The 119,669-nt window shown below is 34.2% G+C and overlaps 1 protein-coding gene across 1 annotated transcript; it reads left to right on the forward strand.

The window, feature by feature from the left end:
* Positions 1–1,511: 1,511 nt before the first annotated feature.
* On the forward strand, positions 1,512–114,506 carry LOC120412938 (uncharacterized). The gene is made up of 10 exons (XM_039573575.2): positions 1,512–1,695; positions 21,947–22,511; positions 30,374–30,418; positions 39,322–39,486; positions 47,846–47,966; positions 54,051–54,198; positions 54,366–54,823; positions 85,136–85,291; positions 99,642–99,780; positions 113,364–114,506. Exons 2-10 carry the CDS (start codon positions 22,447–22,449, stop codon positions 114,206–114,208), a joined length of 2,142 nt encoding a protein of 713 aa, XP_039429509.1. The 5' UTR covers positions 1,512–1,695; positions 21,947–22,446; the 3' UTR covers positions 114,209–114,506.
* The last annotated feature ends 5,163 nt before the right edge of the window (positions 114,507–119,669 follow it).

Consider the following 119,669-nt stretch of genomic DNA (forward strand, 5'->3'; position numbering starts at 1 on the left):
TTGCGTGAAACTTTGTCCTAAGGGGTAACTTTTGTCCCTGATCACGAATCCGAGGTCCGTTTTTTGATATCTCGTGACGGAGGGGCGGTACGACCCCTTCCATTTTTGAACATGCAAAAAAAGAGGTGTTTTTCAATAATTTGCAGCCTGAAACGGTGATGAGATAGAAATTTGGTGTCAAAGGGACTTTTATGTAAAATTAGACGCCCGATTTGATGGCGTACTCAGAATTCCGAAAAAAACGTATTTTTCATCGAAAAAAACACTAAAAAAGTTTTAAAAATTCTCCCATTTTCCGTTACTCGACTGTAAATTTTTTTGGAACATGTCATTTTATGGGAAATTTAATGTACTTTTCGAATCTACATTGACCCAGAAGGGTCATTTTTTTCATTTAGAACAAAATTTTTCATTTTTTTAGAGTGTCACAATGTTCTACAAAGTTGTAGAGCAGACAATTACAAAAAATTTAATATATAGACATAAGGGGTTTGCTTATAAACATCACATAATTAGACACGTATTTTTTTGTTTGGCCATTAGGGTGACCTACGCCGTGTTAGGGTGGTCTTAAATATGGCCATTTTCGTCGATTTTCGCAAAAACCACTTTTTTCGAAAAATCATAACTCCTCGCCATTTTAACCGATTTCAATTGTCTTATACGCAAATGAAAGGTGATAAGTCGGCCTTTCAAAAAAAAGTAAGAAGTTTCAAAAATCTAGCCTAACATATGAAAAGGGCGTATGAAACTTTAAAATGCCGTTTTGACGGTGTCTGGACCAAAGAGCCTATGTCTGGAAATATTTTTATTGGATTCCCCGGACATTTTTTCTTAACATACCTACTAAAAAATGGGAGGAGTTCATTAACAGGATTCCGAGATATGATTTTTTGAAAATAAAATCCGTGTTTTTTGACGCGCCTCGCGCAAAAACCGGAGAATGACGAAATTGGCAAAAAATCAACTTTTTTCACTAAAACTGCGATAATTTTAAAATTTCAGCGATGACCTATAGATGTCTGGGTTATAAAAAATTGAAATAAATAGTGTCATCATTATCAATATATAGGTTTAAAAAAAATTATACCATTTTTTAAATAATTAAAACGACTCGACATTACTTTATTGTCTCAAATAAAGTTGATGATTCACAAAAGACTTATTATAATATTTCTAACTAATTCTCATCAGCCAACTATTCGATTACCATATCGAATGATACTTGCCCGACGAAACGTTGATAACACTAACTGATAGTCTAACTAGCCAGACGCAACGCCACACGCACCACAAAGTTTCCCACCACCCATCCAGGGTGAGAGAGAGCTGTTGAATTATGGCCACTTGAATGCAACCAGAGGTGGAGGGTGAAGTAAGTCGCAATAAATCGTTCTCCAAACGATACGATGGTGCTTCGATATTGCAATTAAAAATGAGTTAGTGCAAAAACGTCAGTCTTCTTGATGCGTTGAGGTGTTGATTTGGTTGGTTTTGGAGTGAGTCTTTTCGGTTTTAAATTAACGTCAGTTGAAGATGACACATGCTTGTAATTATTCCAAATGAAGTTTCCAACAATGCGAAGAGCATGGAGTTGACGACTTGTACAGTGTAGCAGCAACGTTATCTTAGGATGACGTCCATCAATTAACCTGAATGGCAGCCGCACCAACTTGCGGTGACTTGCGATTTATGGTTTGTATGAGTGTGTGTGTGTGTGCGTATGTTGTATGTGTGCATCGTATTTTCCTTGATGGCCCTGTAAACATATCCATGTCAAATGTAATACCGTTTCCTATGCTGTGCTTGCTATCTGTACACTCAAATGAGGAATTTGCGTGTAAAAATACTTGTTTCAAGTCGTCGTTGTAGTGCTATCTTTTCACGGGCATTTTGGGCCAAATTTCGATATCAATCCTGAGATATTCAATAACAACCGAAAACACTCCGTGCATTGTTGTCTCTCTTCTTATGAAAAAAGTTTCAATCTTGTCGTGCTATCTTGACAGGTTCTGAAAATTGCTGTAAGTGCGACAAATGGCTTAAGGGATTTCAGGTCAGAACGCGTTTGACACACGTGTATGCCCGACTACCGTAAACATCGGGACTCCGGCAACCAAATTCACCCAAACTTTGGCACAATGCACATAATGGGTAACCAAACAGAACGTGTCTGTTATTGTTAACAATGTGTGCTCTACTATTTGTTTATTCAAGGCCAAACATTGAAACGCGAACGTCAAAAAGCGACGGGTGTCAAGATAGCACGACATCGTCAAAGAACAAAAATAGTCGATGCATTAAATCCCAAAATTTTAGGAATTTTAACTGAACCTTTGTTACAAACAGCAAGAATCACTTAAAATTTTGGTGTACCGAGCTACAGTAGATAATACCCATGGCAGCTGCCAACACAGTGTATTCTCTCGTATAGCTTCGCAGCAGCAGTCAAGAAGCACATTTGGCACGGTAGTGCCATATAACCGTGAATCATGAGACAGTGCGGCATGCTGTCTGCACCCTCGCACAAACGTCAGAAATGCGCAGAGCAGTTCTCCAAGAAAATATAGGTATTGTTTTTCGAAAGTTATACTGAAAAAAGATAAAAATTTATTCATTTTCATGAAAAGATTCTAAATAATGAAAAAGCATTTTATTGAGCAATATTTTTTTAATCATATTTATATTTATTTTTAAATCTACCGAAACCACTCTAGATGAATAATTCAAACACAACTACAAAAAACCTCACAAATTCCCAGGGAACTTCTCGGCCTTGCCACTGACGCCAAATTGTGTAACACAACATCACATGAGGCAACTTAAGTTAGATTGATTATTTGGCTGCATGACTGTGCGGCTATGTGCAAGTTGGGTAAACTAGACGAATTCCCAAGGTAGTAGTACCCACCAAAGGATTCCAGAGCACAACGCTCAACGGAGATAAATTTCCCAATCTTGAAGCGAGCAGGACAGGATGGCTTTCACATTGGACAATTATTCTAAATCAACGCTCGGAAAATATGGGCATTGTTGCTTTTGTCTCGTTTATTCCTGACATGAATAGCTTCGTTTTAACCAAGCTCAACAGCATGAAGCAGAAGCTGATGGGTCATAACTCGTAATATTTTTTTTAAAGAAATGTATAAACTCAACAAAACAACAACTTTCTAGCATGCACCCATGAGTTTGTATTTTTTGCCATTGAAACACATTTCCGCAAGCCAACAAACTATGTTTTTGTTTTCAAATTGTTTCAGAAGTGATATCATTTAAATTCCGGACTTTTCGCTAATCTAATCCACTTCAAATAATCCATAGTTCTGTTCGAATGAACGAATAAAACCCTCTCGTGTGAAACATTCCACTCAATCAGTACAGAAACAAAAAAAAACATAACACGTGGCATTACGAAACACGAACATTTGTCTGGTTGAGAGGCATTAAGCGGTGAAAGCTTTCCGGTGAAAAAGAAAACGACTTTTGATGTAACTTTAATGGCCTAGCATTCGAAAGTTTTGTTGCCATAATCAGGCAGCAAAACAGATGCAGTTTTTATACAGTACTTGTTCGGTAATTGGGCTGAGAACGTAGCCCAGTCACCGAATGCTGCTCGCTAACTGGGCTGAATGAAAAATAACGAGGGGACCACCGATGCATAATATTTTCCACATGAAATATAAAAATAAAAGTTACTCAAATTTATATACAATGCTTTCTTTTCATATGTCTTTAATTGTGACTTGAAATTTAATAAAAGTTTGAAAAAAGTTTCTTTATTTATTGATCATGATGGTAATTTCAGTTTGTTTTGGTTTTTTGACGTTTGTCTGCTTTTTAACTGGGCTACGGCCCAGTTATCGAACGCCCGAACAACTACTGTATCAGATTCGAGTGAATGAATTAGTTGAATGGTGCTTTGTTTTGAGTAATCAGATCAAAAAGAGATTTGAATTGAAAAAAAAACTTGTACTAAGACGTAATTCACAAATGACGTAGAATTTTTAAGAGAATTGAGACATTGCGTTCTTTATAGAAAAATGGTCCAAAAGTTTGCGAAATAAAGGCCAACTGAAATGATAAAAACTAACTGTATCCACCTATGTGGTTGGTGTCTTACTCACTCCTTTAACCAAAAATTGGTCACACAAAAAATCAAGAATTAAACGACACTTGACGTCAACCTTGGTTATTGGTTCAAATCCACTAAAACCAAAAGGAGCTTCAAAAGTATATAAATATCACTTCAGGGATTATAACTTGAGATATGGTTGCCAGATCTTCAGTGTGTAGGACTCGTTTGGAAGGTCTTTCGATTACCTATCCAACGATAGGTTGGATGATTGAACCGGACATATTTTTATACAGATAAATATCACTCAATTACGTATAACTCGAGACAGGGTTGCCAGATCTTCTATTTTTTAGACTCATTAGAAATTCTTGCAATAACAAATCAAACGATATGTAACATGATGATATTTGCAATACATGCAAAAAACATGAACGAAAAGTCAAAAATGCTCGATGTAACAAAACGGGTCAATTTTGCGGGTATTTCAGGGCACGATCCCTTAGGTTTACTGAGTCCGAATAACTAATATGAGCTTGATTGGTTGCGACAGGACTTGGCGCTTTGACTTTAAATTTTAAATGGGATTTAACCCGTAAAATCGGTGCGTTTTGGTTTTTGAGCCCCTTAACCAATCATACTGATGGTGCTGCTAGAAGAGAGTGCAGAAAAAGTTCAGCGGCGGTGTTATAAATTCTGTAGCAATTTAAATAGTGGACGAATCTTTTCGCACTCTTCGGCAATTGATGCAAACATTCTTTAGGGTGGGGCTTGTCGATTCAAGCTGAGGAACCTCGCGAACGGCTAGCCTGCGTAGAAAAGGGGTCTCCGAAGCTCGGCAGAGCTAACACCATCATTTAAGCCTATGCGAGTTATTTGCATATATAGAATGTAAAATCTAAAAATACATGGAAACGACTCAATTTGTAAAAAGCGGCCACATGATCCCGTTTGATTAATTGCAAACTAGGGTGCAGAGAATATGGGACTTTGGTTCAAAATCTCTGCCCACAAGCTGAATATTGTTCCATGAGCTATTTTAGGATTTTGGCCCAAATATGGGCAAAATCGGTCAACATTTCCCAATGATACTCGCAGGTGAAGTTTGTATGGGAAAAATTGAAAAAAAATTGTATCGAATACTCAATTTTCTTATGGTTTGTTCTGCGCGGCGCGCTACTTCCATCCAAATATTCCCAAAAGTGAGATTCTTTTTGGAAATTAAAAGCTCTACAACTATACCAAAGCTGTAAAACTTAATTCTGACAAGTTATTAGCGCTTTAAAAAAGTCATTTTAGTATAATTTTTTTTTTTGCATGAAAATAGTGGTTTATGCAACAAGTTGCAAAAAGAGGATTTTTTCAGCACGAGTCGTACATTTATCCAACGAGGTTCACCGAGTTGGATAAATACGACGAGTGCTGAAAAAATCAAGTTTTGCAACGAGTTCCATACAACATTTTTTGCAATTTCGAAAAACACCCATTCAGTGAAATTTTAAGTCGAATTTTCATGCATTTTGTCAATAAATCGTTTAAATCAAAAAAATGTTGAAAAGTGTTACTTTTCGAAACAAGTGCTGAAAAGTTCAACTTTTCAGCACCCATTTCAGTGCTGAAAAGTAGAACTTTTCAGCATTTATTTTGAAAAGTGTTGCTATTCGATTCTGTTATTTTTGGTACAGAAAAGTAGGCTATTTCGTCGTTCAAGAATGACAGGAAAAGTAAGTAGTTTCACGACGGAATTGCAAAAAAATATTTTTCTGGGTTATTGCAGATTCGAAAAGTAAACGGATTACCCATAAAATGGAAAATCCAATATTATTTTTCCGTTTCAAAAATACTTACTTTTGCTCTCATTTTATTGTGACGAAATGGCCTACTAATCATCTGGGTGCTGAAAAGACAGAATGCGTAACGTGATTTTCGAAAGCTCCCCACTGCTCCCCACTAATACAACAACACTACAGCTGTAAACATAAACAAAGTAGAAGGCTATGCTCAAGCTCAAGCGTGACATATTTTTTGCTACTGAAGGGATTTGTTTTGAAACATTTTGGACCTGTTGATGTTGATGTTTTCGATGAAAAATTAAGTGCATCCCACTTTTTTCTTCGTATACTAAACGATGGGCGGCCAAAAGAGGCCTTTTTTGTTTTCCACGTGATGAAAAATCGTGTCAAAAGTGGATGGAATTTCGTGAATCAGAAGAGCAACTGAATGGAATATCTGAGATTATGTATCTTTGATGTGCAGTGATAATATTGGAGTAAGATTATCCAATATTATTTGGCAGGTACCATTCATAGTTATTGATAATTCGTCGCTAACATTTCAAAAAGCGGCGTAAACATAGGTTTTGCGTTAGACATAGCACTTATTGAAATGTTTGCAGTTATGCCAATCTCGATTCCAACTCTTTCTTAAAATTTGTTTGCTTCGAATAACTCAAAAGCTCGACGCCCTCAACTTTTTTTTATTCCTGACAAAATAAATTATAGATCCATTACAATACTTGCCACTTCTTGGTATCATTTTGCAAACAGTAAATTGGTTCCGCTTTGACAGTTCTAAATTGAGGCCGCTTTGCGGACAACTATTCTGCACCCAGCTAATCATGACCAAAAATGACAGTGTTGAGTTGTTCATTATAACATTCATTTGAGTGCTGAAAAGTTCAACTTTAGTTTTTGCGTTGACACATGGATGCCAAACAATAGCGGAGACTCAGAAATTTCTTCAGAAATTCATATGCTGTTTTTTATCGTAATTGCAACAAATTATGAATACAGTGGAATCTCTCGTTACCGATATTGATGGGACCGTCAAGAGCGGGAGGAAAAATCAAAGCATGCTTCTTGAAGGGACTGACAAATTTATTGACAGCTGGAGCAATATTGATATCAAGAAGATCGACAGCCAGAGAGTCGACATGTTGTACACTATTCTTTCGTAACTTAAAGAATTCAATCATTATTTTGCAACTTGTTGCATAAACTAGTATTTTGAGCCAAATCAAAATGCCAAAAAACATTATTCTCAAGAAAAAAAATCTGAAATCATGGTGAACAATTTTTTGTCGAAATGGGGGATGAAATTAATGCTTTTTGCAAAAACTATTATCTTCCAACATAATGCGAAATGATTCGAAACCATTTCTTTATTCAGACTTATGTTTTCGGTCTCTGCAACGTTTCACCCCAGGATACTTAATTGCACCTGTCCGAACAAAAACACATCCTTCTTTGATCTTTCACTAGCGAGACCGGATTTGCTCTCAGGCTCAAGTATATTCTTGGTTTCCTTAAAGCTGTGTGTCTTTTCCAGCAGCTCAGTTCAAAGATTTGCCAGTTTCCCACAACTTTGGTCGTGCAGCTGCTTTTAGCGACATCAAAGCGCCTTGAACCGGAAAATGGCCTCTTTCAACCAGAAAATATGAGAAGAAGCAAAAGGGGATTATTATCATCAGGGGGAGAAGCGTAATAAAAGGATGATCGCAGCGGAGAAGCCGGACAACTGGCAGCTCCGACAGTTAAAGGGGAGGCCATTTCGGACTGGAGAGAATAACGACCAGCTGGCAACACTTGTTGACAAGCACAAGGATGGGGGAAGTAGTAATAAACCTCCGGGTACAAGACCCCATCATTATCGCACGTAATCCAAAAATGTCATCGAGTGAGATATTAAAGGAAAAATCCGATTTTTGCCCCCGCCGGGAGGGCAGCAGGAAAAATGACGAGTAAAGTCGTAAAATGCAATAATCAAAGTTGATTAAACTCGGCCAAGGGGAAACGAAATGTCAACAAGGACGGACGCGGACGATTTGTTCAGCAAGTCCCCCACCACAAGGGGATCGTCACAAGGACTTCCGGTCTGGTGTTAATGATGCTCTCCGCTCAGCCTCGGGAGTATTATTAATGGCCTCTGGATAGACGCGCCAGACAGACAAACATGGAAGGAGCAACAGCAGCATCAACAGACTAGATAAAACAAAGTGGATTAAGTGTGCCAGAGGCCAGCTGCGGACTAACTGGCAGGAATTAATGGAATTTATGTTTTTTGGGGTGGGTTGTGAAAGTCTGCAAAAAGTTTGTTGGTTAAGCAGGGATCAACGATTTGGCTATATTTTCTGACTAAACATGGTTATTGCATTTTGGATTAAAATTGAGTTGAGGACATGATTGTGAACTTTACAGATCTTACTAAAGTAAGGAACAGGTTTTACAATTGCTTTGGACGTCATTTCTTCATTCGTTATTTAAATATTTCATCATGAAAATTTTGTTGGAAAAACCGCAAAAAAAATCACAATACATAAACTTTCGACGCTTGAATTTTGAGATTTTTTCCCAGTGAATATCAAATGAGGTCCGCCTGTTATGATCGTCATTGCTAAGCGACCGCCAGTAATCGCATACACGAGGTGGAAACGAATGAAAACGAAGCTTCCAAGCAGCCAGCCGACCCGAAGCCTCATGCTCATTCTCTCTTTCACCTCTCTTTATCTTTTCCTTGCTCATTCTCTGACCGTTCTCTGATCGAACGAAATTTTGATGAGAGTCCAATGACTGTGTGAGCGACTTGGCGTTGGCCGTAGAGATATAAATGATATATTTAAAAATTTTGAAATATTTTTATTGAAAAGATCAGAAAATTTCATTTTTAACATTGAAACTCGGACCAATAGTTTCCGAGATATCGTTAGTTGAAAATGCCAGCAAATTAGGCACCACTTTGGTAATTCTCCGCCAACCCCTCTTCGATTTGTATGGAACTTTATACTTAAGGGTAACTCATGACCCTGATCACGAATCCGAGCTTCATTTTTCGATATCTCGTGACGGAGGGGCGGTACGACCCCTTTTATCTTTAAACATTCGAAAAAGACGTGTTTTTCAATAATTTGCAACCTGAAATGGTGATGGTTTGGAAATTTGGTGTCAAATGCACTTTTATGTAAAATTGGACGCCCAATGTGACGGCGTACACAAAAATTCTGAAAAAACGTATTTTTCATCGAAAAAAAAAATACAAAAATAGTTTTAAAAATTCTGGCATTTTTCGTTACTTGACTGTATTTTTTTTGACATGTCATTTTAAAGGAAATTTTATGTACTTTTTGAATCTGCTATAATCCAGAAGGGGTATTTTTTCATCTAGAGCAGACAATTACAAAAAAAAATGTATATAAATATATGGAATTTATTGAAACCATCACGAGTTATCGTGATATGTTTATACATCAAAATTTTTGTTCAAAAAAAATCATTTTCATTGATTTGAAATCTTTGTCAGGCTGTATCTCAGAGGGACTTTTAATTCAAGAAGTATTTTTAAAATGAAAAATAAACAAAAAGAAATCGAAAATTTATACCAAAAAGTTGCTATACAAGAAAACGGTACATTTTATCAAAAAAATGGTATAGTAATTTACAATTGCATATTTTTTAATAATTTTTGCTGTCTAGGTTTTCGATCCCAAGTAACATTTTTTCCAGGAGTTCTACAAGAGCTCTTCAAGATAGCTACAGCATACCAGTTTGGACCGCTGTAGGATAAAATTCTCTTCAAAACTTCTTCAGGAGTTTGGAAGAGTACTTGAAGGGAGATTTATCCTACCGCGGTCCAAACTAGTATGCTATAGCTATCTTGAAGAGCTCTTGTAGAACTCCTGGAAAAAAATGTTACTTGGGATGTTATCCAAAAAAATTGGGTTTTTAAAATTTATCTCCTAAACCAGATTTTGGAAATTGCCCTAAAACATATAAAAAATCGATAATTGAGAAAATACGCTTTCTGGGAATTCAATTTTTATTGATAAAAAGTTTAATTAAAAATATGATATTTTTTTCCGTGTATCAATTTTTCTCGAAAAGTTCTAATCATAACCTACAACTTTACCGAAGACACCAAATCAATCATAAAATCCCTTCTCAAGATACACAATTTCAAACATTTATTTACCCGTTATATTTTATGTGGAAGACCAGCCTCAAAATTGTATTGAGAAATTAAAAGTGACAGTGTGTGCAACAAGGAATTAAACTTTCTGTGAAGTTGCTGTGAAGATTTCCATGGCACTTTGAAAAACTTAACTCCATGTTGCACGCTCACACTCTCACTTTTAATTTCTCGATGGAGACTTTTATGGAAAAACTAATGATGCAAAATTGACTTTTAACATAGGGAAATGGACAAAGTTTTATCCAAATTAAAAAACTAAAGTTTAAAAATCGCGAAAAATTTCGCGAAATTGTGGAAAATTACGGTGTTTTAAAAAGTTTACATGGCATTGAAAAATATTTGAAAATTAAGTGAATCCCTAACATTGTAACCCAGGTTTAAGGCACATTAAAAAATCATTTGTTTAGTTTGTTGCTCAAGTTCTGTCCAAATCTTAGTTCGAATCCGTTTCAAATTTTTGTTAAAATTTTGAAGCAAAAAAACCTTCAAACTACCTAAACTACAAAACAAAATCTTCCGTAAATTTAAATCCCAAAGCGAATCACTTAACAAATTGTCAAAGGGTCTCATTAAACGAGATCCAATTTGCAGATGAAACCCGCCCTCAGACAACTTTCCCCAGTAGAGAGACAACGGTGACAACGAGGAAGCAGCACAAAATCTGGTCCCAGCTGGGACACGGCTAAACCCGCCGTGATAGACTCAAGTTGTAATTCGGTTCGTTTTTATTAACGATGCAAAGTTTTTAAATTTCAAGAGGGAGGAGACTGGCTTTTCGCTTTTTCGAAATCTGCCATCTCGCTTTTTAGGCACAAATTTATTCCAATTTCACTTCGGGGTCGTGCATAACCCACGTGGCCTTTTTTTGGAGAATTTTTGACCCCCCCCCCCTCCCCCCTCATGTTTTTTCGTGGTTTCACGCCCCCCCCCCCCCCCCTATATGGCCACGTGGCGTTTTTCCTCCCAGGTGAAAAATCTTTAAAAAAAAAACAAAATAAGTATAGATTTCAAAAATGTTTATCCACAAATGATGTACCGTCAGTGGTGGTGAGTTTTGGTCAAAAAACGATATTACTGTTGTTATTTTAACATAATAAAAACATTTCAAATTATATCAAAATAAATAAATAATGTTGGGGAATGCTCCTGAATTTACCAACATTTTCCCAGAATATGGCTAGTATAATCACACCGTTCATAAATGCCAATAGTTTTAAAATCAACTTAAACTCACCCTTTAGAGGGGGTGACATTGGGTCAAATAGAAAACTTTTTTTTATTTGTGTAGGTGCTGTAACACCATTCAAACCAATTTAATAATATATAAAAAAAAAAACAGAAATTCACTTAAAAGTGTGAAAAAAGTATGGTATCACAAAGTTTAAGGTAAATAATAACAGTATAACAATTTATTGAAATGGTACAGAAAGTAAAAAATACTCTCAACAAAACAAGCAACTTAGTAAAACATATGTATTCAAAATTATGGAATTGCAGTGCAATTAATTGCATCCAGAATAAATATGCTTTAAGAATTAAAGCTATTTTGATATATAAACAGCATTCATGATTTAATTTAAATGCGCTTTTAAATGATTTCTTAAAATTGAAATTAATTAAATAGAAAAGTTTTGTTTCAGGAAAAAAATATTTTGATTTTATTTTAAGGAAAATATCTAGTTATGAAAGCTCCTTGTTAATATTTATTTTATTCCAAACATTCATAAAAATCCAAACTAAAGCAACTTTTCTTTTTAATTAAGCATGATTGATTCCAATGATTCAGTGTGTCCAAAAAAGTCGTGCTGTTTAATTTTTTTCTCCATACAAGAATCAGAGACAGGGACAAACATTCAATATTACGACCTTTTGAAATGTTAGTCTTAATTTTTTTTTTGAAAATATTGATTTCGAAAAGATCGGAAAATTTCACGAAAGTTTTATTTATAAACATTGAAAATCGCACCATTAGTTGCTGAGATATCGACATAAGAAAATTATGGGTTGTTTGGGTAGTAAACATCCATTTTTCTGTTTTAAAATCTTTGCATGGCAATATCTCAGCAACAAAGCAACAAAGAATTTTCTCAGCATTTCAAAAATATTTTTTTTTCAAAATTAGGCAAACATGGGCACTAAATTTTTTAAATTAGGGGAAATATACCATTTCTCAGCCTTTTTCTATTATCGGCATATCAGCACTTTGATCATGAATTACAGCTTGCATAAAGTGTTTTTGACTGTTCCAAAGTAACAAATAGCTCAAATAAAAGTGAGCAAGCAACTCTCCATTGTTGTTGTATCTAAAAATGTTGATTTAACAGCGGAAAACTGCAAAAGTGATGAGAATTGGTCGAACGGCTTAGTGTGATTAAAATGGGTATATTTCCCCTAATAACTGCAACTATTTAAAAAAAAAAATTACCTAAAAATAGCTATAACTTGAAAACGGTGCACTTTATGAAAATTTCACTAATGTACTTTTAGATTGCAAATTCGATTTTACATCGAAAAATAAAATTGAAATTAAGTTGCGGTCAATATTTCGATTTTTTTTAATCAGTATTGATTCAAAAATTCATAACTCAAACAACGATTTTTTGCCCGTTCTGGAAATTTCTGAAAAGTTGGCAAAATTTAAAAAAAAATAAAAATAGTGTTTTTTTGCAAATCATGTTTTAGTGACAAAAAGTGAAATTAAAAATCAGCAATGTAAATTACCATTTATCATTTTTTTCAGTGTAGTCCTTATCCATACCTACAACTTTGCCGAAGACACCAAATCGACCAAAAATTTCTTCAAAAGATACAGATTTTTTTATTTTCATTGCTGCCAAATTCTGTATGGAAAACTATATGGACTAACTAATGATGCAAAATGGCTTGGGCACCAAAAAATGTTTCAGACGGATTAAAAAAATCAAAAAAATAAAATTTAAGAATAAAGACCGATTTTGTATAGAATTGCTCGAAAATCGATTTCGTGTCTTTGGAAAAAATGTAGACAACGCGCTAAAAATCATTCTTTTAGTCATGGACATCCAAAATGTTTAAGTCTTACTCTTACTTTAAATTGATTTTGCTATCGACTACGTGTTTTGATAAATTTAAAAAAGATTGAGCTAAAATTTTGAATTTATTCTACATTTTTTTTTCAGTTGTTTAAATAGGCAAATATCTACGATTCAAGATTTTTGATCCAACTTTTGGTTGCTGAGATATTACCTCAAAATAAATACAAAAAAAATATTAAATAAGTTAATTTTTCAATCTTTTCAATATCTTTGAAATAATTAACACTGGGACGCCCAACGCATGTCCAATATACACGGATGCCAAAGCCTCCCTAAAACGTTGGAACGATAACTTCAACTCACAGGTTTTCGGGCTTGTCTCCGCGGATTTTCGGGCGATTTTTTTACAAGAGCAAACAAAAGTTGGAACGACGGTTTTGATCGCATAAATTACAGATTTGATCAAATCGAGTTCTGCAAAGTTTAAGGATCATCTAGACATCCTTATAATTCACTCAAAAAAAATGTCCCGGTTGGTTGAGTTATGCCCGAGAACCAGCGAGTTGAAAATACCGTTCCATCTTTTTTAAGGAGTTTTATTTATGTTGATCTTTAACGGCATTGTATTGAAATTTATTTCACAAATTGATATCGGCATTTGAAAATTAAGTGACTCCTTAAAACTTAATTTTTTTTAATGTGTCTATTTTTTTAATCTTTAAATTAATTGAGAAACAAAAACAATGTTTGCTTGAAGCTCGTTTTTTTTCTCTAAAAATCTAAAATGTTTGCCCATGTTTCTCTTTGGCTCAAGAGATGGTCCCTATTAACATAAAAAAAACCTAAAAAAATACCTACAACTTTGACGATGGATAGTAAACGTGTATTTTATGAAATGTTATGTAATATAACAATCCGAATTGTGTAACCCATGAAATAAGGAATATATTTTAGACCAAAATATTCATCAAATTTTTTGGTGAATCTTAAAGTATGTATCGTTCGTTTTTTCGTTACTGGTTATTTTTTAATGTTAGACGTTTCACTTGCAAATGAGGTAGTGAAACTTTTTTTCGCAGAGAATCATTTTTAGACACTTCATTTATAATACATATTTAGTTTTTTGCCTTGTTACGAAAATCTTATAAAATTGTCAGCAATATTTATTTTTTAAGTTGTTCCAAAATAGAACTATCGAAGACTACATCTACTTTCAATGCAAATTTACAAGCACATTCTTAGCTACTTGATACCATCAACAAAAAAATGAAATTGTGTTTGCATTTTGGTACGCATTTTTGAGGGTATATTAACTTTGGATACTGTCACTTTATTTTTAAACAGCTTTTAAACTTTTGCAAGACGTAGTTACATGAGTATAAAAAGTGTACATTCAATAACAGGCTCAAAGTATTGGATGCATATAAGTAAATTTAAAGCGCGTATTTTTTTGTTTTTTTTTAAGAAAAGATTTTTCGACCCCCCCCCCCCTTCCCCCCATGGCTTTTCATGTTTTTTTTCGGTCGGATTTCGGACCCCCTCCCCCCCCCTAAGGAGACCACGTGGTTTATGCACGACCCCTTATCGGGCATCTTTTTGGGGGTCTCGACGGGGAAAAGTTTTTCGCATGGCTGCGTGACTCTGTGAACCCATTTGGTAATGAGGCTTCCCGTTTGATTTGGAATTAAATTGTTTGTGTGGAAAGACATTTTTGTTTTGCTAAATCAAAAGTGAACATTGAAATGATGCAATAATTAGATTGATATTTCAAAAATCAGGCACTGATCCCCACATCCGTAGTCCATGGAGTTGAAAGATGTCCTAGATCAACTACAACTTTTTAATATTTGTACAAATAATAAATAAAATTCATTCATTCATTAAACCTAACGAGCTGTTCGATACTTTAACGGAGATCACACGAGTAACATAAAACTTTATCTAAAACCCGATAGCCAAGAGATAAGACAAAGCAACAACAATGAAGGCAATCGAAGCTCCACGCTACAAGCTTTCAACTCTGATTAGATTGAGCAGCCCCAGAGATGCGGTTCTGCAGAGTGTATTGTCGAAGATAAAAGCTTCCATTGGAATCAGATCGAGTGGAACCATATTATTACAGCTTCCCTCGATTCGTCCGTCTTCCGTTTCATGAGGTTCGTTAGGGTTTTGCTGCGTTGACGAGAGATGCACCGAGCGTCTCAAGTGGCATGTTCTATTTTGGGACGACCGTACCGTTCTGGTCCCAGTCAGTTCATTGAGTTTCTTGTCGGGAAGCACCACTTGTAGAATGTTTCTTACACCGGTTGATAGCGGTAAAGACACTCTCAAGAGGAGAGATTATGCACGGTCGTGAAGCCGTAGTGTCGTACTACTATTATGGGTGGGAGCTTTTTGCTACACTATCACTATCTGGAGCTGGTGGTTCGTTATCTATTCCTGGGCGGAAACAGTGACAGTTTAGAAGCAGAACACCGACACACACACTTCGTGCGAAATTGCTTGAGGTTGAGAGAATAAGGCAATTTTGGTGCAGTTTTTATATGTGGTCATTCCATCTCAATCGTATCAGCACTCGAAATCAACATGTTCAAGTTGTTCCCCAACTGTCGAATGACCCACGCCATTCAACTCCCATTAGCGAACGATGCAACATCCGTGTGGAATACCGAAGAGAGGTATAGAAGACCTGCCAGGAATGCTTCTGCATCTCGTTGTGCAGCTTAAGTTCTCACGTGATGATGATATACATCGTGACACTACTCTTCACGAAGCAGCTGCACACGCTCAAGTGACGACACCACACGATGGGAGGATAATGATATCAACTTGCTAATACCGGTTTGAAACATTGATAGCCACCAGCGGAGTGGCCAAATTGGGGTTTGGTGGTTTGAAATTGTAAAGCTAGAATTCGAATGGTGTGTTCGTTTGACTAACCTAACGATTTCTCGAAGAATTTAAGTAGATTGGAATAGTGACAATTTGAATAAAAAAAACTTCTGTCGAGTGTACCGCTAAGGGGATTAGCCTAGACAAGCATTCGTATTGATAATGCTATTAACCAAGTACGGTTGCAATCATTAGAAAATCTAGATAATGCCACTCCAAAGTAACGATTCGTTATCGTATATCCGACAGTGCTGTACCGTTGACCACCCACGTACGAGCATTCGACGTTCGACACAAACCAAGCACAATCCCACAATTTCTGTAACACGAAACTTGTTATTCGGTTATTTCCAACCCAAAAGCTGCCAATTACTTTCGTACACTGTATCTCGCCCCAGAAACAGCATCTGTGCCACTTTATCTGGTCTCCTCCAAATCCAACTCCCTTTCGAGCATCTCGAAAAGCTTCCGCTCCTCCTCTAACCAATTAGGCAAATGAAGGCAAACTAATTTGGGCCAAATTTCACCACCCAAAATTACTCGAAACCCACACTTCCGACAATTTCCGGGCAACCAAAAGTGCGGATATCTCGACTCGACTTAACGCCACAAACTATGGGCGCTGAGATTTAGTTCATTGGTTGGCGTGTTGGCACCTTAATTTATAAGACGTAGGCTGTGTGTACCGATCTTATTAATTGTTTGTCGAGCCGTTTAGAGAGTAGCACACGGCTCGAGGCGATCGAGAGTGAGCTTCCTGCTGCTGTGTAGTGGAGGGTTTCAGAGATAAATGGACCATTTCTACTATAATTAGAGGTTCTTAAATTTATTCAAACTGATTGATAAATCCGATAGATTGAGCTTCTCTAAATTCTCTAGAATTTCGCAAATCAATTTTCATAGTATTTTTTTAATTACACATAACTTTGTCCAAACAAGCCATTATGCATCATAACATTCTTCAAATACGTCTCCATGCAAATTTGGGAACTGTCTATAAACATGTGCTATTCAAACATCTGTATCACGATAAGGATTTCTGATCGATTTGGTGTCTTCGGCAAAGTTGTAGGTCATGATTAGAACTATTCAGAAAAAAAAGATCTCTTTCTCGACGGTCCCTTGGATTCTGTTTGCTTTAAAAATCTCTTCCGGTTGTCAATAATTTCACTTTCTCATGGCTTGCATAGACATTTTTCTTGGCGAAACAAAGCTTTGAAGGGTGTTTGACATTAGTTTGTTTTTTTTTTTTTTTTTTTTTGATGGACGTTGCCATGATTCTCTCCCATAGCTGGGTATCAAGAAAAAAATATTTTCAATCGAGTCTTCATTTTGCATCGTTCTGTAAACTGATGATTCTCTTCCTCGACAGTCCCTTGGATATTGACAACCAGAGAGTCGACTGTATATGGTATGACGGACGTTTTATTTTTGGCCAAGTTATATTTTTTTAAATGGGTTTTTTTAGAAAAGTGCACACAAAAAAAATACAAAAATGATTTTATGATGTAAAATTTATTTGACATTACTGATCCGATCTTTGGTTGCTGAGATATGGCCTTCCAAATAATTAAAATGACCAAAAATGAATATTTTCTGGTTTTGCACAATTAACCCTCAATTTTCAATCTTGGATGGTATCTTGGAAACCATTGATCAGATTTCCAATGTTAGGAAGTGCAAGTTGTGTGATTTGTTCGCAGCTTTTTGAAAAAAAAAATCAGATTATTGAAATCACGACTTACATTTCAATAGGGCCAAATAATATGGCTTATGCATTTTTAATCAAATAAAGGAATAAAATATATGTTTTAATTCATTCATATTTAAATTGCCTCAAGACAGTAGCATAACTTTAAACGTGTGTAAAGCATTTTGTGATACATTTAGGCCGTTTTTTTTTTTTTTTTCAAAATAAGATTTTAACTGTTGGAATTAGAATTCGAAATTTAGTTTTTTTGCCGCCTAGACCTTGAACAGTAGGGAACCCATCAAAAAATAAATCATAGGAGGCGTTGTGATTTCAGAGGAAAATAAAAAAAAGAGTGGCCGCAAAAAATAAAACAAATTGATAATAAAATAGTAAGTATTGTCTGAAGAAAAAAAAAATGAAAAGACAATAAGACAATTTTAGGTTTTTGAAGGCCGAATGCAGTAAGCTAAGAAATGGGTAAAATGGAAAAATTTAAACAAAAAAAAAACAGGAAATTATTAAAGAAAAAAAACAAATAAAGGAAAAATAATTTGGCAAGACAAGGATGACTTTCATTTATATTTGGAGGCAAAAACCTTTGTTTGAAAAGGATTGATAAAATGGCAAAAAAATAAATTAAAATTAAAAAAAAAAACAAAAAAAACTAAGGAGCGACCATACACAAAACAGTATTCGTCATGTGTAAAAGTGTAAAAACTTGAGCAATCTATTGCTAATCATAAAAAATGAAAACAATAAGAACTTTACAAAAAATAATCGGACAGCGAATTGGTTAACTTTTAAAAACAAAGAACCAAATAAGGCAGGGCGATGCTTGCCGGGAAAAGCTTGTACATAAAAAATATGATCTCGCATTAAAACATCAGAACATTTTCGATACTGTTTAAAATTGGTTAAATTTCAATAAATTCATTGCCTTGGAATCATAATAAAATGTAGTTAAAAACTAACTTAATCCACCTCCGTGGTTGATGCCTTCCTCACTTTTTACCAACAATGGGTAATATGAGTGGTTTGGACACATATTTCAGCTATTTTTTTTAGATCCAGAAAAATACGAACACACATATAACTTCAGTAATCATAACTCGAGACAAGGTTGCCAGATCAACAATGTTGTGAGCTCGTTAGAAAGGTTTTTCGATTACCTAACCAACGATGGGTCAGATGATGGATCCGGACATCCTTTACATACATTGAAGTGGGATCCGGCTTCAAAAAAGTGCATCAATATCACTTAAGTGGACATATCTCGAGACAGGGTTGCCAGATCTGCAATATTTTGGACTCGTTGGAAATGTTTTTCGATTACTTAACCAACGATGGGTCGGATGGTTGATCCGGACATAGTTTACTTACATTTAAGTGAGATCCGGCTTCCAAAAAGTACATAAATATTACTTAAGTGGACATATCTCGAGACAGGGTTGCCAGATCTTCAATGTTTTGGACTCGTTGGAAAGATTTTTTGATAACCTAACCAACGATGGGTCGGATGGTGGATCCGGACATAGTTTACATACATTTAAGTGAGATCCGGCTTCCAAAAAGTACATAAATATTACTAAAGTGGCCATATCTCGAGACAGGGTTGCCAGATCTTCAATGTTTTGGACTCGTTGGAAAGGTTTTTTGATAACCTAACCAACGATGGGTCGGATGATGGATCCGGACATAGTTTACATACATTTAAGTGGGATCCGGCTTCAAAAAAGTGCATCAATATCACTTATGTGGCCATATCTCAAGACAGGGTTGCCAGATCTTCAATGTTTTGGACTCGCTGGAAAGGTTTTTTGATAACCTAACCAACGATGGGTCAGATGGTGGATCCGGAAATAGTTTACATACATTTAAGTAAGATCTGGCTTCCAAAAAGTACATAAATATTGCTTAAGTGGCCATATCTCAAGACAGGGTTGCCAGATCTTCAATGTTTTGGACTCGTTGGAAAGGTTTTTTGATAACCTAACCAACGATGGGTCGGATGGTGGATCCGGTTATAGTTTTCATGCTTATAAGTGAGATCTGGATAAATGTGAAAACACATTTTTATATATAACTTTTGAACTACTTATCGAAACTTCAAACAATTCAATAGCGATGTATGGGACCCTAAACCAAGTCGAATGCAACCGGTTTGATCAAAATCGGTCCAGCCAGTGCTGAGAAAACTTGGCAAGAATTTTGAACACATACATACATACACACACACACACATACACACACACAGACATTTGTTCAGTTTTCGATTCTGAGTCGATAGGTATACATGAATATAGGTCTACGAGCTGTTTTTCAAAAGTTCAATTTTCGAGCAAGATTATAGCCTTACCTCAGTGAGGAAGGCAAAAAAACAACAACAAAAATCAACTTGAGGCCATCAAATAACGATGTAGCGTGTGTTGTGGTTGTACACTAACCACGTAAACAGATCATAAATCGTTACCATAAGTCACGAAGTGAATTGTTTGAAATGATATTGGACAAAAACACAATTTATTTTAATTATTCTTATTTGAAAAAAATATATTTTTCGTTAACTAGGCTGATACAAAGTTTTTGTCAAAATAGGCCCAAAAAATCGAAGGGCAAAAAAAATTCCAAAACTTCAAAATTTTAATGAAAATTTAAGAGCAGTCAGCTGGAATCAATTAAAAATGCACTCCCCTGCGTTTAGCTTTTTTTTAAACATGTTTGGGTTTCTTCAAAAATCTTTTGAATTTTAAAATCTTTCGATGTACGATGTACTGCAAATAGGGGAAATAAACCCATTTTAAGCCTAATAAGCGGTCTTGTTTCAATGATGTTGGATAATCTGGAGTGTTCCTTGAAATTCAGTAAAACCAAGTACACCAACGAGTAGAGCAACTTTTTGTGAACATTTCTGTTTATTTTCACTATTATTAAAAGTTATGCTATTTCTTTTACAAGCATTTTAAAAAAATATTTCAAAAACGCATTCTAATCAGTCGTGTGCAATGGGCCACGCCCATTTTTCTATTTTCAGCTTAGTTCTTTTTTTCTTCCAACGTTCGTTTGGGTCTGCTTCGTGCTGCCAAAATTCATGAAATTTTGAGCGAACACTCACGAAAAGTAGCATTTATAGAGAAAGTTTCCTGGCAACACCACAAGCGCTGCTGGTGGTGTTGGTGGCCACCCTTTGTTCTTTATTTGCCTTTGCCTCTCGCTCGGTTTTCTTCAGGCTTCGCTTGGAATGGGTCATCAAGATTGAAACGTCAAAAGACTTGGCGCGTTTGTTTTTTTGATGGCGCTTGCTAATTATTTACATGTTTCGGGATTATTTTTCAAGTGAGTGACTAAGTAACGGTCAAAAGAACATGTTGCCGGTAGTTGGAAGCAATTTTATATCTTAAGCGCTTTGAAATCGTTAGCGCAAGTGAAAGGATATTGATGGCGACTTTCGTTAAGCAGTTAACCTCTGATCTTGCGTGTGGATGTGTGTGCCACCAAAATGATGAGAAATGGTCTCGCAAAATAGAAATTATGATCAAAAGTGCATTAAATTTGATCTTTTTGGCCAGTAAGTGGCATACATTTGCGTGCTTACTCGAGGCGGTGCTGTTGCTGGTAAGTTTACAGCCTAAATAGTATTTTTGAAGCTTTAATCGAGCATCAAACTCTCCATATGACGAAGATAGGTGTTTGATTAGAAAGGGTATATTTCCCCTAGTATTTTTTTCGCTAAAATTTTTGTTTTCGTCAATTCTTCCTTTTTTGGAAACTAATGATTGCAAAACAACTGAACTAAGAAACAAAACACTTTTTTTCATTCAAATGTTGGGACTATGGCTTGTTATTTAAATTTTTATATTTTTTATAATAAAAAAAGAGTATAAATTAACTGATTACTAGTCTGCTTTTCTATGCCACAAAAACCACCGACACAAGACCACGACAACAAACGTTGTTCAAAGTGCGTGGTGACGCCGCTTCCCATACGTGGTATCGAAATTTCGTACCTTGTCCAAACTATAACCACTCGCTCAATTTCTTCTAAGTGGTCCTAATTCTCGCGATCCAACAACACGGCAGAGCACGCATCCAGTAAGCTCTGGCCGGTCAACCAGCGCGGGCGCATTCTCATTGGGTCGTTTGTTTACTTTGTGTCGGCTAAAATTGGGTACAAACTCGCCAAATAGGGTAAACAAGATTGCTAGTGTGGAATTGAATACATCATTAGTTTTCGATTGATTAGGCTTTGGATAACTTGTTGCATAAGTACAGTGTTGCCATATTATTAATTACTTTTCTCTATTTATATTCCAGGTCGTCGATCGGTACAGCTAATTGACCCAAACAGTGGATTCCAATCTACGTGCTGAATTATTCATGAATGAATAAGTAACTGCCTATTGAATCCCAAATTTGTGCTAACAATTGATCTGTGTTAAGTGGATTCGAGTGATTCGAGTGAGACAGAGCTGGAGAGAGAGTAGAAAGTATGCTGAACAAAACGAATTCAAAAAAGTGCTTAAAGCTCAGCTGGCTGTGACGGCGAAGTTTAAAAGCTCAATCTAGAATGCCATGCCAGTGCTCGGCGTCAATGCCGGCGAAGAATGGGTGGAATTCGATAGGATTTCTCACTTAGACGAAGACCAAACCTCGTATGAGCATTCCACATAGTAGGCTACGCTCACACCCACACGCTCACAGCCCGATACTCAAGCACTGAAACGTGAAAGTCTAGTTTAGAGTAAGATAAGAGGGAGAGGGAAAGAAAGAGAAAAAAAAAGTTATTTCGAGTGTCGAGAGTTGGAGGAGGAAGCATGCTGAAGGACAAGGAAGATGAACAGGAAATATGTAAAGCGCCATCACCCTCATCGGAGGAAAGGTGAGTGATTTGGAAGAGGGGTTGGGGGTATTGGTCTAGAATACCAGGAAGTTATCTAGACTGAATTCTATATATACTTTGCTGTGTTAGGAAGCTAGTTTTATATGTAGTAACTTCCAGTGAAATCAGGTTCAACAAGTGGTATTGAATATTGACACGGGATTGAAACTCGTCTGAAAAACCTGTATCATTTTCTCAATCAAAACGGTGGCGCCGCGTGGTGGTAGCTGCCCTGTTTATTACACTGTGAAATTATCCATGGCAAATCCAAGGAACCAAAAGGTGACAACAGAAATGTCCGCCCAAAAGGGGTGCTGCTAAAAAACTTTTTATTTAAAAAAAAATCCCAACAAATCAGCAACGAATTACAAGTATAGTCGAACTACACTTAAAAGTTGGTTTTGTTATTTGTTTTTGCAAAACCGCATATTTTTTAACAAAAGTGCCAAAAATATTCGTAACTACCTTTTGCCTCTTGGTGGCGCTTTGTGTTAGTATGTGTGTGGTCGATATAGAGTTATCTAAGCCCGCTCTCACGCACACTAGCACGCCATTTGTTTTGCTGGTCGGTACAAAATTTAACCTCAATCTTTTTCGTGTACGTATACGCAATACATGCGCACGTAGATAACTCTATTGGCGGACGTGCACGCAGAACACAGAACAGTGAGAACTAGCGAAAATGCCTCACTTTCTTCTGATACAAGTCGCCATATTGAAATTGCTTGAAGATTCATACCCGTGATATTGATAAATAATGCTCAGATCTTTTTTGCAAAGTTGTCCCACATTGATCATAATTGCAAAAATCGAACAAAACATTTTAGTAACTGCTGTCATTGTTTGGACTAAGCAGGGCTGTGGAGTCGGAGTCGGAGTCGGAGCCGGAGTCGGTGGAGTCGGGTCTTTTTGGGGACCTGGAGTCGGAGTCGGAGTCGGAGTCACCAAAACTCGAATAGCTGGAGTCGGAGTCAGAGTCGGAGTCAGAGTCGGAGTCGGCTAAATTCTATGAGCTGGAGTCGGAGTCGGAGCCGGAATCGAAAATTTCTGATAAACCCGGAGTCGGAGCTGGAGTCGGAGTTATCTTAAATTCAATATAATTTATGATTTTTTTATTGTTCAGTTTTTGTTATAATGCAAATTTATTTACAAAACTTTTATGTACCTTTTTTTAAACCGCGTAATGATTTTTTTCAGTTAATTTATGTGTTGGTTCAAGAAATTTATCGGATGCCATTATGTTTTTGAAGCATTTTCGATTTGATTGGATTTGATTTGATTGGGTTATTTCAATATGATCAGTAAATGATAAATTTCCCCTCTTTTACCCATGTTTGTAGTTTCATAACTCATAAAATTATTACCAATTTTGGTTGTGCACTGATTTTTTTTAAATATTCAGTTGTTACTTGGCTCCCTCCTTTTGCTTGAAATTATGTATTCTTTCAATTCAAATTTCACAAAATTTTACAAAAACAAAGGATCACTATCAGTACTTAACTAAAATGATAACGTTTAAAAAAACATTAGTAAAATTGACCATCAAATCATCAACTATTAGGGGAACAGCATCTAATTCCTCTAATGTTGCCATATCAGCACATTGATGTGCAATTACAGCTCATAAAAAGCGTTTTCAACTGGAATCGAGTGATAAATAGCTCAATAGAATGTGAGCAAACAATTTTCTATCAACAGTTTTGCAAAATTAGTTGTTTAAATAGTGAAAATCAGCAAATTTGATGAAGTTAGTAGCAAGTGGTTACCCTGCCAAATAAACGAAAATTTCAATCTATTACATGGAACTCAACAAGCTCATTTTGCATATTAACACTCCTCCGTCCAAGGCATATTTCACTTACACGGACGACCAAGCCTCCGAAACAGTTGCTTCGCTAAATTCAACTCGCTCGCATTTGGCTCCATTTCAACCAATCTTGATCGTTCTTGCAGCATTCGAACCGGTAGGATTTCAAGATTCATCTAAAATAAGAACGAACCTGATCCGACTTACCTGCTAGTAACACCGACTAAATTCGTCGAAGCAACTCTTTTTAGGCGCTCGTTTTAGGGAAAACACCATGGCCAAATCAACAAGAAAGCAATAAAATTTGAAATCAACCATTCAAATTTAACTAATTTGGGGTCGCTGAACACGAATATGACACTTAGAATATTCCAAAGTATTCAGAAATCCAGAAATCCAAGATGGCGACCAATATGGCGCCTGTAGTATATTGGGAACATATATTTGAGGGTGTAATAGTGATTCAACCACTCAAATCTAACTATTTGAGGTCGCTGAACAAAAATATGACACTTAGAAAATCCCAAAGTATTCTGAAATTCAGAAATCCAAGATGGCGGCCAATATGGCGCCTGTAGTATATTGGGAATATTTATTTGAGGTTGTAATAGTGATTCAACCACTCAAATCTAACTAATTTGAGGTCGTTGAACACGAATATGACACTTAGAATATTCCAAAAAATCAGAAATCCAGAAATCCAAGATGGCAGCCAATATGGCGCCTGTAGAATTTTGGGAATATTTATTTGAGAGTGTAAAAGCCATTCAACCACTCAAATCTTACTTATTTGGGGTCGCTGAACATGAATATGACACTTGGTATATTCCAAAGTATTCTGAAATTCAGAAATCCAAGATGGCGGCCAATATGGCGGCTGTAGAATTTTGGGAATATTTATATGAGGGTGTAATAGCCATTCAACCACTCAAATATAACTAATTTGGGGTCGCTGAACACGAATATGACACTTGGTATATTTCAAAGTATTCAGAAATTCAGAAATCCAATATGGCGGCCTATATGGCGCCTGTAGTATATTGGGAATATTTTATTGAGGTTGTAATAGTGATTCAACCACTCAAATGTAACTATTTTGGTGTCGCTGAACACGAATATGACACTAAGAATATCCCAAAGTATTCAGAAATCTAGAAATCCAAGATGGTTGCCAATATGGCGCCTGTAGTATATTGGGAATATTTATTTGAGGTTGTAATAGTGATTCAACCACTCAAATCTTACTTATTTGGGGTCGTTGAACACGAATATGACACTTAGAATATTCCAAAAATTCAGAAATCCAGAAATCCAAGATGGCGGCCAATATGGCGCCTGTAAAATTTTGGGAATATTTATTTGAGGTTGTAATAGTGATTCAACCACTCAAATTTTACTTATTTGGGGTCGTTAAACACGAATATGACACTTAGAATATTCCAAAAATTCAGAAATCCAGAAATCCAAGATGGCGGCCAATATGGCGCCTGTAGAATTTTGGGAATATTTATTTGAGGTTGTAATAGTGATTCAACCACTCAAATTTTACTTATTTGGGGTCGTGACCGAATATGACACTTAGAATATTCCAAAAATTCAGAAATCCAGAAATCCAAGATGGCGGCCAATATGGCGCCTGTAGAATTTTGGGAATATTTATTTGAGGTTGTAATAGTGATTCAACCACTCAAATCTAACTGATTTGAGTCGCTGAACACGTATATGACACTAAGAATATCCCAAGGTATTCCGATATCAAGAATTTCAAGATGGCGGCCAATATGGCGCCTGTAGAATATTAGGAAAATTTATTTGAGAGTGTAAAAGCCATTCAACCACTCAAATCTTACTTATTTGGGGTCGCTGAACATGAATATGACACTTGGTATATTCCAAAGTATTCTGAAATTCAGAAATCCAAGATGGCGGCCAATATGGCGCCTGTAGAATATTAGGAAAATTTATTTGAGAGTGTAAAAGCCATTCAACCACTCAAATCTTACTTATTTGGGGTCGCTCAACATGAATATGACACTTGGTATATTCCAAAGTATTCTGAAATTCAGAAATCCAAGATGGCGGCCAATATGGCGCCTGTAGTATATTGGGAATATTGATTTGAGGTTGTAATAGTAATTCAACATCTTAAATCTAAATAATTTGAAGTCACTGAACACGAATATGACACTTAGAATATCCCAAAGTATTCAGAAATCCAGAAATCTAAGATGGCTGCCAAAATGGCGCCTGTAGTATGTTGGGAATAATTTTTATTATTTTTCAGGATTTCTGAATACTTTGGGATATTCTAAGTGTCATATTCGTGTTCAGCGACCTCAAATTAGTTGAATTTCAGTGGTTGAATCACTATTACAACCTCAAATAAATATTCCCAATATACTACATGCGCCATATTGGCCGCCATCTTGGATTTCTGAATTTCAGAATACTTTGGAATATACAAAGTGTCATATTCGTGTTCAGCGACCCCAAATTAGTTGGATTTGAGTGGTTGAATGGCTATTACACCCTCAAATAAATATTCCCAATATACTACAGGCGCCATATAGGCCGCCATATTGGATTTCTGAATTTCTGAATACTTTGAAATATACCAAGTGTCATATTCGTGTTCAGCGACCCCAAATTAGTTAGATTTGAGTGGTTGAATGGCTATTACACCCTCAAATAAATATTCCCAAAATTCTACAGGCGCCATATTGGCCGCCATCTTGGATTTCTGGATTTCTGAATACTTTGGATTATACCAAGTGTCATATTCATGTTCAGCAACCTCAAATCAGTTAGATTTGAGTGGTTGAATCACTATTACAACCTCAAATAAATATTCCCAATATACTACATGCGCCATATTGGCCGCCATCTTGGATTTCTGAATTTCAGAATACTTTGGAATATACAAAGTGTCATATTCGTGTTCAGCGACCCCAAATTAGTTAGATTTGAGTGGTTGAATCACTATTACACCCTCAAATATATGTTCCCAATATACTACAGGCGCCATATTGGCCGCCATCTTGAATTTCTGGATTTCTGAATACTTTGGAATATTCTAAGTGTCATATTCGTGTTCAGCGACCCCAAATTAGTTAAATTTGAATGGTTGATTTCAAATTTTAATGCTTTCTTGTTGATTTGGCCATGACGTGTTCCCTAAAACGAGCGCCTAAAAAGAGTTGCTTCGACGAATTTAGTCGGTGTGACTAGCAGGTTAGTCGGATCAAGTTCGTTCTTGTTTCAGATGAATCTTGAAATCCTACCGGTTCGAATGCTGCAAGAACGATCAAGATTGGTTGAAATGGGGCCAAATGCGAGTGAGTTGAAATTAGCGAAGCAACGGTTTCGGAGGCTTGGACGGAGGAGTGTTAATAAAAAAAACAAAGGGTCGTGTTGTAAATATTTGAAACTGACAAAAAATATCAAAAATAAGTTGCAACTTATTTTGAAATCATCATTGAATTTATTAAAATTGTCCATTTCCTTGATGATTACTATTTCTCTACAAAAATCTAAAAGTGTGGATCCTTACAAATATTGTTGAACAAATCTAAAAATATGGCTGTGTTCGGCCATAAAATAGTTATTTTTAAATTCCATAAACCGAGGTAACATTGTTTAGAACTTGATTTTTTCAAATATTATTCAACTAGTAAGAATTTTATCATGACTAATATGTTTAAAACATGTACTGGGCTGGATCACAAAATGTCCATGTATGTATTAATAAAAAAAATCAGTAGAGCTTTGCAATATAGTTACGTAAACTGATTATTTTATTTCCGGGTGACTTTGATAGTTACTTTGTGTCTTACAAATTACAGCCTAAATGTAAGCAAAATGATTTTATATGTCAAATCGATTATGAAGGCTAGGTATCCCATTTTAAAAAAAAAAATAACAATTGCATATTTGTTTGACTTGTTTACCAACTTTTAATGAAAAATAATGTAAACTTCGGGTTAATTAAATAAAAATTACAATTATTCTTAAAAAAAGAATCCAATTTTACTTCTTGAAAAACTCTGATTTTGCAAAATCATTTTGTACTATTATTTTGCAAAAAATAAAAACTCTAACTTATCAATGTAACCCCGAACATCAATGTCAACCCGGTTTACATGCGCGTATATGTGTGAGCTGAACATGTGAGTGATGCTATTAATACTTTTCATTTCATTTATTTGGTTGTTAAAGCATTACTTGTGTGAAGTTATTTTAAGCAGAGATGTGGACTACCTTTGAACAGCTGATAAACTCTAAGTCGTCAACAGAGTTTGCAGGTGCTTAAAGAATTGACTATGTCTACTGGAGAAAGGTTGCAAAATAACCTTCAAAACATCTAATAGGTGGGGGATAGTTAGAGGAATGGAGATTTTATTTAAAAAATTTTTTTTTAATATTCTTAATACAGCAATTCCCCACGAAAACAGCATGATTCGAAAAAAAAAAGTTGCGTATTTTAATTAATTTTAGTACCCTAACATCATCATCGCTAAAATTTTGAAGTTATCGCAGTTTTAGTGAAAAAAGTCGATTTTTCCCCGTTTTCGTCATTTTCCCATTTTTGCGCGTGGCGCGTCGAAAAACCCAGTTTTTATTTTCAAAAAATCGTATCTCAGAGTATTGAAAACATAACTTCACCATTTTTTGATATGTTATGTAAAATTTTCCGAGAAATCTGATAAAAATATTTTCAGACATAGGCTCTTTGGTCCCGAGACCTTCAAAACAGTATTTTAAGTTTTCATACGACATTTTCAAATGTTAAGCTAAGTTTTTGGAACTTCTTACTATTTTTCCCAAAAAGCCAAACTAATCACCTTTCTTTTGCGTCTAAGACAGCTAAAATCGGATGAAATGGCGCGGAGATATGATTTTTTGAAAAAAGTTGTTTTTGCGAAAATCGACGAAAATTCCCATTTTTTTGACCATTCTAACACGGCGTAGGTCACCCTAATGGCCAAACAAAAAAATACGGGTCTAATTATTTCGGCCAAGGAACCCCCAGAAAATATTTGAGCCCGATCGGAGAACTTTTTTTTCGAATCATGCTGTTTTCGTGGGAAATTGCTGAATACTGAGTTTGTGTTGGAGTCGGAGTCGGAGTCAAAAACGAAGTTGACTTTATAGCTGTCGGCCACCATTGCTAGTACCAACCACTAGTGTCTTCCTTTTTATCTACAAGGACTTCGCCGCCCTGGGCTCCTAAGTGTATGAAAGTATGGCACGGAGCGACGGCGCCGAATACCCATATTTACACAAAGAATTTTAGAGCGCCCGCCGCGGGATTCGAACCAGCGACCTCTGGATTGTGAGTCCAGTGCGCGGTTCGATTGATCCACACGGGCGGGACACAATTTGTTAAAAGCTGGAGTCGGAGTCGGAGTCGGAGTCGGCTAGATTTGGCAGGCCGGAGTCGGAGTCGTATGAAGCTGAAAGCCGGAGCCGGAGTCGGAGTCGGAGTCGGCTGAACTCAGAAAGCCGGAGTCGGAGTCGTCTAAAACATGACCCGACTCCGCAGCCCTGGGACTAATTCTCGTTTGAAATTTTTTAATTGTTTACTAGGCCATCAAATCGGTCGTGCCATTCTCAGGAAAATTGCTCATTTGGTGTACATTATAAGTCCAACAGCTATTGTTCAAGCAAATTGTTTGAAAAACTATGTATCAAGATTTCCGCTTTCAAGATGATTTCTTTCATAATTCAGATGAATGCAAAAAGAATCTCAACTTTTCATAAAAATTTCCCACGTCAAATCCAGAAAAATTCTGCAAACTTAGTCATTTCACTATTTTCTTAACCCCTCTTCTTTCTGACAATAAACTCCATTCGCTGTTAAGCTTTTCAACTGATATTTCCACCTTTCAGCGCGCCAACTTCAGATTTTCTGTTCTGAAAACTGCTGCCAGGCAAAAAATGCAACTCGTGCAACTTGTTGAACCATTTTCGTGCCCCAGCCTTTTGTGTTTTATCTCACCCAGCTATTGCATTTCGGTATCATTTACGTTTGCTTTTTTCTGCTTGCTCTTCTCAGGAAGCACTCCAAGGAGGTCGAGCTGGACCCGGTGGGATCGCAGAGGTAAGTTGGAGGTGGTTAGAGCAGAAGCTTTCTTCATTTATTCATGCGAAATATGGTGCAGCTTCACCTTTTGCTAACAGGATTGCAATTTTCAGTAGATTATGCGTTCGAATTTGAACCCACTGGAAATATCATGAAATTGGCCATCGGAACACAAAAGCTGAAGCTCTCAAAATTTATTTGATGTTATTGAATTTTCCAACAAAAGCTTTTTATACCAGCGGTTTTTTCCTTATTATCCTTATTATCCTTTTCGTCATGAATTCACTGTGAACCTTTTCAAAAAGTCAGCTAGAAAGGATGTATCTGATTCAAAATGTCGTGGAACTGGTCACAAATCTGATTTGTAGCCAGCTGCGGTTAAAAGGAAATGAATCCTATTGATGAAGACTTGATTTTCAAAATTCTGGGGATAATCGGACAAAGGATTGTGTATTTTTGTATTTTTGTATTTTTTTTTTGTTTTTTTGTATTTTTGTATTTTTGTATTTTTGTATTTTTGTATTTTTGTATTTTTGTATTTTTGTATTTTTGTATTTTTGTATTTTTGTATTTTTGTATTTTTGTATTTTTGTATTTTTGTATTTTTGTATTTTTGTATTTTTGTATTTTTGTATTTTTGTATTTTTGTATTTTTGTATTTTTGTATTTTTGTATTTTTGTATTTTTGTATTTTTGTATTTTTGTATTTTTGTATTTTTGTATTTTTGTATTTTTGTATTTTTGTATTTTTGTATTTTTGTATTTTTGTATTTTTGTATTTTTGTATTTTTGTATTTTTGTATTTTTGTATTTTTGTATTTTTGTATTTTTGTATTTTTGTATTTTTGTATTTTTGTATTTTTGTATTTTTGTATTTTTGTATTTTTGTATTTTTGTATTTTTGTATTTTTGTATTTTTGTATTTTTGTATTTTTGTATTTTTGTATTTTTGTATTTTTGTATTTTTGTATTTTTGTATTTTTGTATTTTTGTATTTTTGTATTTTTGTATTTTTGTATTTTTGTATTTTTGTATTTTTGTATTTTTGTATTTTTGTATTTTTGTATTTTTGTATTTTTGTATTTTTGTATTTTTGTATTTTTGTATTTTTGTATTTTTGTATTTTTGTATTTTTGTATTTTTGTATTTTTGTATTTTGTATTTTTGTATTTTTGTATTTTTGTATTTTTGTATTTTTGTATTTTTGTATTTTTGTATTTTTGTATTTTTGTATTTTGTATTTTTGTATTTTTGTATTTTTGTATTTTTGTATTTTAATATTTTAGTATTTTAGTATTTTAGTATTTTAGTATTTTTGTATTTTTGTATTTTTGTATTTTTGTATTTTTGTATTTTTGTATTTTTGTATTTTTGTATTTTTGTATTTTTGTATTTTTGTATTTTTGTATTTTTGTATTTTTGTATTTTTGTATTTTTGTATTTTTGTATTTTTTTATTTTTGTATTTTTGTATTTTTGTATTTTTGTATTTTTGTATTTTTGTATTTTTGTATTTTTGTATTTTTGTATTTTTGTATTTTTGTATTTTTGTATTTTTGTATTTTTGTATTTTTGTATTTTTGTATTTTTGTATTTTTGTATTTTTGTATTTTTGTATTTTTGTATTTTTGTATTTTTGTATTTTTGTATTTTTGTATTTTTGTATTTTTGTATTTTTGTATTTTTGTATTTTTGTATTTTTGTATTTTTGTATTTTTGTATTTTTGTATTTTTGTATTTTTGTATTTTTGTATTTTTGTATTTTTGTATTTTTGTATTTTTGTATTTTTGTATTTTTGTATTTCTGTATGGATCTCTGCTCTGAAAAAATAAATATTGAGAGCAAAATCAAATTAGCAAAACAGCTTTATGCCATCGGTAAACCAGATTTGTGGTAATTGCATCCCTCAACTCGATGGGCGGTACCACATCAGGTGTGCCATCAAGCCTACACACGCCTACACCTACAGCAACAGCATACTTCTCGGTCAACCGCACAACTTTCCGGCTTGAAGCATATTCACAGATTGAATATGTATGCAAAATGCCTCCCCCGAGACCGGTTGATTGTGGCTCTTTTCGCAGCACCACTTGCACACGTGTGAGCAATTTCCACTTTTCCAAATGCAAATGTTGACGCTGATTGTGCATTTGTTTTATAGTTTAATCTACACCTGATGATGGTTCGGGGGAGCTGGGGCATACACTGATTTCCATGAACCAGGAATCAGCATTGGCTTGCGAGAAGCGAGGAGGATAAATCATAAAATGTGGGAATATTAGTCCGGAACATGATCTCCACCCAGTTTCTTGCCTTAGCAAGAAGGGGAAATGTTTCATTTCCTCTCCTGCCATTCCTAGAATATTCCTCGTCCAAGAAGAGCAAAAAGACCAGCTGGTGAACGGTTGGTCGTTGGGAGCTCTACGATAAAATGCCATTACATGATGGCCCTGACCGGGGCACACACTTTCCCAGCACTTTCCTTCATTGACCTGGCCAGGAATAGAAGGTTCCAAGGGTTGGTATTATCAACGCGGCACTCCGTAATTGAAGGGAAGGCCTGGTGTCCTAAGTGTACCAGACCACGTTTTCCGAATACCTAATCATTGTGATTATGAGGCATTAATACCTGATTGTTTATAGACGGCGTACAGTCCCGGTCGAATGACGTTAGATTGCTGAAATCGATCTTTTAGGAAAAGTTCTGCAAATGTGGCGTGTATTTCCATCGAACACCTTACGAAGACATATTTCAAGCCTAATTTTCAAAAAAAAAGCAATTCAATTAGGCAAAAAGTACCGAAATTATGAAGTTTATTTCACTCTTACTAAGACCATACTGGATTCGTAATTAACTTTTTCAATCCTTCAATTTTAATAAAATTTCAGACCTGGCTGTGTCACTTTCAGGCCGTGACCTGCTGTACAGAAAATTCTTTCAAAAATCACCAGTAAACAGGATTAAGACCACGCTCCTTTCACACAATTTTAATCCCAACCGCGCGAAGCAAAAGGCATTATGTGGCACAGCCATCCTTTCTCTCCTTCACCGAGCTGAGGCTATCTAATTTAATTTCCTGGACTGCTGGCTGTGCGCTCGAAACTGAATCATATGCACAGCAATGTGCACTTACTCGTTGCACCTTATTCACAACGCGGCAAAGGGGGGCTTTCGTATTGTACTTTTTTTTCCAGCACAGACTCACACCGCAGCAGGATGCATAATGTATTCGATGCAAACGGTTGACTTGTGTGTACCGAGGGGTGAAAAAAGTATCCTTTCAACCCGCACGGAAAGAAGGTTTATCGTGAATCTTACTAATTTTCGGTTAAAAACCCTAAAAAAATTGGTTGTTTTTCCAACCACGATTTTTTTTAGCTGGAAATCCTAAAAAAAAATCCTGGATTTGACAGCTGGATCCAGGTCCTAAAAATGATAAATCTAGCTAAATTTTTAGTAAATTTTACTAATTTGCAAGCTGGAAAAATGCTGTCAGTCTCAAAAGCTGTATGTTTTGAGAAGGTCTGTTAGCTATTTTGGCTAGATTTTATGGTATTCTAGGAAGTTTTATAGTTAGCCCAGCGAGTTTTTAGGCTGTTTCAACCAGTTTTTTTGGAATCATTCTCAAAATTTTCCATTGATGGCTGCGAAGCCAGGTATTTTCACACATCTTTTTAGCTAGTTTAGCTAACTTTGCCACTATTCTTGGTAGGTGTTTTGGTTGGAATAGCTAATTTTTCCACTATTTCTACAAGTTTTCTTTCAAAAGCCTCCGTTGCTGCCTGCAAAGCTCGCATTATTCACCCAGCCTTTTGGCTGATTTAGCTTGTTTCTTTTTTGTTCTTGCTTCGTTTTTCGGTAAGTCCAGCTAATTTTTAGACTGTTTTAACTGGTAATTTCGAAATCATTTTTAAAAATCCCTTACTGCCTGTAAAGTTGTTTTTTATTTTCAAAAAGACTTTTGCTGGTGTAGCATGATTTTCCGCTATTCTTGGTACGTTTTTTTGGTAGACCAGCAAGTTTTTTGGATGTTTCAATAGTTTCCAGGCTTTTAAACTATGTTATAGTTGATCATCCTAATTGTACGGCTTTGTTGCGATATTCTATTGACAAATAAAAAAAATGAAATACAGTAATACAAAAATACAAAAATACAAAAATACAAAAATACAAAAATACAAAAATACAAAAATACAAAAATACAAAAATACAAAAATACAAAAATACAAAAATACAAAAATACAAAAATACAAAAATACAAAAATACAAAAATACAAAAATACAAAAATACAAAAATACAAAAATACAAAAATACAAAAATACAAAAATACAAAAATACAAAAATACAAAAATACAAAAATACAAAAATACAAAAATACAAAAATACAAAAATACAAAAATACAAAAATACAAAAATACAAAAATACAAAAATACAAAAATACAAAAATACAAAAATACAAAAATACAAAAATACAAAAATACAAAACTACAAAAATACAAAAATACAAAAATACAAAAATACAAAAATACAAAAATACAAAAATACAAAAATACAAAAATACAAAAATACAAAAATACAAAAATACAAAAATACAAAAATACAAAAATACAAAAATACAAAAATACAAAAATACAAAAATACAAAAATACAAAAATACAAAAATACAAAAATACAAAAATACAAAAAAAACTCACAAAAAGTTATTTTGGTTAAATTATAGTAAATTAATGTTAAATTTAAACTATGTTTTGCATTTAACAAAGTTTAAATATAACATCAAATTACTTTCACTTAAACAAAATAACTTTACTTTATCCAACTTAATTTAACTTAATTTAACGTAATTTAACTTAATTTAACTTAATTAAACTTATTTTAACTTAATTAAAGTTAACTTAACTTAATTAAACTCAATTTAACTGAATTTTACCAAATAACTTTAAATTTAACTAAATTCTACCAAATTACATTAAATTCAACTGAATTCTACCAAATGTAATAACATTTGAATAAATGTACTTACATTTACCTATATTCTACTACATTTACCTAAATTCAACTACATTTTTCTAAATATAACCATTATCAACTAAATTAAGCTCAATTTAACTGATTTAATTTAATTTTACTTAATTAAACTTGATTGAAATTAATTTGACATATATTAACTGAATTTAACATAATTTCAACTCAATTTTACTTTATTTAACTTTATTTTACTTAATTTTACATAAATTTACTTTATTTTACTTAATTTTACTTAATTTTACTTAATTTTACTTAATTTTACTTAATTTTACATAATTTTACTTAATTATGCTTAATTTTATTTAATTTTGCTTAATTTTGCTTAATTTTGCTTAATTTTACTTAATTTTGCTTATTTTTTTTTATTTTACTAAATTCAACTTAACACAACTTAATTTAACCAAATTTGGGCCAATTCAACTAAATCACACAAAAAATAACTAATTTCAACTGAATGGATCTGAATTTAACTAACTTTTGCTTAATTTAACTATTTTTTTAAAATTCATCTTAATTCAACAAAATTTATTTAAACTTATCTAAATTTTACTTTATTTTACTAATTTAAACTAAATTTGATCAATTTAAACGAAATTTTACTAATTTCAACTAAATTTAACTAATTTTAACTAAATTTTATCAATTTAACTGATTTTAACTGAATTCTACATTTTTATTTAAATTTTACCAAATGTAACTTAATTTAACTAAACTTAAATTGATTAAACTTAATTTCACTTAATTTCACTTAATTTAACTTAATTGAACTTAATTTAACTTCATTTCTAACAATATTTAACTATATTTATGGATGTGCTTAAAAGGCATTAGGTACCCTATTTGTTCGGAGCTGTCAAACATTGGCCAATCTATGTCTAGACATTCTGTACCCGCCGCCCCTCCAGGTGGACAGATGTCCATACAAAAAAGTATACTGTGGACAATAGAGTTATCTACGTGCGCATGTATTGCGTGTACGTACACGAAAAAGATTGAGGTTAAATTTTGTCCGGCCAGCAAAACCAAATGGTGCGCTAATGTGCGTACGCGAAACGTCATAAAGCTCTATCGCCAGCCTCCCCTTTCCCCTGCCAAAGTGTTCACGTGGTTTAGGGATGCTCCCCCTTTATGTTAAGTACATGTTTTTACCTACGCATCATCCAAACAATAACGAGAGGCTCAACTTCTAACCACTTTCCCTCAACACAAAAAACTTCTCACCTTATCTACTGAAACTTACCTTCAGGTGTCGATCCGCAGAAAACCTTCCAGGCTTTTGATTTATTCACTCACACAACACATTCTATCACCTTTTGCACTTGCACTTGCACTCAAACAGCACACATAACCATCAAAAAACTTCGCGAACTGAGCGGCTCAAACAGGATCGAACACGATACAAGACGATGCTTTGTTTTGGTCTCGAACTGATGACCTGTCAAAAAATCCATGCTGCCGGTTCCAGCTAATTTTTCAGTAAAATTACGCAAAATTGTGCTAAAACACCATTATTTTTGGTAAAATCTCTCCTGTCATTTTGATTTGGGCTGTCAGTTTTGGAAAGCAAATCAGCAATCAGGGTTAGCTATTTCACCAATCCCAGGTTGGTAAATTTAGCTGTAATTTTAGCTGATTCAACCAAAAAAATCACTGTTTCACCAATTTGAAGCCAGCTAATTTGAATTGTTAAATTTTGGATAGAACTCTTTTCCGTGCAGAGTCAGTGTCATCTGAGTCAAAGTCAGGATCTGAGAATCAGTGTGAGAGAGTCAGACTCAGAGTCAGAGCATTAGAGTGAAAATCAGAGTCGGAATCAGAGTCAAAGTAAGAAGGACGTAAATCTTCCAACCGAGTGTACTATTCAAAAAATATACACAATGAAAAGAAGCGGAAAAAGCTTTTCTTGCCAAGCTGAAAAAAAGCTTCCCAGAAAAGGGGTTTACCGAGAAACCAAGCAAAAACTACCCTCCGCTCGCAGACGACGGAAGTTGTACGATTGTGGAACACAGACGTGTACACAATCGGCTTTTGGTGTGCATTGTGTATGTGTGCTGTGCATGTGTGGTTGGGGGTTGGTTTTGTGTGGCTTGAAAAGCCTTTTTGTGAGCATTGTGCGAGGGCACATTTGTATGCTTGCAGTGCCGAGAATTGATATCTTACTTTGAAGAACTGCATGCTGAGATTATATGGATTTGATTTTATCATTTGTAAATAATATTTGAATATTATTATAAATATCAATAAATATCAACGAATGCTTTCACCACCAGTCCTAAACAATCTTAACTAACATCCTAATTACTAATCGCCAGAATAAACCAAATTAGCAAAATTCCACGCAAATACGAACGAAAAATCAATTATTGACACTGCCACTGAACCAGAATTAACGTCCTCCCCTCCGGCAACGAGGGAAAAAGTCAATTTTCTGCCCACTGCCCGTCCAGCGTCCAGTAAACGAAAGGCAATTCGACGAAATAACACTTCCAATCTGCTTCGGGGGAGCTTTGCTGTTGTCGGCAGCTTCAATTAAGTAGCTTTCCGATCGGCATTTGAGGGGAAAGAAAAATCCATCAAGCTTGTTTGAATGAGCTTTTAAGGGGGAGACAGGGCATCGATACTTCTTTGTCCCGGAGGCAAATTGGCTCAAATTGCCGGAATGATGGGCGATAATTTGAATAATGGGAGGGCATTATAATTTTGTTTTTGAAGTTAATGCTTTTCTATAATTTTTTTAAAGATTACCTTCATGAATAAGATGTTAATTAAAAAATGTCTATCGAAATTATCTAAATATTTTTAAAAAAAATGACAATAATGTTAAAATTAGGGTTTGACATAAACATTATAGATCTACTCTCAAAGGTCGACTTTACAGAGCATTTTTTGATTTTTATAAAACATTGATCATCGATTCATAATATCCAAATAGAAATTTAACATCATTGGTTCCTCCGTACAAGTCTCTACTAGGGTGCCCAGAAAAAAATGACCCTCTGCTCCACAAGTGGAAAACGGTTATTGGGTTATTTAAAGCATCTGTGCAAATTTTGAGCGAAATTGGTTGAGATTAACCCATTGATACCCGAGACTAAAGTTGGAGAAAAAAATGTTTTTCATGCAAAAATGATTTTATTAAAATCGCTAATAACTTTTTAGGATCGATTTTTACAGCTTTGGTATGTTCTACAAAGTTGTAGAGAATTAAATTTCCAATAAAAATCTCACTTTTGGGATTATTTGGATGAAAGTAGCGCACCTTGCAGACCAAACCGTAAGAAAATGGTGTATTCCATACATTTTTTTTCGATTTTTTTCATACAAACTTCACCTTCGAGTATCAATGGGTCAATGTTGACCGATTTTGCTCATATTTGGCCCAAAGTCCTAAAATAGCTCAAGGAACAATATTTAGCTTGTGGAGCGAGGTTTTGAGAAAAAGTCCCATATTCTGAGCACCCTAGTCTCCACACAAAACTCGTTTTTGACATACTTAAGTTTTTGCCTATCACCGTCTGACTGTCACTTTCAGATTTGAAATAATTAAATTTAATTAATGCAGCCCTATTGCCAAATTTGTTTGACAAAATAATTCACTCAAACACCTCATTTCAACGAATCAGTGCTATTCCATTTGCTTTAATTGCTCTCCTGAGCAAACTTCAATGACCAACGTTCGTAGAAAATTAAACGGTTCAAAGTGTAAGTCAGCTCAATTAAGTTGAAACCTCGTTTTCTTCCGTTCGAACGACTCGGTTGGAAAATCTCGTGACATCAAACGGCAAACGGGTCCACTTCACAGTTGTAGTTCGCACCCTTGTCAACGTTAACCAACCCTTTGAAAAAATAATTCATTCATTCTCATATCTCTTTTACCCTTCACTTTCCAGAGTGTTCAAGAAGACCTCCTCGAACCAGCTACTGACGCTATACCTCGGAACTCGCGAGCTGGTGGCCCGCAAGGGCGTCATCGAGCCGCTGCGGGGCGTCATCTACATCGATCCGAAAATCATCGGCGAAGCCAAGATCTACGGCCAGCTGACGCTGACCTTTCGGTGGGTATTCCTATTTTTTCAGGTTGATTTTTTATTCATATTTAACTGTGTTCAACTTATGTCTGAAAAGCTTCCACTTAAAAAAATGTCACAATAAGCCAAACGTGTCATTTTTAATGAAGTTTCAGCTCCAGTTCCGCCCCAAAATGAGTCCGGAAAGAAACCACATCAAGCACTAATCCCCGACTGTTAGTTACAGTAGAGTTCTTGCCACTTAGCCGATTATCCCAGTTATGACGTCAAACGTCACCGTGCAGACGGAACAAAAATGCCAAGCTAGAAAAAGTCCTCGCACAGTGGTTCATAAGGGGAAAAACGCCACCAAAAAGGACACTCACATTTTCATCTAGCTCGAAAATTATAAGGTCTTCAAAAGTGTAACATTTTTCATTAAACAAAATTTTCCACAAAATTTTGCAATATGGTCCACCGTTCCGCTGGAAAAGCGAAGGAAAAAACCGATACACACAAAAAAGGACACGTTCATTTCCCTCACTTTCCGGGATTAAGCGACGGTAATGGTTTAAGATGATGGAGGATTTTCCGCTTTCAACTGTGAGGACGGATTGATCATGAATCAACATTTAAGACTGTGACAATTTGGGAAAGTTTTTTATTTGAAATCAACTAATTTAAACGAAAAGTTTGATTTAAGGAGTGTCAAAAGATTTGCGGTGTCTAAAATGTTAGTCTATGTTTCGATTTGGTGAAAACTCCTCATCGGAATGATGATGATGGTGGCTTGAGCTGACGGAGCAAACGGCAAACGGAGAAAGTTAAGTGCACTCGTGTGATCGTTTTGAGAGGAGGATGACTTTAAACGACATGCAATGGACTTTTATTTCGCTGCAAGTGTGATAGGAAAACGCTATTTCAGCCATCAGTAAATAAAAAAAAAAAACAAAACATAAAACTTTGAAGCAAATCAAGAAAAACCAAGAAATCTAAAATACAAAAATACAAAAATACAAAAATACAAAAATACAAAAATACAAAAAAACAAAAATACAAAAATACAAAAATACAAAAATACAAAAATACAAAAATACAAAAGCATGAGCATGAGCATGAGAGATCACCCATGGTTGCCCCTCCGTTGCTGAACAGAACCGTAATATCCTTTCAGCACTACTGATTATATGCTTCGACGATCTAGTGGTGTTTCCCTTATCAACAGCATGTATGAATGCGCTGAAAAGATAAAACACCATGATTGCTAAAGCTAGATCAGTTGCGAATAGGTAATAGTCATTGGCCACCAACGGCGCCCGCCATGTCAGTTTGTAGACCTCGATTTTAAGGGACGGGAATGTTAGTTAGCGCAGGTTGCTACTAGGGCAGCTGATTTACTCTGTGCTTACACCCCACAAGCACCAGGAACCTGAAAATTTGTTAGTAGGATAGGGTGTTTGGTCAGGATTCATCATAGAAGATGATGATGCGACCCAAAATCATAGTGTTTGTTGAAAGGTATTATGTTTTATTCTCAAGGCAAGCAATCGGATGCTGCGGATGAGACATTTCCCGTTTATCGGCTGTTAACTTTTAATTGAAATCAGGGGCGCCGACTAGTCCAAAATGTTGGGGGGGCACGGTTGTTTTCCGAAATCGATAAGTAAGAGTGGCTTTAGATGTTAATGTTTCTTGTATATCACGAATTTTGAAATTTTATTACGATGTGATACGATTTTTTTTCATCCGGAATTATTTTTTTTTAGAAAATAATAATTTATTAAAACGTGATTGAGAATGTTAATTAGGGGGATTTTTTTATATGTTTGAAGGGCGAATTCCTTCTCATAGGCATATTGTCACTTATTTTCTAGAAGAGCAATTCTCTACGAAATCGGTCTTTTTTCTTCAATTTTAATTTTTGTATTTTTTAATCCGACTGAAACTTTTTTGGTGCCTTCGGTATGCCCAAAGAAACCATTTTGCATCATTAGTTTGTCCATATAATTTTCCATACAAATTTGGCAGCTGTCCATACAAAAATGATGTATGAAAATTCAAAAATCTGTATCTTTTGAAGGAATTTTTTGATCGATTTGGTGTCTTCGGCAAAGTTGTAGGTATGGATACGGACTACACTGGAAAAAAATGATACACGGTAAAAAAAATTTGGTGATTTTTTTATTTAACTTTTTATTACTAAAACTTGATTTACAAAAAAACACTATTTTTATTTTTTTTTATTTTTTGATATGTTTTAGGGGACATAAAATGCCAACTTTTCAGAAATTTCCAGGTTGTGCAAAAAATTATTGACCGAGTTATGATTTTTTTAATCAATACTGATTTTTTCAAAAAATCGAAATTTTGGTCGTAAAAATTTTTCAACTTCATTTTTCGATGTAAAATCAAATTTGCAATAAAAAAGTACTTTAGTGAAATTTTGATAAAGTGCACCGTTTTCAAGTTATAGCCATATTTAAGTGACTTTTTTGAAAATAGGCGCAGTTTTTCATTTTTTTAAATTAGTGCACATGTTTGCCCAGTTTTGAAAAAAATATTTTTGAAAAGCTGAGAAAATTCTCTATATTTTGCTTATTCGGACTTTGTTGATACGACCTTTAGTTGCTGAGATATTGCAATGCAAAGGTTTAAAAACAGGAAAATTGATGTTTTCTAAGTTTCACCCAAACAACCCACCATTTTCTATCTTCAATATCTTAGCAACTAATGGTCCGATTTTCAATGTTAATATATGAAACATTTGTGAAATTTTTCGATCTCTTCGAAAAAAATATTTTCAAAATTTTCAAATCAAGACTAACATTTTAAAAGGGCGTAATATTGAATGTTTGGCCTTTTTGAAATGTTAGTCTTGATTTGAAAATTCCAAAAATATTTTTTTCGAAAAGATCGGAAAATTTCACAAATGTTTCATATATTAACATTGAAAATCGAACCATTAGTTGCTATGATATTGAAGATAGAAAATGGTGGGTTGTTTGGGTGAGACTTAGAAAACATAAATTTTCCTGTTTTTAAACCTTTGCATTGCAATATCGCAGCAACTAAAGGTCGTATAAACAAAGTCCGAATAAGCAAAATATAGAGAATTTTCTCAGCTTTTCAAAAATATTTTTTTCAAAACTGGGCAAACATGTGCACTAATTTAAAAAAATGAAAAACTGCGACTATTTTCAAAAAAGTCACTTAAATATGGCTATAACTTGAAAACGGTGCACTTTATCAAAATTTCACTAAAGTACTTTTTTATTGCAAATTTGATTTTACATCAAAAAATGAAGTTGAAAAATTTTTGCGACCAAAATTTCGATTTTTTGAAAAAATCAGTATTGATTAAAAAATTCATAACTCGGTCAATGATTTTTTGCACAACCTGGAAATTTCTGAAAAGTTGGCATTTTATGTCCCCTAAAACATATCAAAAAATAAAAAAAATTAAAAATAGTGTTTTTTTGTAAATCAAGTTTTAGTGATAAAAAGTTAAATAAAAAAATCACCAATTTTTTTTTACCGTGTATCATTTTTTTTCAGTGTAGTCCGTATCTATACCTACAACTTTGCCGAAGACACCAAATCGATCAAAAAATTCCTTCAAAAGATACAGATTTTTGAATTTTCATACATCATTTTTGTATGGACAGCTGCCAAATTTGTATGGAAAATTATATGGACTAACTAATGATGCAAAATGGCTTCTTTGGGCATACCGAAGCCACCAAAAAAGTTTCAGTCGGATTAAAAAATACAAAAAAAATCGAATGACCGAAATCCTAGAGAACTGCTCAGAAGTAGCAGTCAATAATAAAAATAATCAGATATTTAGAAATTCAACAATACAAATACTCTAAAAATAAAAATAAAAGTAAAAAGCCAAAATTTAGTTCTTCAGAAATAAAAAAAAAACTACACATTTAAAAAAACATCTATTTTTCAAATCTGCAATTTCGAAAAAAAACACAAAATTCAATATTCCAACATAAAAAAAATAATAGTATAAAAATTCTAGGGTTAAATAAACTCATGGCTTGAAAATGTTAAGAAATCAAAAGCAGGAAATCAGAAATTTAATCAATCAGTAATTTAGAAATAAAAATAAAATTCAATGTTTAAATAAATCGAAAATTTAAAAATAATGCTTTTGACAACAAATATTTTTTTAAGAATTTAAGAATTTAAGAATTTAAGAATTTAAGAATTTAAGAATTTAAGAATTTAAGAATTTAAGAATTTAAGAATTTAAGAATTTAAGAATTTAAGAATTTAAGAATTTAAGAATTTAAGAATTTAAGAATTTAAGAATTTAAGAATTTAAGAATTCAAGAATTCAAGAATTCAAGAATTTAAGAATTTAAGAATTTAAGAATTTAAGAATTTAAGAATTTAAGAATTTAAGAATTTAAGAATTTAAGAATTTAAGAATTTAAGAATTTAAGAATTTAAGAATTTAAGAATTTAAGAATTTAAGAATTTAAGAATTTAAGAATTTAAGAATTTAAGAATTTAAGAATTTAAGAATTTAAGAATTTAAGAATTTAAGAATTTAAGAATTTAAGAATTTAAGAATTTAAGAATTTAAGAATTTAAGAATTTAAGAATTTAAGAATTTAAGAATTTAAGAATTTAAGAATTTAAGAATTTAAGAATTTAAGAATTTAAGAATTTAAGAATTTAAGAATTTAAGAATTTAAGAATTTAAGAATTTAAGAATTTAAGAATTTAAGAATTTAAGAATTTAAGAATTTAAGAATTTAAGAATTTAAGAATTTAAGAATTTAAGAATTTAAGAATTTAAGAATTTAAGAATTTAAGAATTTAAGAATTTAAGAATTTAAGAATTTAAGAATTTAAGAATTTAAGAATTTAAGAATTTAAGAATTTAAGAATTTAAGAATTTAAGAATTTAAGAATTTAAGAATTTAAGAATTTAAGAATTTAAGAATTTAAGAATTTAAGAATTTAAGAATTTAAGAATTTAAGAATTTAAGAATTTAAGAATTTAAGAATTTAAGAATTTAAGAATTTAAGAATTTAAGAATTTAAGAATTTAAGAATTTAAGAATTTAAGAATTTAAGAATTTAAGAATTTAAGAATTTAAGAATTTAAGAATTTAAGAATTTAAGAATTTAAGAATTTAAGAATTTAAGAATTTAAGAATTTAAGAATTTAAGAATTTAAGAATTTAAGAATTTAAGAATTTAAGAATTTAAGAATTTAAGAATTTAAGAATTTAAGAATTTAAGAATTTAAGAATTTAAGAATTTAAGAATTTAAGAATTTAAGAATTTAAGAATTTAAGAATTTAAGAATTTAAGAATTTAAGAATTTAAGAATTTAAGAATTTAAGAATTTAAGAATTTAAGAATTTAAGAATTTAAGAATTTAAGAATTTAAGAATTTAAGAATTTAAGAATTTAAGAATTTAAGAATTTAAGAATTTAAGAATTTAAGAATTTAAGAATTTAAGAATTTAAGAATTTAAGAATTTTAGAATTATAGAACCTTAGAATTTTAGAACCTTAGAATTGTATAGTTTTAGAATGTTGCGTTTGAAAACTTGATGATTGTTTTCGCAAGAGTTTGCGTAAGTTTGATTGTAGATGAAGTGCTATGGGAAAAGTACATTGGTTTTGTTTTTGGAACAACATGCACAGATAGAAATCTTATGAGCAAATCCGTAAAATCTATGTTGACGACATCTCTCAAATCATTCACCGATGCCTCTTGTTCTAAGCTTACTGATTTTCCTAGAGAGCACATTGGTATAGATAAAACGTTGTCGATTTAGAAAAAAGCATCTAAATCCAGAAAATTGTAATCGATTTCTTTCAAAACTTGCAAGAATTCTATCCGTGTGTACAAACAATGTTCCATTTAAGTTTTAGATATTATTTTCAATTATTTCCTTTTTTTTATATTTGATATAAGAATATTTTTCTTCCAAAATTTCTGGGGGGGCACAATGTATGGGCTGCCCCCCCAGCCAAATTTTAGGGGGGGGCAAAAAGTACATTGCCCCCCCAGAGTCGGCGCCCCTGATTGAAATGGTTTAATCTTAAACAGCCGGCTGTGGAAAGATAGAACCAAAATTGTTGGTAATTACATGATGAAGGATTTAACAGTCTGACTTTTTAATTGAGATGTTTTTACGAGTTTTACATGATTCATGTTTAGTGGGGTACTGATTAACGAAGCGAACGACGAGTTACGATGTTTATCGAGCTGAAATGGTATGATAAGGTTTTGTTGTTATTGCACATCGACGACGAACGCGAAAAAACCCTGCGACCCGACCGAAAGGCATCGCAAATCAGACTGGCTCAATTGTCATCGATGACAACCAGAGCCAGCCGCACCTTTACACACAAACACCAACGCGAAAAAAAACGAAAAACACACCGACGACGAACGCGAAAAAAAACACGACCCGACGGAAAGGCATCGCAATTCAAACTGAGGAAATGAAGAGAAAGAAGATAACATAAAAAAATAAAACCCAATCACCTAAAACCTAATCACATAAAATCAATCACCCCATGCACACAAAGAGCGACACAAAAGAGACGAAAATTATCACGAAAAAACAGGACTGTGCGTCCCAAGAAGCACTGCACTTTTTCAATACAAAAATACAAAAATACAAAAATAGAAAAATACAAAAATACAAAAATACAAAAATACAAAAATACAAAAATACAAAAATACAAAAATACAAAAATACAAAAATACAAAAATACAAAAATACAAAAATACAAAAATACAAAAATACAAAAATACAAAAATACAAAAATACAAAAATACAAAAATACAAAAATACAAAAATACAAAAATACAAAAATACAAAAATACAAAAATACAAAAATACAAAAATACAAAAATACAAAAATACAAAAATACAAAAATACAAAAATACAGAAATACAAAAATACAAAAATACAAAAATACAAAAATACAAAAATACAAAAATACAAAAATACAAAAATACAAAAATACAAAAATACAAAAATACAAAAATACAAAAATACAAAAATACAAAAATACAAAAATACAAAAATACAAAAATACAAAAATACAAAAATACAAAAATACAAAAATACAAAAAAAAAACAAAAATACAAAACAAATTATAAAATACAAAAATACAAAAATACAAAAATACAAAAATACAAAAATACAAAAATACAAAAATACAAAAATACAGAAATACAAAAATACAAAAATACAAAAATACAAAAATACAAAAATACAAAAATACAAAAATACAAAAATACAAAAATACAAAAATACAAAAATACAAAAATACAAAAATACAAAAATACAAAAATACAAAAATACAAAAATACAAAAATACAAAAATACAAAAATACAAAAATACAAAAATACAAAAATACAAAAATACAAAAATACAAAAATACAAAAAAAAACAAAAATACAAAACAAATTATAAAATACAACAAAAAATTATACAGAAAAAATACAAATTATGCAAAAATTTAAGTTTGCAAAAATCTTCGAATGACATTTCAAATGATGGTATCTAGAATCTGGAATGTTGACTTATCCAGATGCCATAAAATAGTTTTCCTGCCCCAACACGATCATTCTATTTCCTCACTCTGTTTGAACTGCAAAGCAAACTTGACCAATTCACCAATCATGGAAACGTGTTTGCGATAAGTTTCCCGCAACTCAACTGCTACATCATCATCACCCGCCAACTGAAATTCCCACCAAGTTCCAGCAGTCAGCCGAGTTGAAGAGTGACGCCATTGCGGTGAAATACTGCAACATCATATCGCGCAGTTGAGAAATGCAATGAAGCACGGACACTGCACTGGCGGACATCAGAATCAACAACACTGCCTCGACCGACTAACTTTGTCCATCCCGGACGTGGGAGTTTTAAACCCCACTCCTTGTCAGGGTAGGGACTAGCCACATTAGGGTGTCCGGAGCTTTTAAAAAGAGTTTAAAAAAACTCCAAAATTGCAAAATTTTAAGTAGGACAAACATGCGATTATGGACAGTTTATTGAAGTCAGTGGTAACTTAGTAGCACTAAATCAGCACTTAATTTTGATCATGCCATTTTTCAACAAGAATTTCGCTGAAATAGTTTATTCCCCTGGTCATCCTAGGACACCATGAATGTAACTTTTGCCCGCAGCCCCAGGACCAAGTTGGCGATTATCAACTGCAAGTTGGCGCCTTCTGTAGCGCTTCCGTTTATTGGCTTTTCCCGGGCAAACTTTTTCATTGCTGCGGCTATAAATAGCTCTGTTTATACCGGAAGTGGAAGCCTTTCACGACCAAAATCCCACTTAATCAATTGAAAGCGAATTTGTTTGATGTTCTCATATAAGTTCTGTTTTAATTTTACTTTCAGCTATGGCCGTGAGGACGAGGAAGTTATGGGTCTTAAGTTTTGCAATGAAGCCATCATCGCCTTACAACAAATTTGGCCTCGAATCGTGGGTACGGAACCGGAGGTGCTAACCCCCTTACAGGTAAGATTTGGACAGTTATCTACAAATGACAAAAATCAAAAGATCAAAACAAACTAAACGACAGAGTTGACATCTGGAGGGTGTCCAATTTCCCTTGAAGAAACACAAAACATTCCCTCAAGGTCTCGGTGGACTCCACCACGTGGAATGATTAATTCAGACAGGTTCAAGAATTACTGGCAACCCTTCTGAAACCCCTCCAAATGGCACGAAACTTTTCCACTTTATCCCTTTCGCCGTGGGGCATTCTTGTACCAATTTTACTTACATTTTTTTCTCCCTCTTTAGCTTGCAGTACATAACCGCACTTTTGAAACCACGCGCGCGAGCAAACGGTACAGCGAATCCTTGAATGTTGGATGAAATTACGCCCTCGGGAGCTAATATCCTTGGCCTCTCGTTGGCGGGAGCTTATGTTCATGTTCAAAAGTAAACATATTGTGTGTGTTTTTGAGAAAAGTTTTTAGCGCATCGTGTGGAACAGATGGCGCCAACAGTTAGGCATCGTATTCATGGTTCCGTCGGAAGAGTCGAAAAGTTGTAAATTAGTTTGGTATAGTTTCAAATTGTGGAGGGAGGAAAATTTGAGCTGATCGGTTACAAAACGATGCAAATAATATCGAAGAAATGATTGATGAAGAAAATACTCTGATTCCTTTTCCGATATTTTGAATTATCGAAAAAACCAAGGTTGTTAATCGATAAAATTATCGTAATTGTCCACAAAATACCGTATTTTTCCGAAAATGCTCTAATTTACCAAAAATTCAATATGGATATCAAACGAAGCGAAATTTGGTATGCTTTTTCAATTCATTAGAGTTTTTTTTTTTTTTTTGAAAACTCTAAAATTTTCACAAATTACCGTATTTTTTCGAAAATGCTCAAATTTTTCAAAATATGCAATATAGGTTTCAAAAGAAGCAAAATTTTGTATGCTTTTTAAATTTATTAGTTTTTTTCGAAAATATTAAAATTTTCACAAATTTCCGTATTTTTTCGAAAATACTGAAATTTTTTAAATATGCAATATGGGTATCAAACGAAGCGAAATTTTGCATGCTTCATACATACAGACATGCCTCGGTTTAGCACCGCATATGGGGGATGCAAAACCGAGGCGTGCATAACCGAGGCACAGAGCTTATGGGATTTTGGCTATATGGGAGACATTGGCTATAATCGTATGAAAAATCATGCAAACATAAAAAAATTATAGTGATTTGGAATCGGGATGATGTCAGCTATCCATTAAAATTAAAATTTCATGAAAATTTTCACAAAAATACGTATTTTTCCTGTAATTTTAAAATGCATTTTTTTTCTCTAAAGAAACCAAAAATATATTGTTATTGCAATATGGGTATCAAATGATCAATTATTTTTTCATCCATTTCGAATGTTGAATCAATTTTTTGAAAACATTCAACATTTTCACAAAACTACGTATTTTCGAAAAAAAAAATCAAGATTTCAGTTTTTACAATGTGGGTATCAAACGATAGGAATTTTTTGCATACAATTCGAATGTAATAACAACATTTTTTGAAAATACTCAAAATGTTCACAAAACTACGTTTTTTCGAAAAAATACTCTAAATTTCAGTTTTTACAATATGGGTATCAAACGATCAGGATTTTTTCATACATATCGAATGTAATAACAACATTTTTTGAAAATACCGAAAATTTTCACAAAACTAAGTATTTTTGAAAAAAATACTCAAAATTTCCATTATTACAATGTGGGTATAAAACGATCGGGATTTTTCATACATTACATACATACATTTTTTGAAAATACTCATAATTTTCACAAAACTAAGTATTTTCGAACAAATACTAAAAATTTCAGTTTTTACAATATGGGTATCAAACAATCGGGTTTTTTCATACATTTGTGAGGGTTCTATCCCATTCCCCAGAATCCCATTCCCCAGAAATCCATTCCCCAGAATGCCATTCCCCAGAATCCCATTCCCCAGAATGGTCCATTCCCCAGAAACTCATTCCCCAGAATGACCCATTCCCCAGAAAAGTTTTATTTTTATTATGAATGTACTTTCTTTCAAAAAATGATCAGTTTTAAAGTGTGAAGTATTTAGATTTCGCCTTTATTGTGATAACTGCTGACAAAAGTTAAATGTTCCCTTCTTTAAAGAAAGGAAAACGCTCTTGACTTGTGATGATTGCTGACGAATGATGAATTTTCCCTTTAAAGTTGAATTTTCCCTTCTTTAAAGAAGGGAAAACTCTGTTGCCTGTCAGCATTGCCGACAAGAGTTTAATTTTCCCTTTGAAGTTGAATTTTCCCTTCTTTAAAGAAGGGAAAACTCTCGTGACTGTCATAACTGCGGACAAAAGTTGAAATTTCCCTTTTAGCAGTTTTCCCTAGTAAAGAGAGTTTTCCCTTCTTAAAGAATAAAAAAAAATAGTGTCAGCAGTTATCACAAGTCGAGAAGGCTTTTTAAAACCGATTTTAATATTGAATTAATGTTTAATATCATTATGCCAATTATGGTATGCCAAACGGCGCTATACTAAATGGCATTGTATCAAATGGGAAACATAACATGTTATTCAAAGTCATAAATATTTCTGGGGAATGGGTCATTCTGGGGAATGGATCATTCTGGGGAATGGACCATTCTGGGGAGTGGGATTCTGGGGAATGGAATTCTGGGGAATGGAATTCTGGGGAAAGGGATTCTGGGGAATGGGATAGAACCATTTGTGAGTAGATTTGTGAAAATTTTGAGTATTTTCCAAAAAAAATGTTTTTAAATTCGAAATGTATGAAAAAATCCCCATATCGTAAAAACTGAATTTTTGAGTATTTTTTCGAAAATACGTAGTTTTGTGAAAATGTTGAGTATTTTCAAAAAATGTTGTTATTACATTCGAAATGTATGAAAAAATCCCGATCGTTTGATACCCACATTGTAAAAACGGAAATTTTGAGTACTTTTTCGAAAATACGTAGTTTTGTGAAAATTTTGAGTATTTTCAAAAAATGTTGTTATTACATTCGAAATGTATGAAAAAATCCCGATCATTTGATACCCATATTGTAAAAACTGAAATTTTGAGTATTTTTTTCGAAAATACGTAGTTTTGTGAAAATTTTGAGTGTTTTCAAAAAAAATATTTTACATTCGAAATGTATGAAAAAATTCCAATCATTTGATACCCATATTGCAATAACAATAATTTTGAGTATTTTTTCGAGAAACATTGCATTTTCAAAATACAGGAAAAATACGTATTTTTGTGAAAATTTTCATGAAATTATAATTTTAATGGATAGCTGACATCATCCCGATTCCAAAACACTATAATTTTTTGATGTTTGCATGATTTTTCATACGATTAAAGCCAATGTCTCCCATATAGCCAAAATCCCATAAGCTCTGTGCTTCAGTTAAGCACTGGACCGTGCTTAACCGAGGCAGCTGAACGAATCAAAACCGGGGCAGTGCAAAACCGAGGCGTGCAAAACCGAGGCATGTCTGTAAATTCAAATTGTGTATGCTTCATACACAATTTTGCGTCGTTTGGGACAATCCATAAGCCACGTGGACACTTTAAGAAGGGGGGGGGGGGGTATGGCGATTGTGCACGCTCCATACAAAAAAGTTTTTTTTTTGTAAGGACAATTGTCCACAAGGTCCTTGTACATAAAAGGAAGACACTAGTGGTTGGTACTAGCAATAGTGGCCGACAGCTATAAAGTCAACTTCGTTTTTTTTATTGTCCACGAGGGCGGGGGAGGGTTAAGATTTTAAAAAAAGTGTCCACGTGGTCTGTGGATGGTCCCTTGGTTACCTATATTGCAAATTTCAAAGTCTAGCATTTTCGAAAAAAACATGTTTTGTGAAAATTTTACTATTTTAGAAAAAAAAACCTTTACTAAACTAAAAAAGTATACAAAATTTCGCTTCGTTTGATAGCCGTATTTGCACATTATGAAAATTTGAGTACTTTCGAAAAATACGGTATTTTGTGAAAATGTTAGCACTTTACAAAAAAAAACTCTTGTAATGTGAAAAAGGTTTGTTCAAATATTACGTCCAGAGATTTTCAGGATATCAGACCCCCTCCCCCTGTCACACACTTTTCCTATACCTTTAACATGGGCTGTCACAATCCTCAGCCCCCCCCCCCCCCCCTCCCACTCTTCATGGCCGTAATTTTTGAACGAACCCTACCCAAATTGCAAATTTTGAAAATTTAAGTATTTTCGAAAAAATACGGTATTTTGTAAAAAAAAAAGTTTTTTAACAAAAATACTTTAGTAAAGTGAAAAAGCATAGGGGAGAGTGGGGAGACTTGATCCCCGGGGACACTTGATCCCAAGCCTGTATCTCGTGAACATGTGGGTAAAACAATTAGGTTTGTTCTAGAAAGTTGTGCGAAATAAACTAAAACATATTGTAGAAAACAAAGAAAAAAAATTAAAAAATGTTTAGATTCAGTTACACACATTTTTCTAAAACGAGCTGCAAAAACCTTCCAAGAGATCTTTTTTTCTTTGTATTGATATGTATAGAAAACACTAAAAAATTATTCAAAAAAATATTTTTTATACATGAATTGTTTGATAAACTTATCAACTTCAAAACCCTTACGCATTTGATGTTAAATTTATCGTCATACTATTTTTACAATCAGTTGTTTAAAAAAGTACGTTTAGGAAGACTTGATCCCTGCATTTATACAGTCACTGGAATCAGCCTCAAGATTAATTAATTGGGCTGGTTTTTAATACATAGTTTCCTTTAGTATAGTTGTACATAACTTACTGTAGTTTGAACCTTTTTTCAAAAGTTTTGTAAACAAAAATTTCCAGCTTTTGTAAACATGCTTAATTTTGGTCTAAAAAATAATATTTTAAGTTTTTAAATATTTTACATACTAAACTTGTTATATTTTGAACACAAACGTACAGGTTTTATGTGAAATTGCTGTAACTTATAGAAAATTAAAAGTTTGGATGAATAAGAAACATTTTGCTTAAGATTTCTTCAAAATATTGAAAGGGGATCAAGTTACCCCTAACATTATTAAATTGCCGGTTTAAAATATTTTTTTTAAACGCTTGGCATGATTCGAAGAATTCATCTGATGAAATACCCTTATTAGCCAAACATAGATGAATGTTTAAGCTTTCAATTCATGCAAAAAGTTTATAGTTTTGTGAGAAATTGACAGAGTTATGTGCGATACAAAAAAAGGGGATCAAATCTCCCCACTCTCCCCTACAAAATTTCGCTTCGTTTAATACCCATATTCCAAATTAAGAAAATTTGAGTACTTTCGAAAAATTACGGTATTTTGTGAACAATTATGAGTACATATTATACTTTGAAACTTACAAGATTTTTAGTGGAAGCATTGCGTAACATGATATGGTTAAATTAAGTCGATTTTAGATAGATTTTAAGAATGAGTTATCGTCCATTATCGACGATAAGATTATCGCCGATAGAATTATCGGAATAACGATAACGATAACGATAGATTATCGTTATCATCCAGACGCTAACGATAGAACTATCGTTATGGTTATCGAGCCTCGATAATTTTATCGTTAGACCGTTGCAAATATATTGCAAAGTTTATGTCACCCCCCTACGGCCTAACGATAAATTGAGAGATTTGCAAACTCCAAAAAGTTAAATAAGAAATTTATTGTCAATTCTTAATATGTTCAATACAAAAGTTCGTAAAAATCGAACTTTCAACGATTGAATATTTAAAACATCGCAATGTGGGGTTAAAAAAAATGCTACGTAAAAACAAGTCACAAGAAAAACAATATTACTGCGACCACCGTATCAAACCACGTTCTAATGGTATTAATCGCTTCTTGTTCCTTCCGGCGCACATTATAAATTCAATTAATATCCACAACCAACCACAGATTTATTACCTTACCACGACCACACCTCCACCCACGACGCGAGGTGCACCTCGGTAATGCATCTCACTCTGTAGGAAAATGCGACAAATTGCAGAAACGCTAGCAAAATTAACTTTTTTTTCCTCCTCCTTTTTCCATTTTTCTCCTTGAACCCACCACAGGAAGCTTTACTGGATAGACTGGGCAAAAATGCAGTTCCTTTCGCGCTGGAGATCGGCACACTGGCCCCACCCAGTGTGCAGCTGCTGCCGGCCAAACGGTACACCGGGGCGCCCATCGGGACCAGCTACGACGTGCGGGTTTACACGGGTAAGTTCTAAGAAGACTAGACTGGTTCAAATTTTAAAAATGTTCTGCTAAATAAAAACAGAAAACAGAACCAGTCTAACGCTACCCACGGTGATAACCTGTGCCGTGCGCGTCGACCATGAACCACCTTAACGATACTTTCTTTCTCTCCTTTCCGGTTCCACCAGCCGAGGCCGCCCTGGACGAGCGGGTCCAACGTCGGTCGACTGTGAGATTAGGTATAAGATTAATTCATAAGATCTGCCCGGACTCGACGGCGAAGGCATCCGTCCTGGAGACGGCCACCGTCAACTCGTGCACGGCGCAGGACCCGACCCCGTCTGGATTTGGTCCAAAGTCACCCCCGATCACGGTGGACTCGCCGAGCAACAGCAGCTGCAGCACGGCCACGAATCCGGCGACAACGCCGACCAGTACGGCCAACACCGCCGTGGCCAACACCGGAACCACCACCACCGGAAGTGTCAATAACAGTACCATTCCCCGATCCTTGCGGCTCCGACTGTCCCCAAAGTCCCTCAAGCTGACGTCTCTGCACCGGCACAGCAGCAGCGTGGACAGCAGCAACGGGGGCATCAAGTCCTTCGGCGAGCACGGCATCATCGAGCTGACGGATGTCAACAAGGTAATATTTGTTCTGTGCGGCTGGGCCCTCCGGATGATTGGTTGGTTGGTTCTGGCTGGTGTCATCCGGGGGACGGGGACGTGCCCTGTGTCCGGTGATGAACGTTATTAGATGCAGAATGGCCCGCAGGGAGGAAAAAAAACTAATGTCATATTGGGCGAATTGGTTCTCGTACGAGGGCCGGGTTTGTTTAGAAAGCTCTTCATGTAATTGCTAGTTTCGAGAACTAATCCAATAAAGAGTTTGTTCAAATGCTTTCACAACATCAGTTATGTTCTCGGAAATGCAAAACTGGAAGAGACTCATGAAGCTTGATTTCAATTCCATATATTATGAATTTTAAATCTACTCTGGATTGCAATAATATTTATTAAAACTTTGATCTTTTTTCTATATCAATTTGTTTCAAATTTTCTGGAGAGCTGGGGACGCCACAGTTTCGAGAGAAGATTTTAAGTGATTAACTTATCTCACATTATACAATGCTATTATCTATGAGTTATCTTTATCTTAAGCAGGGATTTTCTGATCGATTCAGTAGGTCTATTCCCGTACTGCAGAATTCTGCAATTCTGCACGAAATCGGCAGCAGAGCGTTCCCGTACTTTTCTGCAACAAAAGTAACTTTTCTCTCAGGCAGAACTTCTGCAATGAGAGAGGTTGAAGTTGCAGCAAAACCGTTCCCGTACTTTTCTGCAAGCTCTCTCTTCTCTTTCGTGTTGAAAAGTAACTGCAAGTTGGTGTGAGTACACGCTGACATAAAATTTGCAAGTTGGGTTAAATCAAGCATTTTTTTATTATGTAGTTGTAATAAATTTTATGTTTTGTAGGGACGTTTGTATATTTGGAATTGATGGATTTTGGGGTATTTTTTTAATGTCTGGTTTTATTGAGAACTATATTTTATGTAAACGATTTCAGGCTTAGTTCATTAATGTTGAGTTGAAGTTGATAAGTAAATTCAGTATTACAACATGGCTAATAACCCAACAAACAATTTGTATCATAAAAACAAAATGTTTTTAAAAACTTTTAAAAGACACATTTCTTTTGAGTTTAATATATTTTTAATAAATATTTGTTTGAGAAATGATTTTTGATCTTAAATTGTTTTTGAACAGACTAAATATGTGTGTTAAAATAATAGGTAAATTTAATTGGCAAATAATAAATTGTACCTGTGATGGTGCTACCAACTTGTATTCTTAAATGAACCAAAATATTAAATGTATTTTGTTGAACTTTCAATCAAGGAATCATAAAAAAATATAAGGCTGTACCAAACAAATAATAAATATAATTGATTATATAATTTGTAATTTGTTGTTTTATTGGGTACGATAACTTGTTAGTTAAACTATGTATCAAGTCAAGGAGGGAACCAGCCAGAAATGACCATAATTTTTTTGCTGAACATAAGTAACGTTGTTTACACATCATATTTTATATTATTTTAAATTGATTTAAATTTTATTAAAAAATATACGGTATACTTAAATTCTCAAAATTCTTAAATTCTTAAATTCTTAAATTCTTAAATTCTTAAATTCTTAAATTCTTAAATTCTTAAATTCTTAAATTCTTAAATTCTTAAATTCTTTAATTCTTTAATTCTTAAATTCTTAAATTCTTAAATTCTTAAATTCTTAAATTCTTAAATTCTTAAATTCTTAAATTCTTAAATTCTTAAATTCTTAAATTCTTAAATTCTTAAATTCTTAAATTCTTAAATTCTTAAATTCTTAAATTCTTAAATTCTTAAATTCTTAAATTCTTAAATTCTTAAATTCTTAAATTCTTAAATTCTTAAATTCTTAAATTCTTAAATTCTTAAATTCTTAAATTCTTAAATTCTTAAATTCTTAAATTCTTAAATTCTTAAATTCTTAAATTCTTAAATTCTTAAATTCTTAAATTCTTAAATTCTTAAATTCTTAAATTCTTAAATTCTTAAATTCTTAAATTCTTAAATTCTTAAATTCTTAAATTCTTAAATTCTTAAATTCTTAAATTCTTAAATTCTTAAATTCTTAAATTCTTAAATTCTTAAATTCTTAAATTCTTAAATTCTTAAATTCTTAAATTCTTAAATTCTTAAATTCTTAAATTCTTAAATTCTTAAATTCTTAAATTCTTAAATTCTTAAATTCTTAAATTCTTAAATTCTTAAATTCTTAAATTCTTAAATTCTTAAATTCTTAAATTCTTAAATTCTTAAATTCTTAAATTCTTAAATTCTTAAATTCTTAAATTCTTAAATTCTTAAATTCTTAAATTCTTAAATTCTTAAATTCTTAAATTCTTAAATTCTTAAATTCTTAAATTCTTAAATTCTTAAATTCTTAAATTCTTAAATTCTTAAATTCTTAAATTCTTAAATTCTTAAATTCTTAAATTCTTAAATTCTTAAATTCTTAAATTCTTAAATTCTTAAATTCTTAAATTCTTAAATTCTTAAATTCTTAAATTCTTAAATTCTTAAATTCTTAAATTCTTAAATTCTTAAATTCTTAAATTCTTAAATTCTTAAATTCTTAAATTCTTAAATTCTTAAATTATTAAATTCTTAAATTCTTAAATTCTTAAATTCTTAAATTCTTAAATTCTTAAATTCTTAAATTCTCAAATTCTTAAATTCTTAAATTCTTAAATTCTTAAATTCTTAAATTCTTAAATTCTTAAATTCTTAAATTCTTAAATTCTTAAATTCTTAAATTCTTAAATTCTTAAATTCTTAAATTCTTAAATTCTTAAATTCGTAAATTCCTAAATTCTTATTTTCTTATTTTCTTATTTTCTTATTTCCTTATTTTCTTATTTTCTTATATTCTAAAATTCTTAAATGCCGCCATCTTGAATAATAAAAAATACACTTATTTTGGAGTCATATTCTAGGTTAGAAATGCATATTTAGAGGATTTAGAGATTAGAAATTTTGTAAAGGTCTTCGGATAATAGAGTACAAACTGTTTCTATTTTTTATAATTTAGTTAATTTTTTTTATTTACAATTTTTTTTTAAATTTTTTAACTTTAAATGTTGAATTTTTGATGTTCTGAACTCTTAAATATTCAAAACCTTATTTTTTAGGCTTTGAATTTGTGATTTTTTTCTGAAATAAATATTTGCATTTTTAATTTCTCAAATACCTGATTTAATTTTTTTTTAGTTTCTCAATTAACAAATATTAGTTTTTTTTATATTTTCATTTATGATTTTCTAAATTTCCGAGTTTCTAAATTTTTGTGTTTCCTTATTTTGAGTTTGTGATTCATTTACTTTCTAATATTTTTCAATTTTGCTGCGTCGCCGTTGTTCTTCCACGTGACATCCATAATTTATTTATGTTATCCTTAGTAAAAAATCCTTCAAATGGTCTGCTATCAAAACATGTATTTATGATCCCTTCTATATTAAACCTTTGTTTGTAATTTTTTTAAATTATATTTGTTAAACGTACCTGCAACTCTCATTTCTATTTTTTTACCTAATGTAAAAGTTTTGAATTGTTTCTTATGTATAATTTCTACCTAAGCATAAGCATCTTTTAAATAAAATGTTGAGTTGCATAAAAAATAAGTCCCCGTACCGCTTTCAATTACAATTTTTGTTAATCCCTTTTTTTAAAAAAAATAAGAAAAAACTTTAATACCCAATTTGAGTAAATCCACTCAACTGTGTACAATATTGCAGAAAAAGTACTGGAACGCGCTACCCAGGCAAAAGTTTTGCGGCCTCTCTCCTTGCAGAACTTCTGCAAAAGAGAGAGATGAAGAGAGCGAGCTGAAAAGTACGGGAACGTGCTGCAAAAAAGTGACTTATGCTGGCTGCAGAATTCTGCAGAAGTTGCAGAAATTTTGCAATTCTGCAGGTACGGGAATAGACCTAGTGTCTTCAGCAAAATTGTAGGTTGTGTGATTAAATCCTGGGTGATGAATAGAGAGAATGCGTAACGTGATTTTTGAATGATCCCACTTTGTTTACATCTACAAAATAGGAGGCTGTTCGAGCACAAGCATGACTTTTTTCTCACTGGTAAATGGGCTTTTTTATGTGTTTTATTTTGTCTCGTTTTGATATTTTTTGCTGGTAAATTGTGTGTGTTTTCAAGTTTCGATCGGTTAGAAGAGGGTTTACTTTTTTACGGGTGACGAAGAACTGCGGCTAGAGTGTCATTCTGCGATGTAGCAGATGTCTGATTTTGGAATCCTGCAGATCTTTCTGGTCCAACGATAAAACATCGCTAATTATAGCGAACTGATACAACAAACAGAGTAGATTTTCACTAAACCAGTAGGTTTTCAAACGGAATCAAACAATTAAGACAACTTCTGGATGGATACAACCACATCGACTCCATAATAATAAAAAAAAATGACGGTCTTGCTTTCAACTTTCTTTTAAGAAAAAAAAAAAAAAAAAAAAAAAAAAAAAAAAAAAAAAAAAAAAAAAAAAAAAAAAAAAAACTCCAGGAATTTAAAAGCCACAATCTTTTCATTCTTGCAAAAAAAACGAAACAATTTTTAATGATCGATTACAATACTCTCTACTTTTGGCGAATAGTAAATTGGTTCCACTTTGACAGTTCAAAATTGAGGCCGTTTTGCGAACCAGATTAAATCTTATCAGAAAAAAATAATTGCAAGGAAAAGTAATCCTGTTTTTTTTATCTGACATTTTATCACTAAAAGTTAAATTCTCATTTATTTCGATTTATTTTTATGTTTGCACTTTTTAAGTTAACTATTTTGAAAAAAATACATTTTTGAAAGGCTGAGAAAATTCTCTATATTTTGCTTTTCTAAACTTTGTTGATACGACCATTAGTTGTTGAGAAATTGCCATGCAAAGATTAAAAAATAGGAAAATTGATGTTTTCTACACAGAAAAAAAAAAATCATGGTAATATTACATCTGGGAAGGAGTACATCTTTTATGTCAGAAAAAAGGTGTAATTTTACCTCTGGAAATGTGTAATTTTACCACTTTTCTGGTGTAATGTCACTTTTTGAGTCTAAATTGAGGTAAAATTACATCATAAAAGAGGTAATATTCAACCTTCCAAAATTACAGCTTCCAAATTTACATTATTTTTTTCTGTGTAAGTCTTATCAAAGTTTCACTAGAGTACTTTTTGATTGCAAATCTGAATTTGAAAAAAAATTGCGACCGATATTTCGAGTTTTTGAAAAAATCAATATTGATTCAAAAATTCATAACTCGGTCAAAGATTTTTTGCACAACCTGAAAATTCATGAAAAGTTGGCATTTGTTTTTTCAAAAAAATATATCTCCTATACCAGATTTTGCACCAACTCGATTCTTGCACAAAAGTTGCTTTTTTAATCCCCTAAAACATATAAAAAAATTATAAAACTAAAAAACACCTAGTTTGGGAATTCAATTTTTAATGGTAATCAGTGCTTATGAAATTTCGACTTTGTTTGTGATAGGTGATTTTGACATTCTACTTCAATTAGTTTCACACACAAACGAATGAGTGCTATGCAAAGTCGCTCACACAGTCATTGACTTCCCTCTAGAAAAACAATCGCTCAGAGAACGGTCGTTTGACATTCTACCGAGATGCCGATCATCTCTCCCGTGATCACATTCATATGACTTCTGTCACCACGCAGCAAACGCAAGGAAGAGGAAGGACAGAAGAGAGAGAGAGACAAAAACGAGAGAAAGAGAAAGAACACGTTGTCTCGTTCGGGCGGCTGCTTGAGTTGTGCTCATCTTTGTATGTGAAAGACCACAAGAATACCAAAATCTGATATTTCAAGGGCGTGGGAATACCAACAAATAAAACCATGGCAATACCAAGTTTGAATACCAAAATTTGATACCAGAGAAAGGTATTATTACGCATTTCCCATGTAATTTACCCTTGCTCGGGTAATCAGGGTAACTTTTTTCCCTGATCACGAATCCGAGGTCCGTTTTTTGATATCTCGTGACGGAGGGGCGGTACGACCCCTTTCATTTTTGAACATGCGAAAAAAGAGGTGTTTTTTCAATAATTTGCAGCCTGAAACGGTGATGAGATAGAAATTTGGTGTCAAAGGGACTTTTATGTAAAATTAGACGCCCGATTTGATGGCGTACTCAGAATTCCGAAAAAACGTATTTTTCATCGAAAAAAACACTAAAAAAAATTTAAAAATTCTCTCATTTTCCGTTACTCGACTGTAAAAATTTTTGGAACATGTCATTTTATGGGAAATTTAATGTACTTTTCGAATCTACATTGACCCAGAAGGGTCATTTTTTCATTTAGAACAAAATTTTTCATTTTAAAATTTCGTGTTTTTTCTAACTTTGTAGGGTTATTTTTTAAGAGTGTAACAATGTTCTACAGAGTTGTAGAGCAGACAATTCCAAAAATTATGATATATAAACATAAGGGTTCGGGGCAACTGCTGTGTGAGTTGGCAGATAATTACCCATATCTATTGTAAGCTGTCACATTTAAATACAAGATGGACCTTACTAATTTTTTGACATAAATGACGCAGAGAACAATAAAAAAAAGTTGAAATTGCTCAAAAACCGTTCTGGAGCTAACCATAACTTTTTTTGCTCAACATAAACAAGTTGCCTTTCTACGTTACTCCTCCGATCTTGTTTTCCATACAAACTTTCCCTACCCTCTATTCAACGGATGCGATAAATCGAATTACACCTTTTCTGTGCTGTTCCAAGGATGCAAAAAAAACCTCCATCCCAATCAATAGCACCGGCAAACGGTGCGGGGATCGTATTTGCTTTTTTACCCACTCCAACCACCCAGCCTGGTTTCACTTCTGATTGACTGTAGTCCCCAGAGTCACCATCGGGAGGTGCCATAAACGTGGTACAATTTTACTTTACCAACTTTACCTCCTTTCTCCAAACCCAGAGTTGCTGGGGTTTGTGGTTTTCTGGTGTTTCCATCTGGCTTACCTACCATCACGACGATAGTAAAGGATACATTACATGGAAATTTGGGGCAAAATTTTCTCGGAAAATGTTGATTTTTCCATGACAAGTAAATTCAAAACAAATAATTTTGAAACTGAGCCAAGAAAAAAATATAATTGTGCTAAAATAATGTATTTAATACCAGTAATTTAAACTTACCCTTTTTTCCTAAAAAAAAATAACAAGGTGAAGGAGAAAGTCAAACATTGAAGAAAACAGATGTTTGGTGGAGAAACTCAGGCGTGTAAAATTGGAAAATTCAATATTGACTTACGAATGGAAGATTTCTCCGATCGATTCGAAGGTTGCGGCTCCCCAAAAGGGTGATGTGAAGTCGGTAAACACTGCAACAGAAATTTCTACAGAACTGAATATAAATTTGTTTAGTTATAAAATAGTAGAAAAGAAGACTTTTTCAGCACGAGGTTTACCGAATTGGATAAATACGAAGAGTGCTGAAAAAATCATGTTTTGCAACGAGTTGTTTACAACATTTTGTGCAATTCCGAAAAACGCATCTTAAATGGAATGCTACTTTTCAATAAAAGTGTTGAAAAGTTCAACTTTTCAGCACCCATTTTCGTGCTGGATTTTAAGTATAAATATTTTATAAATGATTTTAAACATTACAATACAAATCTACGTCCTAAATACTAAAATTTACTCACAAAACAACGCAAATACCAGAAATTCTTTGTATTTTTAAGGTATCATAGTAGTTCTTGCGGCAACCATCTATTTTTTACATGAATAGTTTCAAAAATATTTCTGAATAAACATTGTTAAAAATATTAGAAACTGAGTACAGTTTCCTCACGTCAAAAATGTCCAAAGAATGAGACTAACTTAATTTTTCCTCCAAATTCTAGATCGAAAACCAATCTTCACACAATGATGAACAATTTCAAAATTGACATTGATTTTTGGCAAGCAGAAATGTTTGAAAAATTGGCGTTGCTGAATACGGGATGGCACTGTACTACCAAAACTACGGAAAGTACCGAAATTTTCAATTATTTTTTTTTTAACATTATCAATTGCATGACAAAATTGTTATGTATTTAACGAAAATGTTTCAAAAAATCCAGAAAATCCAGATAAGTATCAAAAACACTTTTATTTCGTAAATAATAAAATATTTTCCCAAAACTACGTAAAATACAGACATTTTCAATTTTTTCATTAATTTTCAAAGCAAAATTGTTGCAGGCCAAGTGCGAATGATTCTGATGATATCTCTTCAGTTGACGCTCAGGCGAGGAACATCCTGGAAGGAGCGTCACTGACTACGTCCGTAGTCCTGTTAGATCTTTCTTGATCAGGACAGTATAGCTCTGGTTCCTTGCAAGTGTCCTATTTTCTTACCTCCACGTTGGCTTGGTTTTCATGATGACCTAGCTGGTGGCCTGTGGAAACGGATCGTAAACCTTTGACCACCGCGGGTCAGAGTCGAGACGGCTAAAAGAAAGGGGCGCGACAATGTGGGAAAGGGAAGTAATTTGTGATTGTAGACGGTATTGTTTCGATTCGCAGTATGTTGAGTCAACTGCTGTGGATGTACCTGAACGTTGCAGAACGGGGTTTCCTCTCTCCTTTCCATTTCCAGCTACCATCTATCATCTGTTTATTTTGTTTCACTGATTTTCTTAAACGGCTTTTGTTTACTATCCTCCATTTGATTTCGATTTTACTTATTTGATTCTCTTATTTCTCAACGCTTTTCCACTCTATTTTACTAATTGATGCTGCTGCAACAAACTGTCTGCTTTCCCTTAATTTGGCAGCGATGTCAATTTTGTTTATCATGTGCCTTTTCTTTATTTATCTATTTCAATAATTTCTCATCTTCCCTGTAAATTGCCCTCAATACAATCTAAGCATGTTTGTTACCTCTATTTATTAACTATTGTTAATTTCTTTATCTTCTTCATAAATTACTATCTTTCTTTTACTATTGATTCTTTACATAGTATATTTCTTTCACTGTCCATTGTTTTGAAACTTCACCTTTTTCTTAAGCAAGTGAGGTTCGAGCCCTGACTCAATTTATGAAATGATTAAAGGATTAACGCAAATATTACTATTGTACTTTTGAAAAACTTTTATAAAATGCTTAGGACCAAAATATTGTAACAAAACACCGCGACAAAAGAAATAGCAACAGATAAACACGACTCAACAATAGGGAAGATTTCAGGAGAAAACAATACACAGTAAATAACAATTAGTTTTTGAATTCAAACTAAAAATATAACAGTTTTTGCTTTATGAAAGTTGATAGGCACACTATAAATGGTTAGGCGCTTATCCTTACATCAAACCCTACGTAATGTACCACCCCCGGCCGAGTTAAAATGCGTAACCGGAAAAGAAGGTGTGCATGCCTGGCACGAACACTCAAAGCGTGTTCTAGCGTGTTGCTCGTACTGACTCAGAGCAAGGGTAAGATGTAGGTGTAAGGGCAGTGCGTGTTCGTCGGGAACCTGGTGCATAAGATCGGTCAAGGCCCGTTCTTACACTGAAAATTGCGAATTGCGAATTGCGAATTTTCAAAGCAAAATTGTTGAAAATGTTTCAAAAAATTGTAGACAACAAGTACCAAAAACGCTGTGGACTTCTATACTTCGTCAATAGTTCAATATTTCCCAAAACTACGTAAAAACCCGATTTAATCCCACCTGGGGTGAGATAGAGCCTTTCTTACAAAATGAAGATATCCATTCATGAATCAATTCAAAACTCAACATGATTTTTTCATAAAACTGAAAAGCGCTGGTTTTTGCCTCATTTGCCATGGCCGGGTGTAAGCTGTGCTCGCACACAGGCATTTTCGATTTTTTAAATCAGAACAAATTATTTGTGAGGCAGAGAATTAGCTCACAATCTGCGATGTTCATAATGTTTTCTGCCTATCGCTAATTTGTTCGTAATCTCAGAGTGTTTTTGCACTACCGTCATCTGGGGTGAATCGGGACTACAGTCTGAATAGGGACAGCAGTGTTTAGAGTACTTAAAGGTTTTAAATTTGGATATGGATGTACACATTTTGTTGGTCTGAGTCTGTTCTATCCGAAACCAACCAGAAAAATCAAAATATTGTGCTCTAACATGGTTGAAACTGCTGTCCCAATTCGCCCCATGTGTCCCAATTCACCCCAGTTGACGGTATTCAATATATCAAGAATTAACGAGAAAACAAAATAATTCCGTCTTGCTCCAGAGCGTTAAAGTGTATGTATGTATGTATGATCCCCATACCCGCAGGCAACTTGGTCCCGAAACACATGTGAGCGCTAGGTGAACAATTCGATCATCTTTTACTCCGTAATCTGTACACCCACGTGCATAAGTTTTTTTGCACGAATTTTAATGCTACAAATACCGGCGCATAAAACAAAATGGTTTCCCTCATCCCTCCCCAAGCACCGGAAATTTGTAGCGGGTGTAGGGACACTTTGCATAGACGCCCTTGTCCCCATCACGTCACTGAGGGTATGGAGCGACGAGAAATTAATAAGCATGCCCCCCTAGTCGAACCTTCATTAGAGAAGCAGGCAATCCACAACTCACAGCGAACGACCAAGGGAACACCCTACCACGTATATAATAAGGTTGGCGTAGGTTGACTTTAGTGAAATGTGAGAATGTTTGAGTAGATGAAAGTATATGTTGTTATTCAAATAGGAAAGGTCTCACCAAATTAGTAATCCATGGTTTAGGACATTTTGCGTTCGTCTCAAACTTGATGGAACTTGCGATCAGATAGCTGAATTCTTGCACCACACGAACGACAGCAACCAGCTTGACCTTGGAAGTTTCCGGACGATGGCCATCACTCAGCACACTCAATCAGGAAGACATCCAGCAGTACTTGAATGACGTTGGTTCAGTCAGGAAATTTCTGGTACACGGGGCTGGAACAACAGGAACGTTTCCTCGATGGCCACTTCGTAATTGCCACTGCTCCCACAGTTAACACTTCGCCAAAAAGGACAGCAAAGTCTCCAAATTATACAAATTTTACTCTTTTTAAACGCAATCTAGGGACCAAAAAATGACAGAGGCAAAAAACGCGTCCGGTCGCGCGCACAGTTTACTTCGATCTCATCTTGCTCCAGAGCGTTAAAGTGGTCACAAAATGACTGGCAGAAAGTGTTTTCACACCCGAGAGTTTGCCGTATTGTAAACGATGTAACGGTAAAGCCGCAGATTTTAGAAAATTTCCATGTTTGCCTTTCTTACTAAAGAAAGGTATAGGGTTTGCTTTTGGCTCCGACGCCAAATCAAGCTTCGTTCCCAAATCATTTCTCGAGAAATATTCATTCGAAAAATCTGCAAAAAATCATGGACGACCGATTTTTGACGCCCGATCGTTTGACAATGACAGAATTGGTCTATCTCCAATATCCGAATTTTGGCGCTTAATTTACTGTAGAGCACGCGTGACGTCCGTGTGTGGTAAAAAAGTGAAAATTTGGTCGAAAATTGGCTTTTACCTTTTTTAGGGGTTTTTCCCCCTCACAGTGAATTAGTCCACAAGTTGTAAATCAAGAACCACATTACCGACATGGATGAAAATTTAGGAGGATGTAGGGCTCGAAAAATTCAATTTTTTGGATAAATAAACGATTTTAATACTTCAATTTTCGACCAAATTTTCATTTGAAAACCGCCTGATCAGGTGAAAATACACTCCGAGGCCCCTTAAAAAATGGATAAATTCAAATTTGGTATGGAACTGGTTCAGGTTCAGCACATCCCCTTTCAAATGCGCCCAAGAGAGCTTAAATCCATAATGTGGGCTCTGAGAAACCCCCTACCACAAAATTGAGCACTTTTTTACCACACACGGACGTCACGCGTGCTCTACAGTAAATTAAGCGCCAAAATTCGGATATTGGAGACAGACCAATTCTGTCATTGTCAAACGATCGGGCGTCGAAAATCGATCGTCCATGATTTTTTGCAGATTTTTCGAATGAATATTTCTCGAGAAATGATTTGGGAACGAAGCTTGATTTGGCGTCGGAGCCAAAAGCAAACCCTTTACCTTTCTTTAGTAAGAAAGGCAAAAAAATACATTTTCAAACTTTCTTTTAGATTATTATCTATTTCATGGTAAAATTGTAATATGTTTTACGAAACTAAAAAAAAACATCTAGCCAATAAATTTCAAAAACATTAACTTCAAAGTTTCGATAGAAATGGAAAAAAGAAAACAACTGAAAACAATTATAAAGCATGTCTGGACTCGTTTAAAAATACTCAGATTTTTGTGAAATTTCGATTTAAATGTACGGATTTTTCTGGCTGCATTTTTTTTACAATACTTAGAAATTTTGAAAATAAATGATTACAAAACATTTGGAGTGGTGTTTCGTGTATTTTCAAATACTTTTTGCATTCAAATGTTGAAACCATGGTTTAAACCTGGGTGATGAATAGAGAGAATTCGTAACGTGATTTTCGAATGATCCCACATTGTTTACATCTACAAAGTAGGACGTTGTTCAAGCACAAGCATGACTTATTTCTTACTGGTACAAGAGCTGTTTTTTGTAGTTTTTGACATTTTTTGCTGGGAAACTGTGTGTATTTTCAAGTTTTGATCGGTTGGAAAAGGTTTTTCTATTTTACGGGTGACGAAGAACGGCGGCGAGAGTGTCATTCTGCGATGTCGCAGATAAATTCCCTGGCTGATTTGAGAAACCTGCAGCTCTTCCTGGCTCAAAGAAAAAACATCGCTAATTCTAGCGAAGCTGATCCAACGTACAGAGAAGATTTTCACTAAACCAGTAGGATTTCAACCGGAATCAAACAGCTAAGAGAGCTTCTAGTTGGTTACAACCGCATCGACGCCATAAACAACTTCCATTTATAATTATGAAAAATAAGATCTCGCCATCAACTTTTAAAAAATTTCTTGACTTTATCTCCAGGTCCTCAAAAGCCACAAATATTTCATTCTTGCAAAAAAAAAATAATAATAATTTAATGATCAATAACAATACTTTCTACTTTTGGCGAACAGTAAATTGGTTCCACTTTGACAGTTCAAAATTGAGGCCGTTTTGCGAACCACTATTCTGCACCCAGGTTTAAACCAAGCAACTAGTTTTTTTTAAGAACACTTAATCGCACAAATGGCAAATTAAGATAAAACTGTAGCCCGCGACCCTTCGTCTTTAATCTTTCATTTCATGCTCATTAGTCCCGTCCTCCCAGCAAAGTTCTCTCGGCAAAAAGGACCCTAATAGCGAGTTCCTTGAATAATTGATCAATCATTCCCGAAATAAATCAGAAAGTTCCGTGCTTCCAGCAGCAGACCTGCGGCTCGACACGATATCCAGGCTCCACTTGGTATCCTTGTCCCCCATCTTTTTTTTTACTCCTGTCAGTCCAAGCTTCAATTTTATCGACCGCTACATTCTTCAAGCAACAACAACCCCGTTGAAAACGAGTCCGAGAATCCCGGTTCGACACGCAACCGAGAGTTGGGCAATTTGATCATTATCATTTCATTGTGCGTCGCTCTAACAAAGAAACCCCTGTGAAGGAATATAAAAAGCGACACGAAAAAAAAACGTCAAGTACACTCTAAACGACGAAAGAGAGAGATAGAGCAACCTCAAAAAGGTTCTGGGTTCTGCTGAGTGGGATGTGAACAGGCCAACTTTCGGAACGCTGTATGGCGCGATTCGCCACTCTTTTTTTAAAGAGCGAAATACCTTTACCAACAACAATCGTTGAGATATAATCGATATTTTGAAGTTCACACCCTTACCAAAAATCATGATTTTTTGAGTTCCAAATCCCACTTTTCATACGATTTTTTCAGTTCAACCCATATAACCATTTTTATGGTTGTAGTACCTGAACTCAAAAAATAGTATGAAAAGTGAGTGAGTGGATGATAAGCGGGTGAGTGAATCAGTGAACTAGAGAACCTTCTCTACAGTGAACAAGGAAGTGAGTGGACGAATGAGCGACGAATGAGTTCTCTATAGTGAGTAAGTTAGTTAGTGAAGAAATGATTGAGTGAGTCAGCTAGTAAGTTAAATAGTGATCGAGTAAGCGAACTAAAGGGAGTGGGTAAGAGAGTGAGTAAGTGAGTGAGTGGAATTGAATGAGTGAGTGGTGGTCGAGTGACCTCAATGTTTATTAAATAATTAATTCTATGAGTTTATTTATAACGAAAATTCATAACGATACTGAGCAGTTCTCTAGGATTTCGGTCATTCGATTTTTTTTTTGTATTTTTTAATCCGACTGAAACTTTTTTTGGTGGCTTCGGTATGCCCAAAGAAGCCATTTTGCATCATTAGTTTGTCCATATAATTTTCCATACAAATTTGGCAGCTGTCCATACAAAAATGATATATGAAAATTCAAAAATCTGTATCTTTTGAAGGAATTTTTTGATCGATTTGGTGTCTTCGGCAAAGTTGTAGGTATGGATACGGACTACACTGGAAAAAAATGATACACGGTAAAAAAAATTTGGTGATTTTTTTATTTAACCTTTTATTACTAAAACTTGATTTGCAAAAAAACACTATTTTTATTTTTTTCTATTTTTTGATATGTTTTAGAGGACATAAAATGCCATTTTTTCAGAAATTTTCAGGTTGTGCAAAAAATCTTTGAACGAGTTATGAATTTTTTAATCAATACTGATTTTTTCAAAAAATCGAAATATTGGTCGCAAAAATTTTTCAACTTCATTTTTCGATGTAAAATTAAATTTGCAATCGAAAAGTACTCTAGTAAAATTTTGATAAAGTGCACCGTTTTCAAGATAAATCCATATTTAGGTGACTTTTTTGAAAATAGTCGCAGTTTTTCATTTTTTTAAATTAGTGCACATGTTTGCACACTTTTGGAAAAAAATATTTTTGAAAAGCTGAGAAAATTCTCTATATTTTGCTTCTTCGGACTTTGTTGATACGATCTTTAGTTGCTGAGATATTGCAATGCAAAGGTTTAAAAACAGGAAAATTGATGTTTTCTAAGTCTCACCCAAACAGCCCACCATTTTTCAATGTCGATATCTCAGCAACTAATGGTCCGATTTTCAATGTTAATATATGAAACATTTGTGAAATTTTCCGATCTTTTCGAAAACAATATTTTGCAAATTTTCAAATCAAGACTAACATTTTAAAAGGGCGTAATATTGAATGAAAAAAAATTAAAAATAGTGTTTTTTTGCAAATCAAGTTTTAGTGATAAAAAGTTAAATAAAAAAATCACCAAATTTTTTTTACCGTGTATCATTTTTTTCCAGTGTAGTCCGTATCTATACCTACAACTTTGCCGAAGACACCAAATCGATCAAAAAATTCCTTCAAAAGATACAGATTTTTGAATTTTCACATATCATTTTTGTATGGACAGCTGCCAAATTTGTAAGGAAAATTATATGGACAAACTAATGATGCAAAATGGCTTCTTTGGGCATACCGAAGGCACCAAAAAAGTTTCAGTCGGATTAAAAAATACAAAAATTAAAATTTAAGAAAAAAGACCGATTTCGTAGAGAATTGCTCTACTGTCAATATGTGCATTACTACACGAAAAACCATTAGTTGTTCATTATTTTTTAACCAGAATTAAAAATTGCGTAAAATTAATGACAAAAAAAAGGGCTGTAATTGAGGAGGTGTAATTTGATCAACGGGTTACATTATGGTGCAGCTCCATCAACAATCAAATTTGCATGGGGTGGTTAACCTCTTGCTTTTTACGCCAATCGAACAAAAGCCTCCCTGTTGGATAATAGCGTTTCAGTTAGTGTCAGGAAATTAATTGAGCTGGATGAAATGTTATTTATCTTCATTAATGAACCGATGGGCATTGTTAATTTATACTTGGCTAAAGCATTTGAAAAATATTTCACAATATGTGCTGAAAATTTTAGTGCTACAGTTTTGAAATTTGAGTTGCGGTTAAAATAATTATACCTTTTACAACATAATTTAAAAAAAAAACATCTTTTGAACTCAGTAACGATACAAATTTCAATGCTTTTCAGTCAATATATTCAAAATGCTTGATTGGTGTACATTACTAATTAAACCGCCCTCCCTCTCAACTGATTAACTGCTACTAATTAAAACACTGACCACAGCTGCCCTGCGCTAAATGGGCGCAAGGCGTGGGTTAACCGAGGTGTATGCAAATTTGAATGAAAGTTAAGCTGCAGCATTATGCTGCTCGTTGATCAAATTATGCACCTCAATTACGCCGATGGGATGAATATCAAATGGGAAAAATCATCGTGCTATCATATCACACGTGCATTTTGGGCTGAATTGAGTTAAGAACGCCATTTTATATAGCTTTTAAAGCCTTATCTTTTGTCCTTTAAAGATCCTAAAAACTCGATTTCAATCCTAAGATATTTAACAAAACCTTAAAAACTCCGTGCAATGTTGACACTCTTCACATGAAATGTAGTTGCGATCTGATTGCGCTGTTTTGTCACAACTTGCAATTGTGATTTTTTTTTTTTTCGAAATGGGTAATTCTCTACCAACTCACACGAAATCGGGAAAAGTTGCCCCGACCCCTCTTCGATTTGCGTGAAACTTTGTCCTAAGGGGTAACTTTTGTCCCTGATCACGAACCCGAGGTCCGTTTTTTGATATCTCGTGACGGAGGGGCGGTACGACCCCTTCCAGTTTTGAACATGCGAAAAAAGAGGTGTTTTTCAATAATTTGCAGCCTGAAACGGTGATGAGATAGAAATTTGGTGTCAAAGGGACTTTTATGTAAAATTAGACGCCCGATTTGATGGCGTACTCAAAATTCCGAAAAAACGTATTTTTCATCGAAAAAAACACTAAAAAAGTTTTAAAAATTCTCCCATTTTCCGTTACTCGACTGTAAAAAATTTTGGAACATGTCATTTTATGGGAAATTTAATGTACTTTTCGAATCTACATTGTCCCAGAAGGGTCATTTTTTCATTTAGAACAAAATTTTTCATTTTAAAATTTCGTGTTTTTTCTAACTTTGCAGGGTTATTTTTTTGAGTGTAACAATGTTCAACAAAGTTGTAGAGCAGACAATTACAAAAATTTTGATATATAGACATAAGGGGTTTGCTTATAAACATCACAAATTATCGCGATTTTACGAAAAAAAGTTTTGAAAAAGTTACTTTTTGCGTTTCTCTTTGTTTCGTCGTCCGTGTCTGTCGCGGGTGACCATGAACGGCCATGATCGATGACGACCAACTTTTTCAAAACTTTTTGCTCTACAACTTTGTAGAACATTGTTACACTCTAAAAAATAACCCTGCAAAGTTAGAAAAAACACGAAATTTTAAAATGAAAAATTTTGTTCTAAATGAAAAAATGACCCTTCTGGGACAATGTAGATTCGAAAAGTACATTAAATTTCCCATAAAATGACATGTTCCAAAATTTTTTACAGTCGAGTAACGGAAAATGGGAGAATTTTTAAAACTTTTTTAGTGTTTTTTTCGATGAAAAATACGTTTTTTCGGAATTCTGAGTACGCCATCAAATCGGGCGTCTAATTTTACATAAAAGTCCCTTTGACACCAAATTTCTATCTCATCACCGTTTCAGGCTGCAAATTATTGAAAAACACCTTTTTTTTCGCATGTTCAAAAATGGAAGGGGTCGTACCGCCCCTCCGTCACGAGATATCAAAAAACGGACCTCGGATTCGTGATCAGGGACAAAAGTTACCCCTTAGGACAAAGTTTCACGCAAATCGAAGAGGGGTCGGGGCAACTGCTGTGTGAGTTGGCGGAGAATTACCCAAATATCAAAAAAATTACTTTCTTAGTAACTTTTTTATCATGGTTCTGAAAACCCTCATACGGCTTAAATAGGCTTTAATGGCCTACTTAAAACCTAAAATGTTACTAGGGTTATACGACAAGAAATCACAAACACGTCCAAATGGTGAAATCAAGCATTCAAACGGATGTTTTGGTGTTTTATTCAGGTCATTAATTAATTATTTTTTTTTTATTTCTATGGAACCATCACTCAAATTGGCATCAACTCAGGCTTCCTGATAAGCTTTTAACATTTTCCTTAAATTTCACTAAAAATTCTTTATTTTTGTCATTTTTGTACAAAGAAATCAGCGCTTAAAGCTCCGTTATATGCATACATTATGACTTCCAGGGCACCAGCCAGTCATTTATTGCCGGGAAAATTTGCATTTTTACACCGCCATTTTCCATGTGCAAATCGGGGCTGCACTGAATGCCATAAATGATTCATTGAGCTTACGTTTATATTGGTGAGCGGTGAGGGGGGTTTCCCTCCCAGTCGCGCCTACTGTTGGCTTTTCATTAGCATTCTAGCGCTGTCCTTTGTTGGCAACAGTAAAACACCGACGGTTTGACAGTCATCATTATTAGGGTTGTTTGACGAAAGGTTGAAAACAACAACAAAAAACGAAAATCCTCACAATATTTTGAAGCAAATTGTGTTTAATTTCAGTATTATTTATTTTTTAAATATTTAATTTTTCAAATCATATCATATCATAACGTTCTTCAAAATCGAAATGTGTCAAATCAATGGGGATCCTCTGTACCGTTTCCCAGTGGATACGGTACCATCTATTTTGAAATTATCTGTCGAATCCCGTCGGTAGACAGGAAGATTTGCGAAACGGTGTAATTAGTTGCCTGAACAGGGGAAAACCAACAAACCGCAACGACGCGAAACGTAATTCCGGCGGATTCCACCAGTTGGAATGCGCGAAGTCATTTGGACAGGGAGAACGAATGTATGGGTTCAACTTTGAGCAGATATTTCGAAATAAACTAAACAAAATTATACTGAGGATTTTACATTTTATTTGAAGCGATATAGATTTCCACAAACAAACACTAAGGCATTTTGCATCGTTTAAAAAATGTTTAATCATAGTGATTAAACTTTGACAGTCGTCACAGGCGAACAAAATTAAACTTTATTTTTAAAGTGTTTTACAGACGTTTTGACATTCGAGGAAAATCCACCTAACGTTTGATATTTGCGAAGAAAAATCAATTTTGAAAATTCTTATAAATTTGAAATACAGCCACATTTTAAAGAATTTTGCGATCGTATTGGTGTCTTCGGCAAAGTTTTAAGTACTGGAAAAAACTTAAAAAAAGGTTAACGGAAACAAAAATTTACAATTTTTTTTTCGCAAAAAAAAACTATTTCCCAAAATCCGTAATTCTAAATTTTTGATATATTTTTTAAGGATTGATCCACCTATAAGGCCAGATCAATTAAAAATTCGTACCAAAAATCTAAAATTTTACAATTTATTAAAACGCAATTATCACTTATAGAATATTTTAATTTTTATAGATTCTGATTCAGGCCGGTAAAACACAACTTTCTACGTAGGGTAGGGTAGTCATCAATGAGACACTTTTGGTTTTTAACTTTCAACGATTTTTGATTTTTTTTCATCAGCATGATTTAATGAGCTTTTTGTTGCATTTTCTTTCTTTTAATGTGCTCTAACATTGACCAAAATATGAGATCGATCCGACCTCTACAGCCAGAGCTATCCAACTGTCTCATTGTAGACGCACTTGGCAGGAACAATGAGACAGGTGGGGAACAATGAGACACTTTACGAAAATCAATACTTTTCTAGTAAAACATCATGTTTTTGTATTGTTCCATTGCAGGTGACTTACCTTGAACATTTTAAAGCAATTTCGCCAACTTAAAGCTTTCATTAACAAAAGTTATACTAAAAAGTATTTAAATTTAGTAAAATCCATTTATTTATACCAAATAACTTTATATGTTTGGCTAAATGAAGTCAAAACTCAATACATATGCCAAAAATCACTTCCGATTCATGTTTTGAAGGATTTCCCTAGATTTTGAAAAGTTTAATGAAGAAAAATGAAAGTGTCTCATTGTTACCCATAGGCTGAAAAGATTGGGGAACAATGAGACAGCCCTGGATTCTGGGTATATTCTTAATTTTGGTCAATTCTAATGAAAGGCCATTGTAGCCCAACTCATGCCCTATGAAATGACGAAAGAAGTTTGGAGAAATTTTAGTTTTTGTATTATTGGCAGAATATAAGCGAAAATGTAATTTTCAGTCATAATTTACTTTTACACCCCAAAATCAAACATTTATGAATAACTTTGCAAGGGAGCGTCCATAACCAAAGCCACTATTATGGCAGACGTGTATCCAGTAGATACACCTTTCCCCAAAATATGAGCCTGATTGGTTGAAACTACGACTTGTGAGAGCCATTTTATCATTGTTCCCCGTGTCTCATTGATGACTACTTTACCCTATAAATCTCCGATGGGGTATCTCAGTTTATAATATTTTGTTTCAATTTATTTATTTTCAAATAAAAAAAAAACATGAACTTTGGCTATATTTTTAGAACGAAGCATTTTATCAACATTTTATTAAAACTGAAGTCAAATTACATGTTAAGTCAAATTTTATAATAAAAAAAAACATTTTTTGTTAAAAAAAGGTTTTTGGGATTTTTCTTATTTGTCAAAAAGCTAGTTGAAAAATCGTTATTTTTTCCGTGTACTAATTTTTTGCTGATCGCCAAATCATCAGAAAATTTCTCCAAAAGATATAGTGTTTCGAATATTTTTTAAGTACCAATTGAACATTTCAATATTCAATACCAGTCTGTGAGATCTTAACCCTTTCAGGCCTGAATTTTTCTGAGCTGTGTGATTCTAAAATTTTGGTATCAGTACACACAAAGAAAAAATACTCTAAATTTAAAAAGATCGTTCGTTGGATTAAAAGTTCGCGTTGGTGAATATTCGTAGAAAGTTGAAACTTTTTAATTTAAAAGTTGGAAAGTTTTTGATACTACCATGCACTTCTGGAACAAAATCGTTGTATCGGTAAAAGTTTTTTACTTTTATTATAAGAAGAAACTTTTTATGGCAACAATAAATAACATTTAACATTACAGAGATGATTTTCGAAAAATGTGATGGATTTTATTTCTATTTTTATTTATATTTTAATATTAAAACTGCTGCTTATCTCGCTGCTTATGCTGCTTAACATCGCGGCATACATTTTGGAGCGCGACAGCGATGTAGAGAACAGGGTAGTCTCGTTGCCGGCCATCATCAGGACAGGCTTGGAGGAGTTGGCCATTGGGTGTTAATTCGGGATGGTAAGTCGACGTTTTCCGACTGGGAAGTGAAGCGCGTGAACCGATAGTTCCCGATCGCATCGTCCTCCTTCGAGAATGGCACAGATGTTGCCAGTTCATCCGGCCGAAGCTGCGCCGTCGCGAGTTTAGAGTTTGCGGGCGGGAGTTGCTGAAAAAGTTTGAAAGTAAATGAAATTGGCTAGACACTGAACACATTCTCAATACTCACCGGTGACTTCTTCGGTATTCTAGGTAGATGTTCTTGATCAGGTTCGTCGGATATCGCTCCAACCTCTGGAAGTAATCCGAGTACGACAGCTTCAGGACCTGCGGCTTTCGTACAGACGGTTCTTCCAGAACTGGTGCAAACTGTTCTTCCGGATGTTTATGTAATACTCGTCAAACAAGTCCCGCGCCGAGAAATGGACTTCGGACCCTCAGGACATCCCACATTGTCCCGTCATCACTTCCGGCACATAATGCTGCTGATGGTCGTAAACCGCCGGCACCGAGTGCAACATCCGCGCTGACCACCTCCGATCGCTTCTCGTCGTTTCCCTCTTCCGTCGGATCCTTCTCCTCACCGTTAAAATTAACTTTATCGAATACAACCGGTGCAAATCACATCCGCATAAACGGCGTCCTACAAAAACAAACAAAATCAAACACAAACGCCACCAAACACCCAAGCACCCTTCTTACCCATTTCGGTCATGAAACAGCTGCAGATCCGGCAGGAAGCTGGCCTCATCCTTTTGAAAACCAACTTTCCCCTAATCCCCTAACCTTGTTCTTCACCATCCTCCTTCGAAGGTATCCGCGTCCAAGTCTTGGCTGCGGACGCGTTCTGTTTTGATTGACGTCGTGGACCACCACTCACTAACCACCGGAATCACCTAAACGTTTGTTTACATTTTGGACTTAGACGTACACGGTTTCACGAGAACGACAAAATGAAAGAAATTATGCAGTCGAATTAAAAGTTAAAACTTTTAAATGATTTAGCAATGAGATTTTCAAAAACTGTAGCAGTAAAAGTTTTCATTTTCAAAACAAGAAAAAAACTTTTAATGTAGCAAATTTTAACCACTTATTAATTCAAAAGTAAGTTACTTTTGTCATTACCATAATATTTTTTTGTGTGTAGTTAAATTTTTACATGACTACACAGAAACAGGCAAAAAAGTTACATTTCATTATTGGACGTTCTGGGTCCTTCAAAGTGTCCAAAGTGTCGCCGTAACAACAAGATTCTACCAAGTTAACGATTATGGTACATATTCAATGATGTCCCTGGGACCCTTTGGCAACACTATGAGCTATGTGGATCACTTTTGGGATGTTCTGGGTCCTCCAAAGTGTCCTGGAATACAGATCTTGGAATCTACCGGCATAACAACAAGATTCTACCAAGTTTCCGATTATGGTTCATATTCAGTGATGTCCCTGGGACCCTTTGGCAACACTCTGAGCTATTTGGACCACTTTTAAGATGTTCTGGGTCCTCCAAAGTGTCCTGGAATACAGATCTTGGAGTCTACCGGCATAACAACAAGATTCTACCAAGTTTACGATTATGGTTCATATTCAGTGAGGGTCCCATGGACATTGGGTTAAAAAGGGTTAACTGGAATGAATGGAACAAACCCGGACAAAAATAGTTCAATCAAAGCCGAGAAAACGTGTGCATATCTAGAGTTTTATTTGGAAAGGTTCTATAAACATATGAAACACAGTACTGCCCACGTTCGCATAAATGTCCCATATGCAAAAACAGCAAGCTGAGAAAAACGCATTTGAAGTTTGTCCCACACAAAAGGCTACGTGTTAAGTTTTCGCGAAAAAACTGAATTTCCTCCCGATTTCTAGAACAAAGTACTGGATATTCTGAGCTCTTTTGAAAGAGCACACGATTTTGAACCAAACTGCATCGATAACTCAAATGTGATGAAAATTTATATGGGACATTTATGCGATCAGGGGCAGTATAGTACCTTAAAAAAACTAGATATTTTAATCAATACCAAGGTCTATAAGGTCTAAATAAAAAAAATACCTATCGTGTGATTGTATAGTCTTTCCCTATTGAGAATGGCAAACACACTATTGAAACTTGGACACAATTTATTTGAGCGTTGTATACATGTAATAACACGAACTTGTTTTGTGTGCTCAGAATAAATGATGGTAATATTCATCAGGAGATGATGACAGATTTGAGTGAATTTTCATCAGGTTCACATTTTAACACATTTTTTAGATAAAATTATGAGTAATTCCAAATTTACAATCTTCCAAATTCAACTTTATTTCAGGTGCAACAATACATCCCAACAAAGCCTCACAAAATCTCATCGTCCTGTCATGAAGCTATTACACTAAATAAACCTTAAATATAGCAGCACGATCCAGATAAAAAAAGCTAGCTTCAATGCTTCACCACACCATGATGTCAGCTAATTTAATTTAACGACACTTTAATGGCGTGCCGCAAGTTACTGGCACGTGGCCATGCGAAAGCTTTCAATGTCAGTGTCCTGAAATAGACTCCCCGGGTTGGTCCGGAACATAAATAAAAAATCTCGGGCGCAAAGGACGCAGCCCCGGTTCAGTTTGGTGCGATGAAAAAGAGAAACCGAACAAAGTTTTAATAATTTAACGGCCAAGTCAGCGCGTCATACTCTGGGGCTGACATGACAGCAGCAAGCAGTGTTGCCGGTGTTGGCGATTAATGTCGGCAAGTGTCACCAGAGTGGTGATCGCGGTCTCCGAAGGACCTTGTTTGGAAAGTTTTTAATTCATTCCGATGGGGACACTGATAAGATCGTTGATTGGCATCGTTAACAGTTTGCAAACAATCCATAATATGGGTCAATATTTAGAACTTCGCTCAATTGAACTTTGCAAAGTTTTCCCTTAATGAAGTGAATTAATTTGCATCACAATGTAATTTCAGAAATCACTATCACTGCATCGAAAGAGTTTCCATTCCATCGGTTTATGGAATTCTCAGCACTAAAATCATTATAGAAGCTCGGGCGGTCGTAATAATTCCACAATTCCAATAATATACGATGGTATGATGGTTTTCAATTTGCAATCACTAACGAGCAGCTCAAATCGACAGGAAACTACCACCATGCTGTGTAGCTGTGAATTGTGAATACTGCATAAATTGGAATGCTTGTGCAGGAGTAACGTGCCACTTTTTGGGACTAAGTAAATAGATCACAATCGGGTAGCATGTTTTCACGTTTTTAATGTTTTACATTTAAAAAAAAAACAATCCGAATGTAATAATTTATTCAGCCCAAGAAAAGGTCCGACTTCTCTAAACGCAAAGCAAACCATCCCATGCATGCCTCAATTCAAAACAGGATCGTTAGTCTATTTCACGTGTCGTGCATCGTTATGATAATTATTAATACCTCTTTAGAAATAATATTGCAAACGGAAATAAGCTCTCCCTTTTGCATAGGAGTGAAATGCGATTTGCTTTAATTGTGTTAATGTAATGAGTTCCCCCGAGATCTACAAACTGACATGGCGGGCGCCGTTGGTGGCCAATGACTGTTACCTATTTGCTTCAGATCTAGTTTTAATGATCTTGATGTTTTATCTTTTCTACGCATTCATACATGCTGTTGATAAGGGAAACACCATTAGATCGTTTAAGCGTATGGTCAGTTGTATTGATAGGATATTACGGTTCTGTTCAGCAACGGAGAAGGACAACCATGGGTGGTCTCTCATGCTCATGCTCATGCTAAAAAAAAACAATTTTTTTTAAATAATATCAAAGAAAATTTCAGCAATTGCATGTCAAATCAGCAGCATCCAAATCCACTGACTTAGGCAAAATAATTACGCGGGTTTTTTTGTTTGGGTTGCCTAGTTAGGATGGTCCACAAATTGTATTTTTCAATTCAGCAATTCCCCACGAAAATAGCATGATTCGAAGAAAAAAAGTTGTCCGATCGGGCTCAAAATTTGGCTGGGGGTTCCTTGGCCGAAATAATAAGACCCATATTTTTTTTTGCCATTGGGGTGACCAACGCCGCACAGTGGGAAAAATCGAGACAAAAAACGGACTTAATTGATGGCGGAACTTACAACCAAGACTTTTCTTATGTTAAAAATACCGAGGAATCGATTGGTGATGATGAGAATCCGCGGAAATTTGCGTAAGGCCCGTTCAATACCGATTAATCTGTTTTTTTATTTGTATTTATTATTTTTAAATATGTTGCTGAAATGTTTAATGCGTTGACATAACTATTTCTTTTTTTTTTTATTTCTCCATTGATATGAGTTTCAAGTACATTTTACGAGTTCTCACTAACACCAATCGATTCCTCGGAATGGATCGTTAGTCTATTTCACGTGTCGTGCATCGTTATGATAATTATTAATACCTCTTTAGAAATAATATTGCAAACGGAAATTAGCTCTCCCTTCTGCATAGCAGTGAAATGCGATTTGCTTTAATTGTGTTAATGTAATGAGTTGCAGAATATTTTCCATGTTTCTGTAGCAGTAATTTAATCATCATATGTAATAAAAAAAGATTCTTGAAGCAAAGCTCCAAAACTTTATTGAACTTTAATTTAATTTTCAAAAGTAAAAAAAAACTTTTTTTTTTAAAATAAATTGACAAAATTGACAAAATTGACAAAATTGAGTTGCTTTGGAGAATTTGAACGGTTCGCGTCGCGGTCAACAAGCCGGATTTTCGTTGCCGTTTTCGTCTTTGTTTCCCCCCCGATTGTGTGTGTATTTCGACCCGGGTGATTTCGCGATGTTTGACAGTTGCTTTGGAGAATTTGAACGGTTCGCGTCGCGGTCAACAAGCCGGACTTTCGTTGCCGTTTCCGTCTTTGTTTTCCCCCCGATTGTGTGTGTTTTTCGGTCCGTGCAGTTTCGCGTTTTATTTGGTTTTATCTTTCCACAGCCGGCTGTCTAAGATTGAATCATTTATGCTAAACTTAACACCAAATAACCGGGAATAATCTCATCCGCATCCTCCGACTGTTTGCCTTGAGAATGCATAATACATCACATCATTAAACAAAATTTATTGATTATTGGGTCACATCATCATCCTCTATGATGAATCCTGGCCATTACCCTTTCCCACGAACAAAATCCCAAGTAGAAGTAGTTTTCCGGCACACGTGGGGGTGTGGATATCGTATAGAACCCACCCTTTGTAGCAACCTGTGCTAACTAAAATTCCCGTCCCAATCCCCCCGAGATCTACAAACTGACATGGCGGGCGCCGTTGGTGGCCAATGACTGTTACCTATTTGCTTCAGATCTAGTTTTAATGATCTTGATGTTTTATCTTTTCTACGCATTCATACATGCTGTTGATAAGGGAAACACCATTAGATCGTTTAAGCGTATGGTCAGTTGTATTGATAGGATATTACGGTTCTGTTCAGCAACGGAGAAGGACAACCATGGGTGGTCTCTCATGCTCATGCTCATGCAAAAAAAAAACAATTTTTTTTAAATAATATCAAAGAAAATTTCAGCAATTGCATGTCAAATCAGCAGCATCCAAATCCACTGACTTAGGCAAAATAATTACGCGGGTTTTTTTGTTTGGGTTGCCTAGTTAGGATGGTCCAAAAATTGTATTTTTCAATTCAGCAATTCCCCACGAAAACAGCATGATTCGAAAAAAAAGTTGTCGGATCGGGCTCAAAATTTGGCTGGGGGTTTCTTGGCCGAAATAATAAGACCCATATTTTTTTTTTGCCATTAGCGTGACCAACGCCGCACAGTGGGAAAAATCGAGACAAAAAAACGGACTTAATTGATGCCGGAACTTACAACCAACACTTTTCTTATGTTAAAAATACCGAGGAATCGATTGGTGATGATGAGAATCCGCGGAAATTTGCGTGAGGCCCGTTTAAGACCGATTAATCTGTATTTTATTTGAATTTATTATTATTTTTAAATAGGTTGCTGAAATGTTTAATGCGTTGACATAACTTTTTCTTTTTTTCTTATTTCTCCATTGATATGAGTTTCAAGTACATTTTACGAGTTCTCACTAACACCAATCGATTCCTCGGAATGTTTCGCGTAAGAAAGAGTTATGTCAAAGCATTGAACATTTGAGCAACATATTTAAAACTAATAAAATTAGAAAAAAGGGGTAAATCGACCTCTTCCGCGGAATCTCACTATCACCATTCGATTCCTTGGAGTTTTTCACTTAAGAAAAAGTTATGACAAAATATTGAACATTTCAGCAACATATTTAAAACTAATAAAAACAGCAAAAAACAGTGTAAATCGGCTTTAAACGGGCCTCACGCAAATTTCCGCGGATTCTAACCATCACCAATCGATTCCTCGGAATTTTTCACATAAGAAAAGTCTTGGTTGAAAGTTCTAATTGAACGGCATCAATTAAGTCCGTTTTTTCCTCGATTTTTCCCACTGTGCGCCGTGTTAGGGTGGTCCGAAAAATTGCCATATTCGTTGATTTTCGCAAAACCACATTTAAAAAAATCATAACTCCGCAACGATGCCAGATTATTTTATGGGAGGTCTGTATTTTCTTTAAAATAAATCTGTATTTTATCTGTATCATGTCAAATTCGAGTCCATACAAGACATTTTTAAAATTATAACAGTAGATTTTAGCTTTTTAATCATATTAAAGCATAGTTCAATTTTAAAAAATCTCTATATACAGAGTTTTTGGGATTTATGGGATCGAAAAATCTGTAAAATATAGATTTATCTGTATATCCATGCCATGCCAGCTCCGAACCCTTTCAACTGATTTTAGCTGTCTTGGACGCAAACGAAAGGGTATTAGATAAAGAAAAAATAGTTAGATGTTTCAAATATCTAGCCTAACATTTGGAAAGGTTGAATGAAAACTTAAAATGCTGTTTTAAAATGTCTCGAGACCAAAGAGCCAATGTCTGAAAACATTTTTATCGGATTCCTATCGGATTTTGCAAAATAAAAACTGGGTTTTTCGACGCGCCGCGCGCTTAAACGGGAAAAAATCGACTTTTTTACTTAAACTGCGATAACTTTTAAAATTCAAGCCATGACCTATACCTGTTTGAGTACCAAAAGTTGCGTCTTTCAATTACAAAAAAAAAATCTTTTTATAACTCTAATTTTTTCACGAAAGTTTCTCAAATTTTTAAAAACGTAGTTTCGAAATTTCAAACTAAACATGAGCAATTCTCTACCAAAATCGGAAATGGATTTTATTTGTATTTTTTTATTTGGTTTAAACTTTGTGGGGGCCTTCCCTATGACCAAATTAGCTATTTTGTGTCATTGGTTCACCCATACAAGTCTACAATTTTGGCTGCTGTCCATACAAAAATGGTAAGTAAATATTCAAGAATCTGTAACTTTTGAGTGAATTTTCTGATCAATTTGGTGTCTTCGGTAAAGTTGTAGGTATTGTTGAGGACTATTGAGAAGAAAAAAATAGGTACACGGAAAAAACACTGCCGGTTTTTTTAAATAACTTTTTTTCACAAAAACTCAGTTTCCCTAAATACGTATTTTTTTTATTTTCGAGATTTTTTGATATGTTTTAGGGGACAAAAACACGCAACTTTTGAGCCATAGAGAAATATGGTACAAAAATATGCCGCCGAGTTATCTATATATATAAAAAATTTCAACGGTTTTGTTCGAACGCGAATCAGTTCAATACGGAGCGTCGGATCGAGGTGCTTTTTGTTGCGTTGGGTTCGTATAAGCTCAAGGAAGGTTCTTACGCTAACTAATTGACACTATGGCCACTCTGGGACCGATTCCGGAGCATCTGCAGATTGTATGGGAAAAGTTGCGTAAAATCAAATTTTGATCACAGGAGGCTGAATAAGAAATCAAGCTAAACGTCAAGAAACAAAAAAAGTCAAGACGAAGTTTGTCGGGTAAGGCTTGTAATTTTTTTAAAAATTAGGGATTTTCAAAAAAATCGAAATTTAATAGAAAACAAAATGTTGACCTAACTTTTTTATGTTAAATTGAATTTGCAATCAAAAAGTACTTTACAGATTTTTTTATAAAGGGGCCCGATTTCAAGATATAGCCACCGAAAGTTTGATTTCAGTAACATATTTGCAGTTTTTCGATTTTTAAAAATAGTGACCATGAGTGATTATTTCTAAAAATATTTTTATTTATTATTTGGTCAGAAAATTCACTCAAAAGTTATAGCTGTTTGCATATTTACGAACCATTTTTGTAAGGACAGCCGCTAAAATTGTATGGAGGCTTGTATGGGTAAACCAATGACACAAAATTGGTTCTTTGGTTTGGAGGAACAAAGTTTGAGACAAATAAAAAAATACAAAAAATAAAAATAGTCGAAATCGGTCGATTTTGTAGAGAATTGCTCACATGTGAAATTTTGCATTGATTGAAACTTCAATTGAGTTTGTAGCGTGGTATCATCAAATTTCCACAAAAAAAAATACTCAAATTCTCATAACTTAAAAATAGGTATCGAATGCTCAGTATGCTGTTTTAATTTTCTATTAGAGTTTTTAATGTAAAATTCTTAAATGACTCACAAAATACCGTATTTTTTAATTACTTAAATATGCATCATTTGTTATATGGGCAAAATGATGATGATAACTCAAATTCCACCATAATTTGGGAAAATGTTAATAAACTGTTCAAGAATAATTCGATGTAGAAAGTTTCTCGAAGTCATTTAAATTGTTTTTTTCAGTTATTTCTAAATTGCGGGTGGTGTATCGTTTTTTGACCCATAGTCACCCCCTCTAACGGTACACTTAAAGATAAAACAAAGACATTTCTTGCAGATTTGAAGGTCTTGGGACCAAAGAACTCATTGCTGGAAATATTTTTTAAAGTACCAAGCTTCTCCATCGAAATGAGTTCCCTGTATACTTTTTGCTGGAGGCACATGGTAGTTTGACGAGGAATTACTTTTTTTTGTTTATTTTTTAGTGTAGCATTTAAAAACGCGAAAAAAAACTCATCATACGGCCACGGAGGCTCGGCGGACCTGAATTATGATCTGGATATCTCAGTCAGGTTTTGTTGGACGGTGGCAAACGTATATTATCATAAAAAAAAAAAACATTTAAAATTGCAATTTTACTTAATAACAGCACAATTTTTAAAACACGTCTTCCCTTTTCCCTCCTCCACAGGGTCCCCAGGTGTCGGTGGACAAACCCTTCCTGTGGGCAGACGGCCGGGTCAACCTGAAGGCGTCGCTCAACAAGGCCGCGTACGTGCACGGCGAGAACGTCACCGTCACGCTCGACATCAAGAACGATAGCCGGAAGGTGGTGCGCAAAATTCGGGTGAGTATCCTCTATCGTCATTCGTCCGATGAGTGCGCTGGGAGTTGCATGAATTCAGGACTGTCTGTGGGAAAGGACGATTCCGATTGAAAATGCATGGAATTGCCAATCACACAAAGCGAGATCAAAAGCTTTTGGGTTAAATTGGGGAGCCATTTCTGGGAACACTCTAGTTTATAGCCATATCGATTGAAGTCGTGATTTAGCAAAAGCACAATGTAGGTATTTTACACCAAATTGGAAATCAAATCGATATGGATTTCCCAATAATGTATAGGGAAGTTTCCTGAAATAACACTGCTGGTACTGATTTTAACCTCAAAGAGAACATTTTTCGTTTAATAAATACAAAGAAGAGCTTCGAAACTCGAATTCAAACTTTTAATATTTGATTTCAAGTATAAAATTCAACATTAATTCAAAAATATCACTTTATTCAATCACTGTCAAAAAATCTAAACTCAGGTTCGTCCGAAAACCATGAATAAGTCAAATTGCTTCTAGCTTTGATCAATTTTGGAAACTTTTAACAGAACACCTTGACGCGGACGGTGTCGCTTTGATGCTTGAAATTTCGAAGCAAATCAAATATTCAAACAGCTTTCGTCACCATTTTTTCCATTTCTTCCGTTTCAAATCAATATTTCACACTCGAACCGAGAGAGTGCGCGCCACCAAATATCATTTCATAATTTAATCTCACTTGTACGGATTGCCACTTTCGTCATTTTGTCGACTCTCTGGGGTAGTTGGGCCAATTGTTATTCTATGAATCGTCTTAATTGTGCTGCCTTGTCGTAACAATAAATGCGCAATCCGATAACATGATTCTGTATTGTGCAACAAAGATTCAACTATCTTTTGCAAAAAAAAATATGACGTGTGGCAACATTACACGGATTTAAATTATTTTAGTTTAAAACTGAGTTTTGTGGATCTGTAAATGCAACAAGGGTAACGCATTTTAAGCATGTGACAACAAAGCACAATCACGATAGTAAAAAAAAAATAAATCAGTGTTATCAGAAATCAAAACCAGAAAACACGTGAAAGTTAAAGTGCCTTTGGCATTCAGGTTCTTTTTCATGACTTCTGTGCGAAGATTTATGTCATATTTATGTAGATTCTTGTACCATGCTACCTGTACATATGCTGGAAAGCACTTGTAACTGGAACACTCCCCCAAAGGCGGAAGAGATTTGTGTTCCGCATGAAGAATTGTGAAAAGCCACGAGCAAAAAAATAAAGTCTTCCTGAGACGTGATTAAAGTGCCCAAGGAAAAGTTTCTACAAACCCGACTTTAAAAAACTTCCAAGAAAAAAAAATCGGACTAGCATTTTCTCGCTCTCTCAATTTTGCATAACATTACGTGCAGATGGTCACATTTCCGACGATTAGTAAACTAGACGCTACTTGTGCACGGCACTCATCAATATTCATGAGCAAATAGTTTTGTCGTACCCCTATCGAATGTGGGAAAGTAACTCTGCAAACACAGCCAGTTTGTCGAGGGAGTTTTACACGACAGTGATGTACAGTATGTCAAAAAAGTATTCACACCCCTTGGGCACTATGCACATATTGTGATGAAACATCTAAACAATTTAATGTTGACAGAAACCTAGTACTACGTTTTGTTCAGAAACTCATGCCAAACATTTTGCTACAAAAAGCTCATGAAAAGACGATTTCTATAAAAAGTTATATAACAAATACTATTACGAAAATAAAAAAGGTGCAAAAAAAGTTTGTACACCTTTCGAAAAATTAACATAAATAATGTTATTTGTTGACAAATCACCATAAATCCAGTCTCCCAACTCCAAATAGGCATCCTTGACTGATTAAAAAAATAATTTGGATTGAATATAAAGTTTACTAACTACTTAGTATAAAAGTATATATAACTCTGGAAATTCTATATAAAACTTATCTAAACTTAATTTTGCAAACTTTTATTTCAACTAAATGTCAATATATTACCATAAAATTGCTAAATAAACATTTTGGAGTGGGTATAACACCGTTTTGGGGGTATTTGTATCGATAGAATAGATTTTTCGTTGGAATTTCGTACCAACCCGGAATTACGTCATCGGAAAATCCGCCGGCATCTGAACCGGTCCACGATTCACAAGTCAACCTATGTGGCATCAGAAAGGGCATAAAATTTCCGATCTTTTGATACCCATACATCCAGGTTTTCTATAAAACCCACGTTTTTAAATACCTAAGCAAAAACGTTGTTATGGTTTCGTTTGAGCAATCTGCCAAAAATGTATGGACTTTCGTAATTTTTGTTCTCGTGGATCAAACTTACTTTTTGCCCAGGGATTTAAAAACGTAAGTTTTAAAGAAAACCTAGATGTTTGGGTATCAAAAGATCGGAAATTTTATGCCCTTTCCGATGCCACATAGGTTGACTTGTGAATCGTGGACCGGTTCGGATGCCGGCGGATTTTCCGACGACGTAATTCCGGGTTGGTACGAAATTCCAACGAAAAATCTATTCTATCGATACAAATACCCCCAAAACGGTGTTATACCCACTCCAAAATGTTTATTTAGCAATTCTGTGGTAATATATTGACATTTAGTTGAATTAAAAGTTTGCAAATTAAGTTTAGATAAGTTTTATATACACCCAAAACTGGGCAGCGCTTGTCCGAGAGAATAATGGCCTCGAGTCGAGAGCATAGTGGTACCACTCACGGACACAGAGAACACAGCTCGAGATTGGCGAGAGAATTATTCTATCAAGGTTCATTTGCAAAAAAAAGTTCATCCGTCAAAACAAAAAACTAAAAGTGTCGACTACGGGAATCGAACCAGAGACCTTTGACACACTAACTCAATGACTTAACTGCCTCGGCCACCACAGCTTGGTGAACTAGGAGTGGTCAGATGTCAATGTATGGCACTTGTTGGAGATTTATTGTTTCAATTAACGAATGAACTCATTTGTTATGGTGGTGTGCGTTGGTAGCATTATTCTCTCGATTTTGGCGCTGAGCACTCAATAAATTTTGAGGGAACGATTCTCTCGGCTCGGAATTTTGGGTGTAGAATTTCCAGAGTTATATAAACTTTTATACTAATCATTCTCGGACGATACGTTGAGCCGAACAGTCGATAGTGGCAAACGCTCCCGAAAAAAAAGCAAATTTCTCGCGCGCGGCGCGGCCGTAGTAGTAGTGTGTGGTGGTTTAGCGGAATCTATTGTTTAATAGATAAAGAAATGGAAACCGGAGTTCGAAAGAACACGCTGAAGCTCTGCTTCCAGCAAGGCTCGAAGATACCCTCGAATCTCGAGGTTCTGAAATTTGTTACCGGAACACTGGAACTGGGAGCGGCCGATCTCCATTCCGTCTACAAAGACGAGAATGATGGTTCGTTCTACATCAAACTCATGGATGAACCAACCTTTACCGAGTACTGTGGTAGGCTCGAGGAGCTGTACATGTTCAGGTACGACGACGATTCAAGGTCACCTGTTACCCTAGTGGTGGCCAGTCGAATCTTCCGCTACGTACGCATTTTCAATTTGCCGCCGGAAATAGACGACAAGACCATCGCGCAAGTTCTCGGGCAGTTTGGCACCATCCGTCAACACGTGCGAGAGCGTTACTCGCCCGAATGTAACCTCAACATCTTCAATGGCGTCCGTGGCGTGCATATGGAGATTGCGAAGGAGATCCCGGCCGGCCTGTTTATCGGACACTTCCGGGCCAGGATATACTACGACGGACTCAAGAATCGATGCTTCTTTTGCAAGCACGAGGGACATGTGAAATCGAATTGTCCCAAACTGGCCAACAGTTCGTCAGGCAGCGGCGGATCACGGTCCTATAGCACCGTGACCGCCCAGGGGAGGCCTGTTAACGCACCGTACCTCAGCGTGCCGCCGATGACACCCGTCATGGAACGACTCGTGAAAGCAGTTCAGGAACCAGTCCCAAGCGCTGAAGGAGGCAAATCGGCGACCAGCCCACCGGCAGGAGGACAAGGTTTGTCCGGCCCGGCGACTCCGCCGACGGAAGCAACAGGAACACCAGCAGTCATCGAAGAGCCACAAGTAAGTGCGGAAACTAACCAGCAGCCGGAGTTGGAGAACATGGACACTGGGGATGAGGGGGGCCGTCAGGGTGTGGGTTCGGGTACCGGGGATGAGGGGGGTATTGGGGACCACAACCGGGGTGCGGGTACTGGGAAAGGGGGGGGTCTACTGGGTGTTAAACGCCCGGCTGAGCCGTCATCGGATCCAGAGGCCAACAACAGCGAGGGACCAGAGGACAGCACCGGGCAAGTTCCGTTCAAGGAAGTCAGCGGAGGAAAGAAAAACAAAAGATCCAAAAAAGGTAAAAAAGATCAGCCAAAACCTCTCTCAACGATCTCCACGCGGTCGTTGTTGAAACCAGCGAAGTAAGTGTCCATAACCTCAAACAAGCACGCGTTGTCTCGCGGAGTAGGTAGTAGTGTAGGAGAATGTTTCTTCGTAGTATATGTACCATCAATATTAACGCAATCAATTCTTTGCTAAAAAAGTCTCTCTTGAAAGATTTTATTTGGAATTCAGATATTGATATTGTTTTCTTACAAGAAGTTGCCTTTGAAGATTTCGGATTTCTTCCTTCTCACACAGCGATCGTAAACATTAGCACTGATAACAAAAGCACAGCCATCCTCGTTAGGAAAAATATAAATTTTGACAATGTTCTCATCAATCCGAATGGTCGGTTATCTTCTATTTTAATCGACGATATTAATTTTATTAATATCTACGCACCTTCTGGGTCTAATTATCGTAATGAACGCAACTCTTTTTTTACTTTTGATATAATCCCTCATCTATCGTTTACAAAAAAGAACATCATTGTGGGTGATTTTAATTGCATCCTGTTACCATCTGACTCGAACAGTTCAAACAAAAACATCTGCTCTGGATTGCAAAAATTAGTAACATCTTTGAATTTACATGACATAGAAAATAAAATTAATCAAACGACTAACTTTACTTTTATAAGGGGTGATTCTAAATCGAGACTTGATCGGTTTTATGCACCTTTAGAATTTATAAATAATGTTAGATCGATCAATACTTCTGCTGTGGCATTCTCTGATCACCACGCAGTAATTTTGAAATATAAAGTTCCAGACAATATTCCTTTACAAACACGAGGTAGAGGTTATTGGAAAATAAATCCTAGTTTAATTATGAATGAAGAGATTACAGCTGATTTCAAAACTCTGTTTGAGAATTGGAAAAAGCAAAACATGTACATAAATAATTTTAATTTTTGGTGGAACGATTCAACGAAATCTAGAATAATGAAATACTTCAAAAGTCAAAGTTTTCTTTTTAATCAGCAAATACATAGAGAAAAAAACTTCTTTTACACTTGTTTGAATGAAATAATTAAAAAACAATCCATCGGAGAAAATGTATATAATGAATTATGCTTAGTTAGATCGAAATTATTAGAAATTGAACAAAATAGATTAAATAATTTAAGTTTAAAAACAAGTTCTGGATCTATTTTAACTGATGAACGACTTAGTTTATTTCAAATTTCATCTAGGATTAAGAATCAAACTGAAAACTATAGTTTTAACGGTGCACATCAACCAAAGCTTTTGCACCAAGATTTTTGTTACAGATATTTTAGTATTTTCAAAACTATGGGAACTATCGATATTATTTTTCATTCATCCCCTAAAATACTATCTACAAAGCGATTTACAACAAAATTTGCCTATTTTCACAATCCGATTATTGCAGGATTGGGTCCGTAAGTTTGATTATTTTAGAATAAGAAGATAACAACTTCCTTGGTTGCTGTGCACCCTTAAGCTTAGAATTAACGGCGAGACTACGAATGACCATTGCAGATTAAAACAATATATTACTTCACATTTTAATTCAATTTTTGCAGCTGATAACAGTGATCAAAATAATGATAATGTTCTCAGTCATGTTCACAAAAAACTTTCAGTCCAAGATCAAATGAGTCTTTCCAAACCGATTGATAAAGATGAATTAATTTTTGTTCTCAAAGAAGCCGCTAAAAAGAAAACGCCAGGGCCAGATGGTCTTACGTATGAATTTTACTCTCACTTTTCAGATATTTTATTAGATGATTTAGTTATTTTGTTTAATAGTTATCTTGTAGATGGCGTCAATCCATCTAGAGATTTCAAAAAAGGTGTAATATCTTTGATTCCAAAAAAAGGTTGTGACCAATTTGAAATTTCTAATAAGCGTCCAATCAGCTTGTTAAATAGTGATTATAAGCTTTTTACTAAAATTTTAGCAAATCGTTTAAAACCATTGATGAAAAAGATAATTGGGCCCGGTCAAACTGCATGTAACATAGATAAATCATGTGTTGATAATCTTAAAACTCTTCGCAACATCATAATTCGTGCAGGACAAACCAAAAGGTTTAAAGGACTTTTGCTAAGTTTGGATTTAGAAAAAGCATTCGATAAAGTAAACCATTCTTTCTTGTGGGACGTGCTAAAGAAATTTGATTTTCCGGAACCATTCATCAACTGTTTAAAAAATTTGTACAAAGAAGCGACATCGAAAATACTCTTTAATGGTTTTTTAACCGACTCCATCGAAATTAAATCATCCGTACGTCAAGGTTGTCCATTAAGTATGGCCCTTTTCGTATTGTACATCGAGCCATTGATACGTTTGATTAGTGATAATGTTAGAGGTTGTTTCATTGCTGATACCTTTATTAAGGTAATAGCATATGCAGATGATCTCAACATTTTCATTCTCAATGATCATGAGTTCGACACGGTACTGGAGATGATCAATTATTTTAGTATATACTCTAAAATAAAACTGAACGTTAACAAATCGCACTTTATGCGGTTAAATAACTGTGTCTCCGGTCCGCATTTAATCCCGGAAAAGGACGCATTAAAAATACTTGGAGCTTATTTTGAAAATTCTTTTTCTCGAACTGTTAAATTAAATTATGATTCTATTATACAAAAACTAAAAAATTGTTTAAAATTGCATTCTTCGCGTCATTTGAATTTAATACAAAAAATTTGGATATTAAATACATTTATACTTTCAAAGATTTGGTATTTGGCTCAAGTTTTTCCGCCAAATAAAGTGCATATTGCTCAAATATATTCAAGTTGTTCGATGTTTCTATGGAATAACCATTTTTTTACTGTAACCCGTAATCAGATGTTCTTAGATGTAAGTGATGGAGGTTTAGGATTAGTAAATGTAGATTTGAAATCGAAGGCTTTATTTATAAAAAATATTTTATTCTCTTATCCTGATGCTGATGACCCTATGGACCGTTTCATGATGGCACAATGTCAAAATACTTCTCTAACAAAAACAACACGAGAATGGCTGAGCGAAGTTTCGCGTATTGCTTTATATCAAGATTTAATTACAACTAAGTCAATTTATAGATTTTTACAATCAGAAAAAACATTTGTACCAAAAGTGGTTCAAGAAAACCCTGATCTTGATTGGAAGCTTATTTGGGAAAACATTAGTAGTAATTTTTTGACATCAAATTCAAGAGAGGCTCTTTTCTTAGTAATGAATGACGTCATTTGTACAAAATCTAAGCAGTTTAGAAATAACGTTAGAGGTGTAGAAAACAATATTTGTGAATTTTGTAATTCTATCGATACTACGGAGCATAGGATAAAATATTGTACAGGATCAGTAGTTGTTTGGATTTGGCTGAAGAATGTACTCAATGTAAAATTAAAAATTATGATCGATGATCCTGAAGAAATATTAGCAACAGATATTGATAGTAAGGATAGTAGATTGAAGGCAGCACTTTTTCTAATAGGTGAGGTAATTAGTTTTAACATAAAACATTACGGTACACCAAGTTTTAGTAAATTTGAGCAATCTTTGCGAGATACACGATGGAACAACAAAAAACTTGTTAAAAAACATTTTTGTAATTTTCTAAACATACTTTGAGGTTATGGACAGATTGTATATTTTGGATCTTCAATAAAGAACAGTTGATTTGAAAAAAAAAAAAAAAAAAAAAACTGAAGTGAAAGACCAAAAAAAAAAAAAAAAAAGTAGTTAGTAAACTTTATATTCAATCCAAATTATTTTTTTAATCGGTCAAGGATGCCTATTTGGAGTTGGGAGACTGGATTTATGGTGATTTGTCAACAAATAACATTATCTATGTTAATTTTTCGAAAGATGTACAAACTTTTTTGCACCTTTTTTATTTTCGTAATAGTATTTGTTATATAACTTTTTATAGAAATCATCTTTTTATGAGCTTTTTGTAGAAAAATGTTTGGCATGAGTTTCTGAACAAAACGTAGTACTAGGTTCCTGTCAAACTTTAATTTTTTTACATGTTTCATCACAAAATGTGCATAGTGCCCAAGGGGTGTAAATACTTTTTTTACATACTGTAAAACCCAAAATGGAGTCCTAAACAAACAAATTTGCTCGCTTTTCGAACATTTTAACCAACACAAATCAATTGTACTATAAACGTCTCGTATCAAAGTGACGGCCTTCATCAGTATCACAAATTGGTTTTCAAGAAGGCTTGAATTACAGCAACAAAAATCCATCATACGCTTCCATGCATTTGCCGAATAAACTTTCGATTAACCTGATGCAATCCCCCATGGCAAACCGGACACTATTATTCTTTGAGCAGTTCTCTGGAAAAGACTAAACATGAAAAATAAAAATTTTCTATTCGAAAATTTCCTAATTTAACTTGAAATAATTTTAACGAAACATTTAATTCAGAGAAAAACGCACGGCTTATGTTTCCCGTCAAGTTTTTTGAATTTTCTCAACTATTCTCGAAGAAAGTTTTTCTGAAAATGAACATGCTTTGGAACCAGATTGCATCATTAACTCAAATTTTATGAAAATGATCATGGACCATTTATGCAAACATTGGCAGATTATCTTTACCGAATTCACTCAAATTTGCTTAAGGGGTTACATACATGTAAATCGTCAAAAATGTCAAGGGTTGGTATTGACACAAACTCAAACTTTTTTTAAATTTGTTTTCAGGACATAAACATCTACATGTTTAACTATAATCAACATAAATTTGAAGACATTTGGTTGCATCATTGCCGAGATATAGCTATTTGAAGTTAGCAGTTTCAAAAAATGGGTGCCACGATATCTCAACACTGCTTCGACCAAATCGGCTCAAAATTTTGGTGAAGACTCATTAAACCGGTTCCGTGTGCATGACGAAGGCCAATTTAAAAAAAGTTTATTTTAAAAAAAGATAAAAATATTTTTGTGTTTTTCATATAAAAAATCGTCAGTTTTTGATTTTTTTTATTTTTTTTGGGCTTCGTCATGCACACGGGATTAGTCTTGAGAGTCTTCACCCCAAATTTCAGCCAATTTGGTCCATCCAACCTCGAGATATCGTGGCACCCGTAAATCAACTCGTTGTTCCGAGAAAAACGCTCACAAAGTTTGACAGTCCGCTTTGCGCATGGCAAAACTTTAAACTTAAATCGTCTTCTACTCGCTTATATCATGACATATCTTCATGAAACTTTCAGGAGTGATTGGAATTCATCTTTTTAAAGGATTTAATAAATATTCGGAAATATGAAATATTGAGATTTTCTACATGTATGTAACCCCTTAACATAGCAGCCAAAAGGTCATACGAAATCTTCAGTTAAAATTCCCGACTTTTTCCCATCTTTTCTGGAATCTCAAATAATATGTATTTCTTACCCAAAAAAAAAAAGGTAAATAAAGAAACATTGTTATAAAAACGTAAATATCAACCTTAAAACTTAATTTCTAAATAATTTCAATAGTAATTTCAAAAAAAACTAAAATATGGAACAAAGTATGATTCAGACAAAAAATCAACAGTCTGGCTCTAAACAATAATTTAAAGCTTTACGTTACATACAATTTCAAGGTTCATTAAATTTAAAAAAAATGCAATAAAAAAGTAAAAAACCTCATTGTAAATTTATGCTGCCTTATTAATTTGGTAATTTGTTATTTTTTTTTTTTTCAATCATCATTTACCGATTGATACCCGAATATCAAAAAATGTATGGCGAAACTAAATTGTATACAATTTTGTCAGCAGATAGGGGCCATCCATAAACCACGCGGACACTTCTGGAGGGGGCGGGGGACGATTGTCCACGCTTTATACAATTTTTTTTAAATAAATAAACAAGATCTAGTAACAAGTAGGCTTGGAATTCCTGACTTTTACCGACTTTATGACAAAGATCAAGAATTCTCGACTTTTTTCAGATTTTTTTGCTATTCTTACGAATTCCCGACTTTGCTTGACTTTCTCGATTTTCTTAAATTCGATAGCTGGAAATAAATCATTTTCTTTTTTGAGCTTGCACAACTTCAAATATAATCAAATTTGTGAAAAAGCGTTGGTGGTTATGTTAGAGGCATGACTAGTATGACAAAAAAAAAGTTAGATTTTAAGTATAAAGTTCGTTTAAGCAAAATCAAAAATCGTAATTTTGGACAATTTGGTTTTAAAATTAAGCTTAACTAGGTGATATATAGAGCTTTTGTTTTTTTTTTTTTTTTTTTTTTTTTTGAAAAGGTCCTAAAAACGTCTGCCTGTGTGGATCAATCGGACCGCGCACTGGACTCACAATTCAGAGGTCGCCGGTTCGAATCCCGAGGCGGACGCGAAAAATTCTAAGTGTAAATATAGGTTTTCGGTGCCCTCTCCCCGTGCCATACCTTCACACTTAGGAGACCCGGGAGGGCGTCTGTGGATCCGTTGACGAAACCGCAAGGTTGAGGGCCACATTATAAGGTGTTACGTAGATTCCGTTTTTTCCTAAAAACATTACCAGATTTTTTTAAAAGGCCCCATAAACATATGAGAAACAATAGTTTGCAGGACCTTTTTAAAAAAAACTCTAGATATTATTGTTCACAACGGTAAGGTATATTTTTCTGAGTGACCCATGGTATGTCTTTAAAATGCATTTTTAATTCAATTTTTAAAAATTAACTTTGCGGCCCTTCTTGACAGGAAGCATCCTACTTGACAGCTTGTTTCAAGAGGACCATAGTTGGTCCATCGTAAAATTTTGTCTTTGCATTTATGTGAAAAAAAAGGTTCCGAAATGGTTTTTAATCGTGTTTTTTTTACCATTGTACATAAAAACTGACATAGAGCTTTAGGACCCTACTATGCCAAATTAAAAAAAAAAAAAATATATATATATATATATATATATATATATATATATATATATATATATATATATATATATATATATATATATATATATATATATATATATATATATATATATAATATATATATATATATATATATATATATATATATATATATATATATATATATATGTGTGGTCAGACGGAAATAACTTGGGAATAACATTTTTTGATATTTGAAAAATACTAGGCCAATAACATTTTATGTTATTTATAACAAGATTTGTTATTCGTTGTTATGATTTTTTTTGTTATTGGATTGTTATTGCAATAACAGACTAATAACATTTTTAGTCGTTATTTGAACAAATCTTTGTTATTATTCTTTGTTATTTTAAAAACTAATCTTCTCCCATTAAAAGAAGGAGGTATTCTTACATAAAAAAAATTTATTTCAAAGTTGTTTTGGCTTTCAACCAATATCAGACCATTAACAAATTTTGTTATGATAACATAAATTGCTATTAAACCCTTATGCAAAATAGTAGTTTATGCAACAAGTTGCAAAAAGAGGATTTTTTCAGCACGAGTCGTACATTTATCCAACGAGGTTCACCGAGTTGGATAAAAACGAAGAGTGCTGAAAAAATCAAGTTTTGCAACGAGTTCCATACAACATTTTTTGCAAATCCGAAAAACACCCATTGAGTTAAATTTTAAGTCAAATTTTCATGTATTTTGTCAATAAATCGTTTAAATCAAAAAATTTTTGAAAAGTGTTACTTTTCGAAACAAGTGCTGAAAAGTTCAACTTTTCAGCACCCATTTCAGTGCTGAAAAGTAGAACTTTTCAGCATTTATTTTGAAAAGTGTTGCTATTCGATTATGTTATTTTTGGTACAGAAAAGTAGGCTATTTCGTCGTTCAAGAATGACAGGAAAAGTAAGTAGTTTCACGACGGAATTGCAAAAATGGATTTTTCAAGAAGATTCCATAACACTTTCTGTTATTTTAACAGTATTTGTTATTGAAATGGCATGAATTTTGATATTACCGTCTGCCCGGGCAGTATGAAAACCATGATGTTTGACACCCATAACACCCAAGCTCGTATGGTTCTGTAAATGTCCTTCTTTGGAAAATCACCGAGTTCATTGGACACTTCTGGTATTTGTAAATTCTGTTGTTTTTTTACGTTTTTGTTAAAAGTGGACAATAGGGCGGCCCGAAAAAAAAAACTCGATATTGCAGAATCCTTCATTTATTTATGAAAAATCATTTTTTGATGCAAAATCAAACCTGCAGTCCAATTTCACTTAATTTTGTTGTTTTTTTTAATAAGTGTACCGATTTCAAGTTGTAGGGATTCAAAGACGAAATTTTTCGCAAAAATTTCAGGAATTTTAAAATATTGAAGAGAAAACATCCCTGCAAAAAATATTTTGGGAAATTTCTCATATGTTTGGCAGATTAAGGACACACTCCTAACTCCATCAAATTTGCTGATTTTCACTATTTAAACAACTTATTTTGTAAAACTGTTGATAGAAACTTACTTGCTCACTTCATATTGAGCTATTTATCACTCGATTTTTTTGCTCTGCTCAAATGTTGGGGTTGACTTCTAAATATTCAAATTTCCTTTTTTTAATGAAAAGGAAATTTCACAAAAGTTTCTTTTTGTTACCAATTCTAATCTAATCAAAACAATTAAAGTTAAGTCTTAGTATATGTACAACTTTTTCTAAAAGGAACCAGTAATAACCTACCCTACAACTTTGCCGAATTTTGCAAAGGCCTTAATCGTTTTTAAAGTGTTTTTTAGCATTAACATATCATTTAAAGATACGTGTTTATCATCGATAAACAGACGAATTGATTTTTCTTTTGTCATAAGGAACGTGTGCAAAAAAAAATCATCTCAAAATACCTTAAAATAGAAAAAAAAATCAATTCGCGAAAACCCATAGAATCGCTTCATCTATCCCGAACACGAACGAATAAAACGGACAAAGTGCCCGGAAGCCACCATCAGCTAGCAGCTTCGACACGCCATGCCGGCCAAACCGGAAGCACACGCATGCAAACAACCGGACGCCAAAGCATTTACCAGTGCACTTTACTCCGCCAACAGAGTTAAACTGCTGGCACGGTGTGTTTTAAAGTTTTTTTTTTTAATTCCATTCAATAAAAACTGTATTTTATATAAAATGGTTCGTGTCCAGGCTAAATTTTGCAATTTTTGTATGCAATATTGCAGGCAAGTTGACCCTTTCAAGCCCACCGTGCTACACGGAGAAAAAAGAGTTCCCAAAATCGTGAACAAGCGTTCATGAAAATGGGAACCACGAACAAAGTGTTCAAATTTCATGGTACGTTTTTCAAAATCGTACCATGGGATTTGAACACTTTGTTCGAGGTTCCCATTTTCATGAACGCTTGTTCACGATTTTGGGAACTCTTTTTTCTCCGTGTACCGTCATTTTTCTGCGTGCCCTGTTTTCCTGTTTATGTATGTAAAACTACGTGAGATTGTTGGAGCAGGCCTTCACGGTAAAACTAGGGAAAGCGGATGATGGCATTTGCCTGATGCAGAGTGCGTGTCGTTCCTACGTAGAAGTTCGGCCGGTTTGGAACCACATTTCCCTAGAACAAGATTACACTGGGGCACCGGTCAAGCGTGTGTATTAGCCAATGTTTGAACTCGAAGTGATTGGAAATTGCAGTTTAGAAGAAGCCAATTTCGGAAAGTGGATTCCTATTCCATCAGTTATGGTTTCATTGCCCAAAATATATTGGTTTTAACTTTTAACTAAAAAATTACTAGACTAGAAGTTCAAATCAGTATCTCATGTTGAAATCAAACACAAATTAGCTTTATAAAACACATATCATGCTCACCGGTGTCATCAAGGGCCAACCGAGATTATTGGAATCCACTCTGCACTAACTAATCATCCATCAGTCACTGTTTAATTGAGCATTTGAGTGCCAACACCAGCAGCTAAACTACTGCACATTACTATACATCTACGTTTGTTTGCTCAAACCCCGCTCTCCCCATACGACTCATCAAACCCCCGACACTAATGACCACCAGGCAAGCAACCCTCTGATGATGGAATTTCTCCCCCTTTCTCTTGCAGCTCGTGGCGGTGCAGCACGTGGACGTGTGCATGTTCAGCAATGGCAAGTTCAAAAATGTCGTCGCCGAGGTGGACGTCAGCAAACACATTGGCCCGGGGGACACCCTGCACGCCTCGTACTCGCTGCTTCCGGTTAGAGGTAAGAAGGTTGTGGGTGTGGGGTCCCTTGTTTACATCTATCTGCATTAGCTTTTCAACTACAGCACGATGTATTGTATGATTCGAGATATTTAAGAGTTAGCATAGCATAGCATAGCATAGCATAGCATAACGGGTCTGCACCACGCTGTAGGGGGTGCCACAATGGTCAATTCAATATTCTTAGACAATTTGATTGCTGCCCGGTACAACCAAGAATATCTAAGAACGTAAATTTCCACACTGTGCTCCAAGGCTACGCCCATACAGTCCCGTGGGGATTTGGGAGGGAATGTTTTTGTTGTTCACTAGTGGCAAAAGTGCAGGGAACCCATGCGACTTTTAAAAGTGAACGGAATATTTTTGGGAGGTTTGGAATGGGGGTTAGGGGAATTTCATCGGGCCGATGAAAATGGTTGAGTGCGTAATGTATTTAATGATTTGAATGTTTGTAAGTGTAAATGTGAGTCTGTAGTGTATTATCTAATAAGCATATAGTTTTGTAATAATGATAAATAACAAATATAATAAATATAGTAAATAAAATAAATATAATAAATACAATCAAGATGATTCCAGGAAGCTGTAAAAAAAAAAGTTATTTAAAATATAAATGCTCCAGATGGTTCCCATGCTGTTTTAGAAAGTTTCGTTAATTTAAGCAATTTGATCATATATGGTATGAGGATATGGTATATTACAGGAAAGGAATAGGATAAGGAATAATATGAACATTTAAATAGATCATATAGTGGGTAGACAAATTTACATGTAAACATTTGATTTAAAATAATTCCAGGAAGCTGTAAAAAATGAAAATAATTTTAAAACTAATACTCCAGATGGTAACCAGAGGCGTACTAAGGCCGGGTGTCACCCGGGGCGGGCTGCCCGGTGTCACCCCTCCCCTCCTTCTCATAACCCCCCCCCCCCCTTCCTAGGATTGTTCCCACCTATTTTATGTAACATGCAGGGTTGTTACGGTTGTTACGGAGAAGTCGAAAAAAAATTCACGCCAAATCCGCTCCGTCCCAAAACCCAATCCGCACCATATTAAAAAAATAATATTTCGCGACAAGCATACAAGAGAGTTTCATAATAATTTCATTTTTTATGATTAAGAGAGTATTTGAGAACAGAATTGAACTCGTTTTATGTTTAAGGGCTCCGTCAGAAGGAACACAAAAATCACAAACGTTTGAATAATGTTGTATTCAATAAATACAATTTTAAATCCAGAATAGCCTCATGAAGACGTATATTAGAACGCAGAATTTTTAAACGCCATTTTTTTTTTGATTATATGGACAAATTTATGTTTGCTTGGATGAAGTAAACCAGAAAGAAAAGCCATAACAATATTTTTTTTGCAAAAATAGAAATATAAACATTTGAAATTTATGTATAAAATCTAAATAAAATTTAAATTCATAAATAAAAAAAAAGAATTTAAGAATTTAAGAATTTAAGAATTTAAGAATTTAAGAATTTAAGAATTTAAGAATTTAAGAATTTAAGAATTTAAGAATTTAAGAATTTAAGAATTTAAGAATTTAAGAATTTAAGAATTTAAGAATTTAAGAATTTAAGAATTTAAGAATTTAAGAATTTAAGAATTTAAGAATTTAAGAATTTAAGAATTTAAGAATTTAAGAATTTAAGAATTTAAGAATTTAAGAATTTAAGAATTTAAGAATTTAAGAATTTAAGAATTTAAGAATTTAAGAATTTAAGAATTTAAGAATTTAAGAATTTAAGAATTTAAGAATTTAAGAATTTAAGAATTTAAGAATTTAAGAATTTAAGAATTTAAGAATTTAAGAATTTAAGAATTTAAGAATTTAAGAATTTAAGAATTTAAGAATTTAAGAATTTAAGAATTTAAGAATTTAAGAATTTAAGAATTTAAGAATTTAAGAATTTAAGAATTTAAGAATTTAAGAATTTAAGAATTTAAGAATTTAAGAATTTAAGAATTTAAGAATTTAAGAATTTAAGAATTTAAGAATTTAAGAATTTAAGAATTTAAGAATTTAAGAATTTAAGAATTTAAGAATTTAAGAATTTAAGAATTTAAGAATTTAAGAATTTAAGAATTTAAGAATTTAAGAATTTAAGAATTTAAGAATTTAAGAATTTAAGAATTTAAGAATTTAAGAATTTAAGAATTTAAGAATTTAAGAATTTAAGAATTTAAGAATTTAAGAATTTAAGAATTTAAGAATTTAAGAATTTAAGAATTTCAGAATTTCAGAATTTAAGAATTTAAGAATTTAAGAATTTAAGAATTTAAGAATTTAAGAATTTAAGAATTTAAGAATTTAAGAATTTAAGAATTTAAGAATTTAAGAATTTAAGAATTTAAGAATTTAAGAATTTAAGAATTTAAGAATTTAAGAATTTAAGAATTTAAGAATTTAAGATTTGAGGATTTTAAGAATTTAAGAGTTAGAAATTTTTTTTTTTAATTTTTTTTGTTTTTTTTAATTTTGAAATTTAAAAAATCCTTGAGTTTTGAATTTTTATAATTTTTGAGTTCTTAAAGTTTTGGAATGAAATTCATAATTTCAGAATTAAATATATAATTAAAATATGAAATCATTTTTTTTCTGAAAATTGCTTAAAATATATTAGAATATATTTTAGAAAAGCAAATTTTTTTGAGTGGTTTAGACTAGGATATTTTAAAACGTGAATTTACCATTTTTTTTAGACAAGACACTTTTTTTCTTCAAAGAACTGCATATCAAAAGATACATTTTTGAACTAAGGGTTTCTTGAATTATTATTTCTCAAATCTGATTAACTAACAGCACACTAGTTTCTTTAGCATTTAACGATTGATTTGATCAATTCTGTATTTTCATTTTATAAAACAATAATTGATTCCGAAAAGGTTCAAACTTGGCAATGTTTATCGAGATGTTAGTTTTTATTTTAAATTGGTTAAATATTTTTGATGTATTATTACTCATCAATCAAGAAAACCGAATTAAAAGAAATGCATTTTTCCTCGAATTTTCCTTGAAACCCGGAAATGAGTTTCGTTCATGTTTTGAAAAATGTCCTAAGTATTTTTTCAGTGTTAACTTTTTTTTTATTTCTGATTTTTTTTATTTAATATTTCCAGAATCAGTTTATTTTTATTTTATTAAATGAAATGAATGAAATGAAAACCTTTTTAAGTTGCATAAAGAAAATATAAATCCACTTTACGAAAGTTTTCTAATAGAATAAAATTTTAGAACTTTTATATAGAATGTTGAAAAATCTATGATTTTTCTTCAATTATCTTACAGTTGCCAAAAAACTAGTTATTTTTTGTTAATATATCAAATTTGCGTTAACTTGAAAACATTTACAAAAAGAGTGGAGTCAACATAGTTTTTTTTAAATTACTCTCCTCAAGTATTTTATGGATTTTCTCGCATATTTGTATTTGTAACATTATGATTATATAAAAAACTGATTATTAAATTTACAAATATATTTGAAGCAAACAAAATATTTTATCGGTTGAAACAAAACATAATATTCATTGATGATTGAAGAATTGAACTTATTTGTGTTTTTTCCGGTTGCATTTTTATTAAACTCAATAGAACATTTTTAAACTATTTTAGGCCGCTGCAAATATTTTTTAAAGTTTATGTCGCCCCCCTTCAAAATTGGTCCAAAAAATCATCCCTTTCTAAATTTCAAAAAACTTCAAAATTTTAATGAAAATGGAAGTTGAATCAACTGAAAACAATCTTATATGCATTTTTCTGCATTGATAATCATATTTAGCATGTTTGGGCTCATTTTAAAATGTTTTGAATTTTAATGAAATTCCTACAGCATCGCTTTTAAAAACCTTAAAAACTTTTTTTTTTCGCAATAAATAAAACTTTCATCAATACTCAGGTATCTTGGAATCTAATGACAGCAAAACAACTGGGCAGGTGTATTAGTAGTTTATGCAACAAGTTGCAAAAAGAAGATTTTTTCAGCACGAGTCGTACATTTATCCAACGAGGTTTACCGAGTTGGATAAATACGACGAGTGCTGAAAAAATCAAGTTTTGCAACGAGTTGCTTACAACATTTTTTGCAATTCCGAAAAACGCTTCTTGAATGGAATTTTATGTCAAACATTCATGTGTTTAGTAAATTCACCGTTCAAAACAAAAAAATATTTAAAAATGTTACTTTTCGATAATAGTGTTGAAAAGTTCAACTTTTCAGCACCCATTTCAGTGCTGAAAAGTAGAACTTTTCAGCACTGGTATTGAAAGGTATTAATTTTCCTTTCTGTTATTTTTGGTAGGGAAAAGTAGGCCATTTCGTTTCTCCAGAAGGACAGGAAAAGTTGACAGTTTTACAGCGGAATTGCAAAAAATTCATTTTAATACACACAGTTATTATTCAAAAGTTGTGATTTTGATTCACTAAAGTATACTGTAAACTAAAATGAAAAAAAAACTCAAAGATCTTGATATATTCTAGAAGCACAGCAACAATACGGGCCAAGATTGCGCAACCTATATTTTAATTTAGTTGTCGATTACTTTACCTTTTTTGATTTATGGTGCTGTTTTTCAATAATTGACAATAATATCAAACTATTCTAGTTCAAATAACTCATCAGTGTTTGAAAGTTCAATGATTTTGATAATTTGAATTCGGAAAATCAAATTCAAATTTTCAAACAGCACAACCAAATTTAAAAAAAAAATCAAAAGAATTAAAACATAATTAAATATTGTTCGAAACTTAAAACTCATTTCAAATGGTTCTACGGTTGAAACAGTATCTACTGGCAGGTTATACTTGCCTGGTTGTCATTAAAAAATAATTTGTCATTTTCTTTCATTAGTCAGATATGATTTTTAAAAGCACACTTAGTTTAACCAATTTCATATTTATTCAATTTTGATCGCAAACAATTGTTATTTTTTAATTTTCAATTCAAACTTTTTTTTTAATTTTTGCTTTTAATTGGAACTTTGCCGAAGAAAACAAATATGAACTTATATTCCAAGAAATATTTTTTTTTTTTAAACTCAAGAGTGGTTTGTCACAAGATTTTTTCGTGAATACATTTTCCTTTTAACTCTTTTTGTAACCTTGTAAATTATATAGAGGTGACACCCCTTACAGATTAGTTTCTTTATCGAAATTGCTTCATTTGATGATCGGGTGTCACCCTTGAATATTTAATTTTTTAAAGTCTTAAAAACGTGCACTTTTACTAACTGTGAATTCAAACATTCATCATGACCATGTAAACATATTATAATATATAATATTATATTATATATAAAACACGAAAATGTCACTTTTGGGTGTCACCCCTATTTAAAATCAATGTTTTTGAAAATTTAACTCTTAATTTGTTTAGGAAAGATGATATATATTAGCTTGATACTTGATGATTTGTAATGATAATATTTTAGGTCAATTATATTTTTTTTCTTCGTTCGAGTCAGGTGTTCAGCTCGGGTGTCACCCCAAGAAGGGTGACACCCGGGGCGGGCCGCCCCCGCCGCCCCCCCCTTAGTACGCCACTGAGATGGTAACACAAATAAAACATCAAAGACACAAGAATCCCAACACGCGGCTTCGCACCTTCCACATAATTCGACATGAACACGATCACGAATACAGCACAAAAAGAACGCCACAAAAATCCATCTTCCCGGCGCTGCTGCTCACACGACACTGACGCGCAATAATATTCATTAGCACAATGACCCCCCTCACCGCATGCATGATATGAACACGATCACGAATACAGCACAAAAAGAACGCCACAAAAATCCATCTTCCAGGCGCTGCTGCTCACACGACACTGACGCGCAATAATATTCATTAGCACAATGACCCCCTCACTGCATGCATGATATGAACACGATCACGAATACAGCACAAAAAGAACGCCACAAAAATCCATCTTCCCGGCGCTGCTGCTCACACGACACTGACGCGCAATAATATTCATTAGCACAATGACCCCCCTCACCGCTTGAATGATATGAACACGATCACGAATACAGCACAAAAAGAACGCCACAAAAATCCATCTTCCCGGCGCTGCTGCTCACACGATAATCGATTCGAGATATTTAAGAGTTCATCATTAAAATTATATATACTTTACTTTTCTTTAAAAAAAAACTCTACATGTTATTCTCCGAAAAATATGCAGTTATGGGAGCTATGGTGTCTTAGTTTAGGGTGTTTCTAAAAGTCTATCTTTGTAGAGTTAGGACAGCGAATTACCAAGAAGTTTAAAGCGACCACAAATAAATTAATTAATTTCTACGATAATTTTTACTCGAAAGTATCAGATCAAGAGTTAAGAAATCAGTTTCTTAAACATAACAATTCAGAACAAAAATTTTGAGGTATAATTTGTTCTAATTATTTTAAAGGCTTTGAAGCTTAATATGGATGGAAAATGGAAAAATACCTAATGGCCTTATAGAGAAGGCAATACAAAAAAATTTGAATTAAAAATTCAAGTAAAAAATATTCAGCAAAAAGCAAAAGGGTCGAAACCCCCTGCCGGTGATCTACACCATCGCGTTAGAGAGGTCCACAAAATGGCCATATTCCTCGATTTAAAAAAAACACACACATTATTCACAAAAAAAAACATGGCTTCGCTCCATTTCAACCCATTTTAGCGAGCAGTCTGGAGTATCATAAATCTAGCCTTACATTTGAAAAAGTCATATGGGTCATTCCATCTGAAGCGGAACAGCATTTGAATATACCCTCTCCGATCCTGCTCAAATTTGGCAGGGCTGTTGATACTATCAAAACATGCAAGAATCCCGAATTTCATCCAAATCGGACCACCCCCTCCATTTTTGTACCTCCCCAAAAAATCGACTTTTTGGCGATTTTTGAGCAAACCTCCTAGTTTCAAACGACGATAACTCATGAACCACAAATCTTAGAGGGTCGGTCTTAGACTCAATTTCGAAGGAAATTGGACGTAGAATCCATTTCCGTGATCGAAATGTTGATTTATTTATTGTTTCTACCTGTATTGCGCAATTGAAAACTTTAAACGGCCGTATCTCAAAACACCCCAACTTATTTTTTTTATTTGACCTCACCATCGTGTTCTCCGGCCAATTCTACATAAGAATCACTTATCGACAGAAATGAATATGTTTCGTTCCAGAGATATCGAATTTTAAAGTTTTGTGTTTTCGAGATTACCTACATCAGCTTCATTCGCCGCATCTGCTAGAAGCACACAGGCGGGCTGATCAATAACTGCTCATCATAAACAATCTTTATCAAATTGGGCAAACTAACTGTATAACACTGTAGGAATCTGGAGTTTAATCGCGAATGTTTATCTGCTCAAAAAAAATTATGAAGTGAATTTCTGTGCTAACCCACAGGACAGAGCAATAACGACACACAGTAAAGGGCAGAATTGGATTCCGACGGAGCGAGCAGGAAAATGCAATTAATCTTGTTAGTAACACTGAACAATAAGTGCACGATACATTATTGAGTAAAAAATATGAATAAAATTTGTTGACACGTTGTACTCTAGTGAAGGACGATCACAAGGAGTAGGAAAAGAATTTCTGGAAAGTATAAAACTGAAAAATGTAAGAAAATCACAAAGTTGTTTTTCTTCTTCTATCATTCTTGGATTTTTGGAACACAATACGGCTGCTGTCCTCACGTATAAGGATTTTTTTTAATTAAATGTACCTTGACCAAAATTATCTTTTTTAATCAAATAGAGCTGGCTCACAATATAAAAATTGATTTAATATGATCAATCTTTTAAACCATAAATCAGATTTGCCAAATTATGGTAAAGTGTCAATAATAAACTATAATAATAATAATAAAGCAGGTTTTGGGGTTTTTGCTGAATGGCACTATTTTGCAACCGCCCATGATAAAGGCCCTAGTCATGGCCTCGGAGGTACTCTAAAACGGTTAGCAACACGTAAAAAAACGGTACATTCATAATAACCCAATAAATATTCCTTTCACAAAAATAGATTGATCAAGGTAGGGGAACAGCATCTAATTCCAGCGTTCCTCTAATGTTGCCATAAAAGCGCTTTGGCATTCAATTACAGCTGATTAGAAACGTTTTCAACTGAAATTGAGTGATAAATAGCTCAATAAGAAGTGAACAAGCAAGTTTCTATCAAAAGTTTTGCAAAATTTGTTGTTTAAATAGTGAAAATGAGCAAATTGGACAAAACTAGGAGCGAGGACTTAACCTGCCAAACATACGAGAATTTCCCCTATTAGCCATTTGAATAAATATTTGCGTAAAATTATAAAAATATAAATTAAATTAATCATCTCCCAGAACACCAGGTAGCAGTTATTGATCAGCCCGCCTGTGTGCTTCTAGCAGGTGCGGCGAATGAAGCTGATGTAGGTAACATCGAAAACACAAAACTTTAAAATTCGATATCTCTGGAACGAAACATATTCATTTCTGTCGATAAGTGATTCTTATGTAAAATTGGCCGGGGAACACGATGGTGAGGTCAAATAAAAAAAATAAGTTGGGGTGTTTTGAGATACGGCCGTTTTAAGTTTTCAATTGCGCAATACAGGTATAAAAAATAAATTAATCAACATTTTGATCACGGAAATGGATTCTACGTCCAATTTCTTCTAAAATTGAGTCTAAAACCGACCTTCTAAGATTTGTGGTTCCTGAGCTATCGCTGTTTGAAACTAGGAGATTTGATCAAAAATCGCCAAAAAGTCGATTTTTTGGGGAGGTACAAAAATGGAGGGGGTGGTCCAATTTGGATGAAATTCGGGATTCTTGCATGTTTTGATAGTATCAACAGCTCTGCCAAATTTGAGCAGGATCGGAGAGGGTAATTTTCAAATTTGCACTTTTTCGTGCACAGTTGAGATGGAATGACCCATATGCAAACTTCAAATGCAGTTTTGTCGCTGTCTCAAAATATATGTTTCGGATTCCTCGGGAAATTTTGCGTAACATACTCAAAAAGAGAGGGAGAGGTTCATCAACATGATTCCAAGATAAAATTTCAGTGCGTCTTTCCATTATGAAAATTTTAGTACCCAAAAGGTATAAGCTCTCGCTAAAATGAAAAAAAAAATCTAAAATATGGCAGTGCTCATCGATTAAACGGGAATTAAATCTAGAAATTTTGAAGAAAGTCACTTCTTCTTGTGCGAAATTAGGTATATCTTTCTGATTATATTGAACCAAAATTGATACTTTTATTATGGAAATTATTCAGAAAACTGTTCTCTACAGTCTGATTGATTCAAAAATGTTACAAAATGTCATTGTGTTATATGGCAGAGGGGACCATCCATAAACCACGTGGACACTTTAGGGGGGGGGGGGGTACGGCGATTGTCCACGGTCCATACAAAAAAGATTTTTTTTGTATGGGCAATTGTCCACGAAGGGGAGGGGGGGGGGGTTGAGATTTTCAAAAAAGTGTCCACGTGGTTTATGGATGGTCCCGAGGATTTGAAAATAATAATTTGGGAGCCTTTTGGGTAATAATTAGCATTTAAATGTAATACTCATAGGTTTAGCAGTTTTTATGCTCGATTTTATATCCGGGCAGTCTGTTGCTGAATTTTCATGACAAATTGTACAAAGAAAAAAACATTCGGTCGTATTGAGGGTTCCGGCATGGATTTTGGGATATTTCAAAGAAAGCGAGAAATCTGATAAATTTGTTTCGGAAACATTTTATTGGAGGTCAATTATTGGTCAAATATGTAATTCAGAGTCCCTCAAGACATATTCATAAGATTCATATTCATTTGATGGATATCAACATAAATCCATCGATTTTTAGCAACTTTTCTGAAGAAATATCCTAAAAATCTAAAAAAAAAATCTTAAAAAAAAAGTTGCTCTAGACCCCCCGACGACATATTTCGGTATACCCCGCGATATGTCGGGAAAGTGCCCTAATTCCATGTCACCAAATATCAGACTTGCCGAATTTTTATCTTGAGTTTGTTCTAGGAAACACACCGTGCAAACCATCAGTAAGGGTGACTTTGAGTCTTGGGAATGAGGTTGGGCCAAAGTGATTTTCTTACGGATATTGCAATTTATCAGGTTCTTTTCCATGAAACTTAATTCTGTTTCAAAGGTTGTGTATAGGACATTTTTTAAGAACACATTGCTGAAAAAATTCACATTCCTATATCACATTTTTTACCCATAGTCAACCCCACTGACGGTACTAAATTTTTTCACAAAATATATTTTTTAATGAAAATACCCTAATTTTCATAATTTGCATTATGGGTATCAATCTATAAGAAATTTTATATGCGTTGTTTTGTAATTTTTTAAAGTATTTTAAAATCCTCCTTTACTCTAATTATCTATTATCTATTTTAAAGGTTATTTAGTAACTTTTTTCCTTCAATAGATTTACTCGATTCTTTAAGTACCCGCAAACTCTGTTCTCAACTATGAATTAATCAGCTGTTGAAAGGTAGTCCAGCTTAGGATAGTAACTTCACACAAGTTATGCTCAAACAACGAAATAAATTAAATGAAAGGAAATGAAAGTTGAAAAAATACTTAAACTTTCACAGAGTATTGTATTTCATGAAAATACTTCAATTTTCATGATTTTCAGTATTATTTCAGTATTATTCACCATATTTAAAATTTTGAAGTTTGCTTGGAAATTTTAGTATTTCCATAGAATAAGGTATTTTGTAAAAGTTTGAGTATTTTCATAACATAAGTTATTTTTTTTAATACGTAGGGGAGAGTGGGGAGACTTGATCCCCTTTTTTTGTATCGCACATAATTCTGTCAATTTCTCACAAAACTAGGAACTTTTTGCATGAATTGAAAGCTTAGACATTCAACTATGTTTGGCTGATAAGGGTATTTCATCAGATAAACTCTTCGAATTATGCCAAGCGTTTTAAAAAAATATTTTAAACCCGCATTTTCAAAATGTTGGGGGTAATTTGATCCCCCTTTCAACATTTTGAAGAAATCTTAAGCAAATTGTTTCTTATTCATCCAAACTTTTAATTTTCTATAAGTTACAGCAATTTCACATTAAACCTGCACGTTTGTGTTCAAAATATAACAAGTTTAGCATGCAAAATATTTAAAATCTTAAAATTTTCTTTTTTAGACCAAAATTGAGCTTTTTTACAAAAGCTGGTAATTTTTGTTTACAAAACTTTTGAAAAATGGTTCAAACTGCAATAAGTTATGTACAACTATACTAAAGGAAACTATGTACGAAAACCCAGCCCAATTATTTAATCTTGAGGCTGATTCGAGTGACTGTAAAAATGCAGGGATCAAGTCTCCCTAAACGCACTTTTTTAAACAATTGATTGTAAAAATAGTATGACGATAAATTTAACGTCAAATGCGTAAGGGTTTTGTAGTTGATATGTTTATCAAACAATTCAAGTATAAAAAATATTTTTTTGAATAATTTTTGAGTGTTTTCAATACTTATCAAAACAAAGAAAAAAGATCTCTTGGAAGTTTTTTGCAGCACTTTTTAGAAAAATGTGTGTAACTCAATCTAAACATTTTTTAATTTTTTTTCTTTGTTTTCTACAATGAGTTTTAGTCAATTTCGCACAACTTTCTAGAACAAAGCTAATTGTTTTACCCACATGCTGACGAGATACAGGCTTGGGATCAAGTGACCCCGGGGTTCAAGTCTCCCCACTCTCCCCTACTTGACAAAAACTCTAATAAAGTAAAAACACACAATTTTGCATCATTTATTCACAGTTGCAATTTTAGTATTTTCACGAAATGCCGTATTTTGTTAGTATTTTACAATAACAAATCTAAAAAAGTGAAAATGCATCCAAAATTCTGTATAGTTTGACACTTATATTGCAAATCATAAAAATCCAAGTACATTGACTTGGGCCACCATGAGCCACCTCGTATGGTACTTTACATGGGAGTTTTTTTTTCTGATTCATACATACAACATACATACATAAAAATCTATTTTTTCCGTGTCATTTTGAGCAAATTTTGTTCTACGAAAAACCTTACTTCTCTTGTTTTTGGTTTTTCTTGTTTCATTTCCAGTTTTTTTATTTGCATTTATCATGTTTAGCTTATGTTTATTTTTGCTAGTATTAGGTTTATTCTACCACCTCCTATCATCACCTTTTGCCTGATCAGTTTTTTCATGTTTTGACAGCCAATTTTTTTTTCCTTGTTTTTCCCATTTTCTGCTGAGTTGAACCACCCGCTGTCTGAATAACTCTATAATAAAGAATTTAAAAAAAAAACATACTTATTTTTTTCAAAACATATAGAAAATTGTTGGTGCCTTCCTCACATTCATTAAAAGAATACACTACACTGCCCATGTTCGCATAAATGTCCTATATGCAAAAACAGCAAGCTGAGAAAAACGCATTTGAAGTTTGTCCCATACATAAGGCTACGTGTTAAGTTTCCGCGAAAAAACTGGATTTTCTCCTGATTTCTAGAACAAAGTACTGGATGTTATAGGCTTTTCTGAAAGATCATTCGATTTTGAACAAAACTGCATCATTAACTCAAAAACGATGAAAATGCATATGGGACATTTATGCGATCAGGGGCAGAACACAGCCTTAAAAAAGTGTATAAATAGCACTTACTTGATCAAAATGTCTGAGATCTGGCATAACAAAAGTGAATTAAACACTAAAGTAATTATAACTTTTGACAGGGTTATCAGATTTTCATTCTTTTGGACTCTTTGGAAAGATCTCTTGATTACTAATCCAACGCATGGTAGATCCGGACAACGTTTTCTTCAAAATATGTGAGATCCGGCCTCTAAAAAGTGTAAAAATAACACTTAAGTAATTATAACTTTTGATAGGGTTGCCAGATCTTCAACGTTTTGGGCTCGTTAGAAAGGTCTATTAAATTTCTTACAAAAACCATCCTTTTTACAATCTTCCGAAGTTTAGCTAAAATCGTTTTTTTAGAATGACGGGGTTGGGATGTAGAGGGTTAAAATTCCCAGTGTTGTGTGGTAGTTGTGAGACAAGCTTTTTTGATCGTGGACTAGCTTTTTAAATTATTAAAATTTACGAAAAGCTAGAAAAATAGCAAAGATACTTGAACAGACGCGCCGAACTCAATGTGCAAAGAGACTTCATTAAATATATAGATTTAATTTTAATTGTATAACGGATAACGAACGAATCTCCAAGAAAAAATGTGTTTGATTTTGAGGGAGACGCATGGTCTTTTATAAATATGCACATACATTTATAAAATGCACGACCCTTATTTATTCCCATGTTTAAAATACAATCCAACAGTGACAAAAATATCCAAAAGCATTTTTACATACCCATCTCCTGCAAAGGTATTCTATTCCTAAGTATTATCACCACACTAACGATGGTCCTCGCAACTGTCGCGTGCGCTTGGATAAATAAATTCCCCCATGTGCTAGCATTAATGATGCACCACAAACCACAATATTTATTGCACCTCCTCCACCTCCTGGTTGGTGCTGTTCTAATCAGATAAGCTACCTCAACTACAAGTCTTTATTCTATCGTCCTTCATTGCAGGCACCACCAAGAACTGGATAGCGGTCGAGGGTGCGCTGTTCAGCAGCAACTACAACGATCCCAGCTCGTCGGCCTACAACTCCAAGCTGGCCACCAGCGCTCCGCGGGGACTCATCCAGGCCCCAACGACCACCACCTCCTTGGCCGGTTCGTCCGAAGCGGAAAAGAACGTGTTTGCCATCTACGTGTCGTACTACGTGAAGGTGAAGTTGGTGCTGAGCAGCATGGGCGGCGAGGTGTCGTTGAAGCTTCCGTTTGTGCTGGGGAATGTGGAGTTGAACGAGCCTAATGGGAACTGTACAACGTTGAGTGGGCTGAAGAAGTTGAAGGAGTTGAGCAGGAAAGCGAGTTCGGTGACTAGCAATGGGGGAGGGGGAAGCTTTGACCTTGGTCCGCGATCGCCGCTGACCAAGGAGATTAGCATGCGAGGATCGGACGACGAGTCGGAACAGGCGTCGCTCATCCAGCGGAACCAGCAGAACAAGTGGTCCTGCTCGTTGTCTTCGCCGATGCGAAAGCCGGAAACGCCTTCGCCAACGAAACCCTCGACGACGACGACGAAGGACTCGACGACCAACAACCGGCGCGAGCTGTTCAAGAACTCCAAGTTCAACGACAACCTCAACAGTACAATCGATGTGATAACCGAAGACTTCCAGACCCTCACGGCCAACATCAGCAGCCTGATCAAGTCTGACTCGAGCAAGTCGCTCCTGAACGAATCCGGCCAGCAGGAGATCAGCGTCGAGGCGCAGATCCACTGTCAGGCGCAGCAGACGACGCCCTCCACCACGATGGACGACGCGACGACCAGCAGCAGCCCGGCGCTGGTCCAGCAGAATTGATAATCAGAACACAGAACAAGTAGTCAAACCAAAGCCAAAGATAGTCGGGTGGAACCGACGACTTTACAAACTACCCGCAGAACGATGCGTATATCGAGTACTTTCTACCTTTTTACTAAACTCTGGTCAACCTGCTGGTTAGCGTTGAATGTTCATATACAAAAACTAAATAAAATAAACAAAGAAACGGTTTTATCCTGACTATACCAAACTTAAGCGTTTAGCGTTCGGACTGCAGCAAAAAAAACAAAAGAGACTCGATAGCCATTATTTAGGAAATAACAAACTGCACACACAATTTGTCACTACTATATTAGTAATACTAACGCAACTATTACATAAAAAAAAGTACATTTAATATACAGGAGCACCCTATTTGTGATGTTGACTTAAAACCCTGCAACTGAATGTGTCTATTTTGTACATGAAGATGATGACGATGACGAAGTGTAGAATCACCTATTAGCTGTTAAGTAGTCGTACGACGTAGATGAGTTGCCTAATACTCAAGAAAAAAAAACATTTGAATGAAACTTGGTGTACAACTTTCGTTGATAAATAGAGTTCACTTTTGCTGGATGAAGTGTGTTATGAAACGTTCTGTTGTAGTGTCAATGTAGAAAGGGTTTTGAAAGCACACACAAGCGAATCAAATTGCAATCAGTTAAATAAAATGCTTGGAAAATCGAACAATTACTGGGGCATTGATGACATGAGTTGGGGTAACAAACAAATCTTCGTAAAAGAAAACAGACATCTTTTCTTATGCCATTAATTTCTTTCCAATACTCTTAAAATAACCAACCTTTACTGGTTTTACACTGTATTTTTCATTTAAGTCGTCTTTTCAAACGATTCCCTGATTACGCAACCTTATTTGAAGTCTTAAACATTCAGTTTTACATATTTTTTGAAAAAAATTAACATGTGTTTCAAAATTTCTACTGCAATATTATCATGTCTGCAAAATTATCATGTCTGCAATATTATCAGTTCCAAGTTTTCTATAAATAAATACTCGTTTTACCAAGTTTTTAAACTTCTGATAAAATCTTCAACAGTTTTAGGTAAAGTAAATGAAAAAAACAACATTGCTGAAAATTCACTAACAAAATTATTTTTCACAACAACAAAATCAATACCATCACGGTTTGTAAAAGTAAGTTCTCAACGACTACAATAATCATGCCTGAAATCTCATGTCCCAAATATCACTTTTCTTCTTTCCGTCCTCTTGCTTTGCTCTTACTCTCAGCGCCGAAAATAGACGACATTCTCTTTTTCTCTCACCTCCCCACCTTCACAATCATCCAACAAATTCAATTTCTCCAGCGCAACTTAACGGAGCATAATGCGTTCTCTCATTGCGGTATTTTCCCGGATTGATAGATCTTGTAAGCAAATCCGGTAACTCTATGTTGTCGAATCTGTATACACTGAAATTTTTCCAAAATCGTCAAAAGAACGTGAGAGAACGAAAAACTCAGCAGTGATAACGCGTGATCGACAAAAAGAGGAGCAATGCTACAAAGAGAATGCTCTTGCTGGAAATGACGAGACAAAAGAAGAAGAAGTCGCTCTACTCACAAATATTTTTGAGTTCATGTCAATTGATTGATGTTTTCTTTCTATCGCTAATTGCCATCAAAACCAATTTTGAGGCATGATTCATAAGCATTCTTCAAAATGTGAAAAGTTTCGGATTTTTTTCTAATGAAAGTGCCAATAAATTTGAAGATATATTTGAATTCTGTTTTAATAACCATAACTTGTTACCGTCGTCAGGGGTAACATTGGGTCTGGGTCATACAAAAATGCTGAAATTTTTATGACCCAATCTCACCCCCAGACCCAATGTCACCCCTTATGGGTGTACTGAGAAACTATTTTTTCAATTCATAGTAGAAAACTGAAAAAAAGAATTTGAAAAAAAAAACTCATTTTTATTGAGAAAATCTCGACACTTTTATATTAGAGCAATTCTCTACGAAATCGGTATTTTTTTTAATTTTAATTTTTGTATTTTTTAATCCGTCTGAAACTTTTTTGGTGCCTTCGGTATGCCCAAAGAAGCCATTTTGCATCATTATTTTGTCCATATAATTTTCCTTACAAATTTGGCAGCTGTCCATACAAAAGTGATGCATGAAAATTCAAAAATCTGTATCTTTTAAAGGAATTTTTTGATCGATTTGGTATCTTGGTCAAAGTTGTAGGTATGGATAAGGACTACATTGAAAAAAATGATACACGGTAAAAAATGGTGATATTAAATTTCACTTTTTGGCACTAAAACTTAATATGCAAAAAAAACACTATTTTTATTTTTTTATTTTTTGATATGTTTAAGGGGACATCAAATGCCAACTTTTCAGAAATTTCCTGGTTGTACAAACAATCTTTGACCGAGTTATGAACATTTTAATCAAAACTAATTTTTTCACATGGGGTTCAATTAAAAATCTTTTTTTTTTACTTTGTATCATTTTTTTCAGTGTAGTCCTTATCCATACCTACAAATTTGCCGAAGACACCAAATCGATCAAAAAATTCCTTCAAAAGATACAGATTTTTGAATTTTCATGCATCATTTTTGTATGGACAGCTGCCAAATTTGTAAGGAAAATTATTTAGACAAACTAATGATGCAACATGGCTTCTTTGGGCATACCGAAGGCACCAAAAAAAGTTTCAGTCGGATTAAAAAATACAAAAAAAAATCGAATGACCGAAATCTGAGAGAATTGCACAGCTAGCGCAATTCATCCCATGTGTCCCGTTTCGCCCCAGATGACGGGAAATTCTTATTTGAGAAATATAGTTCATACAGCCGACTCTCTGGTTGTCAATATCCAAGGGACCATCGAGGAAGAGAATCATCAGTTTACAGAACGATGCAAAATGAAGACTCGATTGAAAATATTTTTTTCTTGATACCCAGCTATGGGAGGGAATCATGGCAACGCCCAGCAAACAAAAACAAACTAATGTCAAACACCCTTCAAAGCATCATTTCGCAAAGAAAAATGTATATGCAAGCCATGAGAAAGTGAAATTATTGATAACCGGAAGAGATTTTTAAAGCAAACAGAATCCAAGGGACCGTCGAGAAAGAGATCCTTCAAGCAAGAGAAAATATCGAGGAATGAAGACAATTGAAGTATGCAGATTGAAAGGACTGAAGAATTCATCGATAGATGGAGCAATATTGATATCGAGAAGATCGACAGCCAGAGAGTCGACTGTATTTTCAAATCTCTTAATTTAAAAAAAATATTTTAATTTTATTTAAAAAAAAATACTATTTACCTTAATCTTCTATCAGGATAACTCGTCAAATTTGAAAGCATATCTCGAGTTTTTTTTGATTAGGTCCTATAAACATATGAAAGACAATGGTTTATTGGTCCTTTTCAAAAAAAACTCTGGATATGTTAAAAGCTCAAAACATATAACAAACTAGTTTGTATCAAACTCACATAACTGATGTGCTTCTATACTAGCTGTGCGTACGAAACACTCGATGTGAACGAATCAAATCCAGACCTAACTCAAAAAAAGTGCAATGAACCTTTAACAAAACTTACTTTTGTAACACCGATGCCTCCAAACCAAAAATCTTAAAAGACAAACTGTGTAGCTAAAACCACGCTAGTAAATTAAGTTGAAAAAATTAGATAAGGTCTAAAAAGTTACAAAATTGTGTCAACTGAGAACTAGTTTTCGGCCTATAGCCCCAAAATTGGTGCAAGCTGCAAGCGAAAAAGCTTGAAAAGCTTTCAAATGGAGCCCACTTGTGGATGAGTGTGAGTGTGGTGAAAGCAAACCCTTTAGACCGTGTTTCCATGGCGAATTAGTATGAATTACTTGTTTATTATATAGTTAAAAATTGACAGTTGAAACTGTTGGACGGTTCCAATAAATCTGTGTTTTTAGACAAATGTCACAACGGTTGTTTTATTTTGAGAAGTTCCCAAACGAAATTGTTTTCAGTTTTTCACTCTAAACACAAACTCAAAACAAGTGACGACCAGCACGTGTCAGTGAAACAAAATAAAGCATAAAAAGTGAAAAAAAATTGTGGAAAGCGCGAACAAATAAACTCATAAAAAGCAAACTTTATGCGGAAATTTATTGTTACGAGTCGGCGTGCCCAGTAGCGTGGCTCACGGATATATGAAAAAGACATAAGTGTTCAATTTCGAACGCCTCGACCGGAATTTTGTAGCAATATGGCCCCAGAACATAACCTGAAATTTTGAGCGTATTTGGTTAAGGTTTAGTACTTCCACCATTGACCTGAAGTTAGTATGGAACTTCTAAAAAATCACTATGGGAAATTTTCACTTTTAACCTCTTCATAGAGAAAGTTTCCCAAAACCCAATCAAATTTTCCTATTCTCAGGTTTCTTATAGTTTTTGATCCGGGGAACAACTTTGTAGAACATCGCAAAGCGCTAGTAATTGATCCCGAAAAGATACAGGATGTTTTTTGGACTACGGAAACAAAATTCAACGTTCTCTAAAAATTTGCCTGTATCTTTCCGGGATTAATTCCTAGCGCTTTGCGATGTTCTACAAAGTTGTTCCCCGGATCAAAACCTATAAGAAACCACTAGTCTGAAAAAAATCATACGGAATAGGAAAACTTTCTCGAAGAAGAGTTAAAAAGTTGAAAATAAATAAATTAAATTTATTGAAATTTCTTTATAACTTCAGGTCAAGAGTGGAACAACTTAACATTAACAAAATGCGCTCAAAATTTCAGGCTAGCTTCTGCGGCTATAATGCTACAAAATTTCGGTCGAGGCGTTCGAAATTGAACACTTTTGTCTTTTTCATATATCCGTGAGCCACGCTAGTGCCCAGGGACGACTTTTCCGCGGCAAAAAGTCGTGCTTTCATCTGGTTTATTTTTAAACATCCTGATTGTGGAAGCTTGTTGCGTTCTCTGCTATCGGCGGGATCCGGGAAACCGGGAACAAATATCTATACATTTGTTTTAAGGTTTGATGTTTTCTATAGATATTACCACGGGCAGTGGGAAGAATTTTGCAATTGAACAATGAAGAACTCATAATTTGCTAGTGCGATAATGATTTTTTTCTTTAAACGCTAAAACTAAATTAAAAAAATGATAAACAAAATTTACATTTGCACACGTAATTTCCAAAAAGAAAAATCTTGGAAATTAAACAATCGTGCTTCTCTATCAAGGGACCATCCATAAATCACGTGGACACTTTCTTGGAAATCTCACAACATCCCTACACACTAGAGTGGTCCAAATCCGAGCTTTCTCGGGGCTACCCCCTGAAATCGCAAAATTGACCCTCACTGAGCAAAACTCCCATCAGCGCATCGAAATGTTTCGCTCATGATCTGTCCCTGCTGTACAGAGCACTCAAATATCAATCGCAAAACACTTGAAATTTCGGTGATTGGCCGTGGTGAGTAGCCT

This window comes from Culex pipiens, chromosome 3 (assembly GCF_016801865.2).
Source record: "Culex pipiens pallens isolate TS chromosome 3, TS_CPP_V2, whole genome shotgun sequence".
In the NCBI taxonomy this organism is placed as follows: Eukaryota; Metazoa; Arthropoda; class Insecta; order Diptera; family Culicidae; genus Culex; species Culex pipiens.

What these genes read in the sequence shown, in the direction of transcription:
- LOC120412938 (XM_039573575.2), top strand. Translation starts at nt 22,447, where the DNA reads ATGCTGAAGGACAAGGAAGATGAACAGGAAATATGTAAAGCGCCATCA. An exon ending in GACCCGGTGGGATCGCAGAG is followed by an intron (nt 30,419 to 39,321) that starts GTAAGTTGGAGG and finishes TTCACTTTCCAG; the next exon opens with AGTGTTCAAGAAGACCTCCT. An exon ending in AGGTGGTGCGCAAAATTCGG is followed by an intron (nt 85,292 to 99,641) that starts GTGAGTATCCTC and finishes TTTCTCTTGCAG; the next exon opens with CTCGTGGCGGTGCAGCACGT.